General features: G+C 38.9%; 1 protein-coding gene across 4 annotated transcripts; it reads right to left on the bottom strand.

Moving 5' to 3' along the window:
* Positions 1-55,551: 55,551 nt before the first annotated feature.
* Positions 55,552-117,291, bottom strand: ZDHHC21 (zinc finger DHHC-type palmitoyltransferase 21). 4 transcript variants are annotated; one of them, XM_049895403.1, is made up of 10 exons: positions 116,884-116,971; positions 107,299-107,440; positions 105,849-105,963; positions 102,569-102,767; positions 101,035-101,133; positions 92,398-92,509; positions 89,041-89,179; positions 74,245-74,361; positions 65,249-65,292; positions 55,552-64,704 (listed from the first exon to the last, which is right to left on the bottom strand). In XM_049895403.1, the coding sequence occupies exons 4-10, from the start codon at positions 102,720-102,722 to the stop codon at positions 64,572-64,574; spliced, it is 798 nt and encodes a 265-aa protein (XP_049751360.1). In that variant the 5' UTR covers positions 102,723-102,767; positions 105,849-105,963; positions 107,299-107,440; positions 116,884-116,971; the 3' UTR covers positions 55,552-64,571. The 4 variants fall into 4 exon arrangements, 3 of the variants coding, with proteins under 3 accessions (XP_049751360.1, XP_049751361.1, XP_049751362.1); XM_049895404.1 differs by having other exon boundaries at positions 105,849-105,997; XM_049895405.1 differs by lacking the exon at positions 105,849-105,963.
* Between the last annotated feature and the right edge of the window lie 4,605 nt (positions 117,292-121,896).

The following is a 121,896-nucleotide window of genomic DNA, read 5'->3' on the forward strand; positions in this document are numbered from 1 at the left end:
TCAGATATCTCCCTTTGTTAACTAGTCTCTACACTGGAAAATCAACACCAGCTTTCCCATAGATAGAGGAGATAACACTCGTTGAGAACATGACCCTTCGCTTCCAAGAAAGAACTGGAAAAGAGGGTAGGCAGGCACTGTGTTTCCTCACTCTCTGATTAAATTAATAGCCATTTAATTGTTTATTAAGATAGGATCCAAGAGATCCTTTTCCTTATCCACAGTTTACATGTTGCATTCGTTACACGAGCAAGTAAATGAAAAGAAATCATGGAGAATGAAATGAGAATGGTTCCCATACGAGAATGTCTCTTGGAAGACACTTTACCACATCATCCATACAATTTATTTTTATTGTAATCAACTAAAATGGTATTACAAAGTGAAATGCATCACTAAAGAATACAGATACAGAAGACATGTAATAAAAATGCAATCTGCCTGTGAAAAACTTGACATATTAAGAAAGTATTAACACTATTTACAGAGGTTAAAATCGTATTTTTTTACTCAGACATCACCATCATCGTTAAGGCTTTTTACTACTATTTAATAAGCTATTATTCTTGATCCACATCATTAATTTTACAGGAGATGGCTTAAAGGTTATGATGGTAATGTTAATATTCACCTATGAGACTAAGAAAAGTTGCTTTTAAAACTTTTTGACTACCCTTGACTCTGAAGGACAAATATGCAAATGTAATAAAATAGCTACATACTTGTCAACGTTTTAGAGAAAATAGAAATCACTCAGAAGTCCTCATTAATATGTTGGGTATTCCCCACTGGTAACACCCGGACATGGATTTGATTCCCAAAGGGGAGATAGCCTTGGTCTTCCCTGCACCTAGAACCATGCCTGGCATGTAATAAATTCTAAACAAGTATTTGCCGAGTTAAGCATAAATTTCACAGCTTCTAATTCTAGAAATAGATTCATTGTATAGACATAATATCTTCAGGCAACTAGTTGATGTGGTTATTATCTCCATGGTGTTCTATTGGTTTCAATTACATTTCTCCTAAGGAAATAAAATAAAATTTTTAATTAAATAAATATTGAAATTTGATTTTCAGATATATCTTTGCATGGTTGGTAGATTATTATAGGAGTCTAAATGTGGTCATTAGATAAGGCAGGAGTTTTCTCGTATTTATTTTTAGCATCTTTATTAGACTGTTTAGAAAGTTTTATTTATAGTAAAGTAAAATAAAACACAGACTGTAACATACGTCAGTTTCAACGTTTGTAAGAAGAATGTATTAATTTTAGGATTTTCAGTTAAAGATAGTTGTAAACCCAAGTTCACCTCAGCTTCTCAAAGACTGTAGAGAAATATCTGATGCAAAAAAACCTCTTTAAATGTTATTTGATGTTTGTTGTTCAGCCATTGAATTAAAATTACTATTGAGAACAAAATTTTATCGTTACAATAGTCAAATAAACAAGTGATGCACTTGTTGACTGACGAATATTGCCATAAACCAAATGATAAAACTATGTAAAGGTACCTGTCTGGTATTTTAACAAACCAATTCTTACAAAAAGTAAACATTATTTTCTTTCAAGAAAAAATAAAAAGTCCAATTGAGTAGATTAATTGCTGTTCAACCAAGAATCGCCTTGTACTTTTGATAATATAAGATCTAGTTCTATTTTTATGTTTATGCGCCTGTTTACTTTGATGAATACTTACAAGAATATGAGAATTTTAAGTTGCGTAGACTGGCAATGAGTTTTTCAAATTAATTTATGGATTAATATTTAAATAATTACCTTTCATGATTAAGGTAAACTTACAAATGTCCTGGCCTGGTTTGGATGGGATCAAAGGATTAGACTTATGAAATTTAGAGGAAAAAAAAACAATAATGTCTGGTGCATACCAGTCACTCTGAAGTTCCAAATAACTAACAAAGAAGTTATAATAAGTCTCTCAGAGAGCTTTAAATAAGCAGTATGAAATTGTTTTTGTTAATGCTATTAACCAGTATTTAAAAAGGAAGCATAACATTGTCATAATCATTAATGAACCACTGCTATTTATAAAATCTATCCTTAATACATTCTAAGTGGTATTTAAAATAATGTCATCAATGGAACACGAAATACAGCCAATTTAAATTGCTTATGTGGTTTCTTGAAAGAAGTTACAGGCCAAATAATCTCAAGGAGTAACACACATAAGGAAGCATCATTTAAAAAACTGTATATATGTAGCTGATATTTAATACACTCACACACACACATACACAAGTTTACTCTTCTTGTGCTTGTTTATTTTTAGCTGTCTCAATAAAATGTTTTTTTCTCCCTCTGTTTTACTAAAACATGCCTATCTAGGAAGGAAAACAGATGTAGAATTGTATAACTCCGTCTTGTTTGGGTTTTTTCCCTGTCAAGTGGAATTTACGATCATTGTCACACAAGAAGAGAATCTAAGTGAAACAGACAATAAGTCAGGAAGCAATTGCTGGGATACTTTAACACTGAACCTTAGAATTCAGGATTTGGTTACTAAAATTCCACTTGATTAAAGCCAAATAAGGATACAATATCCTTTCTTATACAAAAACCCCAGAGTAATTGTAAAAATAAAAGAATCCGCATGGTGGTGAGAGGGGAGTCACAGTAAACTAGACTGTAAGAACCTTAAAACACCTTTAAAGAATATTCCTTAAATCCAAAACAGGGGAGCCCTGATACCATTGCAGTAGCCTCCATGCACTTTCCTCTCTCTTGCAATATATTGCAAACAACAAGCAACACTTCGGTTTGATTAACTAGGCTTTCCACAAAGCATCTGGCATTCCAAGTTTTCAATGACAGAATAAATAATAATATCTTAGATGCTTTCATCCCGAATTAACAAAGTTTATTAAAACTAAATAATTCTAATAAGAAACTTAAATACTATCCAGGTAACCCAATGAAGATTAAATATGAAAATAATTTATGCAAAAAATGTTAGCTTAATATTTTACCTCTGAACCTGTCCCTGTACATATGATGCATGTTCCCAGGCAATAAAATAATTTAAAAAAAAATGAACAATCAGCTAACAGAAATCTTAAAAAATAGTATTCACAACCAACTTCTCTTGAAAACCTGTGATCCCTCTGTACAGAGCTAGAATGAAGAAATTCAAAGGCAAAATATTTACAGTGGCGAGCTCACGTTACCCATATTAATTCTAGTTTTTAAAGAGAATTCCTTGGAGTAAAACTTTTCACTTCTTTTCCAACAGAAAAATATTTCATTTAGCGGAACTATTGATTTAAAAACTCACTTCTTAGAACACCCTAAAATGACAGCTAAGAGGCACCATAAGTTTTAAAACCTCACTGCCAAGCCTTTGCAGAGTCACATAAAGCAAATCTTTTACCCAAACATTTTGTAATATCTTTCCCCAAACATCTGCCAGTCATTTAAAGAGTTCATCACACCCATGCATACACACACAGTACTTAAGGCGAGTGAGAGACTCAACCATAAATGAAAATCTGCCACTGTAGACTTTATACCACTTGTAAAATGTACTCCAACTGAAAAAAAAGTGGGAGAGAAAGAGAAGAGACAGAGAAACTTCTGCCTCTCCTAGAGGAAGTAGCCTTTCTTTCTGAAACAGAGGACTCAAAACAGCAACAAGTAGAAGCAGCGGCAGAAAGTTTCCTGCAAGCTTACATTTCTCACAAATGAGAAAGCCCACGGAGGAGAACTGCAGTGCACAGTGGTCTCCCTGCGCAGGGGGCTCTCAGAAGGAGCTAGAAGCAACAGCATAGAGTCCACCTTTTGGGAAATTCAAGCACATTAATAAGAAACCCTCTTGCCCAGCAGTGCCAGAAGCCAGGGCTAGTCGGAGAGAGCTCCCTTCTCTCAGGCACTGGGGATGGGCTGACCACCAGGACTCGCCATACCACCCCCTACTCAGAATAAACTGTCCATTGTCTCACACCGTACTCATGGTGAAAAAACAGCCCTGGCAGTAAACATAATAATTATCCAAGCAACCAAGCAAAGGCAACCAAGACATAAATGCAAGGGACAAAAGGAAAAAAGAAAGGGGTAAGAGAAAGAAAATAAACGCTCCGATGAATTAACCCAAGGATGAATTTAATATTCACACTGGAATGAATGCCTGCCTGCGACGGTTTCCCCATTCATGTCACGACTGTTGCATATAAGAGACCACTGTCTACACAACAGAAATCAGTATATTAACATTTTTATGTAGCACTTTAGGGATGTGAAAGGTTCTTTCCCAAAACGACCGCCCCTAATCTCAGCTTTCTGATGAAAGAAAGTTACTACTTCTTTCCTCCCGATATTATTTTCAAGTTGAATCACAGAATTCATCAATCTTCTGAATTTTTATGCCTTTTTTTTTCCTCTTCCCCAAATTTGCAGCTGGACAAATATGAGCAGAAAGGCGAAGAAAAAAAAAAAATCACCACAACAACAAACAACAACAAAACCCAGCAACAACCCCCCACACATTTGCCGAGCAAAGAAAAATAATGAACTGAATATGCATATCCTCATTAACTAAATTTAATTACGCTGAGTGGCATAGTAATCAGCGGTTGCTCCAGTTACAGAATTCATCCAAAGGGAGGTGGATTCCAAATTAAGGCGAAGCGTGGGGGACAGTCGCATACTGATGAGGGAACTGCTCACAACATGATACAATGCATTATCTAAATCATTATTCAGAGAAGCCGCTGAAAGAACTACATTGCTCTGTTTTCAGACCAACGCAAGAACAATTAGTCAAGAAGGCTCCCAGTTCCCCCACTGCCTACCACCTCCACACATCCGCACACCAGCCGGCCTGGGGCAGACTGGACCATCTGTATTTTTCTTAAAAAAAAAAAAAGTGAACAAAAACTCACGCTGCCTTTTTAAAAAGCAGGCCTATGTCCCTTGCCACCATAGCAGGAAATCCTATCTAGCACACTGGTAGTGCGGAGGTGTCCCCGGATCTCACAACTTGAGCTTGAACTTTCCACAGGCGGCGAACTTTATAACACGTGTGTGAAACACTGAAGGAGGAGTTGAAAAGAAAGAAGGGGGGAAGTTTCGAGGGGCTGGTGAGAAAAAATGCTATCAGGCCAAACTTACCATCCACCAGGTCCTGGCTGACATGTCATAACAGAGCTGCCATTTTATGGAGCTGTCCGACGTTTTCCCAGCCATTATGCTGTCAGCAACCTTCATCAGATGCAGCTCAATGGAAGATAAGACACCTAATCAAGAACACATCAGCGGTGGCTTGCTGGACTACATGTAGGCCAATCCTTATCACGATGCATCATGGGAAAAAGCTCCTTTATTAGCAGGAGGAACTGCAACCTCACAGATAGAAAGACAAGGATCAGTTCTTTTTCCTTTTTTTTTTTTTTTGGTCTAAAGGGATTGGTGAAAAGTAGCTAGCGTTCTTTGTGTATCATGTGTACAAGAGTTAAGTATCTTGCAAGTGGGCGGCTAACTGCTTTGCTGGGCTATGCAGACTAAAGTTTATTTGCATTCTTCTCTGTTGTATATTGTTTGACATGGTCCATGGTCCTTGTTGAGCAGATGAAGGGAGGGGAGGTGGGGTGGGAGGGAGAGAGGGGAGAGTGAGCTCTAATTGCTCAGAATTAATATCTCCCCCAACAAAGACATAACAGTTTCATTGACACAGTCGGAGCACGGTTCAGATGTCACTGCGCACACGGGCGTGCGGGTGTGTGTGTGCGCGCGCACACACACATACACACACAGTGGAACACACAGGTAGCAGCTGCAGCTGGATTCAGCTGAGGTTGCCAAAGGCTACAAACTCCATTCTCCTGCTGGACATATGGAAGCAGTTTAACTCCTTGAAATCACTGTTCGAGAAGATCCTTGCAGATCCTGGCCGTCTGCAAGGATAAATCAGCCTTGAGAAGTTTCTCAAGCAGGAGGCAGCTCTCTTCAGTAGATGGTCTAGAAACATTCTTCTCGTCACCTAGGGTAGACCAGATACAGGTGAGGAGAGACGGGCAAGCTCGCCCATAATCCACCTCTAGACTGAGTTCCTCTCTTGCTCTTTCTCTGTTCTCTTAGAGGTAAATCTGTGTTCTCAGCACTAACCAGTTTTGCTTCATCCTGAACTTTGAGCTAGTTCTTCCAATAAGCACACTCAGAAAGCGTGAACTAGCCTTTATTTGCTAATAAAACAATCTGCTCTGAATAATCTTTCTTTTTTTTTCAGAGTAAAAATCTGAATACTTCAAGGAGAATCTTCACGAGTCATGCCACTAAAATTAGAAAATGCAGATGTGTTCCTGCCCTTTCTTTTGCTAAAATACCAAAAAGACCAGGACACCTCTCGGAGTGGTGCTACTGATTTCCCCAGCCCAGGCGGCACACCACCAAACCGAGCAACTCCTCTTACTGCCTTTTTGTCATTCTGCCTTCAGTGGGCACTGCTATTCTTCTCTGAATGACTTTTAGGCTTAAACTTAACATTTGTCACATGCAAGTTGAAAAGATAAACTCTTATTTGATCCAAAGAGGAGGGAAAAATTAACTCTATCCCCACGTTTTCTTTTCTCTGCGTGGAGTCTGCGTGAAGCTGCAAAAGCCATTTGTTCCAGCCTCTGAGCTTCCAGGAAGAGAAGTCACTGCTGCCTTTGACTGTTTTTATATTCACCTGAGGCGACTGGTCAGCCACAGTCTCAGGCACGGCAGGGACTTAAGGTGGCCTGATTCTGGACTGGCAGCGAAGTAGCCTGCCCTTCCCAGACTGGCTGGTCCTCTCTTGGCCCCAGACTCTTCAATTTCACCCTTCTCCAGTTTGTGGTTTTGTTCTCCAGCTGGGGAGAGAGGTGTCGGGGGCGGGGGGGGGCGGAGACTAGAATGCCCCACCCAGGCCACTGCCTTTGAAGGACCCCATGATCCTGACACCTCCGAGTTCTCTCCCCCCACCGCATCCTTCACTCCTTCTTTGTATTTTGTTTTCTTTCTCATTTGACCATCGATTGGATAATGGACTCATTCATGGTAACCAAAATTTCCAGTTTTCATTTTCTTAGATGGTAACACCATTGACTGCATGCCTACTATGTGCCAGACATCACATTGGGGGTGCAGAGATTAATAAAACACAGACTCAGTGACTGGAGGTAAGACGTCCAGCTGTTTCCACAGGGGCCCAGGGGAAGGGATGTGGCAGGGCCTCCCTCCCTCCTGGCATGCCCAACAGGTACCTCCTGGGGCTGCTCAGGAGGCAGCAGCAGGTGGGGCCCAGGACCTCACCCCACATGCACTTACAGAGCAGTTGCTTTAGGCCTTGTGTGCACCTGGACTTGAAGCAGCTGGGCGGCGGTTGCCCTCCCTGTCCCCCTGCCCATCAACCCCTGCTGCTGCCACCTCCCTCAGGTGCTCAGTCAAAGAAAGACTCCCATTTACCTTTCTCTGCTGAGCTGCCTTCAAAGGGCCCTTTCGGAGCAGAGCAGACTTTGGGATGCTAGTCTGAGAATGAAGCTCAGCAGCCCGTGCATTCCTGCCCCCCATCAGGGATTGTAAATTTGAAGAGGCTTTGTTCTATAGGAAGGTGCTGTGGGGTTGGGAGAGAGACAGGTGCCAGCCATAGCTAGAAGCGGAATCTTTGACATGGTGAAAAAACATGAAATTGTTCACCACAGATGATCTGGTAAGCAAGGTAAGCACTGTGCTTACCTTACCTGTTGGATAATCCTCTGCTTAGAATCCTCTAAAGATATCGGCACGTTGTGTGGCCCACACACAGGTGTATCTGCAGAGAGTGTCTGTAGCCATTGTCACTGAGGGAACGCCCCCTTTGATAAGTTGATGACACAGTAGAAAATGATGAAAGATGACCAGGGAAGCAAGGAAAAAAGAAGCCAGTGGGAGAGCAGCCAGAGCACTTATACACAAATGTGTGAACCGTGGGAAACAAAGAGAACGGGAGAGAAATGACACATCTGTGTACTTCACTTGCAAAGCAGGGAATGACCAGAGGAGAACAGGTGACAGGAATCACTGAACAGAAACATATCTCAGACAAATTCAGAACTGGGCTTGAATTCAGCAGAGGCATGCCAAGGGGCTGACCACTCTCTACTTGAGGTTCAAGGGGTGTTTTTCACTGAGGTGGAAGTTCACAATGTGCCCACATATCCACAAACTGAAGAGATCAGACAAACTGGGCTCACTGGTAGAAGCCAGAAGTGACTGGCTTCATTAGCTGAATTAACCCCACCTGACACAGGTCTAAAGGCTTACTGTTGTTGTTAGATGCCATCAAGTAGATTCCGACTCATAGCGACCCCATGTGACAGGGTAGAATTGCCCCATAGTGTTTTCTAGACCGTAATCTTTAGGAACGGAAGCAGATAGTCGTCTTTTTCCCCCGGAGACCCTGGCTGGGTTCAACCACCAACCTTTCAGTTAGCAGCCAAGCGCTTAAACATTTGAATAGCAGGGCTCCTTAAAAAAAAAAAAAAGGCTAACTAAAAACCCAAAACCGAACTAGCTATTAAAAAAAAACAAACTCCAGGAGCATGGATGACTTGAGGGCTTTCCTGAAGGTTTGGAGGGAGGTTAGTAGAGTGTTCCATCACACCTTGCTCCGATCCCTAAAATACCCCAAATCTCAGCTCTTTCCCCCAAATCCCTTTCTCCATAGCATCTGCTGCTGCCCAGTTTTCTCTCCACTCCCCCCACAAAGTCCTCCCTCCCATGTTTTTAGCCTCAAATGCCCTCCCCTAGCTCACACATCTCACTCGGTTGAACAAAAGCCAGATCTTCAGCCCAAAGCCATCACTGATTGTTGCTCATCCACAGCCTGGCATCCCTTGATTTCTCCTGTCACAGCAAATTAACCAGGGATCAGCCTGGAGCTCAGTGTGAGGACAGTAACATTTGCAGAGAGGCTGCTATGTGCCCAGCACTGGTTTGAGCTACTCAGGAGCTACCTCTTCCAGAAGCAGCACTGAGTGTGGTCAAGAGCACTGACTCAGAAGACTAGTAGCCAGGATTAAAATCACGGAGTCGTGACCTTCTAATGGTGTGAACTTAGGCAGAGGGTCTAAGCTATCTGTGCCAGTCTTTTCATCTGGAAAATGGGATTTGTAATAATAAAGTACATTGTAAGTTGACATGGGGATTCCAGCAGTTACTATAAGTAAGATAGTACTTAGCACAGCGCCTGGTGGATAAGAGCTATGTATGTGACTGTTACTTTTAGGCTTTATTTACAGATAAGGAACTAAAACTAAAAAAAAAAATAAAAAAAAAAAAACTAGAGGCCCATAATTTGCCCCAAATCATATAGCTAATGACTAAGGGAGAGTGGGAAAGCAGAGAGGGGAACAGGCAAATATCCCCCACCAAAAAACAAAAAACAGACAGACATAAAAATAGAAAAAGAGAAAGAGAAATAGAGATACATAAAAGGGAATAAAATGCAAAATCCATTGCCATCTGATTGATTCCGACTCATAGCAACCCTACAGGACGGAATAGAACTGCCCCATAGGGTTTCCTAGGTTGTAATCTTTATGGAAGCAAAATGCTACATCTTTCTCCCGTGGATCAGCAGGCAGGTTTGAACTTGCCGACCTTTTGGTTAGTAGCTAAGCTCTGAACCACTGTGCCACTAGGGCTCCTTTGTAAGAGAACGGAGGAAGAGAAATAGAAAACAGCAGAGAGCAAGAGAGTGAAAATGAAGCCATACTGTGTAAGGCCTCCCAAGCCCTGCTCTGCTGGCTCAGACCCTCCTCAGGGCTCCTGCTGGTTTCCCATCTATTCCCTCTGCAGTTCCCCAAGCTATGGGGTTGGTCTAACTCCCACTAGGTCTAAGGATGGGAGTAGTCATGGACCAGAAGTTGTTCTTGACCCATGGAAGCCTACAAGATTAGATGCTACTTGGAGAATCATTTTATTAAACTATTTTATTGTGATTTATTTTATTTTTAGCCTTTTAGCCTTGATGTTCAATTCTAATCTAATCCAATGCTGTACTATACCATAACATGCGGTGAAAAAGTTCCCCTTTTGGGAATTAGACCTGGGTTCCGATCTGCCACTTGCTAGCTGTATCATCTTGAACAAATTACTGAAACTGTGTGAGCCTTGGTTTCCTTACCTAGAAAAGAGAATTTAGAATAATAGCCATCATAGGGTTGTTGTGAAGATTCAATAAGATCATGTGAATTTCCATCTCTCCGTGTAGTTATTATTAGAATCAGTGTGTTTTAGTGTCAGGGTTCCCTACTCTAGGACACTGAGACTTATGAACTCAACAGAAGATCAGTGGAAGGGCTGAAATTAAACCTTTGCTCTCTTCTTCATCTGCTACTCCTTCTCTCCTACCATCAGGAAGAATGGGATCAAGATTCATTTTTTGTTTTTGTTCTCATGTGCTGGTGACTACATGGAGAATAAACTGGGTGCACATAGAGAAATCCAGTGAGAAGGCCTAGGAAAAACTGAAGACCTTCATTGCCTGAACTGTGGGCTCTATGAGGAAAGGAGCAAAGGGGTCTCAGTTTGCTCATCGTGCCCAGAGCCTGGCAAGCTTGCACTCAAATATTTGTCAAATGAATGAGGGGACTCAAACAGTGGCAACAGGGATGAGGGGGCCTCACGGAGGACAGAAGCACATGGTGTATGGGCTGATGGAAAGAAGTGTCTACAATGACTCCTGAAGTTCAGATTTGGAGGGCTGAGCAGATCCAAAATTGAAAAAAATGGAAGAATGCCAAGTCTAGTTAATAGTAGGAAGTGAACAGCACCCATTAAGAACTTGTTCGGAATAGTCAGACACATAGCCTACTACTGCCCTAGGCCTGGAAGGAATAAGTGCTCAGGTCAGGGAAATTCAGCTGAGCCTTTCATTGGGACTACGACCAGCATGAGGGTTGGAGAGAGGAATCCATGCTATACAAGGTGGAAGAGGGGCAAAGAAATATTAAATCACTGATTCTCCTACAAGGGAAGCCATTATAGCTTTCCATCCTCTCTGAGGATTCAGGGAGAGACTGTGGCTGTTTTAGAGCTATTTTCCCTGACTCTCTGGTTCTGTCATCATACATATTATATATAACTTGCTATCAAGTTGACTCTGCCTCATGGCAACCCCTTATGTGTCAGAGAGTATAACTGTGCTCTCAGTTTTCAATGACTGATTTTTTCAGAAATGGGTCACCAGGACTTTCTCCCAAGGTGCCTCTGGGTGGACTTGTTCCAACCTTTCAGTTAGCAGCTGAGTGCTTTAACTGTTTGTCTCACCCAGGGACTCCCATAGTGCACTGCAACCCCCTAAACCAGGGCCCTGCTAGTCTGAGCTCTGCAGAGAAGACATAGATCTAACATGCAGACCCCGATGCTTTCCTACCACTTGGGCCTCATCTCCAGTGCCTGAGACCATAAAACCAGCTGGTGTTATCCCCAATGATATGCCTTCACTGTCTCCTTTTGGTGATGCTGTCCGAAGGGGGCCGCAGCCACATGGCGTCTCCTTCAGACAGAAGACTGGACTGTATCAATCCAGCGCCATGGGAGGTGCCTACTCCTCAGGGAGGACTCCCCTTCCCACCTACTTGCAGCACTGGGTTCCGGTAGCCCTTCCCATTACCTCCCTTGTGATTTGACCTTGAATGAATCTTGCTCACTCCTAATGGTTCCCAAAGGAAGGCTCCAACCTTTGTTCAGCATCCTGGACAAAAGGGCATTTTTAATATAAGCAGCAGACTTTCCGTCTTCCCAAATGGGGAGACTGAGCACTTATGGGAATGGAAACAACTAGTTATTGAAGTCAGAGACACACCAGTAATGATCCACCTTGGGCTTCTCCCAGGGGCAGGTGCTGGTTTCCAGCTGAGGATAATTTGATTGAAACCACGAACAGACTCTGAACTGCCCTTAGAACAGGCACTTCTTTTTTTTTTTTTTTCCAGAGAAGTGAGTCCGGGTTTGAAGCATGCTCTTTCTTAAATTCTACTCATTCTTCTTTATTAAGTTCCTAAAAGAATGTCACATTCTGAAAATACGTGTTTGGAACATTTTCTCCCTTACGTAGCTCTTGACATGAATGTGGGGCAGCTATGGTTACTGGCCTGGGAAGCGTTTCACCTTAGCTTGTGGGTAAATAAATGGAGGCTGTGGAATCATAAGGGCAGGATGATCCCATTTTTGACAAACTAATCATATTCATGCGCTCGTTTATGCATAGAAAAATGTTAGAAGGCTATTGACTCGATTATTAATGGAACTTGCACTTTTACGTGTTTTGTAGTCTTTGACGTTGTAGAATATGAATACTCATCATTGTATTTCTAAAGAAAAAGAAAAGGAAAGGTGAAGGATTAACCTGACCTCCCTGTATATTTTTTGGCAACTTCCTGTGAATTATTTCAAAATAAAAACATTTTTAAATCAAAATTAAATACTTTTTTTTCATCTAAATGGATGAACTTTCAAAAAGGAAGGCAGCAATAGATAGACTCTCTGGAGGACTTCCCAGTGTTCTACATAGTCCTCGTCCACGTGGTCAGAGTTGTACTGACCCTCCAGGCTTTCAGAAGGCAGAGAGAGAGATAAAAAACGAAAGCATTAGTGAAGGCAGAGTAACAATATATTGCCATGTTGCCCCTTTCTAACAAGGAAAACCTTGCCAAAAGATAGGCAGGTTTTGAAAATAAGGCTCCCAAGAACACTCAGGGAGGCTGGTGCAAGCTCAACATATGAATAACACAGATAAACATGAAACCCCCAAGTCCTGATGGAAAATGGTGATAGGCAGCCTGGAGTGCCCTACAGTGTAAAAGTTCTTATGAAGGAACAAAGACGACTGCAGACTTCTTAATGACTGTGTCAAATTCTCTCACTGCTGGAATCCTTAAGGGCAGGGTTATCTCTCCGGGGATGCCATTAAGAGGCAAATCTCCTTGAGTGCCAAAAACACCCCTCTTGGATTTCTTCCCTTTTCCCGTCCTTTTACCACATGCACATACCGTATGTTAAGACAAGTCAAATTTGATACCAACAAACTCAGGGAAATGACAAAAGGAAAAAGAAGGCCCCAAAAGGTAGCTTGAGGTAGGAATATTTGGAATTATGGGAGAAGGAAAGGGCGAATTGCCATTTCACAGTTTTATTTGCTTTTGTAGAGGTTGAAGAGGAATTGACTACAACAAAAATTCCCATTCATCGGAGGCTTAGGGGGCAGTGAGTAATAGTGGCAGAATAATGTGGAAAAGAATACTGTACTGAGAATGGAAGCACAACTTCAAGAATATAACCAAAGTCATTGAACTTTAAATGTAGAAACTGTTGAAATGGGATATCTTTGCTGTGTATCCTTCACCAAAATTATATATATTATAAAAAAATCCCATTCAATAAGTAGTTGTCATTCCTCCAGTAAACACTGCTTACCTGCCATGTGCCAGGTGCTGTACTAGGTGCTGATAAGCAAAATACCACATATCTATTTGCCATACTGTGGTGGCTTGAATGTTGCTGTGATATTGGAAGCTTTGCCACCGGCATTTCAGATAATGGCAGGGTCACCCTTGGTGGACAGGTTCCCGCGGAGCTTCCAGACTAAGACAGACTAGGAAGAAGGGCCTGGCAGCCTACTTCTGAAAAAATTGGACAGTGAAAAACCTTATGAATAGCAGCAGAGCATAGCCTGATACAATGCCAGAAGAAGCGCCCCTCAGGTTGGAAGGCACTCAAAATATGACTGGAGAAGAGCTGCCTCCTCAAAGTAGAGTTGGCCTTAATGATGTGGATGGAGTCAAGTTTTCAGGACCTTCATTTGCTGATGTGGCGTGACTTCAAATGAGAAGAAATAGCCGCAAATATCCATTAATAATCAGCATGTAGAATGTATGAAGTATGAATCTAGGAAAATTGAAGTCATCAAAAATGAAATGGAATGCATAAATATCGATAACCTAGGCATTAGTGAGCTGAAATGGACTGGTGTTGGCCATTTTGAATCAAACAATCATATGGTCTACTATGCCAGAAATGACAAATTGAAGAGGAATGGCATCATATTCATTCTCAAAAAGAACATTTTGAGATCTATCCTGAAGTACAATGCTGTCAGTGATATGAAAATATCCATATGTCTGCAAGGAAGACCAGTTAATAAGACTACCACTCAAAATTACACACTAACCACTAATATCAAAGATGAGGAAATTGAAGATTTTTACTCACTTCCACATCCTGAAATTGATCAAACATGCCATCAAGATGCATTGACAATTACTGGCGATTAGAATGCAAAAGCTGGAAAAAAAGAAGGATCAGTAGTTGGAAAATATGGCCTTGGTGACAGAAATGACGCCGGAGATCTTATGACAGAATTTTGTAATACCAAAGTCTTCTTCATTGCAAATAACTTTTCCAACAACATAAATGGCAACTACACATGTGGACTTCACCTGATGGAATACAGAGGAATCAAATTGACTACATCTGTCGAAAGAGACAATGGAAAAGCTCAATATCATCAGTCAGAACAAGGCCAGAGGCCAAATGCAGAGCAGGCCATCAATTGCTTATATGCAAATTCAAGTTGAAGCTGAAAAAAATTAAAACAAGTCCATGAGAGCCAAAATACAACCCTGAGTGTATTCTACTTGAATTTAGAAACCATCTCAAAAATAGATTTGATGCATTGAACACTAATGCCCAAAGACCAAACAAGTTGTAAGAAGACATCAAGAATATCATACATGAAGAAAGCAAAAGGTCTTTTAAAAAAAGGAAAGAAAGAAAAGACCAAAACAAATTTTTGAAGAGACTCCGAAACTTGCTCTTGAACACAGAGTAGGTAAAATGAATGAAAGTGATGAAGCTAAAAAACTGAACAGAAGACTTCATAGGGCAGCTCAAGAAGACAAAGTAAAATATTATAATGAAATATGCAAAGACCTGGAGCTAGGAAACCAAAAGGGAAGAACACGCTCAGCATTTCTCAAGCGGAAAGAACTGAAGAAAATACTCAAGCCTCTAGATGCAATTTTGAAGGAGTCTGTGGGTAAAATAGTGAATGACTCAGGAAGCATCAAAAGCAGATGGAAGGGATACACAGAGTCACTGTACCAAAAAGAACTGGCCAATGTTCAACCATTTCAGGAGGTAGTATATGATCAAGAACTGATGGTACTCAAAGAAGAAGTCCAAACTGCACTGAAGGCATTGGCGAAAAAAAGGCTCCCGGAATTGATGGAATATCAATTGAGATGTTTCAACAAATGCATGCAGAGCTGAAGGTGCTCACTCATCTCTGCCAAGAAATTTGGAAGACAACTACTTGGCCAACCAACTGGAAGATATCCATATCTGTGCCCATTCCAAAGAAAGGTGACCGAAGAGAATGTGGAAATTATCAAACAATATCATTAATATCTCATGCAAATAAAATTTTGCTAAAGGTCATTCAAAAGCAGTTGCAGCAGTGCGTTGACAGGGAACTGCCAAAAATTCAAGCCAGATTCAGAAGGGAACATGGAAGGAGGGATATCATTGCTGATGTCAGATGGACCTTAGCTGAAAACAGAATACAAGAAAGATGTTTACCTGTGTTTTACTAACTATGCAAAGGCATTCCACCACGTGGATCACAACAAATTATGGATCACATTACAAAGGAAGGAATTCCAGAACACTCAATTGTGCTTAGGAAGAACTTTTACATAGATCAAGAGGCAGTCATTCAAACAGAGCAAGGGGATGCTCCATGGTTTAAAATCAAGAAAGTGTGCATCAGGGTTGCATCCTTTCACCATACTTATTCAATCTGTTAGCTGAGCAGTAATCCAAGAAGCTGGACTATATGAAGAACTTGGCATCAGGATTGGAGGAAGACTCATTAAGAACCTGCGTTATGCAGATGACACAACCTTGCTTGCTGAATGTAAAGATGTCTTGGCCATCTAGTGCTGCCATAGCAGGAATACCACAAGTGGATGGCTTTAACGAAGAGATATTTATTTTCTCACAGTGTAGCAGTTACAAGTCCAAATTCAGGGCGTCGGCTCCAGGGAATTGCTTTGGCTCCAGGGAATTGCTTTCTCTCTGTTGGCTCTGGAGGAAGGTCCTTGTCCTCAATCTTCCCTGGTCAAGGAGTTTCTCAGGCGCAGGGATCCTGTGTCCAAAGGACACACTCTGCTCTTGGTGCTGCTTTCTTGGTGGTATGAGGTCCCCAACTCTCTGTTTGCTTCCCTTTCCTTTTATCTCTTGAGAGATAAAAGGTGGTGCAGGCCACAATCCCAGGTAAACTCTCTGCACATTGGAACAGGGAGGTAACCTGAGTAAGGGTGGTATTACAATCCCACCCTAACCCTCTTAATAGAAAACTACGATCACAAAATGGAGGACAATCACACATGGCCTAACCAAGTTGGTACACAGATTTTTGGGGTGACACAATTCAATCCATGACAGAAGAAGACTTAGGGCAATTACTGACGAAGATCAAAGACTACAGCCTTCAGTATGGATTACACCTCAACATAAAGAAAACAAAAATCCTCACAATTGGACCAATAAGCAATATCATGATAAATGGAGAAAAGACTGGAGTTGTCAAGGATTTCATTTTACTTGGATCCACAATCAACACCAACGGAAGCAGCAATCAGGTAATAAAACGACATCTTGCATTGGGCAATGTGCTGCAAAAGACCTCTTTCAAGTGTTCAAAAGCAAAGATGTCACTTTAAGGACTAAGGTGTGCCTGACTCAAGCCATGATATTTGCATGCAAAAGCTGGACAATGAATAAAGAAGATGGAAGAAGAACTGACGCTTTTGAATTATGGTGTTGGTGAAGAATATTGAATATACCATACTACCAGAAAAACAAACAAGTCTGTCTTGGAAGAAAAATAGCCAGACTGCTCCTTGGAAGCAAGGATGGTGAGAGTTCATCTCAAATACTCTGAATATGCTATCGGGGGGACATCATGCTTGGTAAAGTAGAGCGTCAGTGAAAAAGAGGAAGACCCTGAACAAGATGGTCTGACACAGTGGCTGCAACAACGGACTCAAACCTAATAATGATTGTGAGGAAGGCACAGGACTGGGTGGTGTTTCGTTCTCTTGTATATAAGGTTTCTATGAGTTGGACCTGATTAGACAGCACCTAACAACAACAACAAGCAAAATACACTTGGTTCCTTGCCCTAGAGGAGCTTACAGTCTAGAGGGGACAATGACATGACTCACATATTCACACAAGTAAACACAAGATTACTACTACGATGCTTTGCTTGTAAGGAGAAGTACTATGAGAAAGTGTAACTGGGAAGGCTGTTTGTTTACAAGAGTCAGGAAAATTGAGGAAGCCTTCACAAAAGTGACAAAAGGAGACAGCCTGGCACTAATCCTCACAACAACGTTTGGGAAAAGAGTAATTGTCTGTACTTTACCAAAGTGGAAGTCAAGACTCAGGAGTTGAAGCAATTTGTCCCAGAGTTAAGTGGAAGACCTGAGAATCAAAACCAGGCTTGTAATATACTCCAAAGCCAATAATTCTTCCAGTAGGTAGCGTTGCCTTTCTCTCAAAAGCTGATATTATGTCTGAGCTTTTGGTCTTCCTTAGTAAGCAGGTAGCAAAGCAGACATGTTCTGGGATTCGAAGAGGTGGGATGAAAGCTCCCTCAGTCCACCATGGCCTACAATCTTTGCTCTAATGTTCCCCACTAGGGTGGGCTGGCAGCATCTTTATCAAATCTGTATTGGGGTCCAAGGCTCTCCCTGGCCAATCCTGCTACCTTTCCCATTTCTTTTTATTGCTGTCAGATCTGCATCACAATCCCAAGGCTTTCCTTGTCCAATCCTGCTTGCTCTCCCCTTTTATCTTTCACAGGTGTTACCCCACAAAACCTCCTGCACTGCTAACTCCATCTCAACATCTGCTCCCCAGAAAATGCAACTGACACCATAACACCCGTTATAAATGGCAACAGATGGCTAATAGTTATTTAATTGTTCCATGGGCAGGGAGTTTTCTTAACACACCTGAACTTACCTGACAATAGTTGACAGCAATGTGCCTGGTACATGGTTCTATCATCTTGAACATTTTCTTATACTTTGACAACTTGTGCCCATATCTGTCTCCCAGAGTAGACTGAAGCTTTTAATGGGCAAAAGCATATATTATCCAACTTTAAATTCTTAGTATCTCTCATATACAGTGGTCACTCCCTAAACATATTTTGAGTACATAAGAAGTCTTTGATTTATGTAAACAATTTGACATATATGTATGAATTTTTAAAATATACTTTATGTATGAATTTTATACAATTTTGAGGCTAAAGGGAAATATTTCACACTTTGGAGTGAAGCCACTGGATGGGGAAAATTGTAGACTGAGAAGCATGACTTCAGATGTTCATGTGCAAAAGCAATCTTCCAATTCTAGGTACAACATCAAAGACTGATTCTGGAGACTTTTGGGGGAAGAAATAAAACAGCTTTCAAGATGAAGAGTTTGGTACCTAGGCAATAAAAAAAAAAATACCTCATACACATCAAAGAAATGTAAAGTAAGAAATATTTCTCACTTCCTTCCATTTCCTCAATGATATACATCATAAAAACATGTTAAAATCATTCCTCTATTTGTTCAAACATTTTATCTTGGAAAAATCTGATCGTGCTAGGGTTTAAGAGGTCTGATGCGGTATTTCATCTTTTAAGGAAGTTAACTATTGGTACTATCTGTTAAAAAGTACCAATGAGGAAGAAAGAGAAGAAAATGCTATTTTGTGGTCATTCAGCCTTACAGCAGAATACTTTTAGAGAGGATCCTTTAAAAAGCTTAACTCTGAATCTCTTGTCCCTCTCTTCATGTTCCAGCCTTCCCTCACCCTGTTTTTTTTTAGTTATTTTGTTGTTGTTGTTGTTGTTGAGAATATGCACAGCAAAACACACACCAATTCAACAGTTTGTACATGTACAATTCAGTGACATTAACTACAACCATTCTCACCCTCCTTTTGTGAGTTGTTCCTCCCCCATTCACATAAACTTACCGCCCCTTAAGTTTCCTATCTAATCTTTCAAGTTGCTGTTGTCAGTTTGATCCCATATAGATAGTTCTTAAAAGAGCATAATGCTCAAGGCAGATTTTTTTTTTTTTACCAATTAAGCTAAATTATTATTTGGTTTTAAGATTTCAGGGGATATTTTTGATTTAAGGTTTAAAGATTATCTCAGGGCAATATTTTCAGGGGTTCATCCAGCTTCTATGACTCCAGAAAGCTTGGATTTCATGAGAAATTGAATTCTGGTCTGTATTTCCCCCTTTTTATCAGGATTTGTCCATAGACTCTTTCATCAACATGTTCAGTAATAGTAGCTGGACACCATCCAGTTCTTCTAGTCTCGTGTGAAAGGAGTCAGCTCTTCATGGAGGGAATGAACAACACATTTCATTTCCCTCTCCTATTCCTGACTTTCCTTCTTTCCCTGTTGCTCCAGGGGAATCTTCTCAACCTGCTGAGACAACTGCCAGAGGTCAGACTATCATCTTCCTTAGGAGTTTCTTTTTCTTTTACATAAACTGGACTTTTAGCTCTCCAAAGAGAACCTCGTAGAGTCTCAGTTTTCTCATCTGTAAAATGGGAATAATAGGAAATTCCCTTACATTATTAGTGGTTATGATGAATCCATGTGCTAATGAAGTAAATGTATGTTCATTACCAGAAGCTGAGAGATTAATAGAGTTAATGAGAAAAATAAGATTGGGGCAGACCATTTAAAACCTACTCAATTTTGTAACCACAGAGCCAAAATTCTATTACTTTCTGTTAATGTGGTGTATTACATTCACTGAATTTCTAGTGTCGAATCATCCTTGCATTCCTGAAACAAATCTCACTAGTTCATGATGTGTAATTCTTTTAGTATGGTGTTGGATTCCATTTGTTAGTATTTTGTTGAGAGTTTTTGCATGTATATTCATACGGGATATTGATCTGGAGTTTTCTTATGGTATTTTTGTCAGGGAAAGGCTGGCCTCATAGTGTTCCCTCCTCTCTTTTTTGGAAGTTTGAGTCTTCTTTAAATATTTGGTAGAATCCCTGTGTGAAGTCATCTGGTCTAAGACTTTCTTTGTTGGGAGATTTTTATTACTGATTCAATCTCTTTACTTACTACGGATCTGTTGAGATCTTCTATTTCTTCTTGAGTCAAGTTAGGTAGTGTATGTGTTTCTAGGAATTTGTTCATTTCATCTAAGTTATCAAAAATGGTGGTATACAATTGTCCATGGTATTTTATCGTGACCCTTATTAATTTCTGTAGGGTCAATTATAATATCCCCACATTCATTTCTGGTATTTGATTATTTGCCTCTTCTTTTTCTCTCTGTCAGTCTAGCTAACAGATTGTCAATTTTATCAATCTTTTCAAAGAATCAACTTCTGATTTCATTGATTCTCCCTATTGTTTTTCTAGTCCTTATTTCATTATTTCCTGCTCTGGTCTTTCTTATTTCCTTCCTTACGGTAACTTTGAGTTTAGTTTGCTCTTCTTTTTCTAATTCCTCAAGATGTAAAGTTAGGTTATTGATATGAAATCTTTCCTCTTTATTGATGTTAGGTTATTGAGTTAAGGCTATGAATTCCCTTCTGAGCAGTGGCTTTACTACATCCCAAAGGTATGATGTGCTTTTATTTTCATTCAATTTTAAGTATTTTCTGAATTCTCCCTTGATCCATTGGTTGTTTAAGAGTGTGTTATTTAATTTCCACATATTTGTATATTTTCCAGTTGTCCTTCTGTTATTAATTTTGAGTTTAATTCTGTTGGCCCTCTTTTGGATATTTAAAAATACAATTGATAGAGGCTTCTGCTGCCAAAGTAGCAGTCAAGCTAAGGATTTTCCTCACTCTCGCACTGAAGATTGTAATTTCACTCTCATTATTTCAGGTCTCTTTGTTTAGGATAAATCATGTACGACCCTAAACAATTTCCTCGTTATACCAACATAATTTCCCTTTTACCAGTTGTGCATGAACTAAATCGTATTACAGAGATACATGCTGTAGCAGAACAGACCATGGGAGAAAAGGGACTCAGAATCAGAAGAACCTAGATTCGAGAGCACGCTCTGCCACGTACTAGCTTTGACCTACATGTATCATTCACCTCTCTGGGCTGCAGGGTTCTCACCTGCAGAAGAATGTTACTAAGCTCCATCTGCTCACTGCATGCAGCTGTTATGAGGTCCACATAAGGAAGCTGTGGAGCATTGAACAAATGTTAGGGATCTGACAAGTGTGTTAGGAGGCTGCAGTTGAGTTCTCAAAGTTTTAAGATGATGGAAGAGACACAAGGGTCCTCCTCTGCTCCCATCTCCTTGCATCATCAAGAATCTCAGCCTCCATCATCTCCTATTCTTGCTGCCTCCCAGGAGTCTCTGGAGCCTTGGACAGGTGCAAGGGTCTCTTATCAAAGAACTCCACAGGTGTTTGAACCAACAGAGACCCCTTTTATTTTTGATTTATGTACTTTACCATAATTTTTGCAAATTATGCAACACCTGGGGGCAAGAACCATCTTTTCTTCCCCCTCTTCGCATTACTCCCATGCTAAAACCCACTCTTACGACCCCCTGGCTCTAGACAGAACCCTCCCCGCGCATTGACTATTAAGATCGTGTTTTGGAAGAAACTCACTTCCTCTCCCCATCTTCAGCTCCAAAGCAAAGACATGGAAGAAGAGAAAGATGACTCAGTACTGCATTGTTTTATGTGCTTTGGACCAAACAGGCCAATTTTAATATCACTGCCATAGCTACTACTCTTCAATACATTTAGACTTCAAGGGGGCAAGTTATAAAGAAAAACAGCCAGAAAAAATGCGTGACCCAATAGGATATGGATTTCCACTAAAGGACAGAGAGTTAAGCACACATATTTAAGAACATTTAAGGGAAATGTGCTTTAGTCTGATAATATATAGCTTGAGGACTTTATCCTTACCACCTGGCATTAAAGGACTCAAAACAGATAAAGCTCTGGTTACTTCAAGAAAGTGGTTCAACTGTAACTATAGATCGACACACACCCACAGTTAATAGTTGCTGTAGTTTAGCATCAGTACAACCATTACACTGGTAATATATGATTTTCGCCTTTTTTCCTTCCAGCCACAGCGAATGACTACTAGGGCAGGATTACCTTCCACTAAGCAGATTTCATAGCTCCAAGCCTCTAATCATTTGTAACCATTAGGGAAAACATGGTGCTGAACTAATTTAAAAAAATAAAAACTATCCTGAAGCTCACAAAACCACATACTTACACTGCATCACTTGGCATTTTGAGTTAGTGAATGGTTTGCCAAACTTGATACGAAGGCCCAGAAGCTGCCCCAAATGCCTCATACACGTAGTGCCTTTACTGATATAAACTCATTTAACAATTTTTTTGGTTCTATGATATGTAGTCACACAAAGATAGACAGATAGATAGGCAGATAGCTAAGAAAGCTAGAAGAGACATATAGTACTGCTACTTTTCCAATCTAAGCCCATTTATTGTAACTTTTTGTTCATTGGGGTTTAAAATTTTCAATAGCAAAACAGAAAACTAGATTTTACTCTGCTTTAGGATATCTCACTCAGTCATTTTGATACTCATTTTCCATCAGTAAAAAGGGACTGTCTGCTTATGTGTGTCAAGATTAATTAGAATTTAAAAACACTCTGAAAAATGATATTAAACTCCTTAGCAAAAGGCATATATAAATAGTAAGCAGGTCTTGAAAGAGTGGAAGGTTACAGCATTTGTTATCATTGATTCTTTTTTGACACTGAGCCAGAAGGCATTTTCACCTATCTCTGTATTTGGCCATCTCCTACCCCCCATATCAGTACCAACCTTGAACACCCGGTAACATTCATTTCATGCTGGGTCTTCTCACATTACTCTTCTTACTAAGACAAAAGTACGTCTGTAGCCAAGTGCTCTCGGGTTTCATTCTCAAGCACAGATCGTGCATGGGAACCCGAGTAGAGATAGAAAGGTACTGGGACAGAAGCAGAGTAACAAAATTAAAATGAATGTTTCATGGAGGTGAACAACTACAGGGAGGCAAGGAGACAAGGAAGTGGACACGGGACCCGAGCCCAAGAGTGTGGATGCAAGGAAGGTCCGCAAAAGCAGAGATGAGGAAAGAAGTGGGAAGAGGAAGGCGTGGGGAGCTGGACACGCACACAAGAAATTTTTAGTTAATTGAAATATTGCCTATAGAAATCACATTGGATTCAATACCTGTCTATAAAAAAAACTTTTTTTTTAAATCCAAGTAGACAAACTAAGGCAATGTTATTGTTGTTAGTTGTCAATTATAACATTTCATTTTTTATACTGTAATTGAAAGGAAAATGGAAAATTTTAAATGCCTGTAGAGAACTCATTTAACAATATGTAAATACTTGCTGTCATGGACTGAATTGTGTCCCTCAAAAATATGTCAATTTGGCTAGACCATGATTCCCAGTATTGTGATTGCCCACCATTTTGTTATCTGATGTGATTTTCCTACGTGTTGTAAATCCTACCTCTATGATGTTAATGAGGCTGGATTAGAGGCAGTTATGTTAATGAGACAGGACTCATTCTACAAGATTAAGTTGTGGTTTAAGCCAATCTCTTGTGTGATACAAAAAAAGAGAAGCAAGCAGAGACACGTAGAGACCTCATACCACCAAGAAAGAAGAGCAGGAGCACACGTCCTTTGGACTGGGGATGCTTGAGCTGAAAAGCTGCTAGTCTAGGGTAAGATGGATGACAAGGACCTTCTGCCAGAGCTGACAAGAGAGAAAAAGACTTCTCCTGGAGCTGTGCCCTGAATTCAGACTTCTAGCCTCCTAAACCATGAGAGAATAAACATTTGTTGGTTAAAGTCATCCACTTGTAGTATTTCTGTTATAGCAGCACTAGACAGCTAAAACACTTGCTATGTACCAGCCATTGCTAGGCCCCCTAAATACAGTGATGAACTAGATGGATCAAGTCCCTGCCCATAGAAAGAACTGCAAGACTGCAACTCAGATATACCAATGCCACCACGCCGGGAAGAAGAAGCAACACGAGAATATTGGACTTGGATTATGAAGGATCTGTATGCCTTTTTTCTCATAATGTATTTTAAAAGTCCTAAATTATATGCTTATTATTATTATTATTTGCAAGCAATACAGAAGTCTATAAATAATGATCAACCGAAAGCTATTCCTCTGTCAAAGTTCCCAGTGCAGGACTGGGCAGCATTTCCCTCCCTTTGTGCATGGGGTCATCATGAGTCGGGGGTCTACTTGATGGCAGTTAATAAAAACAATAACTCCTCTCCCAATACACCCTAATCCCACTCCCCACTGGTCACAACTGTGTTAACTTAAACCTTCCAGACCTTCCCATGATATTGAAAAACTAATTCTGAAAAGTTCACTCAGTGAGAACTAATCCTCATTTAGCCTCTAGTCTTCTTCTCCACTTGGTGGCATTTTCTAAAATGTGTCCTTCTTGTGTGATAGATCCCCTCCTAGAGTGACACTAAAAGGGATCATAGGGACTGAACTGGTCAACACTGTTCAATTTTACAGATTCATTACCTTGTTCTGAGTGTTATGAAAAGGATGAAACATATTGTATGTAAAATGCCTGGCACAGTGTTGTTGTTGTTGTTGTTAGGTGCTGTCGAGTCAGTTCAAGCTTATACCAACCCTATGCCCAACAGAACAAAATGCTGCCTGGTCCTGCACCATCCTCACAATCATTGCTATGTTTGAGCCCATTGTTGTAGCCACTGTATCAATCCATCTTGTTGAAGGTTTTCCTCTTTTTCATTGACCTTCTACTTTAACAAGCATGATGTCCTTCTCCAGGGCCCACTCCCTCCTGATAACATGTCCAAAGTACCTAAGACAAAGTCTTGCCATTCCTCACTTCCAAGGAGCATTCTGGCTGTACTTCTTCCAAGAAATGTTTATGCATTCTTCTAGAAGACCATGGTATATATTCAATATTCTTTGCCAACACCATAATTCGAAGGCATCATTTCTTCTTTGGTTTTCCTTATTCATTGTCCAGCATTCATATCTATAAGAGGCAACTGAAAATACCACGGCTTGGATCAAGAGGAGCACCTTAGTCCTCAAAGTGACATCTTTGCTTTTTAACACTTTAAAGAGGTCTTTTGCAGCAGATTTGCCCAATGCAACATGTTGTTTTATTTCTCAGCTGCTAACTCCATGGGCGTCAATTATGGATCCAAGTAAAATGAAATCCTTGACAACTTCAGTCTTTTCTCTGTTCATCATGATGTGGCTTATTGGTCCGGTTATGAGGATTTTTGTTTTCTTTATGTTGAGGTGTAATCCATACTGAAGGCTACAGTCTTTGATCTTCATCAGTAAGTGCTTCAAGCCCTCTTCTCTTTCAGTAAGCAAGGTTGTGTCATCTGCATATCGCAGGTAGGCACTTAATAAATAGCAATTGCTATTAAAACAATCTTAAAAAAAAATGTTTGCTTTCGAGCCATTACTGGCTTTTCCAGTTGTCAAACACTATGTCTTGATTATGAAGTGATGGCAGTTCTTTTTCCGACAACTTTGGGGAAAAAAAGTCTTTTAATGTAGCTCCCCATTGGGGATTATAGCTTTTCATAATCTTTGGAACAGCATTTCTCAGCCACCCTTCCATTTAATATAATATCCCCCTTGTCCTCATGGAGGAGCTGTCAGAGGAGAGGTGGAGGCTGGGTAATTTGAAGTGAGGCAGGGTGTTGGTGTCAGGACCATATTTCGTCTCCAACTCTAAAATCTAATTTCCTCAGAACTGTGTTTAACAGTTGTGCGTTTACGGCTCAAGTTCCTGGCGTCCCATCCCCTCATATATACTACACCACTTAGGTAATGCTTGGAAAGTCCTTTGAAGGAAATGGGCCCAGAAGTGCTAAGTAGAATTACATGATATGAGTCGACAGTGGGGAGCCACATGAATAGATAAAATCTTCTGTCTGCACTACATTTCATTTTCTCTGGTAGATTTTATGGAGCCCACAGGTATTACCCTAGAAATAAGGCAGGAAGTCATATTTTTATGAGTAATACGTATTTTGAATATTGAAAAGAATAACAAAGTAATGTAATAGAATATTTGTACTCAGTTGGGCATAATAAAAACCGTCAGTTAGAAATTAAGGGTCAGTCACTTTCCATTATGTAATGTTTTTAATACATATGAAAAAATGAAGATAGGAAAAGGTAAACCACAACGGGAAATGTCTGGGAGAATTTCTTGTTCAGGGAAAGTGGTCCTGGAGAACTGGAAGTTTCTTGGTCCATGGAGAACATTTATATGAATGTTCATTCCATCCATTCATTCGTTAATAGCCTCTTATTACAGAGCATCAGAGGATGAAGCACTACATTTTGTTGTTGTTGTTGTCAGGTGCGGTCTAGTTGATTCCAACTTGTTGTGATCCTAAAGGACAGAGTAGAACTGCCTGACCCACAGGGTTTCCTAGGCTGTAATCTTTACAGAAGCAGATCACCAAGTCTTTCTCCCCCAAAGCCACTGGGGGGTTTGAACCAACAACCTTTCGGCTAGTAGCCGAGCACTTAACCCTTGTGCCACCAGGGCTCCTAAGCATGATACTAGATATGGGAAACATACAAAGATCAAGACATACTTTCAGGACTCTCACAGTGTAGAGGCCACAGACAGGCTATGGTAGAGGCAAGATAACTTGCATCCATTCAGAGCACGAAGGAGGGAATCCCCTGGGAATGTCGTGGAGAGTGTCCCTACAGGAGGAGATATCTAGTCCTGTTCGAATAAGTGTTTGCCAGATGGAGATGGAGGGTGTCTTAGTTATCTAATGCTGCTATAACAGAAATACCACGAGTAGGTGGCCTTAACAAGCAGAAATTTATTTTCTCACAGTTTAGGGGGCTAGAAGTCTGAATCCAGGGTGCTGGCTCTAGGGGAAGGCTTTTGCTCTCTGTCAGCTCTAGAGGAATATCTTCATATCTTTGAGCTTCTGCTCCTAGGCAATCTTCAAATGGTTTGGCATCTCTCTTCCCCTGTCTCTGCTTCTCTTGCTTGCTTGTTTAATCTGTTTTGTATCTCAAAAGAGATTGACTCAAGACATACCTTATACTAATCCTGCCCCATTAATATAACAAAGACAACTCATTCCCAAATGGGATTATTAACGACAGGTATGTTTTGGGGGAGATACATATTTTGGAGGGATAATTACATAATACCAAAAAATGGAGGATAATTACATAATACCGGGGCTCACAGCCTAGCCAAGTTGACACCTAACATTAACCATCACAGAGAGGAAGGGATTGCATGACACTGGAACAGCATATGCCAAAGTATGGAGGTATAAAAGACATGACCAGGTGAGGGAATGACAAAGGAGTTTAATATCATGGAATACAGGATGTGCCCAATTGGGCCTAGAGGTGACACCAGAGAGAAAAGGTTGGCTTGATTTTGCAGAACCCGGAAGGTCTAGTGTCTTCTCTCTCTCTCCTTCAGGGAAAGAACATATGCTGACAAATTTATGGAAATGGTGGGCTCCACTCAAATTCAGCAAATATACCCAGTGTAATGTTTGGGAAAAGAGCCTGGTAGAACAATGGTTAAGTGCTTGGCTGCTAACCAAAAAGTCAGCAACTCGAACCCACCAACTGTTCTGTGGGAGAGAAGACCTGGCAATCTGCTCCTGTAAAGATTAAAAAAAAAAAAATCCTTGCTGTCAAGTTGATTTCAACTCATAGCAACCCTATAGAATAGAGTAGAACTGCCCCATCAGGTTTCCAAGGCTGTTTTCTGTTTTCCTTCAGAACAGCTAGTGGGTTCAAACCAAGCATCCAAGCACTTAACCATTGTTGCACCAGGGCTCCTTCCTCTAAAGATTAACCCATTGCTGTCAAGTCTATTTCAACTCATAACAGCCCTGTAGGACAGAGTAGAACTGCCCCAGAGTTTCCAAGGAGCACCTCGTAAATTTGAACTGCTGACCTTTTGGTTACCAGCAGTAGCTCTTAACTACTATGCCACCAGGGTTTAAGCCTAGGAAACCTTATGGGGCAATTCTAGTCTGTCCCATGGGGTTGCTACGAGTCAGAATTGACTTGATGGCACATAATAATAACAATGCTTGGGCACACAGAAAAACATGAAAAGATTCCCATTATCCAGATGTTTGCAATGAAGTTAGCACACTGTTCTTCAACACACTTGTTGGTGTCCACCTCAATCATTTATATACCATCAAAGGCTCTGCACCTCATATATCACTTCTAAGATGAAGAGCAGTACAGAGGAAGGCATGGGGGCTCTAGAGTCTAACTTCCTGGGCTCAAATCCTGAGCCCTATAAAGAGTAGTTGTGTGCCTTTTGACAAGCTAATGGGGTTTCCTCCCCTGTAAAAGGGGAGTACTACCAGTTCAATCTCACATGGCGGTTACATAAATTAGGTGAATCAATGCAGCACTCAGCTTAGTGTCTGGCAAGTGGTCAGCACTGGAGAAACGTAAGCTGTGTTCACATGCACATTAGCTGCGCTTCTGTGTTCCACTGAAGAACATGGAGCTCCTCAGAGCCTGACATGTAGCTCCACAGGAAAAGAAACCATCCCTTCAGGTTGCTCCCATTCTGTGAGTGTGAGGGGTACTATATCCTTTGCAAGATCAAAATGGATATAATTTAAAGATGTTTGTTCATTGTCTTCAGGAGGGTCATTATCATCATCACTAGCATTGCCATCACCCCACCATATTTGGAAGGTGGAGGCTACATGTTCCAGCCACATGTAAGTGGCAATGGACTAGTTAGAGAGCAAATCCCAGGCCATATAACCCAAGGGGATATGCAATAATTTGACCTAGGAAATAAACTGATTTTTTTTTTTTTTTTAAGTAAGTGGGGAAGATGTTTGGGGGAAAATAGTTTTCTCCTCCCACCAAATGTCAGAGTGATGTATGTACTTTGCCTCTGATTGCCTTCTTGTAACCGGGTCTTCGTCCACTCCCCCCCCCCCCCCACACAAGGAAAAATCAGATGAGAAGACAGGGATTCAGGAAGATGGAGTCCAGGAACATGAATAAAACAGATGGATTACCTGACAGGAATGAATATAAAGAGAGAATATTTTAACTTCTGGCAACAAGCTTAGGACTGAATTACTGACAAGTATATAGAAAAATAAACTGTTTTTAAATTATGGCAATTATTAACTCCAGAGAAAATAAAAAGTTGTTCAAGAAAGAAAATGTAGTCATAATATACAACGTGGCTCAGTTGTGAAAAGTATTCACTCAGCTATGTTTGTGTAAAGCCTGAATATACATCTATCAAAACTTATGATTAACTATAGTGAGAGGATATGGGAGGGAAAGTGTATGTGTGTGGGTCAGGCAGGCAGGGCAGAGTACAGATGAATGTAAGAATGCTAATTCTGAAAAACCAAGGAAGGATATTTAAACATGTTACTTAGAAATAACCCCAAACTTACTGATGAAGATCAAAGACCACAGCTTTCAGTTAGAATTACATCTCAACATAAAGAAAACAAAAATCCTCACAACTGGATCAATAAGTAACATCATGATAAGCAGAGAAAAGATTGGAATTGTCAAGGATTTCATTTCACTTGGATCCACAATCAACAGCCATGGGAGCAGCAGTCAAGAAATCAAACGATGTATATAAAAAAACACTGGGCAAATCTGCTGCAAAAGACCTTTCTAAAGTATTAAAAACCAAAGATGTCATTCTGAGGACTAAGTTGTGCCTAACTCAAGCCATGGTATTTTCAATTGCGTCATGTTCATGTGAAAGCTGGACAATGGATAAAGAAGACCAAAAAAGAATTGATACCTTTGAATTACAGTGTTTGCTAAGAATACTGAATATACCATGGACTTCCAAAAGAAAAAACAAATCTGTCTGGAAAGAAGTACAGCCAGAATGCTCCTTGGAAGCTTGGATGGAGAGACTTTGCCTCAAGTACCTTGGACATGTTATCAGGAGGGACCAATCTCTGGAGAAGGACATCACGCTTGGCAAAGTAGAAGGTCAGTGAAAAAGAGGAAGACACTCAATGAGATGGGTTGATGCAGTGGCTGCAACAATGGCCTCAAACTCAGCAATGATTGTGAGGAGGATGGTGCAGGACCAGGCAGTGTTCAGTTCTGTTGTATATAAGGTCATGATACATTGGAACTGACTCGAGGGCACCTAATAACAACAATTTACAAATATGGAGGTAAAGGCAAAAGAAAGAGCTAAGAGTTGAAAATGGTTGCTTCTAAGAAGGGGGAAAAGGCAGAGGATCGCTGTTTTTCGCAATAAACCTTGTAAATTAGAATTTTGTACTATAAAACTATGTACATGTATGATTTGATATAAGTAAACATTTAAACATTATTTTTAAAGGCATGAAGAGAATGGTGGTGGTGGGGTGTCAAAGTATGAGACCAATGACTTTGGTTGGGCCCACGATGCAGGTTCTCAGAAGGCAAAGGCAAAACGCAAGTTTTTAAGCAAAGGATCAGATGGTACTAAAAAAAAATGCCTTAAATTAAAAAATATATTTAATAAATAAAAGACAATCCTGAAGGGAGCAGGAAGAACTTAAAAACAGGGAGACCAGTTTGTAAACTTTTCCAATGTTGTTGTTGTTGTTAGGTGCCACTGAGTTGGTTCCAACTCATAGTAACCGTAGGTACCACAGAATGAAACACTGTCCGGTCCTGTGCCATCCTCACAATTGTTGTAATGCTCGAGCCCATTGTTGCAGCCACTGTGTCAATCCATCTCAAACCTGGTCTTCCTAAAAATTTTTTTAAATATGTAATAAATAAAAGACAACCCTGAAGGGAGTAGGAAGAACTTAAAAGCAGGGAGAGCAGTATACAAACATTTGCAATAGTCCTGGCAAACGGTGATGAGTTTCAGAGCCAAGGCAGTGGATGTAGACATTGACCAACAACATGGATCTGAGTGACATGTATCAGGTGGCCTGGAGACTAATACCATGAAGTGAAGAACCCCCCTCCCCTCCCCCCCAGGTTCCTGGTTTAACAGATTTGTAGGATGTAATACAATATTTCATAAGTGCCATCTTGAGCCAGTTTTGAGGTCCTGATTAAAAACTCAGTCTTCATGGGCAGTTTGCTAAGCCTACATCGTCATACTGTGGAAGCTGGTGTGTCTCTATGATGCTGGAAGCTATGCCACTGGTATTTCAAAACCAGCAGGGTCACCCATTGTAGACTCATTTCAGTGGTGCATACAGATTAAGACAGACTGGGAAGACAGACCTGGTGATTTTACTTCCAAAAATTAGCCAATGAAAATCTTATTACGGATAATAATAGAATACTTTCCAGCTTGCTTGCTTTGGGTATGTCTCAGGAGGAATCAATTGCTAAAGGAGGACCTCATGTTGGTGAAGCAGAGAGCCAAGGAGGGTGTGGGAGACCCTCATGAGATGGATTGGCACAATAGACTCCACAATGGATGATTGCGAGAATAATGTAGGAACGGGCAATGTTTTGTTCTGTTGTGTATAAGGTCACCATGAGTTGGAGTTGACTCAAAGGCAGCTGACAACAACAACAACATACCAACTATTTTCTTTATCTGGCTTTAACATTCCCAGATTACAATACACATAACCAACTACCAAATGCCCACCACGCAGACACAGCCCTTTCTTCCTTGAGCTTGTGGAATTATTCAAATACCCAATACACAGAAAGCCTGTGAAACCTAGCTAACCTAGCTAACACTCTTTTGCCATACATAAGCTGCCTCCTACAGCTCCAGCTTGGTATTACCCTGTCCCCAGGTGCAACCCCCATGTGGCCCTATATAACAACCTTGTGTTAGGAGTTGCAAGTAACAATGAGTTCAACCTTTTCTCTGTTTCAGTGTCTTTTTATTGTATCTCATCATCCAAAGAAGCTATTAAAAAAAAAAAATTGCCATTTAGTCGATTCCGACTCATAGTGACCCTATAGGACAGAGTAGAACTGCCCCATAGGGTTTCCAAGGAACGCCTGTTGGATTTGAACTGCCGACCTTATGGTTAGCAGCCAAACTCTTAACTACTATGCCACCAGGGTTTCCAAAGAAACCTAATATCATATGGACCCCTGGTGGCATAGTGGTTAAGAGCTTGACTGCTAACCAAAAGGTCAGCAGTTCAAATCTAACAGCCACTCCTTGGAAACCCCATGGGGCAGTTCTACTCTGTCCTATAGGGTTGCTATGAGTTGGAGCTGACTCGACGGCACCTAACAAGAACAACAACAATATCATATAATTATGAAACAAAGGATAGTGGTGCCATTAACAAAAACGGACTTCAGAAGGAGAGGCAGGTCTGTAGAGGAGAGGCCAAAGAGAAAAGGTGGTGAGTCTGTTTTTGTACATGTTTTTGGTTTCCAAGGAAGAACTTTTAAATGCCTATCAGGAGATCAGGATGGAGAAAGTCCTGGAAAATAGAGATCTGGGACTCCCTGGTTTACACGTAATGACCCTGGATGGTGTAAACGTTTTGCGCTCAGCTGCTAACCAAAAAGTTGGCAGTTTGAACCCAGTTGGTGGCACTGTGGAAGAAAGGGCTGGCATCTGCTTCCATGAAGATTACAACCAAGGAAACCCTATGGAGAAGTTCTACTCTGTAACATATAGAGTTGCCATGAGTCAGAATCGACTCGAAGACAAAGAGTTTTTTGTTTTGGTTTGTTTTTGTGTTTACATGTGGTGATCAGAGCCTTCAGAGACCATCACAATGCCCAGGCAAAGTACATGACACATACCAGGACAAGGACCTCTTCTGAGGAACAGAAATGCTGAAGAAATAATTAGCTGGGGAGGGGCCAGCCAAGAGTAAAACGCAAGCAGAGAGGCAGGAGAACTAGGAGAGTAGCACCACAGAAGCCACAACAACGAGGGTTTCTGAGAAGGAAAGAGGGTTTGACCAGGTCAAAAGCCTGACACGGAAGTCAGGGAAGGAGGATGAGGACATCCGTGACCTTAACAAGATGTTTGCAGTGATGGAAGGCTTAGGACAGAGTCCCAGTGAATTGAGTTGAAGAGGGAATGAAAGTCGACTAAGTAGATACAAAAATCATGGCAATGCCTTCAAGAGTTTTGGAAGAAAAGGGAAGTAGGAAAATAGCACATATCATGAAAATCCATTTACTTTTGCTGCCCGGTGCCCCGCCTGTCTTCTGGCTACAGCAAACCCACCTTCTTTTACTAACTGCTGTACCCTCCACTCTTACCACATGACTCATGAAATGCTGCAATCTTGGTAACCACCGCAGGGTAGCGAATGGCCCAAGAAAGGCAAAGAGGATCCCTTCCCTGGAGATTACTAAATTGGAACTAAGGAAAAGTTGGTAGTCCTCTCTGGTGGCAAGGCTGGGAAGATATGACCCTGGAAGATGCCCAGAGACGTGCTTCCAGCTTGGAGGAGAAATACAGTCTGAGTGACTGAAGCCCACAGAGAAAAGTAGCAAAAAGCAAGAGAGAGAGAGGGAGACAGAGAGACCAAAGGAGTCCCTGATTCTAGTTCTTGGGGAACCTGAGCTGCCCTGGGCTGTCCTTCCCTGGCTGCTCAACTCATTTGGCTTCTACTTCAGTTCTCCAAGACACCAGGGTCCTTCCAATCAACCCCTCTTTTTGGTTAAACTCACTTTAGGTTGTTTTTTCTGTCTCTTGCTGCCAAAAAAGTCCTAATAGTGTGACATGAAGGAAGGCAGGTGGGGGTGGGGGGGGGTGGGAGAGAGAGAGATCTATATCTATTGAGTATGCTTACTTCCTAGAAGATATCTGTATCTATTTATATCTATCAATATCTACTATCTATCTATCCATCCATCCATCTCTCCATATCTTCTGGAAAATAATCATTTCTTGAAAACACAGAAAAATGAGCCAGGAAACAGAAAGGCTAAACATACAAGGGAAGAATATGACTAATGGTGTTTCTAGGGAAAACAGGGTGTGATGGAATTGCTAGACAGGAGGGAGGACCTGTCCTATTGAGACAAAAATCAATGAAGGAAGCAGTTAAGTTTGGTGTGGAGGGAGCCTGGAGAAACTCATCCCTGTGCTACATTTTTTTTCCCCATGTGAAGGTCATTTTCTTTTTTAAATCTGTTTTTTTTTTTTAAATTGTACTTTAGATGAAGGTTTACGGAGCAAACTAGCTTCTCATTAAACAATTAATACACATATTGTTTTGTGACATTGGTTGCCAACCCCACGACATGTCAACACTCTCCTCTTCTCAACCTTGGGTCCCCCATTACCAGCTTTCCTGTCCGTTACTGCCTTCTTGTCCTTGCCCCTGGGCTGGTATGCCCATTTAGTCTCATTTTGTTTTATGGACCTGTTTAATTTTTAGCTGAAGGGTAAACCTTAGTGACTTTATTACTGAGCTAAAAGGGGTCCGGGGCCATAATCTCAGAGTTTCCTCAATCTCTGTCAGACCTGTAAGTCTGATATTTTTTTCTTTTTTGAGTTAGAATTTTATTCTACGTTTTTCTCCAGCTCTGTCCAGGACCTTCTACTGTGATGCCTGTCAGAGCAGTTGGTGGTTGTAGCTGGGGACCATCTAGTTGTGCTGAACTCAGTCTGGTGAAGGCTGTGGTAGTTGTGGTCCAATAGTCCTTTGGACTAATCTTTCCCTGTGTCTTTGGTTTTCTTCATTCTTCCTTGCTCCAGATGGGGTGAGACCAGTGGAGTATCTTAGATGGCCACCCACAAGCTTTTAAGACCCCAGACGCTACTCACCAAAGTAGAATGCAGGACATTTTCTTTATGAACTATGTTATGCCAATTGAGCTAGATGTTTCCCTAGACCATGGTCCCCATAGCCCTCAGACCAGTCATTTGGTCTGGGTCTGGGTTTTTGGGAGTTTGGATATATCCATGGAACTTCCATGACCAGAAGCAAGGTCATTTCTGAAAAGTGAGGGAAGATCTTAGAGTAAGAGAGTCTAAGCAGAGTAGAAATAGTTTCAAAACCCTGCCATGAGCCATTAGAATAAGAACTGGTTAAGAACAAGACCTCAAATCTCAGTTTTCTCATCCATAAATACCATAGCCTGGCACCATGTACTAATGTTTGTGAAATGTGCTAAGTGTTATTATTTTAACAAGATGAAAGGCACTTACATAGTCCGTTCTCAGTTATCTAGAACAGGGGTTGGGAAACTTTTTCTGTAAAGGATCAAACAGTAAGTAGTTTAGATTTTGTGAGCCAGGTGGCCTCTCCCATACTGGTGCAAAAATGGCCATAGATAATACGTAAATGAATGGCTAAGGGGGTGTTCCAATAAAACTTCATTTATGAAAACAGGATACTGGCTAGGCTTGACCCTCAGACCATAATTTGCCAACTCTAGAACTTGGAGATTTAGGGGATGATAAACCAAACCAAACCCACTGACGTTTGTTGTTGGTGTTCTTAGGTGATGTTGAGTCAGTTCCAACTCATAGCACCCTATGCCCAACAGAACAAAATACTGCCCTGTCCTGTGCCATCCTTAAAATTGTTATGCTTGAGCTCATTGTTGCAGCCACTGCGTCAATCCACCTCGTCGAGGGTCTTCTTCTTTTCCGCTGACCCTGTACTTTGCCAAGCATGATGTCCTTCTCTAGGGACTGATCCCTCCTGACAACATGTTCAAAGTATATAAGACACAGTCTCGTCATCCTTACTTCTAAGGAGCATTCTGGTTGTACTTCTTCTAGGACAGATTTGTTCATTCTTTCGGCAGTCCATGGTATATCCAATATTCTTCACCAACACCACAATTCAAAGGTGTCAATTCTTCTTTGGTCTTCCTTATTCACTGTTCAGCTTTCACATGCATGTGATGCGATTGAAAATACCATGGCTTGGGTCAAGCACACCTTAGTCTTCAGGGTGACATCTTTGCTCTTCAACACTTTAAAGAGGTCCTTTGCAGCAGATTTACCCAATGCAATGCATCACTTGATTTCCTGACTGCTTCCATGGCTGCTGATTGTGGATCCAAGTAAAATGAAATGCTTGATGACTTCAATCTTTTCTCCATCTATCATGATGTTGCCCATTGGTCCAGTTGTGAGGATTTTTGTTTTCTTTATGTTGACGTGCAATCCATACTGAAGGCTGTGGTCTTTGATCTTCATTAGTAAGTGCTTCAAGTCCTTTTCACTTTCAGCAAGCAAGGTTGTGTCATCTGCATAACACAGGTTGTTAATGAGTCTTCCTCCAATCCTGATGCCCTGTTCTTCTTCGTATAGTCCAGCTTCTGGGATTATTTGCTCAGCATACAGATAGAATAAGTATAGTAAAATGATACAACCCTGATGCACACTTTCCTGACTTTAAACCACTCAGTATCCCCTTATTCTGTCCAAACAACTGCCCCTTGATCTATGTAAAGGTTCCTCATGAGCACGATTACTTAATCGTGGAATTCACCTTCTTCATAACGTTATCCATAATTTGTTATGATCCACACAGTCGAATGCCTTTGCATGGTCAATAAAACACAGTTAAACATCTTTCTGGTATTCTCTGCTTTCAGCCAGGATCCATCTGACATCAGGAATGATATCCCTGGTTCCATGTCCTCTTCTGAAACCAGCCTGAGTTTCTTGCAGTTCCCTGTTGATATATTGCTGCAGCCATTTTTGAATGATATTCAGCAAAATTTTGCTTGTGTGTGATATTAATGATATTGTTCTATAATTTCCACATCCGTTTGGATCACCTTTCTTGGGAATAGGCATAAATATGGATCTCTTCCAGTCAGTTGGCCAGGAAACTGTCTTCTGTATTTCTTGGCATAGATGAGTGAGCATTTCCGGCGCTGCATCCGTTTGTTGAAACATCTCAATTGATATTCTGTCAATTCCTGAAGCCTTGTTTTTCACCAATGCCTTCAGAGCAACTTCGGCTTCTTCCTTCAGTACCATCAGTTCCTGATCATATGCTATGTCTTGAAATGGTTGAACATCAACTGATTCTTTTTGGTATAATGACTCTGGGTTATCCTTCCATCTTCTTTTGATGCTTCCTGTGTCGTTTAATATTTTCCCTACAGAATCCCTCACCATTGCAACTTGAGGCTTGAATTTTTTTCTTCAGTTCTTTCAGCTTGAGAAACGCTGAGCGTGTTCTTCCCTTTTGGTTTTCTATCTCCAGCTCTTTGCACATGACATTATAATACTTTGTCTTCTTGAGCCGTCCATTGAAACTTTCTGTTCAGTTCTTTTACTTCATCAATTCTTCCTTTTGCTTTAGGTGTTCAATGTTTGTGAACAAGTTTCAGAGTCTCTTCGGACATCCATCTTGGTCTTTTCTTTCCTGTCTTTTCAATGACTTCTTGCTTTCTTCATGTATCATATCCTGGATGTCATTCCACAACTCATCTGGTCTTCAGTCACTAGTGTTCAATGCCTCAAATTGACATTGATGTTTAGTCAACTCTAACTTATAGCGACCCTATAGGACAGACTAGAACTGTCTCCATAGGGTTTCCATTGCTGTAATCTTTATGGAAGCAGACTGCGACATCTTTTTTCCAAGGAGTAGCTGGTGGGTTCGAACCACTGCCCTTTTAGTTAGCAGTTGAGTACATAACCACTGCACCATCAGGGCTGATTATTAAAAAATAAAAATTTAGCCCACTTTAAGAGCCTGTGAACAGTTTCATAAGAAAGCATTTGCAAGACATTCTCTTCATCTCTATTATTTAGGCTTATGGGTGGTGAATCATAGTTGCTCAATACATGTTCTCTGAACATGGTAAACTCCTGGGGAGGGTTGAGCCTGTAGTGACTCAAATGAAGAGGGATAGAGGAAAACGGGTAACAATACATTGTTTCCTTCAGAGGAAGGTGGTTTCAATAACACTGAGGCTTCCCACAAAAAAGTGAAAGCTCTAACCACCTAAATTAAGAGTAACCTATGTCCAGAACTGTGTAATAAGTCTCTGAAAAGCCTTCATTTCTACATTGTCTGCAGACAGAGTGCCTTTGTTTTCAGTGTTTTGTTTTGTTTTTCAAGGTGTACTTATGATGATGTTAGGAAATCTTCTGATTGAGTTTCCAACTGTCCTTCAATATGCTGCAAATATCAGGTTTCCAAGTTTAAAATAAGAGAACACAGTTGCTCATGACCCAAAGGCCTACATAATACTCATCCTCCTGGGAGCAGGTTATCTGAGGTGGGTGAGGTGAGGGAGCGGCTGGATTTCTGAAGTAGAAAGGTTGGCACTTCTCTTCCTGAGGGCTGGCATTATGTTCATCCATTTATGCTTCCTGGCTCTCTTTGAGGGCTGGTTGGGAGCTACCTTACTTCTCAATAGTTTGATCAAACCTACTTCTGTAAAGGGCATCTTCCCTTCAAGTCAGGAAAGGGTTTTGTGAAGAACAGAGGGCAAGTAGGGTCACCACATTGTTAGGGGTTGGGAGAAGATAATGAGGGGATTTCTGGAGCCTTTAAAAGGATACCTAGTTCTTTGCCTTCCTCTCAGAAAGCCAAACCCTGGCTAGGGTGCTGGGAAACTCTCAAATCCATTTCTAAAGTCAAAACCTGCTCACATTTTATAAGGTTAAATGTTGAAAATGAAGGTTTGATTGTTGGCTCTGTAAAAATGGGAAAGGCAGAAAAGGGGCAAAAAATGCGGCTTTACAGGGGAAGACTTTTATTTCAAGCAGGTACATTGTACCACTCCAAGCTGAGAAACAAAGGGCACCTTGTGTGCTTCCCTCTGCGGGCCATGCTAATGCTATGATGGAGTGAAAGGGGTCAGGGAAGTGTTTTTGTGGCCGTGGAAAAGAAAGAGCAATTCATGAGAGCTGCAAACAGGAGGCTTGCTCTGAGGTGCACCTGAGGCCTGGCTGGACCAGAGGTCATGTTTCATCATAAGGAAAGGAACCTACAGGAGGCTGAACCTGGAGGGAGGCAAAGGTTCTTGTTGGCGATAAACCAACCACAGGGGCAGCGACACAGCCTTTCCCGGGAAACATAATCACAGCAGGAGTCCAAGAGGTACCTATTCAGGACAAGTTGGGGTGGATAACCAACAGGGAGGAACAGATGTTGAGAGACTGGCCCTGTTGCCTAACAATCTACACCCTGAAGCAACCCCAGTGGTCAAGCTGTCCAATATGGCAGCCACTAGCCAAAGGCAACTTGAAATGCAGACTTGAAATGAGACTAGTCCAAACTGAGGTGTGCCGACAATTTAAAAGATTACATTTTGAAGACTGGCTACAATTAAAAAAAAAAACAAAAATGTCAAACATCTCAGTAATTTTTGATTACATGCTGATGTGATAATGTTTTAGGTCTATTGAGTATAATAAGGTAAACCATTAATGCAGCTCAGTTGCTAACCGAAAGGCTGGAGGGTCAAGTCCACCTAGAAGTGCCTTGGAAGAAAGGCCTGGTAATTTACTTCTGAAAAATCAGCCATGAAAACCCTATGGAGCACAAATCTACTCTGACACACATGGGGTTACCATGAGTTGACTTCGGCTTGTTGGCAACTGGTTATTATTAATTTTACCTGCTGCTTTTTACTTTTTTTGACTACTAGAAAATTTAAAATGACACATGTGGCTTGCATTTTATTCCCTTTGACCTGTGCTGCCTTGGAGAACACAGTCAGAATGGTTTTCACATTCTCATCCCACTTCCTTTGTGGTTTTGGATAAACAAGCAATTAAGGTTGAGGAGAAGGTCCTAGTGAGGAATGTATTTATGTTCCTAAAGCTTGCAGCAGTCGTCCTGACTGGAGGTAGCTGGTCACTCCCCTGCGTTAAAGTGAGTAGTGGTCCCGTCCACTCCCTACTTAGCTGTTGAGCCCCTTATGTCCACTCATACTGAGCTCCCGGCACCTAGCCTGGGACAGAAAGGTTTCCCTGCTTGTTGTCCAAGGAGCAGATGTTGCTGGAAGAATAAATGACTATCCATTTTGCAGGGATTTTCCTATAGGTTTTCTCCACATCTCTCTACCCCCAATACATTTGAAAATGAGAATACAGTTACAATTGCTAATAGTTACTATAAACCAAGTCCTAGGAAACATCTGCGAGGAAAGACAGAACACATAGGCAGGAAGGGATCAGCTCTTTCTGGGGTGGCTTCACAAAGTGCTTTGTGAAATGATAGAGTGTGGTGTAAGGGGTCTCTGGTTAGGAGTCAAAAGCCCTAATTCCAGACTGATTTCACCATCACTAGCCCCGTAATTCTGGGCAAGTGACTTAGAGCTGGGAGATCTTATTTTCCTTTTCTGTCAGATAACTCATAGCGACCCTATAGGACAGAGTAGAAACTCCCCCATAGGGTGTTCTAAGTCTCTAATCTTTACCGAGAAGTCCTGGTGGTCCAGTGGTTAATTGCTCAGCTGCCAACCAAAAGATAGGCAGTTTGAATCCGCCAGCCGCTCCTTGGAAACCCCACAGGGCGGTTCTACTCTGTCCTAAAGGGTCACTACGAGCCGAAATCAACTCAATGGCAATGGGTTTTTGGTCAGATAACAATGTTAATCCTGGCCCAGATTTCCTCTTATGGTAAGGATCAAATGAGAAAACGTATTTGCTGCCGTGTTTGGAGAATGGACAAATCAAGGTTCATAAGTATACAGATTCTTTTGGATAAAAAAACAAAAGGTCTCGATGTTTCCCTTGAGGTAAGAAATGGAACCCAGGACTGATGGTAGGGCAGGCGAAAAGACACCATTGGAAACTTTACCAGTCCGTCCAGAATCCTGTGGGCGATTACTCCTGCAGTCTCATCTCTTGCCTGGCACTGAAGCATGTATGTTCACCGCACAAACGAAGGAGCTAAAAGAGTTCTGGAGATCAGTGGTGCCATACCTTTTTTCATGAATGAGAAACACGAGATGCAGGGTCACTCAGTTAATGCCCAGCCTGCTCCATGCCCCACTCAATTCACGAAGCTGCGGCATCTACGCTTAGGTCCCAGGACCTAGCACTGCTGGGCTTATGGTAGTATTCGAGAGAAGGAATCTGAAGGCCATACTGAGACATATGTAGGGGCCCATGAAAGAAACAGTCGTGGTTCAGTGGTAGAATTCTTGACATCCCTGTGAGACCTGGGTTCAATTCCTGGCCAATGGGGCTCATGCACAGCCACCACCCACCTGTCGATGGAGGCTCACCTGTTGCTGTGATGCTGAACAGGTTTCAGCAGAGCTTCCAAAGATAGACTAGGAAGAAAGATCTGGCTATCTACTTCTGAAAATTAGCAAACCCCATGGATTACAAGAGTCTGATCCCCAGTGAACCGTGCAGACAGCGCAGGACTGGACAGCATTTTGTTTAGTTGTGCATGGGGTCACCAGGAGTAGGGCCACTAGCAGGCCACTAACAACACCAACAACAAGGACCCATGAAAGGAAACCATCTGATCTACAAACAAACTGAGTTATCTCCAAATTGCTAGCAAGGATCTGTCCCACTACAGCGAGGCAAGCTTAGTTCATGGTCAAACAATGAAGAAGCTGAGATTTAAAAAAAAAAAAAAATTATGAAAAGGCCAATTTTATTGAGATCTCATGGTGTTTAAAAAGAAGGAAATTGTTACCACTTTATTTTATCAACATTGGTTTATGCTCCGTGGCTGGCAGGCTCCAGGGTACATTACGCTACAAATGCATTATCTAATAAATCATCCTAGTTTCACAATAAAAAAGTTAAATTAATTTTATTGACCTCTACTGGTTTTTAAATCCTGAACAAGGCTTAAAACCTATCTGCAAATTGTCCAGATTTGCTAATTACTGTGCCCATGAGGAGCTGACCTCCTCATGCTGAGGGGAAGCCAAAGAGAAGGGACTGTTGAGTGCCAGACAAGGACCGACTTTTAGGTCACCCAGCAACAACAAAGGCTGTTTCTTGCATCTCCCTGAGCCTGGCACTCCCCAGATCCCAGGAGGCCTGCCTCTTACAAACCTCACCCATCGTCCTAAGGCTCACAACTACTTAGGTTTTGCCATCTGCCTTACCGCTTTTGTCTGATGTCTTGGGATAATTTTTTCTGGGGTGAGGGGATACATATATGAAACCTATTTAATGAAAGTCTTCCTTCTCCTCCCCATGTCCACAACCAAAAGTGTGGTTTGAGAATAAGGCTCAGAGTAAGACTTATTATTTGATTAAAAAAAAAAAAATTTTTTTTTTTTTTTTTTTTTTAGAGAGATGGAAATGTCCGTGTTCATGGAAAAGGGGTTTCTGAGGAGAAACTCTAGACTGGGAAACCTGGGCCTGGGGGGAGAACATTCCAGATGGAAAACGAGGGGTACCAAGCAGTCAAAGACTGGGGGCTTTTAGAAAACTTTTAAAAAACTCTTTCAGAGAACCAAAGGAAAAAGCTGAGTGAACAAGGCATAATGCTACATGGGATTGCCAATTTAATGACACTGGAAACCTGGGGTTGTTTATCAGAGAAATCTGGTATCAAATCCCAAGGGCCACAGATTTAGTGGTTTGGAGGGTATGAGACAGCCTGTTTCCCTTAGATTGAGGGGTAAAGGCAGCCCTGATGGCATGACTGTTTTTCTTCAAGAATCAAGAGAGTTCTTGCACACCTAAGAAGTGAATGTGGACATGAATGAAAACAACAGAACTATCAGTAAATTACATGCTTTTGTTGTTATTGTATGCTGCCGACTCTTATCTACCCTATAGGACAGAGCAGAACTGCCCCATAGGGTTTCCTGGGCTGTAATCTTTATGGGAGCAGATCACCACGTCTTTTTCCTGGTTGGTGGGTTCAAACCACATCCTAGAGCTAAACCATTGTGCCTCCACAGCTCTGTGTAAATTACATACCTGGTAACAGAGTCATTGTCCAGGCCGTGAGACTGTGAACTTTAAACAAATACCTGGGGTTAGGGTGGGCCAGAGAGAACAGGAGAGGTGACGAGAAATATGGTCCCAGTGGTGGGAAGGAGATAGGGAGGAATACTTTCAGGAAGAAATCCTAGGCACCTTGGTGGAGGCAGGATAAAACATCTAAGTCACAGAAAAACCCAACAAAGAGGCTTACCAGTTGTCACCAAGTCAACTCTGACTCATGGTGACCCCATGTGCATCAGAGTAGAACTATGTTCCATAGAGTTCACAATGGCTGATTTTTCAGATGTAGATCAGGCCTTTCTTCCAAGATGCCTTGGGTGGACTCGAACCTCCACCCTTTCAGTTAGCAGCTGAGCACTTCAACTGTTCACGCCACCCAGGGACCTAAAGAGATTTATGCACACAGAATTTTCGACCTGGAAGGAGCCCTGAAGATCTCATGGTATAGTGGTTCTGCTCTCTGAGATGCCTGTTGGCCTGGCTGCATCAGGATCACTGGGCAGCTAATGAAAATTATAGATGTTTCTATTTTAAAGGATGAGGGACAGACTATTTTTAACAAGCTCCTAGGTGGTTCACATGTGCAAAGAAGTTTGAAACCGACTTATTGGGTCCACCTTCCAGGGCTTTAATTTACAGATGGCGAGGCTGAGGTTAATTGACCTGCCCAAGAACATTTAAGTAGTTAGTAGCCAAGGAAGAACTATAACCTGATCTTATAACTAACCAGTATCCTTTTGTTAGTTGAACAAAGCTTCTTCAAATTTCTGTTTAAGGAGCTGCGTCAGTTAGCTATTATTGAGAAACAAGCCGCCCCAAAACATAGTCATTTAAAACCACCACCATTTATTTAGCTCACAATTCTGTAGGGTGGCAAGTCAGGCAAGTCTCAGTTGGATGCGTTTTCTTGTTGTAACTGGGCTTGCTCACATGTGTATGGTCACTGCAGATGAGCTCAGTGATTGCTTCTGGGGGATGACAGATGTCTTAGTCATCTAGTGTCGTTATAACAGGCATACCACAAGTGGATGGCTTCAACAAAGAGAAATTCATTTCTTCATAGTAAAGTAGGCTAAAAGTCCAAATTCAGGGTGTCAGCTACAGGGGAAGGCTTTCTGTCTCTGTTGGCCTTCTCATCAATCTTCCCCTTGGACTAGGAGGTTCTCCACTCAAGGACCCCAGTTCCAAAAAATCCACTCTGCTCCCAGCACTGTTTTCTTGGTGGTATGAGGTCCCCTGCTCCCTCCTTGCTTCCCTTTTTATCTCTTTAAGATAAAAGGTGGTGCAGGCCACACCCCAGGGAAACCCCCTTTACATTGGATCCGGGATATGACCTTTGTAAGGGTGTTACAATCTCACCCTAAACCTCTTTAACATAAAATTACAATTACAAAATGCAGGACAACCACACACTGCTGGGAATCATGGCCTAGCCAAGTTGACACATATTTTTGGGGGACACAGTTCAATCCATGACAACAGGCTTCACCTGGAGCACTAGGGCTGGCTGGTCCTATGTCTCTTATCCTCCAGCAGGCTAGCCAGAGCCTCTTCTCATGGCAGTTGGACAGGTTCCAACATAGCAAGTGGAAGCATACAAGGCCCCTAGAGGCCTCATCAGCACTGGCGCATCACCCCTTCTGCTACATTCAAAGACTCACAAAGTAGTCTAGATACAAGGGGTCAGGGAAGAGACTCTCTCGACTCAGGAAACCGCACAGTCACCTTGCAAAGAACTTGCGTCCAAGGAGGGAAATAACCGGGGTCATTGTTGCAAACAATCTGAAATGGGCTGGGTCTGCTTCCTTTAGATCCCCCTGCCCTCTGTATCCTGTACTCTAGCCAAATCGTAATCCCCATTTCCCAAACATGATGCCAGATCCTTTGAGAATTCTGTTGAGACTTCCTGTTTTCTTTAACTAAAAGAACTTTTTCATTCCCTCCTGCCTTCACTCTTATAATGTCCTTTAAAGTATAACTTATGCCTTCAAGTTAAAGGGGACAGATTGGAGATTCATTCTTTTCTGCTCCCTCCTGAAATCCTAGTAAAAGGACATGAAGAGAATTTTTTAGAAAGATGCATAAACCCACAAGGACAAAGAGGATAGAAGATAACAGGTGATAAAATATTTCAACAAAACTTTGGAATATGGAAAGCAGATGTGTGGTATCCAATTTAGCCGACCAGAATAAGTGCCTACAGGTGTAGGGAGAGCCATGCACCACACTGTATCCCTGGAGAGGTTAACCCTAAGGAACTCTGGACTTGGAAAGAGGAGGCGGAGCTCATAGCGGAGGGCTTTAGGAAAAACAGAGTCCCTGAGTAGCACAAATGGCGGCACTTGGCTACTAGCTGAAAGGTTGGTGGTTCGAACTAACCTCGGGAGTCAGGCCAGGCGATCTGCTTCCGAAAAGGTCTGAGTCTTGAAAACCCTATGAAGCAGTTCTGCTCTGTACACATGGGGTCACCATGAGGGGGAACTAACTCAATGGCAACTAACAACAAAAAGTCTACACACCAAAAGGTGAAATTCTCAGCTGCATGCCCAACTTGACTCTGAGAAACCTGGCAGCCAGATTTACACATCCCAAGCAAGAGACTGAAGGATTCCTCCTTAGGGAAATTGACCAGCCCAAGACAGGAGATCTAAAAACATTGACATCTGCCCAGTAAAATGTCAGCATACCTGCCTGGTTCCCCAATGGTGAAGTCTTGGCAACAGGCCTACTCCTTCCATACAATGCTTTCAGCTTGTAGTGTCTTGCTTTAAATAAGAACAGCTGATTTTGTGAAAAGCCTTATACAACTATTAGACATACTAAACTATGTACATACATTACTTTGCAAAAGAGAAAAAGCTATTTTTTAAAAAACCCTCCTTAAATGTCCTCTCGTCTTTGAAGACTTTTCCATTATCCATGCAAGTCCATGGTTCTACCCTATATGTTTTCACATAATTGTGCTCATAGGAAGGACTGGTTTATTGAAACATACATTTATTAATACATTGATGGGAGAACATTCACACAGTTTCAAACCAGTTCATTCGGGTTTGAACCCCTGCTGAGAATTTGCATTTCTAACACATTCCCAGGTGATGTTAATATTGCTGGTTCCGACCGAGTCTGAGAACCGCTAGTAGAGCAGTGGTTCTCAAAATCTATCATACATAAGAATCACCTGGGGATCTTGTTAAACTTTAGGTTCCAATTCAGTATATTTTGGGTGGAAATGCAAATTCTCAGCAGGGGTTCTAACCTGAATGAAGTAGTTTGAAGCCCTGTATTCACACTATAGCACTTTTTTTTTTTTTTTAATCTGTTTAATCGTCTGTCTTTCCCCCTACACTTTCAGCATTTTGAGGTCACCACTAAAGCTTCTTTTTTGTACTGGGAGCACCTGGCACAATACTTGGCATTCAGAGGGAGCTGGGGGGAGGTTGGTTAAGTGACAGCCAATTCATAATGCAATTTTTTTCTTCCTTTATTCACTATTTTCCTTATTTTAAATTTAGCCATTAAGTCTTGTTCCTTAAAACAACTTAAGTTGGCAAAGTTGACTTAAGTTGGTGAATTGTATCCTTCATAGTTGTTTTTAAAGGATATTTTTATTACATCCTGTCAATACGCCATAATTTGATAATTCATTCTTATTAGCAGACTTTTTTTTTAAATCAGCTTACAATGGTATCTCATAGTTTCTTTGTAAAAATTCCTGTCTAAACTCTCAGGGCTGTTCAGATAAAGTCTAGAATTGGCATATTGCTTTACAAACACATTTGAAGTACTATATCTTATTTATCTTTGCATGCCCAGCACCCAGTACAATATGTGGCACACACCAGATATTCAATACATGTTTTCTGGATATAACTAAATGGCCCTGCATGGGTTAGGTACAGCCAACATTGGATTCTGTGATACCCTTTTCTAAGCTTCCATTATTAACCAAATCCTCTTCTGTCTGAAATCTTTCTTTAAATGTGTTTATACATTTAAATATGGCTATTGGAAAACACATTTCTTTAAATGTGTTTATACATTTAAATATGGCTATTGCCAAATTCTCTGGCTATTCAGAGAGTCATTCTGATGAGTTTCTTCTAGCATGAAGTTGTAAGTTCCTTCTCTGTATTTCTTTGTGTCGATTTCCCAGCTTAACTGTCAGAGGTAACTTTACTTCCTGAATTTCTCAGTTCAGATGGGCACCTCACTTTTGCCCTCCTATACTGCCCACATGGGATAACAGGAATATATCATGTGATGTGTATAGAGCGCATGGCACATATCGGGCTTTAAATAAATACTTCTTGCAAGGAATGGCAAATATGAGGCCTGTGTGCTATAAATGTCCCCTCCTGTGTCTGAGGCAGACATTGATAAACAATTACCACACTCCACCCCACTGAGATGAAACAGCCTTAGATTCCTATCCAGCACAACCACGGTCAATTGATGAGAAATGAGTATACAAACCTTATTCGTCATCTTCATACAAGTCATGCAACCCATGGAATGATTCTAGCTAACGCTGAAGTGTGCAAAAACCCCAGTTCCAACCCTGTTTTTACCAAGTACAGGGTAATGAGTCTAGTAAGCAGGCATTAAATGGCACAGAAAAATAAAGAATATGTACCCCTGCATCTCTTTCAGATTTTCCAAAGATGCAAGAACTATCACATTGTTGAAGAGAATATACGTAGGCTTTTTGGATGGTGGCATAGTATCTCTATTTTTAAGGCACTAGAAGAAACGTAGGGCCCTGATGGCACACCGGTTAAGAGCTCAGGCTACTAACTAAAAGTTTGGCAGTTCAAATCCACCAACCGCTCCTTGGAAACCCTACAGAGCAGTTCTACTCTGTCCTCTAGCATCGGTGAGTCGGAATCGACTCGACAGCACACAACAAAAGAAATGTCAACATGATAGAGGTGGATTAAGATCTAACCAACCAGTGTGTGTCCCTTGAGATTCAGTTGGAAAGAGCAGTCTTCCCAGCCTCCAGTCAGTCATGTTTGACAAGGTGGGAAACCTTGTCAGTGCTTGGAACGAGGCATGAAGAGTGAATGTGCATGCTTTTGATATAAAATTTAAAAAATGCAAAATTGTATTAGATTGTGAATACAACTATGTAGTAAACGTACGTCATAAAAAGAAAAATACATCAAAATAGTGTGGTCTCTCTAGGATGAAGTTATGGGTGATGTTTTCCTTTACTTTTTTATTTGGATTTTCTATAATGTTATATTAAAAATAAAATTAAAAATTAATACAATGACTCTATTCCACATTCTAGAATCTTCTAAATAAAAATAACACTTAAAAATAGGACAAACAGGGTCTCTCAAGTCGTTAACGGCCTGAAGTGGAGAGATCGGGTAAATAAGCAATGGGCATTTTGTTTGCTTCCTGACCTCAGTCATGTACTGGGAGACAAAACCATCTAAAGGCAGCCACAGATGAAAATCATAAAACAACTGAGACTTGCATATTGCCTAAGAAAGATAAGTTTTGGTACTTCAATAAAAGAATCAAGGATTGGTTCACTATTTTAGCTTTTGTGAGTATGTGTGTGTATCTTTTGAGATCAGAAGTATGTATGGACAAGCTGGAATCAGTCTGTTGACTGTTTATATAACCTGGTTTTTATTTCAGAAGCCCACGATAGAGTTGCCATAACCATGTAGCTGATTAATTAGCAGCTTGCATATCTTTTTCAAATACTCCACTATTGACTGAGTATTTCTGAAAGGGTCAATTTTAATCTGACCATCACTCTAACTTATTATAGAGACAGCAGCATGCAAAAAAAAAAAAAAAAGAGAAAACAAAAGACTGTCCTTTTATTGTAATCAGTTGGAGATAAGATGAATGCTTTAAAGTGAAGCATTTAATAAGAGAACACTGAATACTGTGTCTTTCTGAGGAAGCTGTCTTGTTTATCTTGCACTACTAGCTGTTTCCAGAATCTTGGTGTCTGGGTTGGAAGTGACTTGAGTACTTTTTCTCCCAGGGGCTGTGGTTTTGTCTCCTCTAATTATTAGTGTAATGTTTTACTAGAAGCCAAAGTTGTGATCTTTTCTTACGCTGCAAGTTCATCTGTATTTTTCATCCATCCTCTTTAGAACAGCTGCCGTAGAAGTCTCCCTCATGTTGCTTCCTAACGCTTTTTTTTTCCCCCCTCAAATCCCCTGCACACACAGGTTCATATGTTAACTGAAGAGCAGGAGTCGTCTGTGGCTACATCATTGATGGCGGCTCTGGAAGTCTTATTTCCCACTGTGGGCCTCACCTAAGACTGGCCATGCGTCTGAAACCCAGACCAACTTGCCACACATGGACCATGTCCATTTAAGGTGCAACTGTCAGGGGCTCTGCAGAATGTGTCAGAGACTGAACTCACCTTGCAAAGAGTGAAAAAGGCCACGCTTGGCACTCTTACTGGGCCCATGTTAAATCTTCTGTTAGCATTTGTGCCAGCCAAGGAGGCACTGCCAGGTCCCTGTGAAATTCCCCGAATTTAGACACTAACTGCAGATGCTGTAGGACGTGTTACCAGGGAGGCTGACACCATGTAACCCTCCTTCACTGTCTCTTCAGCTTGATAGCTGTGAGCACTTCCCAGTTGGTTGTAGTTTTCTTTTTTTTTGCGGGGGGGAGAGAGATTGGAAAAGGTACTCATTTTTATATTGCTGCTGCCATAAAGAGGCAAAGCTGAGGGTAACTGCCAACAGCTTCCCCTTTCCCTTCTTTTTGTTCATTCAATCCATCTGGACCAATGCACAAGGAGAAAAGACAGCCAGAATGGCCCTCCAAAGTTGCATTCTGTTTTAAAGCTGATGAAGTATGTGTTTTCCACTGCTTAGGAGAAAAATATATTTTAAGTGCCTAAACCATTAAACCACCAGTGTTTGCAAACATCTGCCACCCAGTACTATTGCCTGTGTTCAAACAAAGCCTCCAAGCGTCTTTGGAAAACCAGGGTGAGAAAAGCTGGGTGCCATTTGCTAAAAGAAACCTTGACTACAATTCTAGGGCCGAAGAAAACTAATTCAATTTCATGTGGGGAAATTACTTCCCAAAGCCTCTTTCCCTAAGTCATTCCCTAACAGAAGAGCCATAGAAACAGACCTACAATAAAGATGGCAGTAAGTCAATGAGTGCTTTATTAACCTCTTAAAACCAATTGCCATGGAGTCAATTCCAACTCATGGTGACTCCCTTGTGTGTCAGAATACAACTGTGCTTCACTGGCTTTTCAACAGCTGATTTTTCAGGAAGTAGAAGGCCAGGTGTTTCTTCCAAGGTGCCTCTGGGTGGACTCAAACCACCAACCTTTCTGTTTGCAGTCAAGTGTGTTAACCATTTGCACCAACCAAGGACTCATATTAACCTCTACAAAACTCTACTTACTATTTTTGGGTGAATCATAGAATCCTAGGGTTAAAAAGACTCCAGGTAGAAAACGAGACTTCTGGTTGAGAATGGCTTCTGTCTAGCAGCACACTCCCATTTCTCATCAATAGCTATGAAGATGTGGCTGAAGATGGGAACTCTCAGTAGCATCACAAAGACGTACCAACAGCTAAATGCCACAATGTGGGAAAAATTAGCATTAGTGGTTAAAAATACTGACTAGGTCAGAATTTTGGCTCCACTATTTAATAAATGAGTGACTTTGGCCAACCTACTTTATTTCCTCAACCGTAAAATGGAGGTAATAGTAACAATTTCATAGCCTTGTTCTGAGGATCAGAGAAAATTGTGCCTGTAAAGCTCTCAGCACCACGCAAGGCACATAATAAGTGCTCAGTACAGGCATTATCTTCTCTAATCCTGGACTTTCAGCTAAGGCCTAAGATGATGGCACAAAATATTCAAAGTTCACTGAAAGGTCTCGTTCCAGTCTTCCTAACCCACTCCCAGCCTCCCAATTAATATAAGGGAAGAACTGGCAGAGAAGTGTGGCATTTGAGTGAATATTCAGGAAAAGAAGCTATACCCTTCCTACCCCCAAACCCATATATAAACATTCAGAAGTCCAATAGTACAGTGTTATAATTATTGCTTTATACAATCAGGAAGACACAGCAATTATAAATCCATACACATCTAACAACAGAACCCTAAAATACATGAAGCGAAACTGAAATAATCAAAAGGAGAAACAGACAATTCAACATTCACCTCTGGAGGTAGGTGGAGATATCAATACCCTATTCCAAATAACTGACAGAACAACTAATAGAAAATCACTAATGATATAGAAGACCTGAACAGCATATCAATCAACTTGCCCTAACTGACATTTATAGAATACTGTACCCCAAACCAGCAGAACACACATTATTTTCAGCACATAGAGAACATTCTCTAGGATATGTCATATGCTAAGTCATAAAAGAAGTCCAAATAAATTATAAGGATTGAAATCATACATGTGCTCACCAAAAACAATGGAATTATATTAGAAATCTTCAACATAAAAAAGTTTGAAAAATCTTCAAATGTTTAAATTAAACAACAAACTTCTAGATAATCCATGGTCAAAGAACAAATCAAAGGAAAACTAAAACATTTTTAATTAAATTTAAAAAACGTCAATATTTTTGGAATGCAGTTAAAGCAGTGCTTAGAGAGAGATCTGTAGCTTTGAAAACTATGTCAGAAAAGAATGAAGGTCTCAAATCAATAAATTAAGATTTCACCCTAAGAAACAAAATGTGAAGAGCAAACTAAACCAAAATCAATCAGAAAAAAAGAAACAGTGGAAATGAGAAATTAGAGTAGAAATCAATGCAATGAAAAACAAAACAATAGAGATCAATAAAACCAAAAGTACACCTTTTAAAAAGATTAACAAGATTGATTTTTAGCTAGACTAACCCAGAAAAGGAAGAAGAACGGTTACCAAAATTAGAAATGAAACGGGACAGCACTACAGACCTGAAGAAATTTAAAGGATCCCAAGAGAACACTGTAATTTCATACCAACAAATTAGACATCTTGGATGAAAGGGACAAATTCCTGGAAAGACATAAATTCCCAAAACAGACTGAAGAAATAGAAATATCTGACTAGGCCTCTAGCAAGTAATGACATTGACTTAGTAATGCAAAATCTTCCAGCAAAAAAATAAAAGCCAAAGTCCACATAGTATCATTGGTGAAATAAAATATTTAAGGAAGAAATAATATCAATTTTTCAAAACTCTTTCAGAAAATGGGAAAGGATCACTTTCCAACTCATTATATTAAGGCAGTCCTACTCAAACACAAAAGCCAAACAAAGACATTATACGGAAACTACAGTCCGGTATCTTTTACGATCATACTCACAAGGATCCTTAAAATGTTTGTAAATCGAATCCCAGATGTATATAAACCTAATAATGCACTACAACCCAGAAGAATTTTTTTCCAGGGATACACGGTTAGTATAACATCTAGATAGCAATGAATGTAAAATGCCATATTAATAAAATAAAGGATACAAAGCTCACAATCATCTCATTAGATGCAGAAAAGCGTTTTAAAAAATTCAACACCCATTCATGATAAAAATTGTCATCAAACTAGGAACAGAATATCCTGAACCTGACCAAGGGATCTATGAAAAACCTACAGCTAGCATCATACTTGTTGAAGACTGAATGTTTCTCCTTCAGTGTCAAGAACAAGGCAAGCATGTCTGTTCTCCACTTCTATTCAACATCATGCTAGCAGTTCCATTCAACATCATGCTAGCAGTACTAGCCAGCACAAGGAAGGAAGGAAAGATAGGACGGAGGGAAGGAGGACGGGAGCATGAGGGAGGAAGGCAAGAAGGGAAGAAGGAAGGAAGGACAGAAGGAGGGAGGGGCGGAGGGAGGGGCAGAGGGACAGAGGGATGGAAGGAGGGAGGGGCGGAGGGAGGGGCAGAGGGACAGAGGGATGGAAGGAGGGAGGGAATATAGACTTGACGAAGTAAAACTGTGTTTGCAGATGTCATGATCTTGTATGCAGAAAATCAAAGGAACACACACATATCTACTAAAACTAAAAAACAAGTTTAGCAAGGTCACAAGACGAAAGATCTACATATAAATATCATCTTTATTTCTTTATACTAGCAATAAATAATCTGAAAATTACCAAAAAAATTACAAAGACTTTCAAATACAAAACATGCAAACAGAAAATGAACAGTAAAAATTAAAGCACCTCAGAACATTAATCAGATGGATTGGTTATTTCCTATAGATTGAGAAATAATATTTGAAATGCTTCTGAACATTCAAGAGATGGTTAAGTCAGACACAAAGTTGTAAGAAGTGCAGACCACCAAAAATTCTTTGATATCGTTTACTTCTGGTTGCCATTTAAACATGAATCTGTTCAATGGAGTAAGGGTATCTGGCCTATAGTTAGCTACACATCTTACACACTTTACAGAACACATTTCATTAACCTGATGGTCATAACTTACATTCATCAAGGATTACTCACGTTTAGTTTCCATGCGGAACTATAAAACCTATACACATGCTAGGCCCTCAACTAAGCATCTTCACAAGTTTTATCTAGGGAACACTTTAAGGCAGAAAAATAGTTGATTTCAGTTAGTAAGATGGATAAATATCATCCATGCCAAGCCAAAATTGAACTTAAAACTAAAGGCACACTTAGGTGCATATATACAGTAGCTTCTGAATGTTTGGATTTGTCTATTTCAAAATTCCCTATTTCCTGAATTATTCTGGCTTTTTTACATGTAAAACTCATTGCCATTTGGATGTTTGTTCTTTAAGCAGAGGAGTTTTTGTTTGGAGAAGAGGGATAATTTGAAAAATACTAGGCAACCAGAAGACATACAAAGAATGTGCTGTCACTAATACGAATATTTTTTTTTTAACTAAGCTTAGATGTATTTTTTTTTCCAAACTAGCACACATCCTCCATCCTTCCTCAGTCCTGTTTGCTCAGCTGGATGTCCACGGGGTCCAATTTTCCCTCCAATTGCCCTTGCACACTAATATAATTGCCGCTCATATGGATAATTGGTCAGCCAAAAGCAGTCTTTGGATGCATTTATTCATCTACAGTATCTGGCAGCTTCTCAAATGATTTTGCAGTCCTGTAACACTATCATGTATTTTTAGTTTTTGCTTCTTCAGAACAAGGCTAAACAGTTGTGAACCTGGAAGAAAGCTGTATTTTAAGTGTTCAGTATCAGGAACATACAGATACTCTCTTTAAGCAGCTGATCTTTCTTTTCACTTATCAAATAGAGTAAATGAAATCAAGTTTCAAATGCACTCAGTTCTGTTCTTCCCCTATTGTTTCCTCCCTTCAAAAATCAAATTAACTAAATTCAATCAAACTTCAGGTTGAAAAGGAGAGCAACAAGTCTATTTTCACTTAATAATGTTCTTAATGAAGCAGTAATAATTAATAAATTTTATTAAATCTTGATCCTTGAATACACTTTTAATGCTGTTTAACAAAATGGGAAGTAAACATAAAGCACAACTGCCCTCCAAAGTATTATGGCTTATCCTTGAGGGAAAGCATTAGTGTGGCTACTTGAGTTGCAAGCTGAACTAGCCACCTTTTTTTATAGAACACCGTTTTTAACTTGAAAAAATAACTGACAAGCTATAGTTTTTCAGACGTTGGGTACATGGCAGACATCTTCTCCAAAATGAAGTGAACCGTTCTCTTCAAGAAGAACTACTAGACAGTACCTGGTTGCCAATGATAAAATTCAGGCTGTCAAGTGAAAATAAGAATTTTGAAAAATACATATCTGCCATTATAAGCTTAACAGATTTCCAATACTTATTTTTCTGACATGATCAGTAACAGTATTATTTTCTATATTGGAAAATGAGATGTGTCAACACTGGAACATCTGCATAACACCAACATTTTCCAAATGACCAATACATGACATAACAAAATCACACATTGGTAAGAGAACTTTTCAAGGTGCAAAAGAAACCAATTGATTTTAATAGAAGAGTATGAGTCCCGTGATACTGTTTCAGATTCCACACTGCAAATAAACTTCAAGAAACTATCACTTGTTTCCATGTAGTATCAAAGAAAAATATCCACAGTTATCTGAAAAGACTACTAAAACGCTCCCCTTCTTTAACTACACATCAGCAGGAGACCAGAACCCTATCTAAGACCAAACCAAACCCATTGCTGTTGATTCCGACTCTATAGCGACCCTGTATGACAGGGTAGAACTGCCCCATAGGGTTTCCCAGGACTAGCTGATGGATTTGAACTGCCAACCTTCTGGTTAGCAGCAGAGCTCTTAAGCACTCAGCCACCAGGACTCCTCATATACTTCAATCAAAATAACACAAACCAATTGACTAAGTCAGAAACTGTGTGAGAATCCAATTTTCTTCTAAGAAGCCAAGTATTCAAGAGCCTTGCAAAAAAACATAAATCATGACTCTCACCAATTCTTTTTTGTTTTGGGAAATAGTTTGTTTTTTTAAAATAAAGGTACATTATTTATGTTAACATGTACACATGTAATGGGTTTATATGTTTAAATGAATTAATAAGCATTTAAATTTTTTGTTTTCATTTTGAATACAGGAAATATTGGTAATCCTACGTAAGTAAAGCCTTTTTGGGGCCCACAATAGTTTTTATGAATGTAAAGGAGTCCTGAGACCAAAAAGTTTGAGAACCAAACAGTGATTTATCATCATTAAGAAAGCACAACTATTGTAAATACTGTTTAGGATCAGGGCAACGGAAACTGAAAGTGGAACAAGATTAAAATCTTGCAGTCCTTGAAAGTTTGACAGGATGCAACAGATTTGTTTTGATTTACCTAAGGTGTCAGATTTATAGTTTACCTACAACTTCACCGTTTCATTTATCTGTGAATCCAGAATATTTATCAAAATTACTTTTCTGCTAATTAAAATTTAAGAAAGAATTCAAAAAATACAGTAAGCCCATCTTTCAATTGTAAGGCAGTTTCTACTCCTTTACTGTTTCGAAAATCTGATTTATCTTTTCAAAACTGATGATATTTTTGATCAAATCAAACTAACAAACTTCTCCTTTGCGACTACTTGCATGTACAGGTAAAGCAGTTTAGTCAATGCTTAAGAAATCTGTCAACAAAAAGCTATGCAGACGCTCTTAGAACGTAACTGTCAGTATGTCTAAATCTAAAATGGTGCCTACATGTATACTTAAAGTCTCCTCATTTTACTGTATGTAAATTAGTCCTCAAAGAAAACACATTTCCATAAAATAGTGTCTGAAGCAATATTTGTTAAATAAACTGGGTGACTGAATCTAGCCATCTCAGTCATCTCTAAGACAATTACGCAGTGCTGAAACCCACAATTTGGGTTGACCTTAATAAGGAGTTAAGGGGAAAAAACAGGACTATGTTTTTAAAAAATATTTATTTAAAAATAAGATTTCTAAAAATACAGTACATAATACATTTCAAGAGAAGTAAAAACTGGACAATTTAAATTAAAACAATATGCAAAGAAAACAAATATTACACAAATAAACCCAAATCATTCAAGTAAATTAAAAAAAAAATTAAACTGTCCATAGGGTTATTTTTTTTCCATTTTATGCCAGTGTAGACTTTCCATTTAAACAAGTATACCTCAGACACATTGTTCCCACTTGTTCTTTCACCCATTTTTCTCCCTCTTCTCAATCTACATTTATATCTTTCAACTATTGTTTTTCCCTTATTACCATTAGACTAGAAATATTAGTGAAGACTTTCTTAAAATACTCTTACAGGAACAAACAGGTAAAACAGTGGACAGCGAAGCAAAACAGCACTCCGATTTAAACATATTACGCATTGAATGCAAAATGCCTGACAAGCGCCCAATGCCGTATGAAAAACAGAGTCTTCATATGGCACTTAGCTCATACCACTATCAAAAGAACATCTTTTATTTTAATGATATAATGCTAGACATAATTTGGGGTTGACACAGATTTTGCCCAATCATTAAAATTTGCCAGATTAAAAAAAAAAAAAAAAAAGATTAATTCAAGTACATAAAGCAAGCTCATACCGCAGGTCCTCTGTGCTCAGTCCTCCCAACGGCCTGTCCTTGTTCCTCCCAGGTTACATGCGCAGCTCACTTGTTGTAATGTCTCTGATTGTGGTGGAAATCGGGCCTATAGTATCCCTGAGTCGCTTTCTTCTACCGATGCTAAAGTACATTCTTTTCATTTTAATACTCATCTCAGCGTACAGGCTATAATGGTGAATTCTCTACTACCCAAAACTGGAACAAATAACTGCATTCAGCTGCATTAACTTAAATACATAAACAAGCTGAATAACCCAGACTTGATATGGCAACATGATCTAGGAAATACTGTCAACAGATCAGCAAGAAAGACATAATGTTGTTTTACCCCATTTTGCTTTCAAACTCTGCTCTCACCACGAATGACACGTACATATGGATTTCTATATATCGTTCATGTGATCCTAAGTTACATTCCACATACCTTTCAGACTTGATTTTTTTCCATTCAGAACTCACTGCAAAACCATATATATTCTATCTACACTGAAGAAGAGGTTTTTAGCTGACTGAAAACAATGTAAAACATCCTCAAATGTGATTGTCTACTTTTGCAATATGTGCACATGGTTACCTTCTTGCCTGAACGACCAACCACTTCAGCTGCAGGTTTAAGGACATCCAATGAGTGTTTTGAGAGTTTGAGGGGTGGGGGGAATAGAGAACCAGGACAGTACACACAGTAGTATTACGTACGGACAATTACAAGTACTTCTAAAGAGCCCCCCCACCCTATTTTTATAAAATGAACCACTAGGCAAAATTTGCTTTTGAAATAATCTTACTCTGACTTTTCATGTAAAGTGAGTAAAAACATGCACTTTTTTTTTTTTTTTTTTTTTGGTAAAGTTCAAATTTCTATTAGCAGATCTGCTTAAACCAAAGTACATCTGCATTTCCTCTCGGGAAAGTGTATGCTAATGTATCAAAGAACACTTAGTTCGTGCACATTAACACAAGAAAGATATATATATTCTCACATATATTCCAAAAAAAGATAAAGATAAAATATATACATAAAGTACTTTCATTTTATCTTTACCAAACGGCAATGTAATTCTTAAATGCTACCAAGGATTACACACACAGAGATGCAGAATTCTTCATTAGTAGTCAGAATGGATGTTCCAGCGTTCATTAAAAGGGCTCAAGCTATACAGTTTGCCTATAGAAATAAACATAGAATCCTTATGTAGAGAAAGAACAAATCGATCTTGTGAAAAGTGCTTCAATTGTAGCTTCAATAGAAGTTTTGTTAACTTTAGCCTATTAAACTAGTTTTTAAAATAGCCATGCTATATTAAAATAATCAAATTTAATCTGCCTAACTTAAAAAAAAAATCCAAACAGACACTTAAAACCAATTAAATTGAGGCAGAAGTTTGCAAAAACTAAGACCTGTTAATCAGAACTGTTTGTAGTAACATTAAATTCTATTTTATAAACACAACAATGTGAGAAGAAAATCTTGACCAACCAAAAAGAAATTAAATCTTTGGTACAGGAATTTAAAATGTCACTCGACGCTAAAGTGAGCAGCACCAGGATCTATTTTAGTTGTTGAGGTGGTAAAACACTAACTTCAGTTACCGTTACGTTAACCTGTCACCCAATGCACGCAGCTAAGAATACACAGCTTGCAATACGCAGACAAGCTTGCCCTTTAGTTAACAGCCTGTAAACAAATAAACCCTGTGCTCAAACAGGTAAGCAAAGCCACCAGATGAAACACACTTTATGTTGCTGTTTTGTTCCTATCTTTGTTTAAATATAAAGCTATCAATTCCAAAAAGATCAGAGTGTTGAACAACTGTGGTAAGCATTACATTACATGTTACAGGTATTTAAGATACCAACAGGAAAGAGGACCTTCAAGATATCAAGAACTCTAACACATCCCAAACTATAAAGTGAAAATCACTCTTTATATATAAACCACCTGATTTTTACTCTGGTGACAAAACTCTAATACTTCTTATCCTTTCTTTGCAAAAGGAGACTCCCAGAAAAAGTCCTAGTTTTTTCAATCAAACTTTGGGCAAACTATTCATTTCTCCTTTGCATTAAACAGCTTGCACATTTCGTATTATTCTTTAAATTCCCCATTAACATACACTACACAATTACGATATTCAAAATTCAGAATAATTTCTTAAAGGCATCTGACCAGCTTAAGAAAAACAGCAATACAAATCCCTTAGACAGAACACCTTAAACCAAACACTTAAGTGCATTAACAACTACTCCAGTAAAATGCCATCAAAAAAAAAAAAAAACCCCAAACCCATTGCCACTCAGTAGATTCCGACTCACAGGGACCCTACAGGACAGAGTAGAACTACCCCGCAGAGTTCCAGGGGGCACCTGGTGGATAGCAGCTCTTAACCATTACGCCACCAGGGAAACAAGGCTGAAATGATTATAGGGGGATTGTTTGATGTCACAGAAACTATACCCAGTCAACTCTGTCACTGAGATGCTGATAATTTGTGCTCCAGAAGGCCTCTCTCCATCTTAATAAAGTTTCCCAACTTTCTTCACCTAACTTTTTAGCTATTCATTAGTCATTTGTACCTGTCCTCTATGATGAGACAAGAGAAAGAACATTATGATGGTAAAAGATATAATGGAAAAGATTGTTAAATTCCAACAACTTAAGAATTTTAAATACTATTGTTATTTCTATATCAAACTAGCACTAACAGGCAGTACTGCAACATCTGAAGAGGAAACAAAAATGTAGATTTTGGTTTTTAAATATTGCACGATGAGAATAAAAGGAGAAGTCCAAGAAAATGGGGACCTTCCCAAAGTTAAGCCATCATTATCCCAAAGGTAGAAGAAATGCCAAATACTGACTGATATAGAATAACAACATTCATTCTAAATACTTCAATCAAGTTGGTTCTATTTCTCACATTCTACTGTATTCTAGAATTCAACTGAGAACGGCTAAAAGCAGAGCATAATAAAATTTGTAATTTACAGATCTTCAGAGGATGATCCCTAGAATGGAAGATAAACATGGGATAATGTAGTTATTCATTAGTTAACTATATGTTTCTAACACCAGCAGGTAGAACATACTAAACGTACATGACCACTTTTAACTACATTTGCCAACTTGTTAATATATTTTTCAGAGCAATAATAGCAGAGCTGGGTAAAAATCTAATACTTGTACCCATTAGTTTACTGCTTAAAGCTTGTAAGGGAAAACTATACCAAATAAATTCTAAATATAAATACATACATAAAAAAAAAATATATAAGAGGTATCAAAAACTTTTAGCTACAGTTTAGTCAACTTGAGCCAGGTCATCTATTTAGGCATGAAGCACAAGGGAACGAGCCAGGGAGTGAAGAGCAGCTCTGTTAGTATTAATGCCACTGTAAACCAGGGCCTGACACACCGAGATTTTACAGCAATACATGTGCGAACATGCCAACTGTCCCATGACTAACACACAGAAAAATGTGTGTCTGTGACCTAGTTTCCCATACTTCCTGATTGCAGGTGTTGTTCTACCTTAAGTCTTCATGGCTAGCATCACAACTAAATACACTTTGGATAAAACATCTTTTTAGCAACTAGTAACTTGTGTAGAAGTGACTTGATAATGTCCGAAAAAGAATACTTATGACTAGCCACCGTCCTTAGCAAAAAAAAATACACCTAAACATTAGCAAAAATGTGCTGATCTTAACTCTTAACAGAAATTTTAACAAGGTTGTCATACTGAACTTTATGTGTGCTTATGTTTCCCTACTTCCATTACTATTAAAAGTAAACTATGCTTTCTTCTATTAAAAAAAGGTTAATATGTAACTACAATTTTAAGTACCTCTTAGGTTAACCCAAAATATTTTTAGTACAACTCTTAAGGCAAATAGCAATTTTCTTATAATGGAACATCAGATCACTTAGTATTTTTAAACTAAGTCTGGGTTACAAAGTACGAGGAGCTCCTTAACAAATGCCTACTGTTTGGGCGATTCTGAACTCTGTTTTGTCAACAATTTTGAGCCCATATTGAGCCCAATGACATTTTTGTTTGCAGAGAAGAACAAGAGAAAATATTAACTGTTCAGTAGGTGTAACTTGCAATACCTAGAGAAAAACCTTTCTTTTCCAGAGTTCCAATAAATGGCTTCGCTAATGTAAAACATCTTTTAATATACATTTTGCTTAAAATGAAATGGTTTATAAAAAATACTTTAGTCCAACATAGAGATTACATCAGTAATCTCATTGCTCATAATCATTTTCTGATGCTCAACACCTTCAGTTATTTTCATGGTGATCCAGAATATATATTAAACTGGCTAATAAATAAAGCTACAGGTATAACTCTGGTAAAATTAAAAAAGGAGAAAGCACCAAAGGAATCACTAGTCTCACTAGTTATTTTAAGGCAACAGGGCCAGTAACGAAAAAATAATTCCAAAACTGAGGTTAAAAAAAAAAAGTAAACATATTTTTAGCTACTCAATAAAACACAGTAGATACCTGCTTATCAGTGTAGCTACAATAAACTTCTGTGTTTTGTAATAAATTGGTAATTTTAAAATAAAGGCTTTTTTAATTCTAAGGAATTAATTCCCCAAAATAATGTCTACAATAAAATCAATGGAATAGTTTCCATTAGTTTACCCCTGGTCTAATTTTGGGACTGCTAGTAAAAAACAGAATATTCACAAATGAAGCGAAATAGACATCACATGCTTATGAACTAAAAATAGGTCATACATAGGAACACATCCATTTTCATAAAACTTTACACTGTTGTACATATAATGCTGCTAACTCAGATTTCGGCTACACAGTTCACGTACGGGGCAGTCAATCTTTCGAACCAGTGTAATTACATCAATTAGCCAAAAGGGGGCACAGAGAGAACATCAGAGTTCACGCGCTCCCTAGGAAACTGCCAGTTGGTTTCCCTCTATTATTATTTTCCCTGTATTAAAAAAAAATTTTTTTTATATATAGTCTAACAAGAATTACAATCCCCACATTAGGGTTAGGTGTGCTAACTAGGGAACAGTGAAAGTTACCATGTAAGTATTTATAGACATACTTTAATGTAGACTCTTATACAAATATATTGATACCTAGCATTTCTGCCATTCAAACAAAATAAACTACATCTCGCCTGCCTGGTCCATCAGGTTGTAGTCCACAAATTTAGAGGAACCAGGCAGCAGGAGTCAGGGCCAGGAAAGGAAAAGAAAAAAAAGAGAGAAGAGAATATGCCCTAGAGGTGGTAAACCTAAGGAGGATAAAAGCACACACACAAACCCTCAGTGTGGGAGAGGGTCCACCTCCCATTCTCATTACTGAGGCACAGGCTGGCACAAGCACCTCCTGGTACATTTCAAGGTGGCTTCTATTACTACATAAAGTAAAAATACCCCCATACAGCAATTTAGGGAGTCTTCACTTGGTGCTGCTCTTTCTTCAAGGTCTTCATTTAAAAAGAATGTATACAACATAAGGGATTAAACTAATAGCTATCTACATTCTCTATATATTACTTCCTCTCAACTATTCTGTCACCAGGCCAAATTTGGTCAATATGTTAGTCTGCATGGAAGCGACTCGACGGCGCTGGGTTTTTTTTTTTTTTTTGGTTTTATCTACATTCTCTCTGTATTACTTCCTCTCAACTATTCTGTCACCAGGCCAAATTTGGTCAATATGTTAGTCTGCACAAAACTCAACCCATTTGCCTGACACAAACATACTTATTTTGTGTGAAATTAAGCTTTATAAATATATTTCTTATATTAAATTTACTATGCATCTTATCAGCACCAATAAATACTTTTCATCTGTCACTTTTAAGTTTTTGGTAATAAAGCGTTACAGTCACAACACTAAAAACATGAAGGCTAATATTTCTGAGAAGAGCTTATGGTATTATTTAAGAACATTTTAGAAGATATTTACAATTTCTAAAAGAACTAATCACAGTATAGTTAACTGTCTGACAAAAGTAACCTCCTGTCAGGATTTCCCATGTGTGATTCCTTACAATAAAAATTAACTGGAAGTAAAATATTAATATGCTCCAAGAACAGTAACCTCCTTTAATCTTCTTTTCAAGTGAAATACTGTATGTGTACATATATAATAAAAGATATATGGATTTTGCAGTATTCTAATGGAAAAAACATATACAAAGCTGACTTTTTTTTTTCACAGCATGCTACGTATCTTTTCACACAAATGTTCTATGCCTTCCAAGAGGCCACCACTATCAGCAACTTAAAACTGTGTAAGGCTAACGATGAATACAGATCATTATATTTTCTTATTTTAAGGGCATTTCCTAACATTAGCTACTAATAAAAGCTCTCTCAACCCAAATTATAGTTGGCCAATTAAAATTTAATTTCAATTTCGGTAATTATAGGTACACAAAAGTTTACTTACTTTTAACAGCACTTTTCTATAAAAAAAAAATTTCATTATTAGTTGGCCAATATTATATATAAACCTTCAACATGTTAACTTTAGATCTACTAATAGGTAAATAAAAGTAAAATGTACATATATATATTTTTCAAAAGCACAAGATTTCTCTTTATACTGTACATTATATATTATCTAGTCATACCAGCATTTTAAAAACATATGCATTCTAATATGACTGCCCTAGAAAAGTTGTATGTGGAATTATTGCAAATTCTGTACCCTCTTTGCCCATCAAAATCCTAGGGTCAAACAGGAATGCATGTCCACTGGTCACAAATTTCTCCTGGGAGCAAACATTTTAACAACAATCAGTAAGAACAGTTAAAGGGAAGGAAATGGGAAAGTGAATACTGAAAAATATTTTCATCTTTTCTTTAAAATAAGGTAGGCGGTGTTTTATTTTAGTGGTGTTTTTATTTTGGTTTTGGTGAAGGGGAAAAGGAGAAAACATTAGAAAGCGACTTAGAAGAAAACACGGCCCTTTCTTTTTGGTGTTCACTCCTATGTGGCATTTTTAAAAATCCTGCAGCACGTATAAAAAGAACCGTTAAGTCTCTTAAGTCGTATAAGAAGAGACAATTTCACACATAATGTAGGAAGATGTATCAACTTTTGTAAAACCTGGAAAATTATATTCGGATTTGGTTAGTACTGCTTAAAAGTGAAAACTTTAAGTAAATATCTGAAATTTTCCCATAAATGAAAATCTGTAGCATTATCAGGACCAAATGAAATTATGTACAATTATTTGATCCCCATCGCTGCCTTCTGAGCTTAACAATAAAAGCATTTTCCCTGTGGAAAGCTAATTTGAAAGTAAACATGCTTTAAAACTTAAATATAGACCGCACATTAGTCCCACAACGGGATCAGGATCACTATTAAAATAAAGCCTGGGGCACACTGTGATGCCTAAGATTGGTGGGTGGATTTTAATTGACTTGAAGACTGTCATCGTTCTATTATCATAAAACCTGTAACGCATTTCCAGCGTGGAGGACCCATCTGTGCCCACCATCCATCTGTTTAGACGTGATTGGCAAAGGGGTAGGGAACTCGCAGTGGTTGCCTCTGCCTGAAAGGAATGAACCACAGGATCTTCCAACGAGTGCCAAAAACTTCTGAGAAGGTCTGCTGCCATGGCTTTCGGGGCCTCGATCTACAGAAGACAGCATTATTAGTGAAAGACAGCACTCCCATGGTGTTCTTCAGTCAGCTAAAACAATACGGGCTGGCTGGGGATCCATTACTGGGCTCTGAGGAACTGTATCCCAGCAGCACAAACAGCTTTTTTTTCATTATGGGATGCAGCTGAGTTTTAACTTGGGATAGCAGGTATTGTATCTGTGTCGTCAATCAACCCAAAGGCAACTTCTGAAGCTGAGGAGAATCTTAAGATTCACAGAATGTGTGTCAACAACTCAGTAGCAAATCTCTTTTGATGTACTTTCAGGACAAATAATTTAAGTTACTGTAGTTAGACAAGAAACAAGAATGATGGGTATTATGTTGCTTGAAAACTATCATGGCTAGAACGCCCCTACTCCAAGTCTGGGATATGCTTGCCTAGCTCAGGCCACAGAGAGAGTACTAAGAAAAAGCTATCACTGTATTACTTTTCCTCTGTATGTACACATTTCTCCAATGTGGCCAGCTGTTCCAGTCTTTAAATAAAATACTATAGATTTCACTTTTATACTTACATTTCTTCACAACAGTTTGACATCTTTTCAATAGATGTGGTATCCTATTAAAAATTAAAAAAATACATACTCAGATAAAGGAAGTTCTCAAGTCTCTTTTATATCTATTTTGTGCTGTTTTTAATCCTACCCACAGAATATTCTAAATAGATTATATATGGGTACTAAGAATTTAAGTTATCCACATACATTGCTGGAATTCCCTTGGAAAAATAGAATCAACATTACATAATGCTAAATAAATTTTATTCATATACAAAACCTCACAAAAATTGTGGGAGTCTCACTCCATTAAAATACAAACTTCTATTAAACTTCCTTTCTTGATAATTCTTTAAAAGACTAGTATCTATTTTCAATTCTACTCTCAGTGAATATGCATTAAAAAGATAAATGCCAAAATTACATTTGGAAGACATTACTGGACAGAAAACTGCCAAAAGTAAAAGAATGCTTAGTCTAGATTTCCCTAAACAACAATAACAAATTCAACAAGGAGAACTATGAGTTCACCATAGTACAACATCTATTAATCTGAAAATTAAAGGTAACTGACTAGGGCTATTTGATAAAACTATTTCCTTTTTTTACAGAAAAATCACTTTTTATAATTTCTTATTACATCTTATCTATAAGGCTCTAACATAAATATATGAGAAACAATTCAACCAACAGAAAGCAACTTCTAGACACGCCAGTTTAATTTGTTAACAGATGATCTATTATTAGATTGATAAATTGTGATGTCTAAATAATCAAAACATAAATTATACAATCTTGTTCTTAGATATATATTTATGTTCAAGTACTTTAAAGTGATACAAAAGAAAATATATTTTTTAAATATACAAAAAAAGGTAGAGAAGTTTTCCACCCCCTACCCCTTTACTTAATACCTTTCTCACACATGGGTAGAAAGTAGGCTGTACTCTATGTGACAGTACTATTCATGCAAATACTTGCGGCTACAACTCAAATCCTAATTTCTTTTGCTGCAGAACTTTTTTCCAGTGACACTAATAAAAAGCACCTTTACTTTAAAAATGTCTGTATAGAAACTACACGGACAGCTAGTTTATAAAACATTTAAGTTCTCATGTATGATTAGCTGAACAACTACAGTTAGCTCAAACAAAAGGTAAATTATTTTTTAGATAACCGGTGACCAATAACTGAGTTTCTTTACCAGATTTTCCAGGGATCTGTGACGAGATAACAGATTAGCTACACATTCTATATTCATCAGTTGTACTATTATGCTTTGAAATTCATGCTATCCAATGACAATTCGGAAACCCAGGTGGTACAGTGGTTAAGAGTCCGGCTGCTGACCGAAAGGTTAGCAGTTTGAATCCATCAGGCGCTCCTTGGGAACCCAATGGGGCAGCTCTATTCTGTCCTATAGGGTCAACTATGAGCTGGAATCGACTCGACGGCAATGGGTTTTTTTTTTCTTTTTTCGGAATGGCAATTCTATTTATAATTAACCTTTCTCTGTTCTGTTGCATATTTTCCCCAAAACGCTATTTTACGTTGTGAAAACACAGTCTGCAAATATGTAAGACCACTGATTAGGGGCCAAGAGGAAAACTGATCTCAGTTTCCGTATCTATAAAGGAAGTCAATGAAGTAATTGTAATAGTTTAGAGTCTAGTGGGGTATAGGTTATTACAGAGTAATTAAGACGGTGTTTGCAAAGGTACAAAGGAAAAGATGGGGTAGAAGTCAAGAAGTGCTATCAGGAAAGGTATATGAGTGGCCTAATATCACAGTTGTGAATAACACTCAAAAACTGAGAACTACTTCAGAGTAAGGATGACAATCGCAAGGTCAGTCCACTGTCACAAGCTAATATTATGACAAATTTCTACCATGTAGACATGTACAACTTGAGTATAACCTTAAGAAACTTATTTTTGGTATTAAAGGAATCTATTTTAAATATTCTGATGCAGTAAAGACTTTAGATTTCACATGGAAAAAGTTTTTATCTTCAAGTGGTTCTGATACACTTCTAGTACCTCTGTCATGAAATAACTAGAATAAAACCAAAACCAAAACCAAACCCAGTGCCGACAAGTCGATTCTGACTCATAGCGACCCTACAGGACAGAGTAGAACTGCCCCATAGAGTTTCCAAGGAGCGCCTGGCGGATTCGAACTGCCGACCTTTTGGATAGCAGCCATAGCATTTAACCACTACGCCACCAGGGTTTCTGAAATAACTAGAATAACCTATTAAATCATCATAATAAAATGGTTGCTCTTTCAATGGATATGATGTTTACCATCACTTTATGAACAAGATTTGCAAGGTAAGCCAAAAAGTGCAATTCGTACTCGGCAGCCAAATATACTTGTTAAATACAAACAATGCAAAAATTTCTGCACTGAAGCTTAAGTAACACGCTTAGAGAAACACAAGTAACCGCACTATCACACTCACGAGCAGAACAGAAACGGCAAATCAGAAAAAGGTGAGAGAGGTTACTACAAGTAGGAGCACTAAAAACCACAAGCTATTCCCAGTCAAACTGGGTTTAATCAACTTTCTGCTTGTTTTATAAGGCAGAAAAATGAGGAATATTTTAGAAAAAATACAAAAAAAAAAAAATGATTAAAATAGATTTTGGTGCAAATAATTTCGCTTAAAAAAGATTCAGAATCTGTAGTGTTCAGCAGAGAAGGATCAAAAAGATGACTGCTAGCCTAAGGATTTTACAATGGATCTGTAAATTCTGTTATATGAAAAACCCAGTATCTCAGTCATCTAGTGCTGCTGTAACAGAAACACCACAAGGGATGGCTTTAACAAAGAGAACCTTATTTCTTCACAGTAAAGCAGGCTAAAGTCCAAATTTGGAGTGTCAGCTCCAGGGGAAGGCTTTCTCTCTCTGTCGGCCTTCTCATCAATCTTGTCCTGGACTAGGAGCTTCTCAGTGCAGGGACCCCGGGTCCAAAGGATGCACTGTGCTCCTGGCACTGCTTTCTTGGTGGTATGAGGTTCCTCCCCCGCCTCCCGTCCCTCCCTTTCCTTTTCCTCTTTTGAGAGATAAAAGGTGGTGCAGGCCACACCCCAGGGAAACTCCCTTTACATTGGATCCAGGATGTGATGTAGGTAAGGGTGTTACAATCCCACCCTAATCCTTTTTAACATAAAATTACAATCATACAATGGAGGACAACCACACAATACTGGGAATCATGGACTGACCAAGCTGACACATATTTTGTGGGACACAACTCAATCCATGACATTCAGCTACTCAGAAAAATTCATTCTTCAAGTACGGATAAGGAATAAGTTTTTACTCTATGTGATCTACAATTAGGACATCTTGTTCCCAGGAAATACTGATGTCTTGCTCACTATCTAATGATTAATATAGCTAAGGCTTCCATCAGTCTTTATAGCTAAAGAGATGTATGAAAATGTTTTTTCTACTTAAAAAATAAAAAATAAACTAGAAAGAGTAAGACTTACAGAAATACATGCCTTACCAATTTTACCAATCAATACTTTATCTTCTCCTTATGGCTGATCTTACCCTAAGGTACACCCTCCTCTTAGGTTGAGCCTAATAAAATATACCTAACTATAGAAGAAAACTGGATCTTAACTAATTAGATTATACCTGGGAATGGGGAAAAAGAAAGTTCTTAGCAGAAAGAGAGAGGGCGGTATGTTCTAGCTGGATGTTAGAAAAATGGAGATGGAGTAGGGCAAAGAACAGGAATTTATCTCCAGACGTTTCCTAGTTAACAGGCCTAAGAACCCAGTCTCCTGACATACACAGATAGCTTGATGGTACAGCCTATCAAACTAATTCATCTACTGAGTTCATTCTCACCAAGCACCACTTCGCCACATATGCTGTCATAAGAGCGAATGTGCTGAAGAACCCCTTGGCACATCTGACAACCCCACAAAAAGGAACAAACAGTCAATCTGGTTTATGTAACTATCTGAGTCTGGAAATAAGAATCATTGCCTCTGGGCCTGATTAACCCTGGAAACACTTACAAAATAGAGTTTCTAGACCTGTCAAACTGAAGACCTGGTGCGTCAGAAATAAGAATATTCTAGCAGTTAGACTCCCCGAAGACAGTTCAATTTAACCTCAATAATCACCTGTACTCTTTATTCTTATTATGGATCTTGTTAATGATCCTAACTCTCCTGTATATACCTACCCAATTCAATGACTCTTTGTGGATTTAATCTGGAGTTAAAACCCCTACCATATTTTTATGCAAAAAATGCACACTTCATACATGTGTTTGTCAATGGCACAAACCCCTCACATGTTATTTTCCTAGATGCACTACGCCTGTTATATGTGGTCACATTATTTATGTGAGAGGATTATTTGCAAAAAATACAGTATTTAGGAAAGTTTTTCACAACTGCAAATGACATACTTGTTTTACCTATTACTAATTTCTACTAATTCCAAGGAAAGCCTTGGTTTGACTTCCCAGCACTTCTGCCTGGCATGTTAGGGTGAACTTCTAAAGGGAACGGAGAGCATCTCATTTAACTCTGCGTCCTCCACAGCACCTAGCGCCGGGTGCTTACATAGTAGGTACTCCGTAGCCACCTGCTGCACTAAACTGACTGAACATGAGCACAAACAGCATGATTTCTTATTTAAACAATTTTTTTTGCAATCTGAAGAGAGAAATTTCTGTTAACTTTAGCTTTCTCTCTCCTTTGAAGCCAGAACTCTAGTGCCGATTTAACATGAATAGTTCTTTAAGCACCCATCTCCAGCAGAGGACCAGCCAGCAGAAGACTGGCCAGGAGAGGACCGGCTGTCTTCTTGGGGACTGATGTAATGTTTTGAATATTTTGGACATTTAATCAATCACGAAACTAAGGAGAAAAGGCAGAGATCTAACATCTGTAGCCACTACAGATCTCTACCCAAAATGATCCCCATACTTCTCTTTGTCAAGCTACTTTCTGGCTATATAACCTTAGGCAAGATACTAAATCTCTATACCTCGATTTCCAAAAAATATTTAATCATAGGTTGCTGTGTGGATTACTGAGTGAACATGTGTTAAAGTCCATGATAACACCTCAGTAAATGGAAGTGGTGCTTGTTACAGATACTACCTACTGAACACTTTCTGAGAGGATTTAGATATAACAACTCAATTATACCAGAAAGCAACTTTCAAAATTATGCTTAAACAAAAAAAAAAAAAAGTTTTACAGTGAAATGTAAAATGACAGGCAAAATACTTTTAAAAAAACGTAATGCAATATAACTTAGCCTGTATTTAAACTAACTCCATGGAAGAAAAAAAGCCTAGTTTCTATAGGGTTCTTTACTGTATCCAAAATTTAAAGAAATATTACAGTCAAATAGTAGTATATCACATAAAAAGCATATTAAAAAAATTGACTCTAAATTTTAATGATTTTACTAGATTTTAAAAAGCTACTTAGAAGATATTTCACATAATATTAAAATTGTAAATACTGTATTAGAAATGTGTCTTTTTTTTATTAAATAAAATTAGACCCAGAAAGGAAAACAAAATGCTACACAGAGTCCCCTTTAACGACACATAGGTAAAATGGGTTCAGCATAATTAGCAATAAATTCTGTATTTGCAATCCTGATTTGGAGTAGAGTAGACCAAATATAATTTGTAGAGATTATGCTGAATGCTGCTAATTTAGCACACTGATTCAGTGGGATACTTGGCAAAATTTAATTATAAGGATTAATAATCTCTAGATTTATATTTCTGGGTATATATTAAAAGGCAGGTAAATCCACTAATCATCTAATGAAGTTGCTATTTAACGGATAATCTCATTTAAACCGATACAACATTTTGAACATAAGATAGTGTTTGTCACATAAGATAACCAAGTCAAAATTAAGTCACCCGTGCATTGATGATTCTTTTTGTTTTTATTTAGGTAAACATTAACACTACAAGTTAAACATGAGTGTTCATGTACCTTCCCCTTCTAACCTGAACAGCTTTGTGCTACACTCCCTTCAGTAATTCCAACAGCATCCAGCAATAGCACCTGTGAAGCCAAATGCAGGAAAACAGGCACCAAAATTTTACTTGGAGAGTTTCTTTAAAAACTGCAACTAAACACATCTTCCCTACCCTACCCCCAACCCCACTGCAACTGAGAAAAGCACCACACTCCGGAGACACCACCAAAAGCTTCAGCTATTACATAAACTCCACGGTGCCCAGCAAACAAAAATGCTTGTATACAAAATTCAGATAAACTGTCAGGGCAGTGTCATGGTGCACAATAGCTCCCTGTCGGAGCCTCACCAGAAGGCGCTGCGCCAGCTGCTACAGGGCTTCCTGACCAACTCTCTCCCTGCCCAGGGACTGAGAACATGACGAATACCATCGCCCAGCACCGTTAGGTTTGCTGCTCATCAGAATGGACATTATTTTTGGCTGGGTGTGAACTGCTGCTCGGTGAGAAATTCTGACAAAACCAATTATGTTAGTAAAAACATCGCTGTCCATTTCACTCAGAAACAACAACAAAATGGCTGAACAGCCTGACGAATAATCAGAATAACCTGTTCCACTAAATAAAAGGAGCTATTTCAAAGCAGGCTGCTTTGAAAATAACATTTTAACTTCAATACTAATTTTAGTAAAAATGCAAGAACACAATTATTCCAATCTGTGATATTAAGTCCAAAAATAATCTAAAATAATCCTTTAAAATTGGGTTTCAGATTAGCCTGTAGAACAGAAACTTTTGGTTGTGTTGAGATTTTTCTAACCTCGGGAATAAGATTAGAAATTCATTATTTTTAAGTAATTTCTAATTATTTTACCTGAGTCACTGATAATCTGTGCTTGCTAGGTCTCAAATGACATCAGATTATCACCACTCTGATTATCTTTTTATCTTCTACTATCAGTAGGAAGATTGGATTTTTCTTCTTATACACCAGAAAGATAGAGCTAATCAGGAAGTCCTACCAGCTGCTTGGCCTGAGAGGGCAGCTAACCATCAAGGAAAAAGTATAAAGTGAGGGAAATAAAGGAGCCCCACTGGCATAACGATTAAGCACTCAGCTGCTACCTGAAAGTGTGGCAGTTCAAACCCACCCAGTGGCTCTGTAGGAGAAAGACCCGGCAATCTGCTTCCGTAAAGATTACAGCCTAGAGAACTCTATGGGGCAGATCCACTCTGCCGCATGCGGTCACTGTGAGTCAATAATGATGTGGGGACATCTAACAATAACTGATTATTTCATATAAGTGGGATCGTATATGTCCTTTTGTTTCTGACTTATTTCACTCAGTATATTTTTTGGGGTATAATAATTTCAAGGCTCAACCACATTATAGCATCTATCAGAACTTCATTTTTCCTTTTGGATGAATAATATCTCATTGTATGTGTATACCACATTTTGTTTAGTCATCTGCTGATGTACATTTGGGCTGTTTCCATCTTTTTGCTACTGTGAATGCTGCAATGAGCTTGATGTACAAGTATCTATTTGAGTCCCTGCTTTCAAGTCTTTTGGTATAAACTTAAGAGTGGAATTGCTTGGTAATATGGTAATTTTATGTTTAATGGCTGAGGAACACCAAACTGTGTTCCACAGCAGCTGCACCATTTTACATTTCCACCAGCAATGTACGAGATTCCAATTTCTCCATAACCTCGCCTAAACTTATTTTGTATTTTTCTGATAACAGTCATCCTACTGGCTGTGTATAGTAAGTTTTGAGGCATTTTTTTTTCTTACTATACATTTTTTTCACTGAATGTATTATGGTAAACATCTAAATTTTCATAAACAATATATCTGTCATACATAGTACAGCAATTTACCGCTGCTGCTGTTAGTTGCTGTCAAACGGACACCTTTTTAACATACATGTTTACACACATGATAATAAATAGCCTTAAAAGTTTGTAGAGACTGGTCAAAACGGCTGTGAATTTAAAACTTCGAAAGACATTGAAAAATTGCCCTGCAAAAAGGTTTTATCTAGTTACTCCCCCACCAATTATGTATGAGAAGGGCTGTCTGCCACACATCTTCTGCAATGCAATGTACTATCAAACTATTTAATCCTTATTCAATATAATTCTTCTCATTTTTTGATCTATTTGGTTGTGATAAAGGAACCTCACATGGCTAATTAGGAAGAAAGGTGTATATTTTAATCTTCTCTCTCCTAACTGCTATGCCTGAAGCCTCAAACTGACTATCCACCTCATGAAAGGGGGGCACTTATGAGGGCACTAGTACCTAACACCATGCTTCCACCTGTCTGATGCAACTGCCCCAATTTGGTGGTGGGGGAAAATTACTGGGACGGTCCTATATAGGTAATACTGAAAAAGGGAAAAAAACAAGTAAATACTATCCTGTTAAAAAGATTTCATATTATTTCATGTGTTTTCCATATCAAATACTACAAATTGAGGAGCTGTTGGTCAGTTTCTGACATTTAGATAAACAATGGCAATCACTTAAGTCAGTTTTCACATCAATAAATACAAGCTAAAACAAAAGACTTAATTACTGTAAAATGTTTCTACCAACAATTCCACTTTTGGGAATTTACCCTAAATAAACAGCTTAAAGGAGTTGAAAATAGTGTTATTTGTAAAATAGAAAAAAAAGATTGCACACTAGATTGCCAATCAACTAGAATATGGTTAATTAAAATATGATATATTCACTACACAGAGTATATGCAACTACTAAAAGCGATAAACATGAATTATGTTGCCATATAAAAAATACATTCGGTTAATTTTTAAGAGCAGGATACAAAAGTGTATGTACACCCTATACATGCATTCTAACTGCTTTCAAACTACACATGTGTATGGAAATGGGAACATACAAATGATTACGGGTAATTTTCTCCTTTTATTTGTAAACTGTATTTAGAATTACATTTATAATTAGGAAATACATTCATAAATACATTACTTTACACTGAAAAGACATACTTACTGTGATGATGCCAATTAGTTGAGTATAAAAGAGTCCAGTTATTCCAACTAACATAGTAATACCCATAAAGGCAGCTAGTCTCATTATGGCCAATTCATGTCTAATGACAAAAAGGTCCTATAAATAAAAAGATTTTTTTTAAAGTCTTAAAAACAAAGAGGTATTTAAGAGTTGCGATTAATAATCAAGAATTGAGCCACAACACTTCCCATTATTATCTTAAAATAATTACATTTCCCCTCTTTTTGAATGGGTTCCACTTTATCAATACATGAATATTTGAAAATGTCAAAAATAACTTTTAATTCATAATAGGAAGCTGAAAAATTACAGAATTTTACTACTCTACTATATCCAAGAAACCCTCAATCCTAGATTGCAAGTTAGCCAGGTTCATTTGTTTTTTAACTTATTTATAGCCAAACAAAGTACAAAAAAAAACCCAGATGGTTTGTAAACTTTAGTTCACATAAGGGAATTTTATTACTGTGCTGCTAGAAAGCTTGAATGCACAAGCATAATGAGTCATATTAATAAAGCTCGAGTAACCAAAACACCTAGAGATTATGTAACTTAAGTCAAAATGAGGGATGATGTACATGTTAGACTCGTATGGACAGCTCTCTTCAAGCCCACTTCATTCATTCATTCATCCACTTACCCAACCACCACCGCCACTGCGAAACGCTGTGCTATGTAGCAGAAATGTGAAAATGTTAAAGATAGGGTCCGTGTCCTCAAGACATACACCGTTTATTGAGAAAGAGAGCCCAATTTTGTAAAACTTCAAAATAGCGTGATGTATGCTGTAACAGGGACACAAGCAAGGTAGTGCAGAAACATAAGGAGTGCCTAGACAGGAGGGAGAAGGGAATGCTGTGAGGGAAGGCCCGCCTTCTGGCTCAGGGCATGGAAATGAGGGTCTTGAAAATGAACCAAAGAAACTGGTGGAAGACAGGAAACAAGGAGAAGTATTTCATTAACCCTGACTGTTAGCCGCCCAGTAGCCCAGACAGTGAGAGAGAGGTGAAAGAATCTGGAAACCTGTTGCAGCTAAGCTCTGGAATGAAAGAGCCACACCAGATAAAAGCAACAAGTAAATGGGAAAGACTCCCAAAACATACCCACCCACATGCTTTCTTTAGTACACATTCAGGTTAAAGGTACCCTGGTAGAAACACCAAAAAACACAGAGGTCACCGAAGATAACTTGTTTGCTTAAAACAGAAGAATCGATGCTTTTCAGTGTATCACAGTGATCAACTACCAGTCTCAAGCAAACATCTGATACCACACTCAAATCACCTATCCATTAACCTGGAAAAACTTAAAATTCACGAAGATACTTAAGGTGTTTTGTAGCAGATAAATATTTCCAGTAAACCAGCTGCCATCAAGTTGACTCTGACTCATAGAGACCCCATGTGTGTCAGAGAACTGTGCTCCATAGAGTTTTCAGTGGCTGTTCCCCGCCCCCCCCCCCAGAAGTAGCCAGGCCTCTATTCTGAGGTGCTTCTGAGTGGACTAGAACCTCCAACATATCAGTTAGCAGCCAAGCGCAATAATCATTCGTACCACCCAGGAACTCCTAGTCAGATATTAAAACCAGCTGCCATCAAGTCGATTCTAATTCACAGCAACCCTGTGTGGGTCAGAGTAGAACCATGCTGCACAGGGTACTCAATGGCTGCTTTTTTGGAAGGAGACTGCCAGGCCTTTCGTCCAAAGCACCTCTGAGTGGACTCGAACCTCCAACCTTTCTGTTAACAGCTGAGCATGTCAACTATTTGCAGTACCCAGAAATAAGTCAAATATCGGGTGGTTTTATTTCAAAATTTCAGTAAAAAGAGCCTAATTCAGAATCCTTATAACATTAAAACATGTAAAAATGAAAAGATGGGGCTGCGACTGATATAAAAAATTAAGCACAGTAAGTTCTGCCATAACATTTGTTTGAAAATGCACATTTCTTCCAACGTGACCGATACATTAAAGAACAATTTGAACACAAGAATTTTGTTTGATTATGCGCAATTTCATCTACAAGAGAGGTTAAATGAACAGAGAAAACTGCATGCAGCTGAACGGAGACACGCAGGAATACACAAAACACACCGCAGACACCTCCCAGCTACCTCAGTTTATCACGTGTTACGAGCCACACTCATCTACACCTGGTGTTACAACGTTCCCTCTGATTTCTGCCAACCCTCTTTGCACTACGTCACAAAAACTCACATATTGAAAACCTTCTGATGCCCAATACCACAAGATAACTTCAGGTCTTTCTCAAGGTCAAGATTTACTATATTTACATATTTCTTAACCATTTAACATGTATAAAATTAGGTTGCCACTTTTATTAGGTTCTTATTTAAGTGTCACTGATGTAGTTTTTGAGTGTTGTGCACACATTTTCCCGTTAAGTCCTGTGGTTTTTAAGACATGATTTTGCATTTTGGGGTGATTTTTAGAAATGCATATACCATGTTTTTGCAGAGCTTACTGTACCAAAAATAACACATAGGACCAAATAAAATGCATCCTCCATTCTCCCAGAAAAGATTTAAAAAATAATATATTTTTGGCCAATCAGAATTTATAAATGTTAGGGACGAAGATGAGACTAAGAGATCTACTTATAATATTAAATTGATTTATTCAGCTGTAATTAAGAGTATGTAAAATACTCTCATCTAGAATTTTTTTGTTTTTTAGTGCTCTTACCTTTTCTAAAAACAACTGTTTACATGTGCATAACTAACACCGTCAGCACTAGATCGACTAGCTCTTAACTCATTGAGCAGAGGTTTCCAGAGCCCATCTTGACTTCTGTCTTAGCTTTTTTTAGACACAGTACTTTTCAATCGAAAAATCAGCTTGGGAAATTTTATCCGAAGTCACAAGAACCCATTTGCTATTTAATCTTTATAACATAATCACAAACTGTTATTTCTTTGTTGTTTTCATTTCTTCCAATTTTTTTCATTAAGGAACGTGCTTATATACAGATAAACACAAAAAACTTATGTTCAGCTTAAAGAAAAGTCACACCACCTCCTCACGAACAGGAATATCTAAAAGCACCCAGAAGCCCTGTGCGTTCCTCCTCACTCACAATCTCTCCCTCACCTCTACCCTGAAGGTAAAGGGTTTCATTCACTCTTCATACTGTGTTGCCAGCATCTTCTGAAACTAACTTTTCACTCTCTTCATGGTATTTTTTGTTCGTAATTTTAATGTAATCCAATTTATGAATCTTTTCCTTTGGTGCTGTTTCTATTCTGTTTAATGCTTCACAACTCGGGTAATAATGACCTTCTCCTCTTATTATCTTCTAATGCCTTTAAAGGCTCTATAGTCTTGTCTTTCACATTCAGGTAACTAATCCACCTGGAATTTGTTTATTTGTTGTACCCAGTGAAAGACAGGGGTCTAGATTTACTTTTACTATATGGATATCCAATTGTTCCAAAACCTTTTAATAGAAAAGCTTTGTTTTCCTCGGTCATCATAGATGGTGTCCATACATATGTGGGTCTGGTTTGGGCCCCATTCTGTTCCCGTTATTTGCTTATCCCTGTGCACTGACACACATCTTAGTCAATACAGCCTTGTAATGTCTTGATACTTCGTAGAGTGGGCCAAGTCATTCCATCTTATTCTTTTTCAAGACTGCTTTGGTGACTCTAAATAATTTGTATTTCCATAAAATCTTTAAAATTAGGTTTTTAAGTTACACCACACAAGCACACACACGTGCACATATAACCTGACAAGATTTTGATAGGGCCTCCATTGAAGATGACACTTTATAGTATTGAATCCTCTGATCCTTGAACATGACATGCCCCTCCACTTATTTAGGTTTTCTTTTATTCATCTCCAATATGTTTTATAACCCATGTCCCCTGCCCAGAGATCTTGCACTCCTTCTTGTCAAATTTAGGAATTTCCTGTTTTTTGACTCTATTAATTGTCTTCAGTTTTGTTTGGTAGTATATACAACTGATTTTTTAAAATATTAATTTTGTAGTCACACTTCCTAAACTTTATTAATTTCGTTTAAAAAATCCCACAAGAATCAATGGATAAACTATTTCCACAATCATATCATCTATGACTAAACGACAGCTTTATTTCTTCCTTTCCACACTTATACCTTTTCTTTCTTTCTCTTGCTCACTGCACTGTATAGAACTTCTAGCACTATGTTTAGTAACAATGGTAACAGTGGGCATCAGTGTCTGGTCCCCTAACTTGGAAGGAAAGAAGCCAATATTTCATCCTTAAGTATGTTATAGTTTTCATTTTTTTGGAAATATTTTACCTAATTAATGAAGTTCTCTAGTTCTAGTCTGCTAGGAGTTCATAGCAGATATTGAATTTTCCCTCTATCTGCATATACTGAAATGCTCATATGGTTTTTCCCCCTTTAATTTGTTAATCAGCATACTGGCTGATTTTTTCAAGTAAAAATAACCTTACATTCCTAGGATAAACTCAACTTGTTCATGCTGTAATATATTTTTTTATATATACAACTGGACTGGTTTGCTAATATTTTAAGAGTTTTTTTTAAATCTATGTTCATAATCACACTAGTCTATGATTTTCTTTCTCTTATTATCCTTGAGAGGTAATGTAGCTAAAATATGCTATACACACAAAACGAGCTGAGAAGGGCTCCCTCTTTTTCTGCTACATACATGTAAGAGCAGAGATAAACACAGAAAAAGAAACACACATAGAGGTAACATGTACATATGGAGACATTCACATTCTCAGAGACAAATTGGGAAGGAAAGGGCACTTACACGAAATAATATTCCTATATTCCTATCCAATAATCCACAGGGATTAAACTATTTAAAATTTCAAAATTTTACAAAACTATGCAGTAGTGGGGACATCATATCTTGATGCAAGCTAAATGAAAATAAGCCAAGACAGATCTGGCTACTTACGATCTAGCAAATAATTTCCTGTTCCTGTCTTATCTCTTAATGATTTAACATCCATATATATGTGTCTTCCAGTACCAAGTTTGTGAATTTCTTGAACTCATTTCTTCCAATAATCCTGTCTTCTATCCTCTCTCAATCCAAATTCTATGCAGGCCCTTGATGCTAACAAATTCTCAACCTCAAAGGGACCTCCAAACTGTTGACTCAACCACCATTTCACTGTCCATCACTGCTCCCCTCTTCCCTCCCCTTACATTCATCTGGCTTCCTACCTGTTTATATTCCATGGAACGTTGTTATATTTTCTCCTTCAACATACTATTCACTCTTACACTCTCTCTTATCACTGTTCTTCTCTTGCTTCATGGCTGCTCATTCTTTGGTCACCTTTCTGGTTCCTCGTCATCCTTCTTCCCTCTAAAATTCAGAGTGTCCTACAGCTTGGTCTTCAGACCTCTTCTCTATCAACACTTACTGCCTAAGAAATCTCGTATCAGGTCTTAATGCTTTAAATATCATCTTGAAGCTAAAGTTCCCAATTTACATACTTAGGCCAGACCACTCCAGTGACCTCCAGACTCAACAATATTTAACTGCCTAGTACACATCTCTTCTTGGATTTCTAATAAACCTGTTGCCGTTGAGTCGATTCCAACTCAGAGTGACCCTATAAGACAGAGTAGAACTGTTTCATAGGGTTTCCGAGGAGCAGCTGATAGATTCAAACTTCCAACCTTTTGGTTAGCCCCTGAGCTCTTAACCACTGTACTACCAGGGCTCCTGGATGTCTAATAGATGTTTCAAATTAAACATATGTAAAACCAAAATGGAAAACCTGGTGGCGTAGTAGTTAAGTGCTACGGCTGCTAACCCAAAGGCTGGCAGTTCGAATCCACCAGGCACTCCTTGGAAACTCTACGGGGCAGTTCTACTCTATCCTATAGGGTTGCTATGAGTCAGAATTGACTCAACGGCAATGGGTTTTAAAGCCAAAATCTTTAACTTCCCCCTAAAATCTACTCTTCCCTCCGGTCTTCCCCTCTCAGTAAATGGTATCTCCATTCTTCCAGCTGGCCAAGCCATGAAACCTTGTGCCCTTGACTTTTCACTTTGTATTTCATACTCCATATCCAAATAATAACCAAATCCTGTTAATTCTTCAAAGCATAATGAACCACTTCTCAACATTTCTACCACTACCATAATCTCCTCATGCTTGAATGATATTTCAGCAACATAGCAACTGGTCTTCCTGCTGCCAATCTTGTTCCTCAGTTTATTATTCATAGCAATCAGTTTTCTTTCTAAAATGTAAATGAGATTGCATAACTGCTCAAAACCCTCCAATAGTTTCCAAAATCCCAACTACTAAAAATCCTAACAAAACAGTGCCAACCACTAAAAATCTTGACAAAATAGTCCTTACCTCCAATCCCAACCCCTCACTGCTCTCAATTCATCTCCTACTACTCTTACCCTAACTCACCGTATTCACACCACACTGGCCTCCTTGGTGTTCCTTGAGAATGTCAACCATGCTCCCACCTCAGGGCCTTGGCAGTGGTTTTCCCTCTGCCTGGGGTGCTCTTCCTTCTAGTATCAGTATGACCTGCTTGAGTTCCAGGTCTCTGCTCACGTGTCACTACGAGAAAGTCCTTCTCTGACAGTATCATCAATCACCACTCCTGCTTTATCATTCTACATAATACTTATCTTGTATACCATATTCTGGAGCCCTGGTGGCGCAGTGGTTAAGCGTTCAGCTAGTAACTAAAAGGTCGGCAGTTCAAATCCACCAGCTGCTCCTGGGAAACCCTATGGGACAGTTGTACTCTGTCTTACAGGGTTGCTGTGGGTCAGAATCAACAGGTTTGATTTTTGGTATACGAGATATCTGTTCATAGCCTGTGTCCTGTAACTGGAGCATCAGCCCCTTAAGAGCAAGAACTTTTTCCTGCCTACTGCTGCATCCTCAGATTCTGGAACGAAGGCTCGCACAGAGCAGGCACTCAATGTTTGTTGAATGACTCAATGAATGTTTTTCATAATTTTTTAAAATAATTACATACTATAGTTTTATATCAATCAGTCTCAAGAAATTTTTATGCATAAAACTATTTTGTTATCTTCTTTCATGTTTTTCCCAAGACTGGAAAGAGGATACATGCATTTGTGATCCTCCTGCTATTGCAGGATTTCTCGACCTCCACACTAATGACATTTTGGCTAGGATAATTCTTTGTGGTGGAGGGGCTGCCTTGTGCAGTAGAGAATATTTCACAGTGTCCCTCATCTCTACTCACTAGATGCCAGCACTCTCCCGGTTGTGACAACTAAAAATATCTCTAGATAACATTATCAAATGTCCCCCTGCAGGCCCTGGGGTCAGGGAGGGAGACAAAATCCCCAAATCCCTCTTTTCTCCATTGAGAAGCACCATACCCCTGGAAGGGATAACTTAGGTCACATCTGAAAAATCTAAATTTTCAAAAGGGCTAAATAACCAACCTTGCATACTGAAGGCAGGTTCATGCGGTACTTACTCTCACATAAAATAAAATCCTCTTCTATCTGTATGGCTATCAGCACTTTTAGGAATGGGCTTTAGCTGAAAAATACTTCAATAGTATCATTATAGTCTAAAATACAAGCAAACAATTCACAGGCTTTTCCTGTGCCCCCTTCCTCCATCCCTTGCCCCCAGGCAAAACGTACTTTTTCTGTCTTTTCATAGCCTAATGAAAATTAACATCTTTAAAGGGAAAAAAATCACTATGCATATTTCTCTAATGGTTACTACTGAATGTTCAGAATTATACATTAAATTTTGGTAAAAATATGTATATAACTTTCTTAGCAAGCCAATGTTACCGGCACCTGGCTGCCACGTTCATGACTGAGGGTAAGATATTTCAGAAAAAATTATTCTGTCTGCCTTCCCATGTTTTAGAAGTAAAAATTCTAGAACAGGTAGGGCGATGCAATAAGGAAACAAGATAAAATACTTTCCTTACACGTTTACTATTCAAATGCAGCGCTAAGGTGTCTGGTAAAAGTAAAAGAGACAACCAAACTGCTGCCAGGGTTTAACCGTTTGAGCTCAAAATGATGGAAACAGTCTCATATAGAAGTAAAAATATGCTAAACGCTATAATATTTGTAAGTAATTGAGTATATAAACAAATTTAGGGAGCTGTGGACCCGGCAGTGCAGAGCAAGGTCAAGACTTGTTATAAGGTTTCTGTGTTCCATCTGCCACTAAAAGAATAGGGATATAATGATACAGAATCGACAATTAGAAATAACAGGGTATTCTTAACCTGATTTTCTCTATAAACTAATTACATATCTGACACTATTCATTTCAAACAAAGATAAAAAAAGGTTACCAAATGAAGATATTACCACTAGCGTTTCAGAATACATGAACAAAAAAGCCAAATTACTTTCAGTATACCATTAAAAATAATTTTCATTTCATACTGATCTTTTATAGTCACAATTTCTGACTATTCTTGGCTATTCTTGACTACTCTTGTCAAATATCCCAAAAGTCAAAAACATATTTCAGCCATTTTATCTATTCTTCAGTGACCACAACAATAAATAAATGACCTTGCGGATATTAAGAAAACGAAAGCTATTAACTAAAGTCTAAAATATCTTTTTAAAAGAGCAATAAATACCAGAAGTACTCAGGATACTTTAAGACTAATTATACGAAAAGATTAAATTGTACAAGAGATTTACCAATATCCAGAGTACAACCAAGTTTTCTGCATATTTCTAGTCTCTGTTAGCCAAAGGGCCTGACGAGTAATTCTGTGGCATAGTTATATCTGACACCAAATCCCTAGCAACGCTGTCAGACACTAGCCAACTGGAATAATAACAAGGTACCCTCCCAGCTGAAGAACTGGCTGGACTGCTAAACGTTATTTATTTTCCTCTTCTGAGTATTGGCAGCGTGTCCCGTTATTGAAATTCTCTCCCCTCCCTTTCCCCTTCTGTCAGCCCCCTTCTCTCACAGCTATAAATGCAGTTAGTATGTTAATTTTTGCCCTTTATCCAAAAATACATGTAAAAAAATAAATTAAAAATAAACTGACTCTACCTCATCTGAGAACAATTTAAAAGACGTAACTTTAGAGCAAAAGAAGTACGCCATTGATGATTAGTTGCACAGTCTCTGACATTAACAGCCACAATATTTTTTAAAAAATTGTTTTTTCACACAGAGAAATAGTAAGCATTGCCTACAATATTTCATTGTTAGCAGACATGTATTATTTAAATGTTTTTAACCTCCTATAATGCCTTTATAAGATGTATTTTGACAGTCCTTACATTAGACAAATTCATACTAACCAGTACTAACTAGTACTAAGGGTTGCCTCAATGAAAAATGAAAATAGCAAACTATTATGAATTTACCAACCTGAGTTCTCTGTGTAGAGCAGATTTATGATGCTTTAATACTTTTTAATCCATGTATTTTTTTGAAAAATAAATAATGGTATAATAAGATTGCTAAAAAATTTCCTCACGAAAAAATAGAAAAAGCTGGAAAAACAGCTTGGTAGTAAAAAAAGGACACAACTAAGGGGCAGAGAGAAATGCATGGAAACCACACCTCTGCTTAAGCTATGATGGGAGAAGTTACTGAGCCTCTCTGAATCTCTCTACAATGAGAACTATATTATTTATCATCGCAGGGATATTTTAAATGATTAGGCAATTTTTGCTGATGAAGTGCTTATAAATTCAAAATAATACTTTAAAAAATCAATAAAATAACTAGTGAAATAGTCACAGACCAACATTTAAGTTTAAGGAAGTATGCTCTTTAGGTACACCTATCTTCATATTTCATTAAAGGGTTATAACTTCCTATTACGCGTTTTGGCAAACAATCAGAGTCAATAAAATGAAATACATTAAAATTTAATAATATACCAAATGGCCAGGCTTTTCCTTCTAAACATTAAAAGAATTATGTGAAAAATAGTCAAATATGAGACTTGGTCAAAAGTCAAAATTCATTTCTTCAATATCCATCAATTCTATTCATTAAAAATGCCAAATCATTCCCCACTCTACAAGTTTGAAATTTTTACAATAATTTCTATTCCAATCACTACTTACAGCAAGACATTCATTGTAAGTAAAATTCAGTATTATTCTAGCATAACAAATGCAAATGATGGTCAAACTAATTTAATGTCTAGCATTTGAAAAACTTTTCCAAACATCTCAAGCTTCTAACTAAAAATATTTCATTTATCCACATTCATTTAAAATGAAACCTACTGTTCAAGTTTCTACAATTTTTCTAGATGTGTATTTTCCTTCTTAATACTCAGAATTTTGGGGTGATTTTGGTTAACTAATCTCAAAGATGGTAATGCTAGTTCTTTTTCGGTTTGGGGGCCTTCTTTAGTATAAGTCTTAGCATATAAATCAAAATTTACAACATAAAAAATACCAAATTTGGGGACTGCTTCACAGTGAACTACAAATTCCTTATCTCCTATACCTCTTATTCCTGCTTTCCCTTAATAGGGAGGTATTTCCTCAAAACTTCACACAGAAAAAACATAAGAAGAAATCTAAAAACAATGAGTTGCTCTAAAAACCAACTGGGCAAATGCAAAGCAATTAACATAATCCGGCTCAGAGAGAGCACCCCAGAAGAGAGAAAGCGAAGAAAAGCAGATACCCCAAACTGTTCACTTCCTAGAATTTATTAATAGCCTAGGGAGCCCTGGTGGTGCAATGGTTAAGGACTTGGGTACTAATGTGAAGGTCTGTGGTAACCCACCAGCCACTCCACAGGAGAAAACACACGACAATCCGCTCTCATGAAGACTACATCCTAAGAAGCCCCACAGAGCAGTTCTGCCCTGTTCTATAAGGTCACTAGGAGTCAGACAACAACATTAACAGCCTGCTTCCTCTCAACTCTCTCCTTCCCCTGTGCTTAACCGTAATGTAGTAACATGCTGGTATAACCATAACGTACTCGTTACCTACTGAATACAGGTTAAGTGCCATTACAACAAAGTTCAAAGGGCAACCTCTTGGAATACTTTCACATTAAAGAAAACAAAACACAACCTCCCCCCGCCCTTTAAAAAATAAAACAAGCCACAGAACAAGCACTTAGCTTTGGAATTTAAAGATGGGCTACAGAAGATACTATGCTGCCATCTAGCTACCTGAAAGGATATAAAGAAGAAAGATCATTTTACAGACTCAAGCCTTCACTTCAGTCTGGCTGACAAAAGACTCCAGGGTCAAAGTCTATGACATACTTTAACTGCATCATTATTCCCAAAGGAAGGACGCGGAGTCCTCATTAATGCAATCTCCAAAGATAGGGACCTCTGAGAATCCTTACTCCATATCCCAAATAATGGAAACAGCAACAAGGGGAATCATGCTCTGGTCAGTTATACACAACACACATAATCAATAGCTGGATATATTTTTTGTTTTCAAGAAAAATGAGAAGGACACAGGTGAAGACTTATAAAAAATCACTGCTGGTGTATAGGCGTGTTTGAAGTATATCTTACTGTAAAACTTTTTTTTAGAAGGCCAATGGTAATAATGGTGACTTCTGTGATAAAATTATTGGTAATGTTCATTTTTTTTCTCTCTTTATAAAAATAACAACTGTTATTTTAAAAAGATCTGCTGTAGTAAATATGGTGTTCTGTCAGCCTTAGAAATATTTGATAAATAGATGATATTTTATAACAAATTGCACCTTAAGGCCAGTTATTCCAACAACTGCATCAAGTCTTTTGTTGTTTCCTTGTCCAGCAATGACTTCCTCCTTTTCTCCATCTGGTTAATCTCTACCTGCCCTATAAAGTCCATCTTGACTCTCGTTTCCTATAGCACAGCAGTTCTCAAACATTAGGACCAGAGGAACTTTGCTGTGCACAACTCCAAGGGATACCATTTTTTCCTATACTATGACATGAATGGTACATCCTGGAGTTGGAAAACTAGGCAGAACTGATAAGAATCCCTGAGATGATTTTTAAACAAAATGTTACTGCCGCTGACACCTAAAAGCCAGACAGAATCCAATCAATTGATAAGTAAACAGCTACTGGAAGACACTGGAAAGTAGCCAGGATTTAAACGGGAAGATCCTAGAGAACAGAAATGTGTTAAGGTGAGCCCTATATTCTGCACTGCTTTTTACTTCAAGGTACTTCCCACTCCATAAGCAGCAGTGCTATATGAAGGTGGGGTAGAAGTGGAGGCTCAGGGCTTCCTGTCATCTCACAGAGCTGGGGGAGCAAAAACTGTAGGGCACAACCCTCAGTTTTTCAGCCGAGGCCCCTGAAATAGGCTATACCATAAGAGTAAGACACACTGAAGTGAAACTAGTTCTTATCAAAGACTAGAACCCAACGAGCATAAACCCTTACAAACGCCAGTAAATTCGATAAACGTCACCTACAAATGAACTGCTTTAATAAGATCAAAGCTCTCTTATTAGCCTTAGAAATATTTGCCATACAAACACCTGCCTGGATCACAATGAGCTTTCTTTTACTGCCTATCCAAAAAAAAAGTAAATCACCTCTGGAGAAAGAAAATATCAACCAGATCCTCAACAACTGGTCATACACAATGCCAAGTACAAAACCTTATCAGGCATGTCAGAAGACAGGATCAATTATCTGAAAACAGAGAGAGAAAAGAAAGATGACAATAGAAAGAGACTCACAAGGAGATCTCAATACTGAAGCATCACAGACATTAAAATATCTTCGACTAAAATGTCCAAGAAAATAGATGACAAAACAGAGAGTGTGAGCTATGAAAATTCTAAAAGTGAAAAATAACTGAATTAAGAACTCAGTAGAAGGGTTTAACAGTAGATTGAACAGAGCAGAAAAGTTGATTAATAATCCAGAAAATATATTAATAAAAAAAATCCAGTCTGAAGCACAGAGGTAAGGAAAACACAGAAAAAAAGAAAGTGAAAGTTATTCTCCTCAAACAGAAAAAATACAAAGAAAACAACACCAAGGCACATCATTAAGGGTTCGAACCGGTTCATTCTGGTTCAACCCCCTGCTGATAATTTGCCTTTCCACCCCATATATATTGAATCAGAATCTACATTTGATACAGAAGAATCACCTGGGGATCTTGTTTAAAATGTATACATAAGAATCACCTGAAATGACAAAAACTACAACAAATGGAATAATATCTCTTAAAAACTGAAAGAAAATAACCGCCAACCTATAATTCTACACCAAGCAAATACAGTCTTCAAAAAGGGGGAAATAAAGACACCTTCAGGTAAACCAAAATTGGGAGAATTTGTTCCAACAAACTTGTACTAAAAGGCAGAAAATAATAATCCCATAAGGAAAAGCATTAATACGTGGATAATTCAAAATGAATACTGACTACATGCAACGTATGTACTGTTTTACAAGCAACACTGTCTTGGCATTGTTTCAGCTCTGTGTCTGTATGAGACTCCACAATGCCAAAATGACGATGGTAGGGACAGCAAATACAGTTAAAATGTTCTAAGGTCACTGCACTATCTGATAAATGGTGAACATACTAATTTATATCAGATTTCAAAAAATCAAGGAAGAATGTTTTTGTCTCTGAGGAAACCAATTAAAAGAACAGTCAAAGAAGAAAAGCCATCAGAAAAGGTAAATTAAAAAAAAAATATTTTAACTAACATCCTAAAACAGGCAAAAAGGAGAAAAAAAAGAAAGAAACAAAGAACAGGTCGGTCAAATACAGAAGAAATAGTAAGATGGTATAATTAATACTAGTTACACAGTTAAGAGCTTAGCTGCTAAGTGAAAGGTTGGCAGTTTGAACCTACTCAGCAGCTCTGTGGGAGAAAGACCTAGAAATCTGCTTCCATAAAGATTATAGCCAAGAAAACTCCACAGGGCAATTCTACTCTGTCACATGGAGTCCCTATGAGTCAAAATCAACTCAATGGCACTCAACAGCAACAACAATCACCACTGAATTTGTTATTTTTTTAATATAAAAGATTTCTACAGTAAAATATGGTATAAATAAGAAGGAAAAACCTTTTCTCCATCAGGGGTTCTATTCTTTCCTCTCTTTCCCTCTCTACCTTGCTCCCTTCACATGAACGCTTACATTCACTTGCTTGCTCTCACTCTCTCTTTCTCCCCCTTCACCCTCTCCTCTCAATCTCTGTACACACACACACACACACACACACACACAGTATTTTTCAAAAACACAATCTAAGATCAAATAAAGTGGAAAGAGTACTAGTTAAGGAAAAAATAAATAAATAAAAACACAGAATATTAAATTCTAATCCCAGCTCCTACTTTATGCCTTCAATAATCTCCATGAGTCTGTTTCCTCATCTATAAAAACAGGAGGAAGGGGAAGATGGTACCTACCTCATGTCGTTGTTATGAGCATTAAAATAATGTATTCCAGGCCCATAGCACAGTGACAGATACACAGATCATAGCTAAGGACTCAAAAATTCTAGTTGCTGCTATCTTCATCATCACTACTGTCATCACTATCTTGGGCAAGTCTTCTTAACATCTATTGCAACACTATTAAACGGGAAAAGCACTGCCTCAATGGTATATATATAAGGATAACCTTTTAAAGTGCCCTAAACATTGATCTTATCATTACTATCAAAAGCCAAGGGGAAAACCTTTGCTGTTGTTGTTTTTGCTTTCAATATTCTGCACTGAAAGAAACCACACGTTAATAACTGTATGCTACAGCTGCTCTAACATCAGTGGGTATAAACATTTCTTACCAAGTTACGCTTTTTTAGTGGAAGAAAGTAATAATAGTGGCAGAAAGAAAACATCAGTGCGTAGCAAGTAAGAAGTTCTGTGTAGAAACACAACTGCAGAAAAAGCCAATGATTATCTTCACCAACACAATTGTTAATCCTGAAGGAAAAAAAATGAAAAAGAAACAATATTTTAAACGTTAATAAGATGTTAATTTCGGGATTGGTAAGACTATGAATCTGAAAATAAACATACACGACTTCACTTATGTTCAACTTCACAGAGATATGCTAAAGCTCCTCAAACCTACAAGCAGTATCACATAGAAAAGTCCATGTATATGATCCCCCCTCAACTCACAGCAACCCCGTGAGGCAGGAAGAGCAGAAGGTAGTTTCCTTGTTTCATTGGTATAAAATCAGGAAGGAGTTAAACCAGTTGCCAGAGGATGAACCCTAAGAAATGACAGTGGCCAAGAAAACAAGAACCTTCTTCTGTAGACTGCTCTTCCATTACAGTGCTACCAGGGACGGATTGCTCAGTAAGCAAGGTACGCACAGGCTGCTTGAACTTACTTACTGATCTGTAGTCCACGAGGTAACATAACTTAGATTTCCCTCTCCAACACAACTGCTAAACATTCGCTATTTTTCTTACTCTTAAAATCTATCCTTGGTTGGTTGCTGAGAATAAAAAAATTAATTTACATACTTAAAAGTTACACATTCGTTAATATAATAGTGAACCCTAGCAAAGGAAAAGATTTAAATGTTATAATCCCCAAATTTCCAAGGCTAATTAAAGCTCAATATTTTATTGCTCAAAATTTAATTATTTTTCTCAAAATTTTCAAAGTATTTTAAAACTCTAGCAGAAAACCCTAGCTCAAAACTATAAATTACCTTGCACAAATTATTTCATTTCAAAATATTTGTCACTGTCTGAAAAAAGAAAATAAAATACACTCGGTTCCTAAATTAAATTGTTGTTTTGAGGTGTATTGTTTAACTATTTTTTAAAATCAAATATAGAACTGAAAACCTTACACAGACATTTCTTGGAGTCAAGAGTTCATTCTTGGTAAACAAGAAAATTCACAGTGTTTTGCTATTCGCAAGCATGCCTATTAGAGAAGTGCGCTTACGTGCACATTCAAAAATGCTTCGTGAACAGCTGTTGCTTGAAAAATGACTTCTCCTTGTCCCATCCTTCCTGTCCTCAAAAGGTCTGAGAAATAACTGCTATGGTCACAGTATTCTTCTTATTCAGAGCCTGAAGCAGTACTAAGGTGCTCAATCTTTAAGTCAGAGTTCTTTTTGTAGCATTTAAATTACTTAGAGTGATCAGAGCCAGAAATATTTAAGAAACCTTGCAGCAATCTGAGAATTGACCCTGAATCTAAAATTGCTGGGCAATTAAGATAATGCAATTTTTGAACACGCCAAAGATTCTCCTTGCTTTCAATGTATACCGTACCTTTATTTCCTTTGCCCTTTGAATACCTCAGCAGTGTTCTACCAGAGAATTCAATATGCAGGGATATCCCTTACTTTACTTTCGTCCCTTGTCAACTCTCCCTTTCCATCCTCTAAGTTTTTCTATTTCCCATCTCCCTCCCACCAACATTTTGGGAAGCTAACTAAAACGATGAAACAAGAGGACTAGAAACAGTCACCCCAATCTTCTTATTTAGGGTAAATAGCACTTTATTTCACCAACAAGCCAGTCTTTATTCCTTAAAAATATATAAATAATATCTTTAGTCTCTATATAGGACAAAACAATTCCTAGTTGACGATTTATTTTTTTAATTCTTAAAAATAAATGATTGTATTCTTTTAAAAAGACACATCAATTTCCAACTGTATCAGGAACGTTTATTACATTTTTAGTTAATCAGAAATATTATGCTAAAAAGTATGAAATTTGAGTTTCTTAGTGTGATTACCACTGATCTGATGGTATGTTCTACTATGCTGTTTTTAATCTTTAACTATAGTGACTGTAAACAGATTACTGAGGTTTAGAAAATTACTTGGGAATTAATCAAGACACATTTTTTAATACCTACTATCTGTTATATGGAAACCCTGGTGGCATAGTAGTTAAGTGCCACAGCTGCTAACCAAAAGGCCAGCAGTTTGAATCCACCAGGTGCTCCTTGGAAACTCTATGGGGTGGTTCTACTCTGTCCTATACGGTCACTATGAATCGGAACTGACTCAATGGCAATGGGATTTTTTTTTTAATCTGTTATACACTCTACTCTCCCGCTGACAAAATGAGGCTTTTTTTAAAAAAAAAGTTTATACAGTAATAAAGTGTTTTTATCTAAAATAGTCTTATTTTTTCCTAATCTCAGGAAATTATCTTTTATATAAATTATCAATAATTTATGGCAAAAACTAAATTTCCACTAAAACTAATTAGGAATGCTATCAAAATAAGTTATCAAAAATGATGGAAACTCTAACTTGATTAAAATTATTAGGCAATGCTAAACTCTACCCTTGAGCCAATTTCAAATAAATGTAGTTATAAATTTAGTTAAATGTAGTTCACTTTGCATATATGCATGCACGTATGTATAAAACAAATATTTATGTATAGAGATATGTTTATAAAGCGCTATACTACATGAACTTAAATATTTATAGAGATCCAATGCTAGGAAAACAGAATTAAATAAATATCCTCTTCACAGATTTTTGTGACAGCTTTGAAATGAGATACAATGCAGAATTCTCGCTGCACTTGTTTTAAAATTCTATTTCTCAACTGAACATTTTGTTTAAATATTACGAGAGCCCCCTACTAACCAAAAATATTGGCAGTACAGCAGAATCAGCTAACTACCACTCACACACACCCAACATGCATGTAGTGTTAATGCCTATATCCAGTGCTTGATGCTGAAAAGGGCTTAATTTGGGAGAAAAGGGGTATCAGGGTTATCTGAAATTACCAAATTAAACAAATGTAAAGGGGAATACAAGTAATTGGATATATGTAGTTTAAGACAGTTACAAAAAATTACAGCTACTATTATTTTATTTTCTACTTGCCAGATACTGTGTTAACTGCTTTATATACACTGCCTCATTTAATGCAACCACCTTAGTTATTTTGTAATATTTGGGTGCACACTAATTCTTATTGTTTTCTGCTTGAATTTCTCCTTCTTAGCAAAGATAGGATCTCTGGAAAAATGACTTGGGGAGAAGTTGATAGAACTGTATGACCATGTAAAGGTATTCCTTATTAAAAATTTTTTTAATTGTATTATTTTAACTTTTTTTTTTTAAACCTGCTAAGAACTTTATTTTTTCCTACTAATCTTTCTTTGTTTTGTTAAGAGTGAATTATTCTTCTCTTACCATGGACAGTGGTGATCCATTCTCCTAACACAGTGTCCGCAGCGGCTGCAGTGATGGGAACGCTTTGGTCTCATCAAATTACACTTGTTACACAGTTCCCAGAACTCCCTTTCTATAGAAGGAAATTAAAATCCATTTAATGAAAGCAAATGACTAAGGGGTGAAATAAACCTATAAAATGTTTACAAGGTTTTACAGGAAGTCTTCAAAATATATTTGAGAGCTATTTCTTCTTCCACATCTCCAATGTAAACGCATCTGTTGTAAACGTTGCTGTTTCCTTCCATGTGTGTATTATTTTCTATTTTCTAATTTTAAACGCTGTAAAATAAGATGCTATTGTTACAGTCAAAGTAAGGGACAGAAAACAATGTGTTTGGGTTTTGGACATATTTCTAAATAAAACATGAGTAAAAACCAATGATAAAACCCTAAAGTATAACCAGATTATTACATTAAAACAGAATTTTAGTCTGACCGAGACTAGAAGAATCCCGGCGGTCATGGTCCCCAAACCTTCTGTTGGCCCAGGACAGGAACCATTCCCGAAGCCAACTAATCAGACATGGAAGGGACTGGACAATGGGTTGGAGAGAGATGCTGATGAGGAGTGAGCTACTTGTATCAGGTGGAGACTTGAGACTGTGTTGGCATCTCCTATCTGGAGGGGAGATGGGAGGGTAGGGGGGTTAGAAACTGGCAAAATGGTCACGAAAGGAGAGACTGGAAGGAGGGAGCGGGCTGACTCATTAGGGGGAGAGGAAGTGAGAATATGTAGTAAGGTGTATATAAGTTTATATGTGAGAGTCTGACTTGATTTGTAAACTTTCACTTAAAGCACAATAAAAATTATTAAAAAAACAGAATTTTATTTAAATGAATTAATTTTTAGATATAACATTACCTAAACACACTAAAGAAAAAATAATGCTGAGCCCTGGTTGTAGCAGATTAATAAATCTAAACAACACTATAAACTCACTGAAAAACATATGGCATTTCCCCCCTTCTCTAAATCAGAGCCCTGGTGGCACACTGGTTAAGAGCTCCAGCTGATAACTAAAAAGACGGCAGTTTGAATCCACCAGCTGCTCCTTAGAAACTCAATGAGACGGTTCTACTCTGTCCCTTAGGGTCACTATGAGTCGGAATCGACTCCACAGCAACAGGTTTGGTTTTGGTTTCTCTAAACCATTTTATTTTCTTAATATCAATGGATTCATTTGGAATGTGCATGGGGTGGGTGGAGAAGGATGTCAGGTGGGTTTAGGAGGTGTCAGAATAATCTCAGTAGTGAAGACGGTTAGACAACAATTGCTATTTAACGGGAAAAAATGAGTCCTTTACAAAACTCTGCCCTATGACCAAGTAACAATTTCTTCCAGCCTGTAGTGAAAACAGCACACAATAACATTCTGTGCTAAAAACACTAAGTTTTCAGAAACAAGGAGAAAAAGCACTTGTTTTCATTATAAATTGCTGTAATCAGACATGCAAAAATTATACAGGAGAGTCACCTATCAAGATAAGACAACTGCTTTATTACGAAAAATGTATCTTTTTCATATTGGTTGAAATGAGATCGTACCTGCACAAAATTCTTATACCTTCCATCACTTATACTTAAACTACTACATAACCTCATTAAAAGCAAATGCACAGGAGGCACTCTCTGAATGCTTGCTGAAGTATGAAAAGTTTAAAACAAAGAAATGAAATATTCTAAATATTAAGATAAACAAGATACTAGTAGATAGTCTTCAATTTTCTGAAGGTATTTCTTATTTGAATTCTATTTTTTTAGTTTATTGGACAGAAGATCAATATGCTAGAATTTTACATTCTTTGTCTCTAAAGAAATCAATAACATGAATAAAACCTATGTCAAATTAATTGTTCCAATAATATAAAAGTTGAGAAATTATCTTTTACATTTAAAATCTTGTTTTTAAATAAAATCCTCCTTGATTTCTTACTAACGGTTCTACATTTAATGAAAACAATATCATGCGAAAGAGCAACAATATTAAAGCTTAATTCAGAGACAAACTGTGAGATGGAACCTCATTTAATACATAACATGATATAACAAGTACGTCAGTTTTTCCCACTTAGCTCGCCGCTCCCAAACAACCTAATGTTATACTAAAACTCTGCATTCATATATTGCAAGGAATACAGACATGAAGTAGATTCTTTACACTACTAACTCAATTACTCAGTTTTCGTGAAAAAGACAACATAAAAACTTTATGTTCTTAAACTAGTCCCTTAAAACATAAATATAGTGTATTCGTTATTGGCAATTTTAAAGAAAGCAACACATCATGTTCTAGAGAATGAATTCTCCCTTTCATACCTAAAAGGCTGTAGTCTCAGAAAAGAAGAAGCTATTTGGTTATTGTCAGAGAAAGTCTACAATTCTGTAGTTTAGACCAGAAGTTGGCAAACTAAGATACAGTCTGTGGGCAAATCTAGCCCATCACCTGTTTTTGTACAAATTGTGAACTAAGAACAGTTTCTATTATTTTAAATTATTGAAAAAAATTATTTTACATAATTTGTGACATGTAAAAATCATGAAATTCAAATTTCAGTGTCCATAAATAAAATTTTTATCTCAACACTGCTATACCCATTCATCTACATATCATTTATGATAGCTTTTTTGTACTACAACGGCAGAGCTGAGTAGTTGCAAGAGAGAATGTATGGCTCAAAAGCTGAAAATATATACTGTCTGGCCCTTTACAGAAAAGAAAAAGTTTGCCAACCTCTGGTCTAGACGATAAATGTGTTAAAACAAAGAGCCTGAACCATTCCTTTGGCTAAATTTAAGATACTAAACTAGTATCCAATATGAGAAATATCTATGTGAACTCACATTTTCTCACACACACCCACACCAATGGGAACAAAGAAGAAATTGTTGTTACAAAAATCTAGAAATTCAATTAAAGTTACCATCTATAATATGTAAATTTATATTTTAAGGTTCCCAGGACATAACATTATTTTTTTTTGTAGCAATTAAAAAAAAAAAAAAAACCATGAAGCTTAATCTAGCCCACATATCTATAAGCCAACTCAGACTTTTCCTTTTCCCTTTCCCTCTTCAGAGTCGAGAGAGAGAATCTAATTAATAGTTGACGGTAACCACAGAAAACAATATATTACACATATACATTTTTTAAGGAAAAAAAGTAATATTTTAGGGAGAGAAATATAACTTGAAACTACCAAAATCAGCACAAGGTTTGGGTTCTAATAAAGGTTCCCTGATAGAATCAGTTGACAGTGTAGGAAATCACTGTCAACAACTATCTCACATATCGCCTTTAAAAATAGAAAAAGGAAGGAAAAAAGCAAAAATATGAGTGAATACATGACCCTGATCAGTATTATATGCATACTTATAGCCTGGGGTAAAACTGTGAGGGACAGCATCAGACAAATTCAAAACATGCTATATTTAAAACAACCTAAGTGGAACTAAGAAAAACTTCAAGCCTCAAGCTGCAATAGTGGAGGATTCTATGGGGGGAACACTAAATGGCACAGAAAACATCAAAAGAAGATGGAAGGAACAGAGTCATTGTACCAAAAAGAACTGGTCTACATTCAACCATTTCAACATGTAGCATATGATCAGGAACCAATGGAACTGAAGGAAAGCACCCAAGCTACACTGAAGGCACTGGAGAAAAACAAGGCTCCAGGAGTTGACAGAGTATCAATTGAGATGTTCCAACAAATGGATGCAGCACTGAAGTGCTCACGTGTCTATGCCAAGTTGGCTTCCTGGCCAACTGACTGGAAGAGATCCATATTTTTGCCTATTTCCAATAAAGGCGGTCCAAATAAATGTGGAAATTATCAAACAATATTGTTAGTATCACATGCAAGCAAAATTTTGCTGAAGGTCATTCAAAAGCGGCTGCGGCAGTATATCGACAGGGAACTGCCAGAAATTTTGGCTGGATACAAACGAGGACGTGGAACCAGGGATATCATTGCTGATGTCAGATGGATCCTGGCTGAAAGCAGAGAATGCCAGAAGGATGTTTACCTGTGTTTTATTGATTATGCAAAGGCATTCGACTGTGTGGATCGTAACAAATTATGGATAACATTATGAAGAAAGGAATTCCAGAACACTTAATTGTGCTCATGAGGAACCTGTAAATAGATCAAGAGGCAGTTGTTCGGACAGGATAATGGACTGCTGAGTGGTTTAAGGTCAGGAAAGGTGTGCATCAGGGTCGTATCCTTTTACCATATTTATTCTATCTGTATGCTGAGCAAATAATCCCAGAAGCTGGACTCTATGAAGTAGAACGAGGCATCAGGATTGAAGGAAGACTCATTAACAACCTGCATTATACAGATAACACAACCCTGCTTGCTGAAAGTGAAGAGGACTTGAAGCACTTACTGATGAAGATCAAAGACCACAGCTTTCAATATGGATTACACCTTAACATAAAGAAAACAAAAATCCTCACAAGTGGACCAATAAGCAACATCATGATAAAGGGAGAGAAGACGCAAGTTGTCAAGGATTTCACTTTACTTGGATCCACAATCAACACGCACGGAAGCAGCAGTAAAGAAATCAAAACACGCATTGCACTGGGCAAATCTGCTGCAAAAGACGTCTTTAAAGTATTGAAAAGCAAAGATGTCACCTTGAAGACTAAGGTGTGCCTGACCCAAGCCATGCAATTTTCCATTGCATCATATGCATGTGAAAGCTGGATAATGAATAAGGAAGGCTGAAGAAGAACTGATGCCTTTGAACTGTGGTGCTGGCAAAGAATGTTGAATATTCCATGGACTGCCAAAAGAACGAACAAATCTGTCTTGAAAGAAGTACAACTAGAATGCTCCTTAGAAGCAAAGATGGTGAGACTGCATCTTCCATACTTTGGGCATGTTGTCAGGAGGGATCAGTCCCTGGAGAAGGACATTATGCTTCGTAAAGTACAGGGTCAGTGGAAAAGAGGAAGACCCTCAACGAGGTGGACTGACACAGTGACTGCCAACAATGGGCTCAAGCGTAACGATGACCGTAAGGATGGTGCAGGACCAGGCGGTGTTTCGTTGTGTTGTGCACAGGGTCGCTATGAGTCGGAACCGACACGATGGCACCTAACAACAACAACAAGTGGAATTAAGATGTCTGCTCTGTAATACCGTGTCAAAAATGGCTCTAAATCTGTTGCCATCAAGTCGATTCCAACTCACAGCTACCCCATAGGACAGAGTAGAACTCCCCCATAGGGTTTCCAAGGAGCAGCCAATGGATTCAAACTGCCAACCTTTTGGTTAGCAGCCACAACTCTTAACCACTGTGCCACCAGGGCTCCTAAAGTGGCTCTAGTGATGTCAAAACACTAAAACACGCAGGTTAAGAGCTTAAAGATGAACATGTTCTAAAACCGGTGGTGGTGATGGTGGAACAATTTTGTGAATATACTAAAAACCACTGAATTGTATACTTTAAATGGGTAAATTATATGGTATATGAGTTATAGTCCCGGTGGCGCAGTGGTTAAAGCAATAGAGTGCTAACCAAATGGGGAGCACTTCAAACCCACCAGCCACTCCACAGGAGAAAGATGTGTCAGTCAGCTTCCATTACGATTTACAGCGTTAGAAACCCCACGAGGCAGTTCTACTCTGTCCTACAGAGGTTGCTATGAGTCGGAATCAACTCGATAGCAATGGATTTTTGCATTTTATATGAATTATACTAAAAAAACCTGGATTTTTTTTTTTAAGAGCTTGAATGAAATCATTGCATAAAATGTCAAAGTGGTAAAGGTGATACTTCTAAAAGTATTACGTTTGTTATTTCAAACATGCATGTGTAACTACAAAATCATTTAAATATATATATAGACATTTAACAGTTTCATTTGACTATTTCATCTATACGCCCGAAAGTTTATATAATCAAGTTCTGGGGATGTTAAATCAACGGGAAAACGAAGAACTTCTTTATATTCAAATTGCCTCATACTTGGGCATATACGTACAGTGGGTCTCAATATACAAATTATTCTAAGAAAACACAAAGGCATCTAAAATTATTTCTGAAAAAATAAAAAATGGTTAAAAGCATAAATATTTCGTTTTCTGAAGTATTCGATGATACGAAACTGTTCAACCTTCAATAGTGCTGAATAAACATCACTATTTGACAGCCTCAACTCTTCAGTTAGGTTATGTTATTTTTCACTGTTAAAATTTTTTTTTTTTTTTTTTTACTAAGTTAAAACCATATTTGCAAATGAATCAAGTAGCCATAGCCAAAAAGTACGTGATGATGATTTCAATCTTCCCCAGAATCAAAGTACAGGTGAATGAAGAGCTACAACTATTCATGTGTGCATAGATTCATGATAGGAAAATGACAAAGACAAGGATCTGGGTCTCACCCCAGCTCTGCAGCAACCCGCTGTGTGATCGAGAAAGGACAATCTATGGTCCTGATTATGACTCACCCAGACTATCCATCTCATACAATTACTATGAGGGTCACATGAGATGAGACACCAGAAGACTTTGGAAACATTAAAATATGATAAGACAATGCATTTTTTTCAGTTTGGCAAAAAAGTCTTCTAGATTCAGTATAGAAAAACAGGGCAAACATCAACTGAAACAAGATATAACATAGACATCCAAAGAGTCAGCAAGATGCCATGGTGTTCTCAATCCCTAGAGTCCATAAGCTAAAGGTAGCACAGTGGAAGCTCTGTTAGGCCCACAAATAAAATTTGTTTATCTTCACAATCTTTTTAAAATTTTGAATTAGTTGCCGACATTTTTTTTTAAATCACAAAATGTTCCATAAAAACTGGGATTCCCTGTTTTCTCTTAAAAATTTTAAGATGTAATAGTATTGGGTCTGTAGCTGTGCAGTAGTCGTTTCCTTTAGATAAGGTATGAGATTTTCACTATGAAATAGTTCCTACCTGGCCCTTTTCCCGACTTGTAGTGTCTGGCACATACAGGCAGTTGAGTTTTTGACCCCTGCAAACTAAAGAGTTCATTTAAAGTGGGTTCTGAATGACGAATAGCATGCTTGATTTCCTGGGGCCACTGAGTTTTATACTTGAAGCAGGTAATACACGGATGCAATAGTTTAGAGAGCCTTTGGTTAAGCCAGCTGCAAAGAGGAGAAACCTTTACAGCTACATACACACCAGCATCGTATCGCTCCCATTTAATCTCTAAAATTGGAAGGCCAAGTAAGCCCCTTAAATGATGGGTCTCAAAAAACAATTGGGAACTCAAGAGTCTCTGTAAGTTGACTTTCCCCTTAAAACTAATTTTGTGAAGAACTACAACATCAGTCCTCAAACTCTGCGGCACACTGGAATCACCTGGGATCTTTTAAGTAAATGCTACCTGGCTCCCATGCCCTGCCCACCACATCCTGAATCAATGAATATGGAGTGTGAACTGGGCCTTGGGAATTTTTAAAGGCTCCCCAGGTGATTCTAATGTGCAGCAAGTTTGGGGACCACTGATTTACTATCAAAAGTATCCTGGCTCTGCAATGCACATCAAAGACACATCAATTTCTTACTAGGAAAAAGTGCAGAGAGTTCTCAAAGCTCACATAGCAAATGAAGGAGCCCTGGTATCACAGTGGTTAACAGGCCTGACTGCTAACCAAAAAGAGAAAGACGTGGCAGTATGCTTCTGTAGGGATTTACAGCCTTGGAAGCCCTACGGGGTCCCTGAGTCAGGACTGACTCAACAGCAGTGGGTTTGGGTTTTGGGTACTATATCCGGCATATAATAAATTAAAAATACATTTTCAATTCATTTTTGTGGGTGGAATGATTATTATGCAATAGGATGATCAAATATTCCTTTTAACTGGCATGAGAATAGAAGAGGCTTTCAAAGTTTTCACTGAATTGTTAGACCCTGGAGAAATACAAGCAAGACTACCCATAATACTACAAATATTTACCAAGTAATATTATATTTATAATATCATTGATAAATGACATCAAGAAAATTCATTTATTAAATAAAAAATAATTTCTCAGGTAATTATGTAACCACTCAACAAATATTTACCCAGAATCTACTAAGTAATAGAGACTGTTCTGATTACTAGGGATACAGCACTGAACAAATAAAGCAAAACAAAATATCTACACCCTCAGAGAGCTTACTACAGAGCTACAGAATAGGAGGAGGGCAGCAAACAAACAAGTAAACTGAAAAGGTGAGCCAGGAAGTGCAGGGATGAGAAGAGTCGGCTGGAATTTATAATTTTAAATAGAGAAGTCTGGAAAAGAAACATTTTAGCAAAGGCTTGAAAGTGGTGTTAGATGACATATATAAAGCCAAAAATCAAACCCATTGCCGTCGAGTTGATTCCGACTCATAGTGACCCTATACGACAGAGCAGAACTGCCCCATACAGTTTCCAAGTAGCGCCTGATGGATTTGAACTGATGACCTTTTGGTTAGCCATAGTGCTTAACCACTATACCACCAGGGTTTCCAATGACATTTATAACTGACATATATTAAAGTCAATGAAATAACATTAAAAAAAAATAATGCTGGCACCAATAAAAGTGATAAATCTAAAGAATACCATACCTCCATGTGGGATCTTAGGGTTTTCAGGGAGTCTTCCTGGATCAGTTATTGAGGCCCTCACTAAGGCAACCAGACAAAATATGGAAATGCCATAGAATACTTTAAAAGAAAGAAACAAGTTATTTACCCTTAAAAATATTTTATCAACAAGCATATTTAAAGTACAAAATGTGCATTTTAATTAGTACCATCAGAATTAATAATTTTGAAAGATGAAAAAATTTAATGACTAGTCCATTTCACTCATAATACTGCCAAGAAGACCATCTTAAATATACTTATTTTTAATATTATTTTTGCATGATAATAACTAATAAACTTGTTATAAATCAGAGTCTTCATTAACAGAGAGAAATGGTATAAATGAACAGGTTTCCTATTCATTACTACACGTACTGTATTTCAAAGGATCACAGTAGCATTTTTTTCAAAATTCAATTATTAAAATTTTCATTAACTCTAACTGGCTATCTTTAACCACTCCCTGTATCAGTGAAGTTCAACTCCCCCTTCTGATGGATCTTAAGATCCTTAATTTGAAAATAAAGAATATAGACACTTTTGAATTTTAAAACGAAAAACTGACAGCGAGGGAATGGGCTAAGTCGCCATAATTCTACATGTGCAATTAATAAGAACACAGGCATTTTGTTAAAAAAGAAAACGCATGTGTAACAGAAACACAGTCTGAGTGCCTGCTCCAGGACTGACTGCATGGTGCTGGTCAGTTTCATCATCTGTCCGATACAGATACTTCTCACAGCTCTTTCGAGGTCAAAATGAGGCCGTGTACATGGAAACTGTAAGTGCCGTGTACATGTAAAATATTTTATTACAATCAGAGTCTTCTAATCATTAAAAAGTCATTGTCAGATTATGGCAGAAAATGGTTATCCAGAAGTTCCAAGTGTTAACATAACATTATAGTCAACAATTTTAGCATCATGAAATTCTCATTTCCCAGTAATATGTACCATCCCCATTCTTAAAACTCCATACTTGGAAGTACAAAACAGGAACATAAAAATATACCCCAAAACTGGCTGCTTCAAGTCGATCCTGACTCTTAGCAACGGTATAGGACAGAGCAGAACTGTCCCATAGGGTTTCCGAGGCTGTCACCTTTACGGAAGCACACTGCCACATCTTTCTCCTGCAGTGTGGCTGGTGGGTTCGAACGCCAGTCTTTCAGTTAGCAGTCAAGCGCTGTAACCACTACACCACCAGGGCTCCAAAACACCACACACATAATTCTCCACTACTATGCCAGTTTGTTGTTTGTTTTTTTAACAAAATGATCTTTATATATTTTGCAGAGTTAGATACTATGGAGATATATCACATTTATCTAGCCCTGCAAAATATATAAAGGTCATTCTTTTTGAAAACTTCCATAATAAATAATTTAACATGAATAATACTATGATATTAAAAGAAAGCTTATCATAGTAGCACTATACTCCAAAAACATTCAATTCACAATGAGAAAAATCCTTAATTATACAAGGAAATAAATAAAGAGCTAGAAACTTACTTATTATTAATATGCCTGGAATATGTCCTTCTTCATAGTGAGGAAAGAGTACAATTTTGGGAATTATAACAATATTGTATAACCAGACAAAGACAATCAAACTCATGCAGCACCAACCATGTGGGTCAACAACAAAGTGAATCCGGAGACCCATTTTGCAGGCTTACATCTGCCTGCCAAGCCACAGTGAGAGATGAGCCTAGGGAGAGGGAAAAAAACAAAATTACTTACACAGAAAAAAATTATTTGACTAAAACAAAACTGCATTTATATATGGTACCTATAAAATGACTCATTTAGTTTTCTATGTATATTGGGTTCTTTTTACAGTAATATAAAAAGACTTTGGCAAACAAACATTTGTGATATTCAAATTTCACCATCAGCTTCGAATAATTTAACTTCCATTTTTCATTATAAACTGCTATCAATAATATAAACTAGCATTATATACTGAAGGTAAACACAAGTCTAGCCTATCAATTCCATATGTAAATCCAAGAGAAATGAGTACATATATCTACCAAAAGATATGTACAAAAATTCTTAGTAGCTTTACTCATAAGACTAACTGATGGTCATATAAGTCAAAATAGTGGTTACCTTTCAGTTGAGGGTTATGCATTAATGAGAAAGCGACATGAAGGAACCTTTAACGGACTAGAAATGTCTGTCTATAGATAGAAATATTCTGTATCTGAGTGGTGCTTTATGGGAATTATTTTTTAAAAAAAAAAAATACAACTGCCCCACAGGGTTTCTAAGGACCAGCTGGTGGATTCAAACTGCCAACCTTTTTGGTTAACAGCTGAGCTCTTGACCACTCACATGTAAAAATTCTATGGAGAAAGATGTGGCAGTCAGTTTCCGTAAAGATTTACAGCCTTGGAAACCCTATGGGGCAGTTCTACTCTGTCTTATAGGGTCACTATGAGTCAGAATCAACCGGATGGCCAGGGGTGTATGTACCAGTCACGCAGATACAGTGATGAATGAGAAATGGTCTTTGCTTAAGAAGCTAACAGCCTAATGGGGAAAAGTGCCATTAAAAATTTTAGTATAATATGGTTAATTCCAGAGAGGTGTCTAGGATGTTACTGGGCACAGAAGATGGGGATTCACTAAATTGGGCTTCAAGCAAGACTTCCTGCAGAAAGTGAAGTCTGGCTTCAGTGTAAAAAGATGACTAAAAGTTATCCAAGCAAAGAAAAGTAACAAAGATACTGGACACGGAAGGAAGGGCAAGAGGTATACAGCAGTAAAGAACGTGCGAGGTATTACAAGCTGCCTACAGTAAAGCATAGGAGTTCCTGGGTAATGCAAACAGTTGAACACTCAGCTACTAACCAAAAGGTGGGCAGCTCAAACCCACCCACAGGTGCCTCAGAAAGGAGACCTGGTGATCTCCTTTCGAAAGGTCCCAGCCATTAAAAACCCTACGGAGCACAGTTCTACTGTGAAACACATGCGGCCACGATGAGTTACGGTCAACTCAACAGCAACTTTTTTTTAAAATAGTAAAGCATAAAGTTTTTGGTGGAGAGAGAAACAAGGGACTATATTATGATGGGCTTAAAGGTGCCATGGTAGAATGCTAAGACTTCATTAACAGGCATTGGAAAGCTATTGGAGCAGGGGGTTAACATGAGATTTGTATTGTAAATAAATTACTGAAGCTCTAATATGGAGGATAAAATTAAAGACATAGATCAGACAGAAGGCTCAGAGAAGACAAAAGCCAAAATTAGTTTTGGAGAAGGGACCAACTGAAGAAACAGTCAAATCATCCAGCCCTACTGATTGATAAGATATCAGGGGTTACAGTGGAGAAGGGTTAAGGATGACTCTTAGGTTTTCAGTTTATATGAAGAATAATTTATCATCAGTTGAAGAGCCTCAGGGCACTTTCCCTTAGAGGTCTTGCCAATGTTCTTCAAAGGTATAAATCTACCAGAACAAAACCTAGAAAAAAAACCTAGTGCCTTCGAGTCGATTCCGACTCGTAGCAGCCCCATAGGACAGGGTAGAACTGCCCCACAGAGTTTCCAAGGAGCGCCTGGTGGATTTGAACTGCCGACCCTTTGGTTAGTAGCCATAGCACTTAACCACTACGCCACCAGGGTTTCCACCAGAACAAAGAAAAAACAATTAAGGAATATTTCATTTTAAAAGACCATCCCCATCCTATCTTCCATAGAACCTGCAAACAATTGGGCCAGTACAAAAAAAAGACAAGAACTCAAATGCAACTCCACCCAACTGTTTGAATCAAATACAGTCTAAATCAGCACTTGTGCTCAAAATTCTAAAATAAGCACACTTGCTAGGTCTTTAAAAAAGCAAAGTTGAACTTCCACATCTTTTAATTAGAAAATTAAAAGTTCTGTCAGTATCATTAAAGTGAGGAAAGTCACAGAGGATAAAGCCTGTTATTTAATTTGCTTGGTATCATTATTTTAAAAATCTCTAGGAGCTCAAATATAAATGGTAAGCTATCTAAAAAAAAAAAAAAAAAGCTATCTACCCAGCTAAAAAAGAGAACTTTCAGAAGAATGTTCATTTTTTAGTCTTGCCAACTATCAAGTGTTAAAAAAAAAATGATAGAAGGTTCTGTCTCTCAACATGTGCTATACAATTAACTTCATATACCTCCTTTCTTTAAATATTTCAGTTCCATTCAGGACTAAAAAACAGAATATGAATTCCAATAACTACACAGTCAGAATCGACTCCACAGCAAAAGGTTTTGGTTGGTATATACCCGTAAAACCCATTCCTGTCAAGCTGATTCCGACTCATAGTGACAGAGTAGAACTGCCTCATAAGGTTTCCAAGGAGTGGCTGGTAGATTTGAACTTCTGACCTTTTGGTCAGCAGCCAAGCTCTTAGCCACTGCGCCACTAGGGCTCCCCAATAACTATCTAGGACAAAGCAATTTCATTACTTACTTCTAAATGTATTAACACTAGAAACAGAAAAGCACGCAAGCCAGCAAAACAAAATTATTAAATACTCATTCATATTTTTTAACTTTATTTGTATTTTCCTCTGCCAGAAAATAACAAATTTTCCTAATCACCAAAAGAAATCCCTCATAACAGAAAGCAGCAGTGAATAAAATAGAATATTTAAAAATGTGGCAGTTTTCCCTGGATATAAATACAGGTTAAAAGACAAGCTCTAAAAGAACAGGTAGCCCCAAGGAAAAGTGAGCATAGGATACAAAAATAAAACAATGAACAAATAAGATGTTGAATATTATTAAAAAAAAAAAAAATACCTGATTAGGAAAAATTAGTGCCACATAATTCTTGCAATTGAGTTGTAGAGAAGAAAACAGTGGTCTTCCAAGATCTCCAGGTCAGATAACAGCCACAAACACGGAACTGGTAGTGCTGTAGAATCAGAATCACTCCACTCAGCTAGGACCTAACAGACATGGCTTATGGCTGACAGAAACTATTACACATCTGATGCAACAACCCAACTGGCTACAAGGCTGCCACTTGGTCTTAAGCATCGTGGCATTTGCAAAATACTTTTTCATTGGCTAGAGATTCCAACATACTAATTTGTATATTAAATAGTGAGCCCATAACTCAAGCTTTGATGTAAGTAGTTGACATACTGGTACTTCAACATTTTTTAATCTGGTAACTACATTTCAGTGCAGTGGCTAATTTCAAAATGATGTAAATTACTACAGCACAAACTTTTTTTTTAAGAAATTATAATTCAACTCTACTAAACTAGACTAAGTAAATATTTACAATGTCCAAACTATTCTGGCGGGATATCACCTTTTGTCTTTTTAGGCAACTATATACATTTTGCCACATGTTTTCCTCAAGAAAAATACTTGAGTCACTGAAAAGAAAATGACAGAAAACTACAACATCTGAAAGATTTTAGAAAGCAGATTTTAGAGAGTCATAAGAATCAGTCAAAATAATTAACAAGAAATCTAACCAAACCTGTTATCTCTAAACTTACAATTTTATATGACTCTCAACTGCAGTCAAACTGGTCTTACGAGTCTATACATATGAAACATATTCCGTCTCCCATTCCTCCTGTCTGAGATGTCTCTACCTTTCTGCTTACTCTATTTAAATTCAACTCATACTTCAAGGCCAATCTGATCTCACTCTCCACATTGTATTTTTCCTGGTACTTTAGTTTTCAGTGGTTTCACTTTCTCTTCTAAATTCCAAATAAAAAGCAAAACCATTAGAAGAAAATATCAAGTGGTTTTATAATCTTGGAATAAGGTCTTCACAAACAGGAATGAAACCCATAAGCCATATTTAACCACATGAAGATTAAAATTTCTAAAGCAAAAAACACAACCAAAATAAAGTTAAAAAGACACAAAGCATCCCTGGAGAAAATATTACAATATGTGACTGCTAAGAGGCATACAAATAAATACATGAGGAGAAAACCATGAAATAACTAGGTACATTTTTCACCCAGTCTTTGAAGTAACTGTAGAAAGGCTGATGATATTTAATGTTGAGAGGACACAGAAAAAAGGGCACTCTCATGCATTACTGGTGTGTGCGTAACCTAAAGCCATCATCTCTGGAAAACAATTTGGCAGCGGGTTTTACTGCATCACAGGCAGTACCTATGTACTTTATATGCATATGATGTATCTTCCTAAACAATGAAGAATACTGTAGCCCATAATTCAGACATATCCTCACGTATAATACATGCAAACTTACCACTTCCAAATTCACTGAGATGTGTTGTAAGTTTTTCTAGTATTCGCATTTAGAGCTTTTATCTTGATTCATTCTGGTTTTTTTTTTTTTTATTACATCCCACCAAATGGCTCTGTCCTCAGTAACAGTTCTCCATGAGGACCTGTTAACGGTTTAACAAATAATGATACGTCACAAAGATAAAAACTGAAAGAGGCTGAATATTCTAACTGTGGAAATGCTAATAACCAAAGTCTTAAATTCAGAAGCAATCAGAAAAGATGATTCAATCCCACCTGATTCTGTGCTTTAATATCCAACCCCACCTCCAAAAACTCTGCATTCGATTACCATTACACATGAACGTTCTCTTCTGAAACCACTCAATTTCCATGAAATCAAATTCACATCAAGTGTCCATCATATTAAAGTTGTCAAGAATTTCATTTTACATGGATCTACAAACAACACACAAAGCAGCAGCAGTCAAGAAATCAAATGATGTATTGCACTGGGCAAGTCGGCTACAAAAGACCTCTTTAAAGTGTTCAAAAGCAAAGATGTCACTCTGAGGACTAAGGTATGCCTGATCTAATCACCTCATATGCATATGAAACTTGGACAACAAAAAAGAAAGACCAAAGAAGAACTGATGCATTTGAACTACGGTGTTGATGAAGAATACTGAATAAACCACGGACTGCCAGGAGAATGAACAAATCTACCTTGAAAGAAGTACAGCCAAAATGCTCCTTAGAAGGAAGAAATGCAAGACTTCATCTTGCTTACTTTGGACATGTTACCAGGAGAGACCAATCCATGGAGGAGGACATCATGCTTTGTAAAGGAGAAGGTCAGGGAAAAAGAGGAAGACCCTCAGTGAGATGGATTAACACATGGCTTCAACAATGGGCTCAAACATAGCAACAATTGTGAGGATGGCAAAGGACCAAGCAACATTTCTTTCTGTTATATATAAAGTTACTCTGAGTCGGAATCAACTTAAGGGCACCTAACAACAAGAAGTCCATCACTGGGGCTTCATCAAAATACCTTGACAACAAATCACGGTATGACAATAGAATTTGAGATCATCGATGTGACAGAATGCAGTGTAATATCTCTCAGGATGAGACTGGTGAAGCTAGAAGTCTCTAATCACAATTGATAAACAGAGAATAAAGAGTTTCAAATTGAAGCAAGTTTTAGTATAAAATTTTAAAACATTTATCCTCCTGTGATAAAACCACTAAGAGAGTCAACTTCTAAATTATTATCCTCTCATATGAAACCTTTAAGAGAGTCAACCATAAAAGTTAGTTTCTACAGCTTAAATAATAACACTGTAAAGAGTTCTAGATAACATGTACTAATTCACTATTTCATTAATTCAATAAACATTTATAGAGTATATATATACACTATGATTCACCCTGGAGTCCTGGTGGCGCAGTGGTTAAGAGCTCAGCTGCTAACCAAAAGGTCAGCAGTTCAAATCCACCAGCCGCTCCTTGGAAACCCTACAGGACAGTTCTACTCTGTCCTGTAGGGTTGCTATGAGTCAAAATCGACTCAAGGGGCTCACTCTCAGTGGTGTAAATAATGGTTAACGCGCTCAGCTTCAAACATAAAGGTCAGATCTTTACTCAGTTAAGCAAACATTTATGTGCGTGCTAAGTTGTGTGACAAAATGTATTTCTCATGGTAAGCTTCCATCATGAAAAGCTTCCTGTAAAGAGTGATGCCTGGGAGTTAGCTAGATGAAGAATGGAAGAAGGTTCTTCTGACCAAGGGAACACTGTAAGCAAAGGTATGAAAGCAGGCAGAGAGAATCAACGCAAACTGAAATGACTGGAGTCGCTGCATGTGGAAGAATGGGGTAAGACGTGCCTAACCTTTTAACCACAACCAATTCTAAGAAGTATATTTTATAACGCTACCAGTACACACACAAATACATGAATAACTGAAGAAGTGTAATGAAATTATATTCACCCTTACCACATGTGATGCACTGGGACATTTTCAGTTTATTTTATTCTATTTCACTTTAATAAAAATATATAATGCTGGCCATAGGCCACAGGCCACTAAACTGATTTCATGACCCACAAATTAAGAGCAATCCTCAGCTGAAAAACTCCGTTAAGCCACGCCAAGGAGCTTGGACTTCACCCTGGCCACAGTGGAACAACCTTAGGATTTCAGACAGAAAAATGCCCGTTATCATATCTGCATTTTAGGAAGATTTGCAACACTATGAAAAATGAACTTGGGTGGATGGATAAAGCACCAAGACTGAGCACATGCAATAAGCTAGGCTCGCTGTTAGCCGGGTGAGAAATGATGAGGGCACATGGTAAGCATCCCCAAAATGATAACTTATGGTTGGAGTATGGGGGTGTAGAAGGAATACTTAAGGCACTGTGGAAATAGGCAGATTCAAGAGAACTTAAGAATAAAACTGATATGACTCGGTGATGAACTGGACGCAAGGGGCAATTTCTAGGATGGCTCTCAAAGTTCTGGTTTAGGGACAAGACAGGAAATGAAGGAGGAGTTACGACTTTGTTAAGCATACTGCTTACCACAGCAACAGCAAACTACTACACACTAAGGATGTGGAACATACATCAAAATCATAATCCTAACATTTCCACTCTCCTTCTAGATTGAAAAGAAAGCCTGTATTTTCTCCTAGGGTCAAATTTCTATGTTTCCTGAGTGTTAGACTGCCAAATATAATTTGCTCCTACTCTTATTTTCTAAGCTAATTTAAAGCAGCGTCCTTGGCTACACCTTTGATAATAAGTAGAGACAAAATCTGGAATGACAAAGTAAAGGAGCTACTACCGAAGTAGTAAATGAACAAATTCATCTTCTTCCAGAAAAAGTTTCAAACAGAACTAAATGTGGTACAAGAAAATGTTCTGACTCATGGCCAAAGTCAATAATGTTGCTAAGGCTATGACTCCAGGCTGGCTTCCTTCAGCAAAACAGTAGTTTCTGTCAGTAACATTAGGTAATAGCACAGGTGAACCATCCACGAGTCAGATTCCAGTCACTCACTGGCTTAAATCAAGAAAACTCCTCCTTTACATTGACAGTCATTAGAGTTACGATGCAAACATAACATCCAAAATGAGACTAACATTTCAGTGCTAAGCCAACACCGCCAACACCGCCAACATCTCTGTGGAATCAAATCACCAACGATGTGGTATAAAAGTAATGCTAGGCACAAAAATACAAGAAATTTCAGGGTGACAAAGAATTCTGCAGTTTCATAACTATAAAATGCCTTTTTTTTTTTTTTTTTACATTATATTGTTTGAATAAAGCAATTTACATGCCAAGTTTTCAAAAAAAAAATTTTGCCACAGGGCAAATAAAAAAATTGTTAATATATTAGATGAATATATTCAATTTAAATCTAACAATTACAGTAAGGTATCAATCGAGTAAGCAAAGTTACAGCTAATATAGCTTTAAACATACTCATAAAGCCATTCAACTTCTGATTTTACTCTACATTAACAATTTGTCGAGCATAGCAGTTAAATAAATCTGCCTGATATGTCAAGCTATGACTGCATCTAATGATGAGCTAATGGAGTAATGCAATTTTTAAAATATCACATAAATATTCAGTTTATCATCAACAGAGTAGGAAATTAATTTCACACAGAGGTTAGAAACAGAGAGCCAGGTTCGAATTACTAAAAACAAACAAAAAAAACTTCAGTGAAGGATAGGACAGTACACAATACTGGGGAAGCCAGCACAACTTGTACAGGGCAAGGTCATGGAAGCTCCACAGACATCCAAACTCCCTAAGGGGCTAAATTACTGGGCTGAGGGCTGTGGGGACCATGGTCTCAGGGAACACATAGCGCTCAACTGGCATAACATAGTTTATAAAGAAAATGTTCTATATTCTACTTTGGTGAGTAGCGTCTGGGGTCTTAGAAGTTTGTGAGTGGTCGTCTAAGATATTCCACTGGTCTTACCCCATCAGGAGCAAGGCAGAATGAAGAAAACTATAAAGACACAAGGAAAAGATTAGTCCAAAGGACTAAGGGACCACAACTATCACAGCCTCCACCAGAATGAGTCCAGTACAACTAGATGGTGCTCAGCTACCACCACCGACTGCTCTGACAGGGATCACAATAGAAGGTTCCGGACAGAGCTGGAAAAAAATGTAGAACAAAATTCTAACTCACAAAAAAAGACCAGACTTACTGGCCTGACAGAGACTGGAGAAACCCCGAGAGCATAGCCCCTGGACACCCTTTTAGCTCAGTGATGAAGTCACTCCTGAGGTTCACTCTTCAGCCAAAGATTAAATTCAAAACTGCCGCTGTCAAGTCGACTCCAACTCACAGCGACAGGCCCATAAAACAAAACGATACTGAACAGGCACACCAGCCCAGGGGCAAAGACTAGAAGGCAGGAGGGGAAAGGAAAGCTGGTGATAGGGAACAAAAGGTGGAGAAGGAAGAGTGTTGACATGTCGTGGGGTTGGTAACCAATGTCACAAAACAATATGTGTACTAACTGTTTAACAATCTAGTTTGCTCTGTAAATCTTCATCTAACGCATACAATAATAATAAAAACATTGTCCACGAATTGATTCCAACTCATAGCAACCCTACACGACAGAGCAGAACTGCCCCCAGAGAGTTTCCAAGGCTGTGAATCTTTAAGGAAGCAGACTGCCACATTTTTCTCCCAAAGAGTGACTGGTGGATTCAAACCACTGACCTTTTGGTTAGCAGCCAAGCACTTAACCACTGCAGCACTAGCACTTATTATTAGCTTTTCAAAATGGGGACAAGAATACCTATCTCACAGCACTGCTGTCACACTTAAATGAAAAAACTGCCTGGCAAATGGTAAGCACTTTCAGAAATGGTAACTTTAAGGGGTGGGGCGGGGGGAGCAGAGTTTTACCTCTAGTCTTACTAACTCCAGAAGGAAACAATGCTTCTGGGTCCCCATCACTGCTAGCTGCTGTCAGGTCAGTTGCGAATCAGCAACACTACGTACAACAGAACAAAACACTGCCCTGTCCTGTGCCATCCTCACAACTGCTGCTATGTTTGAGCCCACTGTTGCAGCCACTATGTCAATGCATCTCTTTGAGGGCCTTCCTGCTTTTTTTTCCCTGACCCTCTACTTTACAAAGCATGATGTCCTTCTCCAGAGACTGGTCCCTCCTAACAACATTATCAGTGATACAATTTAACCACATCCCAGCTATTCACTTTGTCTAATGCTACTTGTCAGACATGGGAAACCTCACTTACTACAGCTTTACACTGAGTATCATACTTTCATTAAGTATCATAAGCATGTGGGGAGCATGCAGGTTTTCACAAGAGCAGAAAACCAGAAGTAGAGATTTGATCTAAAATTGACTGACTGAAATACAGCCCCTAAACAAAATCATTTGAAGTAAAAGCAGAAAGGCTGGTGAGCTATGGGATGAAGCATGGGAGAAAATCAGGACTTGAGTTCAGAAGCTAATAAGCAATGTATAATTAAAGCAGAAAATTCGGATCCCATTGCTGTGTTCTACAGGAAGATTTGTAAACTTCTGGGTGGACACATTGTCAAAGCACAACATACTTGCGCCATCCAAGGTTTCACTTCCTACAGCGAGTCCTTAAATCATTGCATTCTGAGCAAAACTGAACATAGCCATCGCTCTTCCCACAAACTTGCTCTTCCGTCTACCTGCCTCATAAGTGAAAAACACATGTAAATTAATAGCACTATAAACAATATACTGCATTCCAGTGACACACTTCATCAGAAATCGCCTAATGAAAAGCAGAAATAATTTGGAAGGTATGGGACGATGTGAACTGAAAACCACTAAATACTGTTTTAATCAATACGAACCGTCTACATGGAGATCTTCATTTACGGAGGCAGAGGTGTAGGAAATGGAACAAGGCAAGAGAAGAAATGGAGTTAAGTGTAGAGGAAGGGCAGAAAGCAATAGATAACCTTTGCTCAGGGAAACAGCTTTAGGAAAAAGCCTTCAGATATGGCAAGAGCCAGAAATGAAGAGGCTCAGACATGAATCAGGTATGTTCTTCCAAGGAGAGAAAGCCAGCTACTTACCTTCTAGTACCTACTGCACCAAAAGAGATTAAAAAAAGAAGAAAAAGGCTAACCTATAACTTAGATTGCTTTCACACCAGGCTTTACCAGGGTTGTCATGATTTAAGAGCACTAAAAGAAAAACCTTTCTTTGCCCACTTGCTGAAGCTGATAAATCTGCAGTAAAGTGAAAAAGTTCTTCATTCCATACTACAGATCAAAGGCTTAAAATCAGAAAGCTAGTTGAGATCACACATGAGGACAAGTTTGCATCAGCCAGTGACTGGTGTAAAATTTAACTCTACCTAGCCTGCTGTTTTGTAGAAGGCCAAGGCATAGGTAAAGAGACCAGACATCGGTTTGACCTTTTAAATGGAGAAGAAGATTAATCTACCCTGAGAGGAAAAGCAAAGGAAAAGAGAAGCCTGGGAAGACAAACTGAAAATATCACATTTTGCTCAAGGTAGACAGAAATGGGGAAAGAGTAAATAAATGAATTACCGTCACGCTAAGGCACTTTTGGTCAGGTAACTATCACCAACAGTAGTTCTGCTTCCCATGACTATGAATATGTGCTTTTTAAATCCAGCAGACTCAATTTACCAGAGATTGTTAACCAACAAACCACTACTCTGGTTAGTGGTTTTCCATTTATTCTTATCTTTCACCTATATTTTTTATTGATTCCAAAATAGTCCAGATATTTTCAATTTTAATTAAAGGTATTAAAGTACTGATTGTTTTCCTAGATGCTTGACTGCCTTTCTATCCAGCGCATTTGAAAAGTTCAATCTCAGGCCTAATGTTTTACTTTGCTGTTGTTAGCTGCTGTGGGGCCAGCCCCTCATTCATGGTGACCCACCGACAACAGGATCCAACCATGTGACCCATAGCGTTTTCACTGGCTGAGTTTTCAGAAATAGAGCGCCAAGCCTTTCTTCCTAGTCTGTCTTAGTCTGGAAGCTCCACTGAAACCTGTTCAGCATCAGGGCAGCATGTAAGCCTCTGCTGACGGTAACTCTAAGTCAGGTACCTCAGACAGGAATGGTTACCCTCTTGAAAGGCAAGAATTCAACCAATGAACCACTACGGCAATATAAAATGTCTGCATCCCTTAATATAAAAGCAAAACTGAGTTTAGGGAACAACCTCATGGAAATAAAAATGGTTTTTCCTCTGCCTTTCCTGTTTTGCCTGGTAGGACTGATTTTGCCATTATGCAGCCTTCTGTGCAGAAAAAAGTTTATACTGACTTATGTTCAATTTTTAATTCTAGTAAAAAGCTCCATGGAGACATTACTAGACTTCTCAATCAGGTTCTTCACTAATTCATGGCATTACATTGATCGGGCCCCTGAAATTACCCGTGTACCTTCCCCAGGTTTTAAATCAATCCCTGTGAACTGAAGGAATCGGGCCATGGGCAAACAATAAGTAAAAACTGTATGATTCACTGATTACTTCTTGCTGTTTCAGAACCTGTCTGTTAAGCTCATGATGACATGTATACATAAAAAATACCTAAATTTCTTTTATTAAGCAAAAATTCCAGAGATAGGCAATGTGACACAGCTCTCATCATTGTAATTAAAATATGCTCTATTTCCTTTATTCCAACTACAGCTTTTAAAGTGTTATGGTTAACGAAAATCTCAACAGTTTGAAGGGACTTAATATAACTCTATTGTTTTACATCTAAAATATGAATATTACAGTAGTTCTACACCAAACTAGCTATGGAATTATACATTTTTTAGCTATATTTTGATATAATTTACTAGTACTTTTTCAAGGAGCCCTGGTGATACAACGGTTAAGTGCTCGGGGGCTAACTGAAAGGTTGACGGTTTGAACCCACCCACAGGCTCCTCGGGAGAACGACCTGGTGATATGCTCCCATAAAAATTACAGCCTAGAAAAGCCTATGGAGCAGTTCTACTCTGTCACATGCGGTCGCTATGAGTCGAAATAGACTTGATGGCACCTAACAACACTTCTTTAGGTAAATGTTTTAAATGTATCATCTTACTTGTTAAAAAAACAAAACTGGTTGCCGTGCAGTTGATTCTGACTCACAGAGACCCAACATGATAGAGCAGAACTGCCCCATAGGGTTTCCAAGAACGTAATCTTTACGGAAACAGACCGCTCCATCTTTCTCCCTCGGAGCGGCTGGTGGGTTCATACTGCGACCTTTCGTTTAAGAGCCAAACATTTAACCACTGCGCCACCAGGGCTCCTTATCTGATATGCTCAAGAGTCTTAAATTATTAATAAACAAATGGCAAGTGATCACGGAAAAGCTAACATACGCCTTAAAGAATTTAGTCTGACTCCCTGTTTGCACTGATAGGAAAACAGCATGAGTCACTGACTTACCCATGACCCCACAGCTAGGGACAGCAATGGTACTAGAATGCAGTTCTTTCCACCACACCAACTCTCATTGGGTTCTTTCTTCCCGATTGATTTCTCGCCTCATCTCTTCTTCAAAACTCTTTTCACCATTAACAGACAGCACAACTAAGACAAACCCGAGCGCCCCTCTAAACTTATCTTGGAAGTAAGCCTTCTAGTACAGGGGTGTTGCATACTAACCAGCCACCAAATGGCAACTATAACTGCTTTTACAAGCAACGTAACTTGTACTTAATTATCCTCGGTCATCTTTATTTTACACTGTAACTTTTACACTATGATTTATGACCCGCCCACGATGACCCTGATCTTTTTTTTCTCCCTTTTTAATTTTACAGACGCTATATCCCAATACTTGCGAGTAATAATTGGTCAGGTTCCTTTAGCCCTGGAGATACATTCTCCACTGATTTACAAGGGATCTTAAGATGTGACCCAAATACAGCTTGAGAAACCATAACTTTAAATGGATTCCTCACTGAAATTCCAGCAACCTATTACAGCGAATGTTAACAAGTGCAAACTGAAGCCATCCACAAGCCATGTTCTCGAAGCCCCCTCGGATGGAGACTGGAGGCGGGAGAGAGAAAGGCCAATAAGGAAGCACACTATTCCTCCTCACGTTAGTCCTCTGCAGCCTCACATCGGCGGTCTGGAAATGAATGAAAAGCTGGGTGAATGCCTGGAGACATCCGGGATTGCTGGGCAGGTCTCTGGGCTGGCGTGGGTGGCAAGCGGGCACAGAGGGAAACTGAGGTTTACAAGGAGGGAACTCGAGGCACTGATTTCTTTTTTTATTTTTTAAACTACACCAGAATTATCTCGACTACAACAGGAACCCACCTAGCACGTTACGGGAGGAGCGGTCCGCGGGCGGCTGCAGCTCTGGCAGAAGGGGCTTCTGAGAGACAAGACCCGGGGCGCACCTGGCACCGAGCGGCCCGGGGCTGGGACTCGGCCGCGGGCTGGGCGCAGGAAGCGGACCCAGGGGCGCAGGGACAGGTGAGCGCGCCGGCCCTGGGAGGAGAAGCCGGCGGGGAGGCCGCGTCGCCCCGCGCCCGCACACACTCACCGGCGCCGGCGGGCTCGCCTCTCGCCGTCGCCGCTGCCCTCGCGGCCACCAGCAGGTCTAACCCCTCCGCCTGTGACTCTAGTGCCGCCGCCGCCGCCGCCGCCGCCGCCGCCCAGGCCGGGCCGCGCTCCCCTTCCGCTTCCGGGAGCCGGGCGCCGGGGCCGGGCCCACTGGGCGCCGCCGGACCGCGGAGGGATCGGCGCCGCCGAGGTCTCAGCCCCGCGCTAAGCGGCGGCGATGGGAGCTGCCGAGGGCCCAAAGACCAGAAATCGCGCCGCGGAGGGCCGGAGACCCGCCGCGGCCCCCACGCCGCCTGCCCCGCGGGCGCCATCGCCGGAGCACGCGCACCTGACGCACCTCGGCGCCCCCGCCTTCCGTGCAGCCGCACTCGGCGCTCTGCTCGGGCCGGCCCTCGCTTTGCCCCCCACACCCGCACCGGCCCCCTCTCCAGAGGGAACGGAGAGGGGCCTGCCTCTAAGCGTTGCATTTATCCTCCTTCTCCGTCAGGGAACACGGCCAGTAGTCCTCTCTTCCCCCTGAAACGTTCTGGATGTCTCAAGGTACCTTGCTTCAGAGTGCACGCCAAAGCACCAGCACCCTCTGGGAACTTGATAGAAATGCACTATCGCAGGCTTGCTGAACCAGTATCTGCATTTTAACGAAATCTCCCAGTGATTCCTACTGTGCACCTTAAAACTTGAAAAGCACTGCGCCATAGCGCAAGGTATTGCCCTCCGCGGGGCCAAAGTTGCTCCAACCACCCGAGATTTTTCTTACTCCTGTCAGGAACTTAAATCCATTCCCCAGACAGGCTTTACTTAGTATTTCTGGAGACATCCAAAAGGTGGCGGCCTTCCTACCCCCGCAACCTAGGAAAAATAAATTGACTCCCAATATTGGTAATAATCCATACCTCCGGTCTTAAACTGATACCCTTGCCAAACGCCAGAAATACAGGAATACCTTCCCCACTTTACTCTCTCCTCGCCCCCGCCCCCCACCTCAGCTGAAGACTACTTTGGGAAAGTTAAAAATGCTCTTAAGCTATGTGGAGCTCAGACCTTTTGCCTGCATACAGCAGGAGGAGATAGCGAGTGGACAGTATCTATACTCCGGCATAGTATCTATACTCCGGCATAGTATCTATACTCCTTACACCGTGGCACTGAAAATCCCTCCACAAACTGACTCCTACCTACCCCTCCAGTCTTTACTCCAACTAGCAGGAACTTCCAGCCTAAGCTGGTTGCACATTCCTACTGAACATTCATTTCCCCACCCTAGAATGCCCTCTATCTACCTCTCTGGTGATCTTAATCCTATCCAAATTTGGGAGTCACTTCAAATTCCACAAACCCAGAGTTCTCGCTCATAGAGGCATTTATAATAGCACACATCGTAGATTGTTTGGGCCTTTACATTACCTTGCATTGCTAGATATTTAAAAATGTGTTATGTCTTGGTTTGTGAAGTAAATACACTTGTTGACCTTAAAGTCCTGGATCAGTGTACTCAAAGTGTGGTCCGAAGACCAGCAGCGTCAGCATCAGCTGGGAACTTGTGTGAAAGGCGTATTTTCGAGCCCCACCCCGGATTCACTGTATCTGAAACTTCGGCGGTAGAGCCCAACAATCTGAGTGTTAACGAGCCTTCCAAGTGATTGTAATGCACATTCAAGTTTTTGAACTGCTGACCTGGAATAGTGTCTCACACACTCAAAGTGATTTGACTATGTGCAAGTTTTGCCTTTTGGGTTGACAAATAAAAACCAGTTGCTGTCAAGTCGATTCTGACTCATGGCAAACCCATACGTGTCAAGGTAGAACTGTGTGCTCCGTGGAGTTTTCAATGGCTGATTTTTCAGAAGTAGATAGATCACCAGGTCTTTCTTCCAAGACACTTCTGGGTGGACTCAAACCAATAACCTCTCGGTTTGCACCACCCAGGGACTCCGGGTTGATAAATAAGCTCCCCTGTTCATGCATGGACTGACACAGTGGCTGCAACAATGGGTTTAAGCATAGCAACAATTGTGAAAATGGTGCAGGACTAGGCAATGTTTTGTTTTGTTGTGTATAGGGTCATTATAAGTTGGAACCGACTCAAAGGTACCTAACAACAACAACATTCATGCATGAGGAGCCCTGGAGGTGTAGTGGTTAAAGTGCTCAGCCGCTAACCAGAAGGTCGGTGGTTCGAACCCACCAACCGCTCCCTGAGAGAAAAATATGGGAGTCTACTTCTGTAAAGATTTACAGCCTTGGAAACCCTATGGGGCAGTTCTACTCTGTCCTATAGGGTTTCTGTGAGTTGGAATCAACTCAGTGGCAGTGGGTTTGGGTTTGGTTTATTCATGCAGAGCTAAGTTGGAAGGCTGTCACAATCGCTTTTGGAAGAGAAATCTTTGATTTTCACAATGCATATGATGTAGTAGAATTAGGGTTTTTGTGAGTTGGTTTGTCTGAAGGGAAGAAAATAATACGGATGAGGAGTCACTTTGGGGAAAGAGGGCATGTGGACTTTTCCCCTGTAAATTCAGAAACCTGAGTCGCATATTATTTTGCTTTCTCATGGCATACTACTGTGGAGGGAGTAATTTGTAGCAAATGACCTCGACAAGTTCCAAAATGAGAATTAGTTGATGGGCACAGGGATGCACATGACAATTGGAACTGTCCATATTTTTCATGCATTAGCCATCCTCTTACCAGCCAAATCAATTCCATAGAGAATTTTCTAGGAAAAGGCATGGAAAGAAAGAAAGGGGAGGAAAATCATTCTCAAAATCATAAGCCTTTTTAGCATGGACAGTTAAGAAGTAATAATCAGGGGCTTAGCTACCCCTTACACTAAAGGTCAAGTCGTGTAGTTGTATCATTCCTACTAAACCTTGATTGTATTTTATTGTATTGTGTTGTGTTGTGTTGTATTGTACTGCAACCCGTATACTCAGACACATAATGAGGGAGCGGGGGACATGTGGCATCATGTGATCCTTTTGAGGAGCTTTTCTATTTATTGTTAGGATGGAAAGAAGATATATGTCATGCCCTATTTTTTCCCTCCAGATTTCTAGTCCACTTCTGCTGCCTGTGACTGACTAGAATGTCATTATTAATCAAACTATTATTTATCTGGGAATAGAAAAAGTAGACAAGGACAAGTTGCGTTGCTGCCACTGCCAGCTTAGCTTCTCAACAAAGGCACAGTCAGGCCATTTATGCGGGTGAACACAGCCAACTACTGTGCTTCTGTGCCGCGACTGGGGAGGACTGGATTTTACTGCCATTTCCAAAAGTCAGTGCAGTCCAGAGTTTAATCAGCACCGGCTAATAGCCCTTGGCAGCTTTGGGTGGATGGCATTCTCCACCTGCCCAGCTGGGTACCATGCCTTAAGCACCCACATTTGATGCACATTCATGATTTCTTGGTTGCTTATAGTCATCTCCCCATCTGTTTGAGTGGCAGAGTGCCCATTCCACAGCAGTCTAATATTCTAATAGTTGTTCTTAACCTATTTTGGTTTACACATCTCTTTGATCATCTGATGAAAGTTGTAAACCTTCTCCAGAGCAAAGTGTACAAACACACACACAAATAAGTAGACGAATAAATACAAACATACCATATATACATATACATGGACTATATGAAGAACAACATGGCATCAGGATTGGAGGCACACTCATTAACAACCTGCATTATGCAGATGACACCACCTTGCTTGCTGAAAGTGAAGAGGACTTAAAGCACTTACTGGTGAAGATCAAAGAACACAGCCTTGAGTATGGATTACACCTCAACGTAAAGAAAGCAAAAATCCTCACAACCGGACCAATAAGCAACATCATGATAAATGGAGAAAATATTGAAGTTGTCAAGGATTTCATTTTATTTGGATCCACAATCAACAGCCATGGAAGCAGAAGTCAAGAACTCAAAAGACTTATTACATTGGGCAAATCTCTTGCAAGAGATCTCTTTAAAGTGTTAAAAAGCAAAGATGTCACTTTGAGGACTAAGGTAAACCTGACCCAAGCCATGGTATATTCAGTTGCCTCATGCATGCAAAAGCTGGACAATGAATAAGGAAGCGCAAAGAAGAATCAATGTATTTGAATTATGCTCTTGGGTCGGAATCGACTCGACAGCAATGGGTTTTTTATTGATGAAGAAGACTGAGTATACCATAGACTGCCAGAAGTGTGAACAAATCTATCTGGGATGAAGTACAAACAGAATGATTCTTAGAAGTGAGGATGGTGAGACTTTGACTTACATACTTTGGACATGTTATCAGGAGGAACCAGTCCCTGGAGAAGACATCACGCTTGGTAAATAGAGGGTCAGCAAAAAAAAAAGGAAGACCCTCAGCAAGATGGATTGACACCGTGGCTGCAACAAAGGGCTCAAACATAGTAATGATTGTGAGAATGGTGCAGGACTGGGCAGTGTTTGCTATCTTGTACATAGTATTGCTATGAGTTGGAACCGACTCGATGGCACCTAACAACAACAGTTATATATATATATATATATATGGAGAGAGATTGTTATTTTATATATATATATAAAACCAGTTGCCATTAAGTCAATTCCAACTCATGGTGACCCCATATGTGTCAGAGTAGGACTATGCTCCATAGGTTTTTCAATGGCTGTGATCTTTCAGAAGTAGATTTTCAGGCCTCTTCTCCAAGGCACCTCTTGACCTAGGACATAAAGAGCATCTGAAATGAACTTTTACTTCAAATGTCAAGGACAGTCTGAAAAACCACTGTGTGCCTAGGAGACCAAATGAGAGCAAGGCAAAACAGAGTTACAAGCAAAGTGCTATTAGGGTGCTAAAGAAGAAGCTAGTAGTTTCAACAGGGTGGCTTAGGGGTGGCTTCTTGGAGAAAAAGGTTCTTTACCTTCTTTAGGTGAGAACAGAATTTTGATTGGGACAAAAGAAGGAAAGAAATCCAGGATGAGGGAAAGTGAGAAAAGACATGGAGACATGAAGTACAAGGA

The sequence above is a fragment of the Elephas maximus genome, chromosome 9, assembly GCF_024166365.1.
Source record: "Elephas maximus indicus isolate mEleMax1 chromosome 9, mEleMax1 primary haplotype, whole genome shotgun sequence".
NCBI classification, from domain to species: Eukaryota; Metazoa; Chordata; class Mammalia; order Proboscidea; family Elephantidae; genus Elephas; species Elephas maximus.

What these genes read in the sequence shown, in the direction of transcription:
- ZDHHC21 (XM_049895405.1), bottom strand. Translation starts at nt 102,722, where the DNA reads ATGGGTCTCCGGATTCACTTTGTTGTTGACCCACATGGTTGGTGCTGC. An exon ending in TCCAGGCATATTAATAATAA is followed by an intron (nt 101,134 to 102,568) that starts GTAAGTTTCTAG and finishes TTTCTTTTAAAG; the next exon opens with TATTCTATGGCATTTCCATA. An exon ending in ATGGATCACCACTGTCCATG is followed by an intron (nt 89,180 to 92,397) that starts GTAAGAGAAGAA and finishes TTTTTCCTTCAG; the next exon opens with GATTAACAATTGTGTTGGTG.